We start from the raw sequence: 144,179 nt of genomic DNA, 5'->3' as shown, positions 1-144,179 counted from the left end.
ATTGTAGTATTAAAACTGTTTACAGATGGATATAGTTTTTCAGAAATCATTAGTGAGGTGAATAGGAATAAATATATTTGGAGAAGATATATTTAAGTTTATTTTATGGGTTTAATCCATAAAACGATAAACATAGCTTTCTTTATAATAAATATGGATTAAATAGTTATGAATTACAATACTTTAAACCTAATCAAAATGCAATCGAAAATTTAATTAAACCAAACAGATCTATTGAGTTTAGAATAGATGTTGGGGTTGGGTTTGTTCATCCTTATTATGCTGATATTTATGTAACTTTTGAAATTAGAGGTAGAGATGCTAATGGCGAATATAATACTGGTCAAAATATTGGACTTAGTAATAGCTTCTTCCCACATCTGTTTTCTCAAATACAAGTGAGTAAACATGGACAGATATTGGATATTATAGATTATCCTGGTTTAACTTCGAAAGCTGTAAACACATGTATAATTTCAAAACCAGAAGCAATGGCGAAGAAAAAGATGAAGAATTAGTATTTTTAGTAAGACTTTTACCAGGATTTGGTTCTGATTATAAAGATAGTACGTGGAAAGAAGGATTGAAATATACATTTAAAAGAACTGTTTCTGATCATAATGCACTTGCTATTTGGAAAACTAAAAAGCAGGATGGAACGTATAAGAATGATCAACCACATGCAGGTAAAGTTAAGATTACAAATATGGAGTTGAGAATGCATATTGTTAATTATGAATTTAACTATACTGCCCTGCTAAGAACAAACATGTTAAAATAGATTCGTATTTCCTTTAAAACATTCCAATGTTTATAGAAATCAGTTACAGGCAAATATTTAGAATTTGATCTAACCACACAATTTAACTCAACTCAATTTGATATGCCTAATTTTGTGATTGCATTTTTCCAAACTGATCGGAATGATAATCAAGAGAGAGATTCAAGCTATTTTGATCATTGTAAAGTAAAGAATATCCATCTTCGTAATTCTAGAAATGAGTCTTTTCCTTTAGAATCTTTGAACTTAGATTTTGAAAATCATAAATATCTCAAAGCTTACGAAATGTATATGATATATAAGTCGGTAATTGGGAATACTGAGATGTTCTATTATCCCAAAGAGTTTGTTAAAAAAAAGTCCAATGTTTGTAATTAATACAAGCAAGTATAAGTCGTAATTGTAAATGATAGAACTAATTAGTGTATCGAAAAGTAGTTAGCAACATTGGGCGTGTCTGTGTGCATTTGCGAGGCTGCATAGACAGCAAACCTAGAAGCACCCGGTCAGTTGAAATCTTGTAAACGTATAGCTGCGTGCTTGTTGCTGTGTTCCGAGTTGAATGGGAAATGTCGCGTGTGAAACTGGAAGTGAAGTGGGAACTCCTGCACGATTGGTGCACCGTCAAAAACATAACATACAATCAGATAGGAAAAAAGTGTGGGGTTCATCATACAGGTGTGAAATCGGTCATTGAGAAATTCGGTGAACATTACAGCTTTGAAGATATGCCGAGATCCTGGCGAAAAAAGGGTCCCAGAAACCCTGGAATCGACCGTGAAGTTGTGTGGTTGATACACCAAAATCCATCAATGTCTGTGCGGGATTTGACTACCAAAGCGAGAACGTCCATAGGAATGATTCAGCGTATCAAGGCCAGACATAATTTGAAGACCTATAAGAAGCAAAAACGTGCGAAACAAATACCAAAGGAGAGACAAACGGCACAAACAAGAGCCCGCAAGCTGTATGACAACATCGTAAAGTCACCAGAGCGTTGTGTTTTGATGGACGATGAAACGTACGTAAAAGAGAACTGAAAGACACTTCCTGGACCCCAATATTATACTGCACGCAATGCTGGGGATGTATGTGCTGCATAGAGGTACGTTGACGTGGAAAAATTTGCGAAAAAAGTACTAGTATGACAGGCAACCTGCTCCTGTGGTTTGCGCTCCGGTATTTTTATGCAGAATCCACCAAAAACGCAGAAGTGTACCGAAAGGAATGTCAACAAAAAAGACTGCTGCCATTGTATAAAAGGTATGCAATTCCCCCTTGTTTTGGCCAGACTTAGCAACAGCACACTATGCTAAGACGACAGTACGGTGGCTCAATGCACAGAACATCGAGTTTGTAGGGAACACATGAATCCACCAAACAGCCCACAACTCCGTCCAATCGAAAGATATTGGGCAATTGTCAAACGCAACTTCCGAAAGAATGATAAACCAGTGTGCAACATGGCGGACTTCAAGAGAAGCTGGCTGCAACATCGAGGAAATGCACCGTCGAGACTGTGCAACGTTTAATGGCTGGAATTAAACAAAAACTACGTTCATATGTACGACGGGACATGTACGTTGTATTTTCTTTGTCATGTAGGTACATAGAGGTTCTCTATTAATAAAAATGTGGATTTGTTTCACTTTTTATCTTTTCTTCTGACTTCCTGACATATGCAATGTTGCTAACTACTTTTCGATACGCTCCTTAATTTGAAATTAACTGTTAATTTTGAAAGCGATATACCAGATAAAAAGATTTGTTATGTTGTATTGATTGGTAAGAAAAACTTTGAATATGACGTGGGAACAGAAAAATGGTTGTGAAGATATAAATGAATTATATGCTTATTTGATTTGTTTAGTATGTAAGTGTTTTTATGGTAATATCATAAAATCTTATTTAATAAAAATGAATACTCCAGATAACATTCCACGAGATAATCTAATTGTGTTAATTGAGGGTACTATAATAACACTTCAAAACTTACTAGCGAAAAATAAGGGGAAATTTAAGAGATTAAAATGTGTTTATGTTACTCTTATTGCATTCTCGATGCTACTTTCTGCTTCAACCATAACCAACTTTCTGCTATAACCATAATCCTGCTTCAACAGGATTTTTAAATATATTAATTCCCGTTACAGTCTATTCAATTATTACAACAGCATTTGCATCCACTTCTGCTTTATCACTTGCTTATCTACACGATTTAATATAGCTTCAAAGAAAGAGTATTATAAAAATATGGTTACTCTAATTGCTTTGTTTAATGATCAGCTTAATGGTATTAAAGTAATGAATGTAGAATTAACAGACGAACATATAAAAGACATTGCTGATAGAAATATATATAACGAGATAAGGTCATTGCAAAAATGAACAAGTTTTTAAAGTTTTTAAACAATAAATAGGAAATTGCATCACAATTAAACAAGAAAAACAATATTACTATTTAAAACTTGTTAAATTGCAAGATCTGAAGATAGGAAAATCATACGAAATAACCTTATGGAAACTGATACTAAAAATACACTGGTGAATTAGTATTAGCACATTTAAATGAAATATAAAAAAACTATTACCTCAAAGATATAATGAGGATACTGATCAAATTTTAAAAGAGATGGAAATTAGGAAACTGTTTGTGAGGTATGATGGAATGAAAGATCTTTCTAATGGTTATAAAATGCACTAGCCGTTCTTTAAAAATGAATCTAAAAAATAACAAAAATGATTAAAAACATTTTTAAAGTAATAAATTGAGTAGTTAGCATGGACTCTCAAAATAAATTCGTTCTTACTAATAATTTGCATGTAATTGTAAAAATGTGCAAAACGACACGCAAATAGTTTTCGAAATCAATGGCTGTTTATTCAGCTTGAACTATGACCAATGAACTGAGTTTAAGAAATCATTGTTTTTTATTGACGAAATTAGCAAAACATTAAATTACAAGTATCCAAACTTGTAAATTTAAGTATGTTTTAAATGTTTTGATGATTATAAACTCATAAAATCGGATATTTACACATTCACTACGCATAAGAAAAAGCAGTACTTTTGAATGCCATTTGAATTTTAAAGATCCATATATAAATAAGAGAGATATTTGAGTTTTTTGTAAAATATCCTTAGAGTTATGAAGCCTGCAAGATCTTCAGGATATAGAAAATTTATTTCTCTATTGATCATCGTTTTGATTTTCAAAATCAAAGAATATTTGGCGAAGTTACAACAAATTCAAAATGTCGGGAATTTTTTACAGGTTTATTTTTGAGTTTTCAGGAAAATGTTATTTTTTTAAAAAAGTCTTAAAATTTTATGTAGATTATGCTAATATTTTTTGTTTCTCCAATATCTCAATTTTGTAACTTTGCAGTGTTGCAAACATAGGATGAAATTTGTTACTAGCCTAGTGATTTTTTAAACTTTATGGATAGGCAACAATTATGGGTCAGCCAAAAACTGCCAAATATGAAACATCAGCCCTCTATCTCTTATAGGAGCAAAGATATGCACAATTTTCATATCTTTTGTTCTGAATTTGCCGGCTAGGTAAACATATTCAAGCAGTTATTTATTTACTCAATAAATGGCGTTACATATGATTTAGTTTATCACTTTGCTAATAGATGTCTCTTGCTCTTACCAAGTTTTTCTAATAGTTATATGCTTATTTAAAAGGTGGCTCTGCCTTCAAGCAAGAGTTTTGATGGCGTTGCATATCATTTAGTTTATCACTTTGCTAATGGATGATTTTTTGCTGTTACCAAACTCTTCAAATTTTTGTACGCTTATCTAACAGATGGCTCTCTCTTTATGCATCAGTTTCTTCCTGTGTGAATAAAAGAGTGAATTTTCTCTCCATTATACAGCGTTAGCCAGTAGCTCAATTGGTTAGCGCGGGGTTCCATAAAGCGTGTGGTTTGTAACTGACAAAGTAGGTTCAAATTCTTGCCGAGCACTTTCAAATTTATATCTCATCCGGGGTATAAATTTGTATTTCCCAAGGAACTGTAAAGTGAATTGAGCTAAAGGTTGTCTTCCAACTCAGATGGCTACAGTGTCCTCACCTCTGACTTATGTGTGGGATGTGGCTGGGTGTCTCTGATGCTTGGAACCAACATATTAAAAGGAGAGGGAAAGGGAAAGCCTGGCGCCAAGGGATAGCTAGAAGCAATAGGACTGTCAGCTGTGTGTGTGAATGTTGTGGTTCGTATTCGGATAGAGACAACCGAGGCTGAATGGAAAGCCACAAGTGCACATACAGACCTCAAAGGAAGGCATATAGAAATTGAAAAAAAAATCCTAGGATCCATCTGTTTGGAAAACAACAGCAACAAACATCAGCGCTGACCACTCAGATGGATAATGGATTTCTGCGATGGCAGTTTTGCTCAAACTCCGATTTTTTAAACATATTTATTAAACTTGTTTGGAATGATCTCGTGTTAGAGCGTTTTAGCGCTGGTACTGGAATCGTTCAAATGAATCAGTAACAGATCACTTATTCTAGTAAAGTCTATATTTGTTATACATTCATTGTAATTAAATTTTAAAGAAACTTTTAAAACCGATTTTAATTATTCAAGTGTCAAATGAAAGCTTATTAACTGGAGATTAAAATGCAGTATATATATATGTCATAGCATTCCATTGCAGGTAATTAGAGATAGTTTTTATGATTTTAAATGTCATAAATGCCTATGCCCAAAGCGCCCTGCCCAATCTCACTTTAGAATTGTATTTGCCCTAACCTTCTGAGTTGAATAATATTTGCCAAAAGTACTGGGAGGATGGAAAAGTGCCGTAGAAGTTTAGTTTGTATACTACTATTCTTCTTATCATTTTTTCCCTTTACCACTCAGAACAATTTTTGACCTCTAAATTGAGAAAAGAAAATAGACGGATCTAATTGATTATAATACAGGAATAGTTTTTTTCGGTTATGCCGATATCCCTTTGAAATAGTTCTAACTATAATAAGCACATAAAAGGAGCAATGAACGGAGTAACGAAAATACGTAGTTTATCCGCATCTTCCAACAAAATATAAATTATTACATGAATTTATCAGATAAATTGTACTATTCCAATACCCGAGTGATTTGATAGAGAGGACTGATTATTTGAACCGATGGACATTTTTCCTCTAAAGTTTACCTAGATTTACTTATTTACGTTAATGCTTTCATTAATGTCTTGTTAAACGATGATATCTGACAAACCTAACTGGAGTTTTTCTTCTATACCATTCGTAGACTTTAGTGTTTGAGTTTTAATTATTTTATATGCGTTATCATATAAAATATCGAAAGCGTCGCTTATGTTTCTAACAATTCTTAAGTCACTGCAGCTGTAATTCTTTCATTTTCTACAGATATCATAGAAATGATCATACTCTTACTAGCAAAATTACTAATTATGTTGTTTTTGAACAGAAATACAGCTTCATTTGTAATACAGGACATGTTAACTAATACAATTCTCTTCTTATCAGGCATTGGACTCATATGTAATTCATTATGCACCATCAAGATCTTTATTCTTCTTGTAACTGATAAGGAAATTTGTATTTTTTTGTAGTTGTAATGAAAAAAAACAAGCCAGAGAACACGTTTCGTGTAATTATGAGAGAATACAACAATTATATCCTGATTGTGAACGTAATCTATCAGGAACACTAGGATATTAAGTAACCAAAATTCATAATATCTTATTAATCGTTTATTAGAAGGGAAAATATTTTTGTTGTTATTTTCATTTTATTGTTTCTGTATGTTTTACAACAGTACATTTTCTAAACATTATAGTCTTTGCAGATAACTGGGTGTAAAATCAGAAAGTGATTATAAAGTCTCGCAGGAACACAGTTTATGAATGTGTAAGTAAGGATGATCATTCTCTTCACAACTGATCCCTTCTACAAATAATCATTTTCCGTGACCTTGATTCTCATATTACTTGTACTAGTATAAGCTATCTAATAGAGATGCTGGTTCCGTTGCTGAAAATAGATAAAAATATAATTAACATATTTTACATTGAACGCAATATTGCACCATATGTCTAAAAGCATATTGTAATTTAAATTGACATACAAAAATGTATCTTCAAGTTTTGAATAAAACATTCAGCATTACTCATTCCACGTCAAATAATTTCAAAATATTACATGGTAAAAATTGACTCATAGTACTTTTTCATACATAGTTTTTATTGTGGCTTATGTTTGTTTTGTTTGAAATAGAATATTTTGAAAAAATACGTTATATTTTTCACTCATTATTCTCTAACATTTCCTGAATTTGCACCACTAATATGGTTTATTTCATATTAATGAAAGAAACAACATAAATAGGCAATTTCTATTAACTACAGAATTGCACCGAAAAACATTAATGGGTGTCGGAAACCAAAAATGATTTATTACGAGTAGAATTTCAAGCAACTTGACTATATTCAAATGATATACTAAACACACATTAAACATTCGGCTAACGTTCCCTCATGATCACATATAGAAAAAAATCCTTTAACCTAGTTAAATCAATTATTGCAAGAGGAGTGACTTATTAAGTGTATTAACACCCTTAACTAACATACAGTTAAAAATATAAAAAAATGTTTTAATATGTTATAGAATCAAACCTTCGGCATGGATTTCGAATTTAGAAAGAAAGGAAAGTCCATCTTTCAAAACCAATGGTCTCTACTATGGAAGTGTTCGCAGATCTGATTAAAAAATGAAAGAATGCTGAGTATTTTTAAATAGATGTACACTGAAATGAAAAGAATCTTTATGTCGTATTGCAAAATGGAAAATGATCGGATTCTCTAATTATTCTTGTGTGTTCATAACTCGTTTTACATTTCGAATCTATATGCGTATTGTTATATTGCCGTTTTCATAAGGAAAAATGTGTGATTTAAACACTGAAGAATAACTTCCTAACATCATGCGTTATTATGTTTAGTTCTATATATGCAGTTGCTATTGATATCTTCTGTCTTTCCTCAATTATCAGGAAGTAATATCCTTTTTTCGGTTTCTAATTTATGGGATGTATTATAATAAAGAATGATTCTAGTATCACATGTTATGTTTCAACAATAGGACAACTATAAACATTTCTTGAATGTGTCCTTCTGACAGGTTTGAGTCTACACGTATCTTAAAGTAACACTGAATGAGCACTTTTCTTTTATCAGTCTCAAGATACGGCCACGGAGGCTATGATTATGAATCTTCATTTTGAAAACCTATCTTTATTGACAAGTTATATAAGGAGCCTTTACTCACTCAAAAGTCTGAAACCAGTTCTCTCCCAATAGATTAACTTTTTAAGTGTATCTCTTAACTTTCTCACTTGTGGATCAGTAAGAGTGAAATACATACTAACATTTTGTTTAAAAAAAAGCTTGATTCAAAATTTCACTCCAGACGCTCTTTCACCCAATGCTGGATCATTTCGCAGAGAAGTTGCCACATCATAAAGTTCCACGTGTCTTGAGGATGAATAGGGGTTGGAATGGTTACAGCTTTACACGTTCACCCTCAATTAAGGAAACAATTATTTCCCAGAAAAAAGTCTGTTGTGAAATTGAAATTCATTTGAAGGCAGTATACCTTTGATACACAGAGAGCGCCTCTTCATGTAATATTGGATTTATCTGCGTTAATAAATCTTTCTGGTGTATTCCGCTAAACTTTTCCGCGTTAACTTTACGATGAGCCTTTGCCGAAATCTATAAATCAAAATAGATATACGACTAGTGTTTTTGTAGACATATGTCAAGGTTCATAACATACATTCGTCTGCGGTATTACTCGATAACTTCATCTTTCGCTGGTCGGACGACAGGCGTTCCATGTAAGTGAAAACAATACTTAGAATTATGCTTCAAGGAAGTATCTTGTTGACCTTCACTTGAGTATGTTTCATAATTGTCTCCCATTCCTTGACACAGTCATACTTTTAGATCGCCTTCTACCAGACATTTTACGTTAAGGCAGTACTTTTCTGTCTGAGAGTTTGAATATGATTTGAGTTCTTAATAAACAGTGACGATCTTAATTGTATAGTTGTCCTTTGTAAGTACAGTAGTCTATTTATTCCAAAATAGTATTACAATTTTCCTTGTATATTCATCTTCTTCTTCACATCTACTTAAACTAATTGACACTGTTTATGGTCTTGCTATTCAGCTAGCTAGTGACTTCTTCTCTATGAGTCTTGTTATTAGGCATTATGCTGAAATAATTAGGCTATAATTACCCCAGATGCATCTAGAAGTTCATACACATTTTAAATCGAGAAAGAATATCTTTCCGACCTGCCTGGCCGTTTGCCGAGAGCCATGTCTAGATTTGTCATATATGCAACGCATTCAACTCGATACAAACAGAACAGGGATTATTTGGTGTTAAGGAGTTTGCTAGCTACTATTGTGAATAAAAAACTCGTAATTTGCTACACGTTTTTATTTTTTTTATCATAGCTACTCAATTCACTTACTTCGGAACTTAAGGACCTTCCCTACAAACGAACTCAGTAATAACCAGACATTCCATGAAATTCTAGAGTTATTAGAGCAGTACCAAGATTTATTAGCATTATACACGAAAGTTTCAAAATGTGACTTTTTTTTACCAGTGGCTTATCTCAGAAGAAAATGATTTATAATTTAGTTTGCTTTGTTTAGATATATTCATTGTAAAACTAAGATATTAATTTCTAGTTATCACACGCCTCAACTTACTCTCTGACTTTTGCTTATCCGGTCTTATTCATAAAGTGTTATTACAATGATTCAATAGGTTTTTTTAGGAAAAAACTTGAGATCAGGACAGTCTGTAAAAATACCAACAACTTAACACTAGAAGGACCAAGCCGTCATTTTGACGGCATCACGTAAAACAATTTTCTATATCTCATATATTTCTTTGACTGACGCAATCATACTTTAGGACTTTTATTATTTTAAAGAGAGGTTTGATATAGCATATAAACATTGTGTGTCTGTTTTAAATAAATACATATTTTTGTTGTATACCCCTAGAAGGACCAGACTGTCAATTTGACTGCCTCATTTAAAAATTTATATTTTGCTGTTGATGTGGGCTGTTTTATAGGTTGTACGCTATGTGGTAGTATCTCTGTTGGAAATAATAAATTTTGAAATATTTTACATTGTTTTTTCCAACGAGTTTGCTATTTGAAACGTTTTATTTTTGCTTTCCATTGCTGTAAGGAAAACGATATATGCCTCTTCTTTGAATATATTTTTTTCTTCAATTATATTCGTATCTCGTTGGTAACATTGTTCACTGTAGAAATAAATGTTTTCTTGAAGGTACATATGAATAATTACAAAAGCACAAAAGCAACATGAGACCTGATAAAATGTTACGTACTTTCTAAGATTTTAGTGAAAATCAATTTCACTTGGAAAAACAGGGAGACTGCTTCGATGAAGACAGCAGTAGTGGCGAGAATGCAGTATCTGAAGCTACTTCTTCGGATAAGAGAAAGGAAACAGATACCGAAGTTTCCAGAAGTAATCGATCAAATATTTTTATAGCAGCTCACGGGACAGGTTGGAGTAAAGTGGGCAAAGAGAGTAATGCGAGGCATACTGCCTCACACAACATCCTTCACGAGAAACCTGTTTGCTATATTATGCGTTACATCATATTGAATATGGTGATTTTGGTAATGCTTTCCGCTTGTTCATAGACGAAACAATGTTGAGAAACATTCTGAAATGCACCGTTGTTGAAGCTCAGAGAGCGTTAAGATTCTCTTTGGCTACAGTCAATTACAGAACCCGTTTCATTTCTTGCAATATTGATATTTCGTGTATCTTCTGATATACCCATAAACGAATTGTAGAACGTAAGCTATGGACCAGTGTTTTACAGAAATATTATGGAATGAAAGGTATTTCTTCAAATAATGAAGTATCTTCGATTTGCTGAAAAATGTCCTAGCTCTTCAAGGCTAAAAACAAACAAGTTTGCTTTGGCATCATTTGTGTAGAACTGATTCATTGAGAATTGTATCAGGCACTATAAAACCCATGACAATGTTTGTGTTGATGAACAGTTATTCTCTACTAAGATGAGATGAAATTTCATGTAATGTATGCCTAACAAGCCTGAAAAATTTGGATTCAAATTTGGTTGCTTGCTGTTGCAAAGTCACGGTATGAACTAAAAGTCTTTCCATACCTGGGAAACTACTAAGAACGACGTCGGGACTTAGAGTTAGGCGAGTATATTTTTCTGGAAACGATGGATCCTTTTCTCAACAGAGAACTTGCGATAACTTTTCTTACAGGTTAAAAATGAGTCGAATCTTTGAAAAAGAAACAGATGACCTTGATTAGTAGTCTGCGTCCAAACAGGAGAACTTCCCAAAATGTGCTTGAATCAGGAAGAAAAGGAGATGTTCACTACAAACGTATATGAAGATTAATCAGGAAATCTACTCACTGTACACAAGTGTAAGTGCAAGAAAAGTGTTGCTGTCTTGAGTTCAGTGCATACAAGTTGAAATAAAAATGTATTGAAAGTGTAAATTCACTTCCATGTAACAAAAAGTTCGATATAAAACTAATTATTTTGGTGCATTATACACAGAATCTGTGCTAAAGAAAAGTAGCCCAGCCAATGTCTACAGGGCAGGTAGATTGATCACGTGACTAGTATAAAAAGGATTTCATACGTAGGAATGTAAGTATTATTCCTTTATTTTAATTTTTCATGTCACTGTCCTGTGGGTGAATTTCCGATATTTATATTATATTTAATATATTGACGGGGTTTAGTGGATCACCCTGTATTATGTCACAAGAAAAACTTACATAAACATAAGCTAGTCGATTAAACATATTAAATTAAAGCTAAAATAAGAGAAATATAAAGAAAAATGATATACATCTCTTGGAATTAAATAGCCGTCAAAATGACGGCTCGGTACTTCTAGGGAGGTAAAAGTTTTGGTCCTTCTAGTGTTAACTAATACAAGTTTAATTATGTTGTATATTTGTGCTGTGTACCGGGGTATATAAGCATTTAAGGAAACAAACTTAAAAAGTCATGCAATCTCGTGTCCTCGCATCTGCTTCATTTATCCGATGCAGTCTTGCTGCGAAGTGAATTGGAAACCCGCGAATAATGTAAGTTCCAATATACGAAGTCTGTTTTGTTCTTCTGGCAGACATCACTGCGTAATAGTAATTAAAATATGGTGAGAAGACAAAACTCTTTATCTGACACTCCTATTTAACATAATCCTATCTCATGCAAGGTACTAAGTGTGTATATTGGAAAAATAAATCATCCGCCTAAAATTCATCACATAATGCTGTTATATCTTGCCTATTCACGGGAAAAACATTACCTATTACTGCGGAAGAAATACAAACATTTTCTCCGCAATATTGTCTAATGTGAACTTACTATCACAACTTGTAAGAATGGAGTAGATAACTGTACTGATATGCTTCATATTCGTTTTGCTTTCATATTATTGTTCCCATTTTTCGAGTATAATTCTAGTTATACGTATATTTTCGTATGCTACTATTTATTGCTGTAGTATTTTCATGACCCCCAAATTCACTTTCTTACTTAAAATGATTGATGTATGAATGTTTTGGTATTTACATCAGTAATATACACTTAGAGATATTTCACTTCGAGTTTTTTTTATTCAGTATGTGTCAGTCATTAGTTTTTTATTGGGGAACCAATGTCCTCACTCTTGAGTTACGCATTACCACATAAGGATTAATAAGTCTATATGAAACAATCAATTGATATTTTATTTTTGTATATTTATAGTTATAAGTAAATCTAATAATCATTAATATACAAAAAATACAAATAGAATCATAAAATAAAATAAAAATTAGAATTAGAAATAGAATCATGAATAAAATATTAGTTACAATAGATTTTAAGTCATTTCTATTAAATTATGCATTTAATAAATATACTTACCTGGAGCAGGAGGTGCAGTAATTGGCGGAGGTGGTTGTGTCATAAGTGCAAAACTTAGATATTCACTGCACTTATATAGGCTAAAGAAGTATACGCATGGTAGATTTGGGAAAGTTTGACAGTAATAACGATTGCACATTACTCCTGCAATGCATAAAGTAAAACAAAATTAGTAAATCAAGCTTCATATGTTAATGCCTAACAATAATACGGGTATATCTTTTGCAATCGGAGTAGGCCAAAGTATATTTATATTGTTTGTTCCCAATATCAATAAACTTTCAAAATATTTAATCCGTTCCAGAAGATTTACAATCAATATGAAACCCAATTACTTTCAGTAGATTACGTGTATAAAACCGCATGTGTGGTGTTTTTCTAAGTTTTTAATACTACTTGCAAATTTTTATTCCAGGATTTTATTAATTATTCTAATCATTTTTCCCTTTACCACTTAGAACAATTGTTGGCCTCTAAATTCAGAAAATAAAATAGATGGATGTAAGTACTTTTAATACATGAAATTTTTTTTTCTTTATAACGATATTCCTTTGAAATACTTGTAACTATAATAGGCACTTAAAAGAGCAATGAAGGGAGAAACGAAAATACGTAGTTTATCCGCATCATCCAACACAATATAAATTATTACGTGAATTGCTCATCAGATAAGTTGTACTATTCCAATACCTGAGTGATTTGATAGAGAGGAACTATTACTTAGACCGAAGGAGATTTTCTCCGCTAACGTTTATTTATATATAAGTATTTATGTCAACGCTTTCATTAATGTCTTGTTAACGTATGATATCTGACATCGTTATGAGATTCTTACCTGAATTATCAGAAATTATATATATATATATATATATATATATATATATAAGAAAAATAATTTAATACTAGTGTATAATAAATAAAATCCGATTCTTCTTTCACAATGTCCTCAATACTGCGATCTTTCAAGGAATCTCATCTTTCATACATGACATCCTAACACAGATAGAATGCCGAGAATGCAGAAACATAATCCCTAATTCTAATAATAATAAAAATGAAAGAATGTTTGTTCTAATATAACGAACGTAGGAAGACAGTATGACATCTTTTATAGATTTTGCTATATATATATATATATATATATATATATATATATATATATATATATATATATATATATATATATATATATTTATATATATATATATATATACATATATATATATATCATATATATTAGGATGGTCCATAAATATCACTTTTCAAATCGTGCTCGTCTCACCCCCTAAAATGGTTCCATATGGGACTAAATTAAGCCAAAAGAAAAATTAGATTCATTGAATAATATTAAATGGTGCCCAAAGTGACCTAAAATTTTGAATCCAATTACAGTACATAATATATGGAAATATCTGCAAAAAACTCATGTAATTTAGAAACGGCTAAAGGTAATGCAAAGATACCCTGTATAATAGAAATAGAGGAAGAAACATATCTAATTTTGTATAGTACTGCATTTGCGCCCATCTTGAAATCCGCCATATTGAATTCAGGTCAAAATTTTTAAATAGAAAGAGTGTCATGTGACATCTTTTTGAGGTATCGTTTTACCAGAAGCACAAGTCTGGCACTATTTTAAAGATAGCTTTAGTCATGTAAGAAATATTACCTGTGAAATGATTTCTCCTTTTGAGATTAATAATTCTTACAAGACTAAAAGTAAAGATATGAGTTTGGCGTGAAAAGAATGAAAGGGATATGCATGGCTTCAAACGAAAGATGAACGCGAGAGAAAATGCACTTCTGAAAATGATTTGTTAGAACTTTATACGCCAAAAGACATGGAGCAGTTCAAGTAATGAAGAGGAAAACCCAGTTGAGAATGTTAGAGAAAATGTAAATACGAATGTGTGTGCCCAGACTATCCAAGAGATGTAAAAGGGGGAAAAACTAATTTTATTACTCAAAGACTGGTGTTGCTCTTAATCGATAAAACATCACTCATAGAGCAGCAATATATATTCTAACAGCAACGGCATAGGCATTAGGCCAAAATGTAGAGGAACTAGCAACAAATGGGTCTTCCATTCACCGATGCTGAAAGAAAACCTGTAGCAAAGTTACACAGAATTACAAGAAACAATTTCAGAGTGCATCAAGTGCGTTAGTCGTGGAAACGGTAAACTACTGCTGAAATTGACTGACAGAGAGACTGCCGTCAGGTTATCAATAATTTTTACAGGAGATGGTCATGAGAGGCTAATTTGTGTTCTCATTTTGTCGTCATCAAGAGAAGAACATATTGACTCTATTATTGTACATTCGCTTGAAGAATGGAACTTGGTAAAGTTCGTGCAGGCAGTTTATTGTGACACTACTCCTTGTAATATGGATCTTATCAACGGTGCTTGCATTCTGCTAGTGCAATAGCCCCAAAATAACCTTCTATACCTTCCTTGAATTTTGCTATCAAACTTGTAGAAGCAGGATAAGGCAGAGAAGATTACAGGGAATTTTTAGAACTGACCATCATATTTTTGGGTGGCATATCTCCTTGATTAGTTTTCTTTCGTTTGCCTGGTGAAATTCACCATGTAAAATGGATGGGAAAAGCAAGCTATTATTTAAAATATTTATCTTTCGCCAACAACTTCTTTTAAGGAAGCAAATAGAAAATAGTAATATGCAGTTTCTGATCCGACTATATGTTCAGAGTTGGCTTAAATGTGATCAAACATCCCATTCACCATTACAGGATCTAACATTTTTGAAATATTTGTACAGTTAAAGACAAATAGATGCTGAATTATCTGAAGTGGCTCTTTCTAAATTTTCACGTCGACTCTGGTACTTCACGGAGGAACACGTAGCATTGGGGTTTCTTGATGATGGAGTTACCATAATGGAAAAGCAAGAAATGGTTGAAAGAATTACTACTGTAAGGGAAAACCGTGAAGCAGCAAAGAGGCTTGACGCATGAGATGATACCATAAAAATTCTTGTGAAAAGAGAAATCATTGATTTTGTTACAACAAACAAATTTTCCTCGAGTGATTTAAAATACCCAAAGGGTTTCTTGAGTGTGATCCGACTCCATGGCCAAATAACAATATCTTCAAGGAGAGACAATAGTTTAATTCATCCACTTAACAAACGATGTGCATAAAGCGGAGTGTAACTAATAGAAGATTACAGCTATGTTCTTACAGCTCCGACTGCATGGCCAAATAACAATATTTTCAAGGAAAGACAATAGTTTAATTCATCCACGTAACAAACGATGTGCAGAAAGCGGAGTGTAACTAATAGAAGATTACAGCAACGTTCTTACGAAAAATGAGGAGCACAAACAGCTTCTTTTGCAGTTAATAGAGGCCCACAGGCAATCTTTTCCTATATGCGACAAAGTGAACTATGTAGCAGATAAGATTCATAACTTACCAAAAAGATAGTGCATAGATAAGGGATATTTCAATTTCTTCCAAGTTATAATCTTTCTTTCTCCTCATAATTGTCTATGAATCGTCTTGATGAAAAAAAAACTTATTTGTAGTTCAAAGCAAAACAAGCAGTTTGCTACAGTTTATATTAAACACATCAGTGTTCCATAACTGCAATAAAATAACATTACATGAAGCACTTTGTTTCTCACACGTAATAATAAGTTTTACATAAATATAGGTAACTTGAAAATAATACCACATTTGTGCATCTGGTGAACGCCACCTGAAAAAGATATGTCACATGACCCACTTCCTGTTTAAAAATTTTGACCTGAATTCAAGATGGCTTACTTCAAGACAGCCGCCATGATAACGTATACAAGATTAGGGTGGTCTCTTCCTCTTTCCATTATCCAAGATATCTTTTCATTCCCTTTAGCCGTTTCTAAATTACTTTATTCCAGCTTTTCCTCATATATTATGTATTGTAAAGGCATTCAAAATTTTAGGTCGTTTGGGGAACATTTTAAACTATTCAATGGATCTAATTTTTCTCCTCGCTTAATTTGGTTCGTTATGGAGCCATTTTAGAAGGTGAGTTCAAAGAAATTCCTAAATTTATTTTTCCCCATATAAATTTGGACCACCCGAATATATATATATATATATATATATATATATATATATATATATATATATATATATATATATATATATATATATATATATAAAGAGAAATTGAAGTTCTAGTGGATTTGTATTGTAGTACTACCGTTTTAGTAGAAACTTAAGAGTACAAATCAAATACATCTTTGGGACATTTAGTCGGCTGCAGGAAGCCACTTTCCTCTATTAAGAGAAATGAACTGACTGGATTTGAGCTCAGTTTAGATTATTGACTTTGTGTAAATAATCGGATGACGCCCAGTGCATAATGTTAACCAATAAATAGTACAGAGAAGATTAAAGAGGATCTTGTGTTATCTGTAATCAGTTGCAATCGTTAAATGGATAAATAATTTTTACATATAAAAGCTGATATTCATTTTTCTCAGAAAATCTCTCTCGATCATTGTTTTACTTTTCAGGCAATCAGCCAGTTCAATTCTATGTGACGTTTCGAGAACTAAGAACGTGACCAAAAACAGCAGTTTTCATTACATATATGCTAGCAGAAAGGGGGCAGAATTTGATTTCCAGTGGTAATCTCCAATTAGCGTTGGTCTGAGTCATCATTTTTGGAGAGTGGTCTTCCTCTTGCTACTTCTTTTTTTCCTGGATTGGCTGTGGCGTTTTAGACTCCTTCATATGCCCGTATTTTTGTAGCCGTTTTATTGAAAAATGGTCTTCATGTGCTTGGCATCTGCCTGTATGCTTTCTTCATTTCAGATTTCAAAGCCCGTGTCCAGAAAATTGCCCATTACTACTATGCATTGAGACTTTTGGCGGATGCAATTTCTGTTAATTTAGAGGTCCGTACAGTCTGGTTTACTGTGTAGGTTATGTCCAAGGCTGTCATCCCGTCTTCATCTATGAAGGATGTTGAAAACTGTTTCCGTCGTTTTCTATTTCCATAATAAAATTGATGTTAGAGTAAGCGCTTATCAAGTCAAGAAACATTTGTAGAGAATCTTGTCTGTGGGGTTAAACCGTGAAATTTTTCGTTCATTTATCTATAGAAATATGTTTAGTCCTTTGACGTTGTCTGTAGAATTTTGTATTCAAACTCCTCCAGAAGCAGTCTTGCCAGTAATGAGAAATTTGAGATTAGTTTTAAGATATATTAAAAGTAAGAGTTGTAACAACATCCGGCAGAATATTTAAAATACTTAAATTTATTTTTGTCTTTCCAAGTTGCATTACTTGATAGGAACCACGGTTGAACCTTATAACATTTCAATATATTGAAGTGAAAGTTATAACGTGGAATATGCAATATATCTTATTTTCCTGTGGAGGCTTATACTGTGGGCGGTTAGTTTTCTTGAAAAAATCTATACTAGTTTAATTACTTTTTCGATATAAAGACTTCTAAATAAATGCTAATTTTTCATTTCGATGCAACTTTTCTCTACGTTCATTCAAAATATGTGATATCATTATTCTAACATTACACACTAGAACACTTTCAATGTGCGTTGGTATAATTCATATAGAAGAGACGAAAAGTTGGAAGCTGGTTATACATAAGCGTACGTATCCTGCAACACTGATTATCAAATGTGATGGTAAATTGTTTCGTGTGACGTGTAGTTTTGTAATCTGTAATAATGTGATATTGTGCCTTTAGGGAAATAGAGTTTTATGTTAACACTGTAACCGTAATATAACACCTGAAACGAAAACTGTAATACACGGTCTGTGAGAAAGATACATTGATTTTTATTTATGAACCATATAGTTTTATAATTTAAGCTACAAAAAGCATATATCTTTACGTTATTTTTTCTACAGTTATACAAAATGTTTAAACTTATTTTGTGAATGAACTTCTTCAGTATATATCGTTTTTTTAACTAGCAAGTATGCGTGAAGTATTATAACTCGCAAGTAATTGACGAAAGGATACACAAATGCAACAAAAAGAAGTAAGTATATGCTTTAAGAATTTTTGTTAATTATAAAACCATTACGAAAAGGTACAAATGCACCAAAGTATAGTGGACCATTCTCATCCTTTCTCAATCGATCAAACATACTAAGAAATGTTACTATTATCAATAAGTAGTCCAGTCTTCTCCGGTATCTCAGATTAAATTTCATCATCTTTCTCATTTTCATCTACACAATCACACACGTAACTTGAGTTTTTCAGTGTTTCTTCTTCTGAAAGAACATAATCCGGATCAGGTCAGAGTCATCCATAAGATCACTTATTTCATTTCCATTGCCACTAGGTTCTCTGTCATATAACATCAACCTGATACGATATATAGGCACAAATCTGTTCTCTCTAACTGAAACCATTTTACTTGTACTTGGTTGTTCCAAATATCTCCAGAAAAACATATGTAACTAAAATAATAATAAACTTACATTACTATAATAAAATTAGTCAAAATAGCGTATATGGTGTACAACGTAATATGCGGTATGAAAGACCGCTTTGAAAGTGACGTATACTGTAATATACGGCTTCTGAGACCAGAAATGTGTCGAAAATCAAACTGTCAAAATTGAATCGCCCGCTCAAACTGCGAAATAACAAGATTAATGTTTAGAGAATTGCAGGGGGGAGCTACTGAGATTCAGAAGAACCTATATGAATATGGGTTATCGCACGAAAAAAAAATATTTTAAGGTCTCACAGACCGGTATTACGGTTTAGGTGTTAAGTTGGTAACACTGTTATGTTTGCGATATCGCAGACTATGTCGAACAATATACCTTGGAGATGTTTGGAGGACAAAACTTCAATTTTTTCCCTATTAATTTAAAAGCCACTACATCACATCAAGATAAATGGTGCACTGTCTAGTAATATATTAATAAAACTGTCTACTAATATATTAATAATAGAAAGTACTTAAGGAAATATGGATAAAATTAAGTCGTGTCACTAAAATGAGCTAACCAAATTAACTTAAAATAGAAACATGTCAACTAAGAAATGTTTATGAATCCGTGTATAATAGAGAAGTATTAATAATGAAATATTGACAAAATAAAAACCACAATATAATTCAGTAAGACTGACATATTATTTTAACGTAGCTCTCGTATATAAATATATCATACTATTTTTAATCAATATTATAATTTGCAATTTATCTCAATTAGTTATAATTAAATATTGATGTATTGTTAGCAAATATAGTGCACTTATATATTACACTTACCCTCAGAGAGGTCGAGTGAGTTGAGAACCAAGAGAACGGAAAGCATCACAAGTGATTTTCCCATCTTCGATAATTAAACCTGACATGTGCATAATTGTTATTTTTATTATTTTGTTGATAAAGAATACCATCAATTATAGTTTACGTTTTTAAGTCTAACATTAAGGTAATATCAAATGCTGCTCTTTTTAAAGAAGAATTGTAAAATTAGGAATACACCAATACCCACAACAATACATTAAGAACTCTTGTTAACAAGTAGCTAAATAAATTTATACTTATTGTTTGAAGGGGTTGATGGATCTTGATCGTTGGTTATTTCGGAAGTTAACGACTAAGTGAATGATATATTTTAAAGCTATAGGCAAGATTTAATAAATAAATAAAATAATAGAACAATAAGTAAATCATGGAGTAGTTAGATGATTCAAAGGAACAAAGATACACTTGAGCATTTGGGACAGCTGATATAATTAGGTGTGATGACGTTGAAGAATTGATTGAGATTGTCCATAACTGTTTTCTAGAAATAATTAATAACGTTGGTAGATAGATTTTACATATTCACCCTTAAAGACGTTAATTACGTACAAGGAACAGAATATGTTCATAATATTTTCGTATAGAATATGTTGAAGCATGCCATGTATACTTACATAGTTTGGACTTATTATTTTTGAAACTAATCTACTCACCATTAAACAATTATTTTTTAATGTTTTCCTGTTATATATTTTTATGTATTTAGTTTTAATAGCTCGTTTGTCCAAGTTTCATGAATTAGATTAACCAGAATGCTGCCGTGCCTCAGTGCTAAAATTTAATTTCTGACTGATAGCCCGTCGAATTTGAGTTCAAAATAAATATAATTTTCAGTTTTCTCATCAGTCTAATTAGACGGACGAAAAGCAGTGTATTCTAAATGTAAGAAATGAGGACTTATTCTAAATTCCGTTTCGCGCATTTTCCTGAAACACATTTTTATTAAAATGAACTCTAAGGTACGCTTTATTTTTAAGAAAGATGGTACTGTCTAACATTCTTCATATTTATATAGAGAGCATGCTTTCAAATATGGTTCCATACGCTAAATGTGGTGAATGACATATTTCTACGATACACATTGTGGTTTCCTGGCTTTTCAACCATTGCTTATTGTATTAAAGGTCAGCCATATTTCGAGATGCTTCTTTCAGACTAAGTTTTTTTTTTACAGAGAAATGTTTTCAGAACTATGTTCGTGAGGAAGTTTCTAAAATTTAAGTACGTAATGTGCTTCTGCTGATAACAAACATAACGTTTAAACTTAAAATGGTTCAACGAAACTTTTTTACTGAATATTTAAGAAAATAAAAGGTAAAAGGGAAAATAATATTGGAGAATACGAAAAGACGGGGTAACTTTGCACATCAGGGGTTATTTTCAACAAAATATGAAAAGAGATGTACAGTCCTCTGCGGGTAAAGCTATGAACTCCAAAGACAAAGTTTCAACTGCCACCATATGATTGGCGCTTAACTTCAGGTCTAAATACCGGAAGGGTTTGTTGCTTAAAGGTACGGATAGGAGTCACGGTAAGAGGCGGCAAAATTTAAAAGATATCACCTACAAGAATTTCCGTCATAGTAAAGTTTGTTTCGTAGAATACTACTATGTATAATGAAACTTTGAAGGAGTACTTGAAATTGAATTGTGAAATGAAGGCATAAGAAGGTTAAAACTGGGAGAAAGCTTTTTCAGCACCTAATTAAGGTTATTTGTTCAGCACCCATTTGACATGATGAGGTACGGACATTGCGTTGTTTTCAATGTATTCAAATGGGTTCTCAGGATGAAATGTGACCTTGACCTGACCGTGATCTCTGATCTTTACCCTTGATTGACGCATATTTGATCGCCTTGCGACATAGAATCATACTATACAGCTTTTTCTTTGTTATCACTTCGATTTCCGTTTTTTCAGGTTCTTTCAGAAATTACCATTGCAATCCCATAATGAAAAATCGAAATTTGACCTTTGACCCTATATCTCTTTAATCTTTAGAATAAGTGACATGCTTCTATGGCAAAACAAAACTTATGAAGGTTTACAAGATAAGTATCCTATAAATTTAATTTCAATCTATTCGTACTGCATATATACTTGATACGTATCCAAAATGTCATAAAGAAGAAAGTAGTTGTCATTAAAAGTAGTTGAACTGAAATTTCATGGCCGCCATGTTTCTCCGCCATTTTGAGAGAAGGGACGCGTCAGACAGTAGGGAACTTTTGATATGACAAAGTACATTAAGAAAGGAAATTACTAAAAAAAAAATTCATCTTCATGGAATTCTTTCCAACTTTAAGGTATTTTCGGCACAAAATGCCTGAACTAATATATATATATATATATATATATATATATATATATATATATATATATATATATATATATATATATAGGTCTATATATGTATATATATATATATATATATATATATATATGTGTGTGTGTGTGTGTGTGTGTGTGAGAGAGAGAGAGAGAGAGAGAGTTTGTGTGTGCGTATCGTGTCGCTCTTGTTCAATTGTCATCTCGTAGATTTAGCATTAGCTATGTCATCTCTTCGAAACACTTACGTATATCTTATGCAATATATATCCATATATTTTTTAGTCAATTACTGAAAACTTGTGATAATTTTCTAGTGGTGTTCTTTCTATGATTAACAGAAGTTGCTATTGCATTTGAATGTTTGGTAGCACAACGGTTTTAACCAACCTGCACTGTTTTTAATTTTTTCAGTTAGTAGTAACATGATCGCTACTAGGAACGGAGATCAAATCTTCCTTTATTTCCGCCACTGTAGGTTTTAACTGTTCTCTTGGTGGAATCTAATTTTTGGCAGAGAGATGGCAAAAGTGCGGCTGCAACCCCAGACTAGTTTGAGTAAGTAAGGTTTTGTTTCCTATCCTTTGAAAGTGAAGTAAGTCACACAGATATTTAAATTCCAACAATTCAATGCTTTCAAGAAGCAGTATTTAATTTCGCTTACTTTGCATTTCAGGTTGTAGTCGATTTTTCCAGTACGTTTCGACAATGTATCCTTGAAGGGACCATTTTATTTTCGGAAGAAAAGTAACATATTTTACGTCTTCTTACCTTCGAACATTCTGTATCGCTCATATTGCGAAATATGAGTTAGTATTTAAGTAAACAATATGCAAAAATTTGATGCCACATAGTTGCTTTCTTTCCTCCCGAATCCGGAGAATGATAAAAACAACACTGTTGTAACACAACTCTTCCGGGTACCATAGAAACAACCAACAGAATTGATTAGAATAATAAATAACTATAAAAAGAAAAAAACTCAAGTCAAGAGTATGAGTCAATCTTCGGTGGATTGAGAACAGCACAGAATGCAACAGAATGTCTCCTAAACGAATTGCTAGTATTTATTACTCATGCCTCCACATAACACACAGTAAATAAATACAAAACCATATTCAATTCTGATCTTTTATAACAGAAAGACATATCTTGTCGGTTGTTTTAGCCGCCGCATTTCTGTAGGCAATGCCTATTGCTATAGCCAGCGTTGGTAAATTCTACCACATAAAACATGGAACAAAAATGTTAAGTAGTATATAAATATACGAGTAGTTTTACACGTTTCTTGAGTTACAATGAACGTGACAAAATAAAGAAGAAAAATTTGTTCGCTAGGGCTAGCAGCGAAAAGTATCATTGAATGATTGCCAAATTTCATCGACCAAAATCAACTGCAATAGGAAAAGGGACATCTACAAAGTGACCAGTAAGTTTCTTGGCATTATCCATTGAAATACTTATCGAAAATTACATTTTACGTACAATAATTCCTGAAATAATCATGGGCAAATTTTGCATGGTTTTATATAGGAAGGAACTCAGCGCGCTCCAAGAATTAGAGACCGCCTTAGTAAGAAACAACAATAAAAAACTCATTAATTCCAAGACTTGCGAAATGCTTAATAATAATAATAATAACAATAATAATAATATGAAAAAAGAATAAAACAGGCCACCTATAAAGTTTTGTACTAACTCATCCTTAAGAGTAAATGTTGTCTTCATTGGAGTAAGCCGAATAGAAAGAAAAGCTTTAGTTCTATTATTAACAGAAAGTAATTGACAAAAAGCAATTCTTGAAAAGTCTTTTATTATTAGATTCAACACGTTTTTTTTTTAGAAGAAAATGTATGTTTCAGCCACTTGGAATTAATACGAACATTCCCTTACCATGATTAGCAAAATAGTAATCAGTATATGTTATATTTAATAAAAAGTAGAAATATTTAAAAATAGGTGATCGGTACAGTTTACGCGGTACAGTATTATAAGCATATACATTATTTGAGGCATTATTCACATCACAGTTTCCATTTAAGAATATTCGTATATATACGGTAAATAAAAACAATAAATTTAGATAATATGACGCATTATTTATAACAAAGCATGATAAATTATCAGTAAACGTATTAAACATATTTCCTTAACGTTTTAAAATATATAAGAAAATATAAATGATTAAAACATGTATAAAATTATATTAAAATAATAATACGTTCAGCTTTAAAGCAAGGTATTTATAAAACAAACATAATTTGAATATGTACACTTTAAACAAGCGTGTTATAGTTTGTTCAATATCAAGGTGAAATATTTGTTTATAACTAATAGGGTGCTCCTTAAAACAAATTTCAAAATTTACTGGGGGAACCCACTTATTTTGATATACTTTTTAGATAAAGGCTTCCATAAAACCTTCAGTGTTTTAGGGGTCGCAGCCATGTTTTGAAATTTCACCATAAAGGAGTTTTTCTACATGGAATTTCTATTAAAATTAATTACACTGGTAAACATAACATTACCTTGATTATCAATGAAATTATTAAAACAGGACAATATTTTACCCTATACATTCATCTCAACCAATCAGCAGTCACACGTGTTGCGCACATGTTGCAAGGCTGCAGTGGTGGTTTGCAAAGGAATAGCGTAAACATCAAAACAGAATCTATTAACGAATATGGTGTTATTTAAATAAATCCGCGGCGCAAAAATTTAAGTAAAATGGGTGGAAAATACATGTGGGTTCGTTGAGTTCTTTAATGCATTACAGTTTGCAAAAATTCAAATAGCATTAAATTCTGTGTTTTAGTATACTTTTGCTCTGTAAGTTTGCGTAAATGAAAGCCATATAAGAATACTGAGTTAGTCAGGCATAGACCAATGGAAATGTATACGCAGCAGTATGCTCCTTGTGACAGAAGAAAAATTTTCCTTTAAAAGTTGAATGTTGGCATTCCGGCTTTAAACAATGGAAAATTTTCAATATTGTTAACAGAGGTTAATGACAATAAACACACCGCCCTACAACCCTGTGATTATTAATGTTGGCAATTATTGGATAGTTACCACGGCGTTCATGTTGAAACAGAAGTGTTGCATGTCCAAACTTGCTCCGCTTCGCAGTGCTACAGGACCGACTTCAGTGCTCAGTTCCCTATTAGCTACTCTACTTTTAAGGATGTTTGTGCAGTTTTGTGCGTGCGTCTTTTAAGTAAAAATGTTACTCCTACAGACAATATATTAAATTGTTTGCAAAAACATATTCTTCCGGTTTACAGTATCTTGTTAAAGTTTGCTTTATATCGTTACTTTAACCTAGATATTTGCACTAAAGTTTATCACAAGGTAAGGTATCAGCCCAAGAGAATTGTATGCTATGGGATAAGAGTGCATTGACTGTTTTGTTAAGTAAGCGAGTTTCGAATTATTTGATTCTGTTCGGTGTTTGGATTTTGAGATATTTAAGAACGGCAAGCAGCAGTAAGAACGAGAATATCTAAAAATATTTTTCTTGGTCAAATCTCCACGTCACTGAAAGATAGAAAGTTCGATTCAGATTTGAGAAGAAGATAATCCTTCTACGAACTTTAAAAAAACAACATGTGGTTCACAAAATTTAAAGTTCTTTCAACGAGTGGAAAAATGTTAAAAAGAACAATGAAAACAATGCCATGGGCTCTGAACGTTTGAAGAAGAAAGGTGATTGGAAGATGGCTCTACAAGATTTTCTTGACATTGCCCAAGCTAATTCTCTCAATATGATGAAAATAGAAGTTAAATATTTTCTGATCGCTCATAGAAAAAAAGGATGACCCAGTAAAAGGTGAAATCTTGATATGGAATTTTTAATGAACGAGACAAATTCAAGAGAGAGAAAAGCATGTTACGAAAATGATACAGCGTAAAGAAAAAAATAAAAGATTACTTTTGAAACGAACATCAATTCTTCCAGATACATGTGAACAAAACAGTTCAACTGAAAGTGAAAGTAGTTCGATAAATGAATAAGTTGTTTAATCTTTTAACCTATCTCCAAAGAAAAGAGGTAGAAAGAATATTGTGGGCAGTAATGTAGCTGCAAGTCTTGATGCAGCAAAGCTAAGTGACACGAATGCAGCTGCTGTTTTTACTAGTACATTAAAAAGTGCGGGATGCGACATTTCTGGTGTAATGTGAACAAATCTTCTATTTGACGTCTTAGAATCTAAAGCAGAAAAAGAGAGCCCAAGACTTAAAGAGTGACTATTCAGGTAGTTGATGACTTTCTGTTCATTAGGACGGAAAAATTTTAGAAGATATTTCATTTAATGAAATGGTTGATAGATTAGCAATTATTGTTTCAGGAGACGCATTGAGCAGTATTAGCTGTTCCGAACTTCAATCGAGAAGAGGGAAAGGGATAACTTGTACTGTTAACCAAAAATTGGAATCCTGGAAGTTTAGAAACCAAGTGAAATGTATGCGCTTCGGAACATCAGCAAGTACTTAGTTAAGTATTGGAGCACACTGCACCAAGACCGATGGGTGGCGGAGAGAATTTACTCGCAGAAGATATATTTATTTAGATATCAGTTCAAAGTTTCAATAGAAGACGAAATAGGAATTTCGTAACTGATGATTATATATTGAGAAACTTTACGTTAGAAGCTGGTTTCAATAACTATCTTGTTATACTGCTCCCAGATGTGACATGCAACTTTTAAGGAATTTAAAGAAATATGAAGGTGTCAATGAGGAACTTTCAAATCGTGTAATGAAAAAGTTTCTCCCGAAATTTGGTACTTATCAGAACACCTATTTCCGCTTTTTTTTATTACAATGTTCGGCAGAAAACAAAAAGGAAAATGTTGAATGCTTTTAAAAATGAAGACAATGACGAGCTAATGAAACATGTCCAAATTGAATCTGATGTCATTGTTACAAATGACTTGCAAGATTTTGTATTCAGTAACACCATGAGGTTTTTCAAAACTCTGGATCTACCATCAGAATTTTTGCAAACAGATAATAGCCTGGAAAGAATGAATCGTACAAGAAAAGCAAGGAAATCATTTAAAATTCTCAATGACGTAGCTTAAAAGAAGGCTGCGCTGATCGGAGCATATTGCAAACTTCATACTAAAGATGAAGGGAAAAAGCAGTATTTTCTCTGTTTAGTTAAGCAAGTATTAGAACTCAAACAGAATACACTTTGATGTTTTAAGTAGAAGTAAAAACTGGCGGTGTATTTTCTTAAACATTTTTCTTTCTTATTATATAGAAGCAATATATTTCCATGTTTATTAAATATAACTTCTCTTCAATTAACTTTTATTATTAATCTATTCCTAGTTTTGTATTGAAAATTTTACAACCGGGTAGCGACTCCAAAAAAAAGATTAAAAATAAGGAAAAAGGCAGGGTGGCTAAAAGAATATTTGAAATCATGTCTGTAGTTATTTAAGGACCAACTCACTAACTAATAAGTACGCCTCTACTTATTGCGTACCTGAGTTGTGTCAGAGGTATCAGTTTTCCGAAACTTTCCTGCTTCTACTCTTTAAATTTTCTCATCATTATCGTCTTCTTTATTACATTGGGCATAAACGTATAGTGTAGATGAGAACAATTCACTTTTGTACCTTAATTGTCAATGAAAGATATCTAAGTGATGTTATAATCTAATATTTCTCAGGATGCATTCTAGCTTTTGCTTGCCTCGCCTGATACTGTTTCAAAGCAAACTTTGAAACTGTGAAGAAAGTATAAATTTTAAGAGACTAATCTAAATGTAAAATTTAGTTAAATATTTAAAAAGTGGTTATTCTTTGTGCAGTATTATTTTATGTGACTTGCATAAATTTTAAAAATTATTTCCTGCAACGTCGTAATATTATACTCTATGATTATTAATATTTAACAACAGCGATTACCTGAATTGTAAAAAATTGCAATTATAGTATAAACCTTAATTAATAAAATTTAGTACAGTATATAACCTAATATGGTTGTTACGTATAAACTTATTTTTGCATTCACTTTCACAAATGTAATGAAATGAAATTATCCAAGTTAACAAATGTCTAACATACACCCCGAAAAAGAACGTGCATAAAACCACTCGTAAACAATTAAGGGTGAGATGAGATTGACAATGGCAGTTCCGCGTTAGAAACAAACAGTTGACGTCAGCGCTACTAGTCGTTAGCCTATGCTCAGTTGAGAAATCAAGGTTAGCGAAACGGAGCGTTAATGTTTCGAAAATATCCTCGTTAGCTACCTGTACACCTCGAGAACAACCGTTTTCCGATCACTGATATAATATGGTGTAGTTTACCACCCTATGCTTCTATTAGATAATACTGAAATTAATTGCCATGTTTCTCAATTATTTTTGACCATTTCAATTTTCTTTGATTTGCTTTACAGAAATTAGTGGATTAAACATCTTATTTAAAGCAAAATACGGAAAATCAAAATTAAATTTTCAAAGAGATACTGTGAATGTGTACAAATGGATGTAAATAGAAATTCACACATTACACTTTACAACTGCTGTTTGCCACTGTATATATTTAACGCTTATTGCGCATGTTTTAACATATGTTGATTATGTTGTATGTTAACTTTGACATATGTTGAATCTATAACTTGTGTTGTACGTTAACGTTAAACAATCGGACCTACATCACTTACAAAATTTAGTCTATCAGATTCACCCGAAATGAATGTGAGTTAAAGCAAGTTTTATCTGTCCAGCTATATGCATTGAATAATTAGAAAACAAATGTGCATGTCATCTTTAATAATGTATACGTTGAAGTAGGACTAATCTCTTCAGTGTTAATAACAAGTACAATCTTATGATTTCTATCAATTACATATATATATTTCCTAATAATGAAATACCAAATATATATCTATTTTTTAAAAGGGATATATATATATATATATATATATATATATATATATATATATATGAGAGAGAGAGGGCGAGAGAGAAATATATAGAAAGCAAGAAACTATACGCTGATAATAAGAATTGTGATATTGACTTCAATTTGGTAATACAGTTTTATGCTGTCGCTTAGAGCTTATGTTCTTTAAGTTCAGGAATATGTATACAAAAATATATTTTCGATAATGGATGAGTAGATCGGGAAGAGGAAATTTGAAGTTCTCCAGATAATTCTATAAAGACTTCGTTCTTGATCGCATTGAGCAAACAATCGTTTATTTGAAGTTACAAGTAAATAACTCATATTTAAAGAGCAATGAATTCTCTAGTACGTAGTTGTTATTAATGTCGAATATAATGCTTAGAGTACCCTATGAATTTGTAATAATTGTTCGGAATATTCTTAGTCTGTATTGGAATTAATATTTGAAAAACAAATATTTGAAAAACCTAATAAAGAGTTGGATTGTGAGAATAATTAACTGAACAAATAGAATCTATTAAAAGAACACAGTGGCAGATTGGAGGAACGTATAAGATAAATCATTGTAGACTCTTTGTGTATTGACTAAAACAGATTTCTGCAAAAGGGAACAATATAAATAGACCGTTAGAAAAATGTTATACCTTACTCAATTCAAAAACAAATACATAGCATTAACTTGATTTTATAACACCTAGAATGGTTATAATGTGATTTATGTTACACGTTTTATTTGTATATTTAAAGGACAACGTTCGATTCCTAGTAAAAAAAGTTAATCACTGTTTAAGAGAATTTGGTGTCATATATTGCTTCCCTTTGTGTCCGGGCAAACGTTAAACTGTAATGTTGACAAATATAACCAATATAATTAGGAACATACATACATTTTACCATATCGCTTGAATTAAGATATTTACATGTAGTTGTCGATTAAAGCACAGCTAAAGTAGTTTATAACAACCTAAATTAAATGTTATAAATGTAATCTTAAATATTATGTTTTAAATAACAAATAAACCTACCCATCTTTAAACTTTAAGTTATAGGTGATAAAATCGAAAGATATGATGTCCAGCACAAAAAATAAGATATTCTGTGTACGGGTATGGAATGTTTATTAGAAACGAATTAGGAACACAAGAAATGCAAATGTAATATTGCAATTAACGGACATCATATTATGCATCTAATATTCAAACGCTATAAAATACCAAAACTAAATTCTAAATAGCGAATAATTTAACATTAAAGTGATTGAGTTAAAATTTCCTAATACTATTAAAACACACCTGAATCAATATACTATTCTGCTACTGATTTTAATCAGGTAAGAGAAACTTAGGAATTGAGGTTTACATATTTCGAACTATAACTTATTTAATTCGCAATAATTAAAACCTCAGAAAACATTTATGAAGAGCACCCATAATATTTCATTATGTTAGACAAAATTTACCATTTTGAAATCTAATTGATAATTTCGATTTTATATATGTGTAAAATATAAAAATTACATTACCAGCTGAGAAAGATAACTGCAATTTTACCCAATTGATGGCTTGAGTCAATGTTAGAATTACTCAATTCACAACTTTTTAAAATTCAAACTTTAATAAGCGTATAAAGACCATGCTTGAACATGATTAAGCATTTGTGAATTTGTTTTATGTATTTTCGTAGTGTGCAATGCGTGTCCATTTATTCAATAAATTATCTCAGTCACATTTAACATGAAAAGAATAGGATAGAATTCAAAAATGATGTCTCAAATTTTAAACGCTGACTTACAATAATTTTTAGACATGTTAAAATCAGAAATTATACAGTAAAATAATATATATATCGTAAGATAACCTATTATCATATTCTATTTTTGGTTAAACAATATGCGTTTCTAATGTTTAATAAAAATCAATATGTTTATGTGGTGCATTGGTTATATGAAATATTATTTAAGAAAAAGCACAAGCTAACATAGGCATGTTTTATCATCATTAATTATAACAAATCAAAATTAATTAGCATTAACGTTGATCAAGAATATAGATATCTCTCAATGTCGGTTATATATTATTCAACATCTTGAAAACGCATTCTATTCTTTAATATATATGCTTACTTTAATAAAATGTTCATTATTAAAATTTATAGAATATTTTAACAATATGCAAAGGAATATAAATTCGTTCCGCTTTGAAGCATTGTATTTATAAAACAAATGGTAATGAGTCTGTGTAATTCGAAAATAATAACTTCAAACCATTTGCGATTTTTAGGTATCGTAAACATCAAGATGAAATATTTATATATTATTAATCTCCATTTGTCGTTTATGTGTTTTTTTGTCAAGAACGACACGTTTCCGTTCCTTTCCTCATCATAAAAATTCAATTTATTATCATCATCACCATCGTGCATGGAATGAACGCAGAATGTTTGTCTGAACAATTGAGTTACTAATTCTTATTATAAAGACAAGATATCTTACTAGGGAAGGTCCCGACGTCTTACTCTGAATTCATATCGATAGTGCGCTCACCTTTACATATCAAACTCGTCTTTATATATGAAACAATTAAACAAACGGATATATCTTTGATCGCAAGAATGCTTGCAGACAGTTTGAAGAAATTATTTCTTTTTTTAGATTCAGACTTCATTTTCGGTATCTGGGGTTTTTTGGGTGCCCAGCTCAGTGATCGGTCAACATTGAAGAAATTTTCCGATCTAAGAGTACTTATTATGGAGCAATTGAAGGGTAATGTATTTTAACAGTATCTTACAACTGGCAAATTGCCTTCTGTTTGGTACACAGGTGGATAATCTGATAAAATGTATTTGCCACTCTTGTTCAACTGTATTGTAATAAAAAGGTCATATTCCTGTGAAGCCACCTTAGGTTGTGCAATGACATTTATACCCAAGCGTTTGGGCACTGAACTAACGTGAACGACGCTAGAAACCGAGTCAGCCTCAGATTATGCATTTTTCATTCAATATCCCATCGTTAGACTTTACAAAAACTTATTTTAAAGGCGATTATCGGAAAATAGTGAACAAACTTCAGGGAATATTTTACTTTATTCAGGTATAAATTTGGCAAAATATAAATAATTTGCTAGCAATGATGTTTGCAAACCACAGTGTTCACAGCGTTTACCGCACATTCCGTCTAATCTTTTGTATTACTATTTTTTGCTTACCTAGTCGCTGAATAACTTCAAATATTCTCTGGGTTTGAACAGTATTTTCCCCATAAGCAGCATCCCAATTCGCGGGATGTTAAAGAAAATAGAAAGAAAACCATTGCAATTGATGATGTTTTGGAACACTTCCTTCCGCAATGAGTAAGCATTGGTACTCAGGATTGACGAGACAATTTCACGCTATTGACTACAAATGACATGCCGGTGGTGTAAACTGGTTTTCGAATTCACTGTCAGTGCCAGTCTGTGGAGGGTAATATATTTCCTGTAACTTCAATTTAACAATAGACTAATTTTTGCTTCCCCCATATAATACTATGTTGTAATGAGCAAATTACAAAATGTTTGCTGCACTGATGATCTTGACAAAAAGCACATTGCTGGCAGATCCTTTTGAGAAAATATGGTTCGCACTCCTACTTACGGAAAGCAAGGACATCACAATATATGTCCTGATATATATTATATATTATCACATGATTAATTGTGAATAACGCTTCGCTCTTCATTGAGTTTTGACGCTTGGCAAAATGTTTCACAAACAAATGCCATTGTTCAATGTGAACGTGACCACACAGGAAATCTACACAATACATTCGAAAAGGGATATCAAATACATTTCATAAGCTTGTCGATTAAAGACAATAGTTAAAGTAATAATTCGAAAGATAAGAATTTCCTCAAGCTGAACTGCTCCCTTCAGTGTTAATTTATAACGAAGAACCCTCTGCTATCTATTCAAATGTATTTAACATATATTAAAAATTTACAAACTTTAAAATCTATGAAGCATTTATTGGAATGCCACATACCAATTTACATTTTGGTAATAAAGTTTGTTGTTGCCGATTGTGGTTTACCCAAAAATGAAATAATTTGGAGAATGCCTTAATGCTTATTGGGTAAACAGCAAGCTCTCCTCCTTCTAGCGAACTGCCTTATCTATTTTTATACGTTTGTTATTTTGATTGCTGTATATTTAATATAAAGCATGTTATTTTCAATGTATTTACAATGTTTTACTAATACATATCTGTGTTACTAATGTTTGAACCTAGCTACGTAACTTTCATTTTGTATTTCGTGTGAGAATTGAATTTTCCTTAAAGTTCGCAAGAAATACAATTATTGGTGTTGCTAGTCATCACTGAATTACTTATTTATATCGAAATACTAAAATTGAACTTCTTCCTCGGCAGTCTTATGATAAGAGAACCTATCTTAGTGATGAACAGAAGCACTTAATTAGTAAAAAGTATCCAAACAACATCTGGAAACGACAATATTTGTCACTATTGAATAATGTTCCTATTCAAATTGCCCCGAAGTCCCGTTACCCAATAGGGTTAATGGCTGGTTTAGCATTGTGATATAGCCAATTATTTCAATATGTATAATACCAAATCGTTATCAAAATAATATAACGTAAGTGTGTAATGCATTATGTAGGTCACATTTTCAAAAATAGTAATCTGAGTACTTAAGATATGAATGACCAATGCTAAAATGTAATTCTTATGTGGATAAATTAAATATTTCTCTAAGTGTAAACTATTTCAGAAATAGTAATTATAAAATTGTGCTCCCAAATGTAATCAGGAAACTCAACGACCATCCTGGTGCCAGGATTGTGCAAATTATGAATAATAGACAGATAATTAGCTCGATAATAAAATTTTCTCTCCACCTCTTTATGTATTTCATTGTTATTCTAGCTTTATATTATGGCAACTCTTAGTTATTGAATACTGAGGTATAGGTCATTCGAAACACAAAGAAGTGAAACACAACAATCATAGATGTGGCGAGAGGATGTAAAATGCGTAAGGTACGCTTAAGTACGTGGAAACATTAACACTCCTTCTTTATTTAAAAGAACAGCAATTGATAGTGGAAGTATGAGTAAAATTACCTAAAGTTTATTTGAATTCCTTGAGCACTGTACATGAGGGCGGGGCAGAAAATTCAACAGATACAAATTTTAATGAAGAACACTGCTCTTGTATATGCTTAGCACAGTTTCTGCAAAATTTCTAAGAAAATTGAAATTTTACTGGTCGCAACTCGTAATTGATGCAGTGATTTTAAAAATTTGTGACAGATTTCTCACTATATGGCAGCAAAAAAGTCAATGTAGTTTGATAAAGAAAGATGTGTTTAGCTATGGAATTTACTTGCGGCATATTTTAACTATAATTCCTGCAAATTTTATTTGTCTTTTGGTATGCATAAAATGTAATTTCTGTTGGATGCAGTCCTAACGGTTTTATCCCTATATTCGCAAACATTTGGACCAAATCTTGTTTTATCATTTATAATATTCTTATAACAAACATAATTTAGCTGTTTTCCAGCTTTCTCATTGGACGGAAATATCGTATTAATATTTCTAAAGTACCAACGAAAAATGTTGAAGCCAATCTAAAAAGTATAGAAAACCAAATCCAATTCTCTTCGGAACTTGGTGCACGCATAGCAATAATAACACGTTTATTATCCTTTCTATGTAAATCCGTATAAAGCGAACGTTGCCGCTCTATAAATTAAAGAACATGTGTAATTCTTTTAAAACTACGTAAATACAAACGTTTCAACGGTAAAATAAGATAATAAAAATACATTTTATGGGACAAAAACATTTATGAGTAGGAAATTCCTTCGGGATGTATTTCAAATCTTGACCGAAAAACTGCAAGAGACACATCTAGTTCACTTAGCACTTTGCATGCACATAGTAAAGAGAATATACGAATATAATTTCTGTTTGCAAAAACTCGTGAAAACGACAATAACTTCTCCTTAAACATCTTGCAGCTAATTCCATAAACGACACCGTTAAAATCATAATTTAATTTTATGTAACTAAAAGTAATAAAGAGGTAAAACTTAGTTTGAGATATTTTGCAAACATTGCTAAATATGTCGTTCAATATATCATATTAAATTGGAATAACATATATACTATATACTGTTAATGAAACAGCTGATCTAGGGTGAGTAAAGGGGCTAGTCGGGGAATATATTCCACTTATTCTGAATATTCTCTGAAGGATCATACAACACATGTATACTATGTAGATTTTTTGTTTTACATATTACACACCAATTGAGAAAGAATGATGATATTTTAAGAGTCCAGGCAAAAGGAAGATATGTCCACTTTCGGCAAAATTTAGAATTTCATCCCATTTGCAGAGCACGCTGAGTAGTTTCTTTCAATATATCAAACAGGGGAAAAGGCTTGCGTTTAGCCTGCTATATTCTTTTAAAAATCCTTGCAACATACTAGAAGTGGATACCTCCAGTGGTATACCTCCAGTTGTAGAAGGGGCATTCATTTTACGTTTATTTCCCTGCTTCTTTTGTCGAGAATATTTAAATGTGTTTATGTTCTAGTGTTAATTGTGTTTATGTTCTAGTGTTAATTGTGTTTATGTTCTAATGTTCTAGTCTGCAGCTAAATATGGTTTCAACAATCTATTTGTTTTAAAAAGTAGAGAAAAGAATATATCCAACATCCATCATCTTGAACTGTCCTATAACTCATGCAGTGCTTAAAATAAGAATTGAACTTTACTCAGATGCCTTGATTACATTGCACATGAAAGGCAGAGGTTCACTTCCATTCAAATATCATTCTTGGTTCCTCGTCATTCCTACCTTCAACGCAATAAGAACATGTGGCAAGTAAACACAAAAGCAAGAACTGAAATACCAGAGGATTGGGATAATGTGATTAAAGGCAGCAGATTCGAGGTTTAATATCATTCGTACTTCCACTGCACTTGAGAAAATGCAAATTTCACTCATGCAGTTTCGAATAGAGAAAAGTCGCTCATGATTTGTGATGCATGGGGACGCTTAAAATTGACTTTATTTTCTTCTGTTTCTCGCCCTCCATTAAAAAATAGTCTGCCAAATCCACATGTATTGGACGGAGAATTCTTACATCCAGAAAGAGCATATGAAGGTAATTCATTAATCTTTGGAAACACCTAAGAATACTCATATTTTCAAAATTTCAATTTTAGGTCGCACTTGGTTTTCGATGGAGCGTCAAGATTTGTCTTTCTCTGCAAATAAAATATATTTTCTTGTAGTTATATTTCCAAGTAAGAATATATATATAATATTATTAATTTTGAAATCAAAAACTTTTAAATTCCATACTAACTCAGGAAAGTTAAACAATCAACTCGATAGAAAATGATTAACGTTTATTTTCCGTATGTCCTGAAATTGTATCCAAAGTTTCATTTACAAACTATTATTTAGTATGAAATTTCTAATTGTATTATCCCTCGAGCAATTCCTCAGAATAGTGGTGTTGTAACTATAATAGTATATTAAAGGAATGACTGTGTACTTAATAATTTTCTGTGGGGGTTGTTTTTTTAAGTTCCCTCGTTAGGCTGGAAATAAGGAAACTAATATAACACTTTCGTTAGAAATTGTGTTTTAATAAATTTCGAAAAATTATGGTATTGTATACTTCTCATTTAATACTATAACTCCTAGAACATGTGTTCCAATTATCGAAAAGATAACAGTTACGGCACCTCTCAAGATAAAATTTTTAGGGGTGGCTATTTTTTGAAAAATTACACCTAGAGCTCAAACTAAGAGTTACCTGTCGTCACCATACAATTTTATCTGCAGAAATGAATATTTAAATATTATTGTTCAAAATCCAAAAAGAGTACACAACCTTTTTCAGTTGCTCCCAATCTTTTATTAATAAACTAAAAAAATAAGTGGCATTTTGAATCATAATAGAAATATTTACGTTCTACGTCTATTGTTATTAATCTGAATTCCTACTTTTTGATGGTAATTGAAAATTCGAGTATTATATTTTTAAATCTCATTTAATGTTAGGTAATGAACACTGTATTTTATACTATATTGCCCAATGTCTATATATAATGCATCAGCAGACAAACACGATGTCTAAAAAGAATTGTTATTGCTTTCTGTTTCAAGTAAATATCGGAAGCTCAAAGTTCAGGTTCGAAAAATGAAATGCATGCTTCTAATAATAAATGTGATGTGAATGTATCTACTTGTAAATAGATTACTAGAGGAATCATGAAGAACAACTAGTTATGGGGAACAGTGTATTATAGATCAAGCTCTACCAATATGAAATATCTATTGGAAGTTGTTCAATTTACCAGGTGAAGTAGTGATAATCATGTTGCTTCTGACGTAAATTAGGCTCATGTAATGAACAGACAATAATTGGGCAAACAAATATTACTATATTAAGATCATAGTGATGCGAATAGGACAACTTAAGATTCGGTAAAATATAATTCTAGTAGCATGTAATATAGCAGAATGAACCGGACCACGTTGGAAAGCTGGATACTTATATTGTAAATTGTATTAACGTTGTAATTTAAGACAAAAACACTTCGCAATAGTGCGCATACACTCGCATATAGATTGTAATTAAATATTGTGAAATAAGACAAATTGATTGAGAAGAGGGCACTACTGTAAAAATCATATTATGGATCCGTCATATTGTTCTGTCATGGACATGCGTGGAATACAGTTATATTTAATGAATTAATATAATTTCAATAAATTAGAAATATATCACTTTTGCCCAAGAGCCTGATTTTTCACAAACTGTATCTTGTGATAAGCGATGTCAGAAAGTCGTTTATACGACGTTGACTATCAGCCCAACAAGGTCAACGAACCTTTTTACCCCACTAGTTCTTCTTGCCCCGCACTCGTATACATGGTATTGATTCGAGGATAAAAGAAGTTTTCCAAACGTTTCGTTGTACATTTTCAAACATACTAAGTTAAATTCGTTGAGAATAGTTTAAATAGGATGCTATGATCAACACAATAATTATTTGTGTGATTATCATATCCTCTTTTTGATAGGGACGTTTCCTATCTCGGAAGAAAAATAACAGGATCTGAAACGTTGAAGGTCTTATGCAGGCCAGATGCTAAAACGTTCTACATGGAACTTCCAAAGAAGTAAGTAGAGGAGCAAAAGAGAATGGAAACGACATAGGAAAAATAATCTATTTTAATAATATAGTTTATAGCTTGAAAAACAATCTCATCTGTTTGTCGTTTGTTTTGCCTCCAATAGACCCCTTTTTTCCCAGTAAAAGCCGACCTCATGGCAGTTTCTTTGTATTCCTTTACCTACAATAATATACGTTGAACATAAGGTATTACAAGCTAGTTTTCAATATAATTAGGAACATGTAATCAAAATTTAATGCATTTTCCATGATTAGTTAACGAAATTAAATATTTTAAACTTTACAAATCTTATCTGATAAATTAGTTAAAGTGGAACCTTTTCCCCTGGACTAATCTTTTCGGAATACTTTACTTACCATATGGCACATTCTTAATAGACAGGTAACCAACTTGTAGCTACTCTTACTTTAGGATATCTCTAAGATTTTAGTACATATAAATTAGTTTTAGAGAAACCAAGTACAACATTTAGACCCCTTAATATAAAAGATCCCGTATATCCGAGCTTTAAATTCTTAAGAGAAAATAAAATATGGTGTATATGGGCTTTAAAATCGTTGAACTCTACCTAGCTTAGAAGCTTGAAGATCATCCTTTGCCCATGTTTCTGACGAGCATACTCGACGTTTTATTAAAAGAAGATTTTAGGGCTAGAAAAATTGCTATTGTGTTCATTAAAAATAATTCAATTTTCTGTCATGTGGTTTCTCTCTTAGTGACTGAGAGAATGTAGCAACGGAAAAGTAGATGAAAATGGAACACATTTTCTGAAATGAACGGTATCTTAGGGAGTAAATCTCGAAGCATGTTAAGTCCTTAGAGCTCTTTGAAATTGCATTCTTGTCCGGGATTAGTGACCATGTTGAAACGCTGCCACAATGTTTTAGGATAGTTTCGGTTGAGTTTATATTGTACTTAGAAAAATTCCAGTTCGTGATTAAGACATGTTTATTTTGTGCAAAACTGCATATTAATACATGAATTAAATTAACAAATGTGCTTGACGATTGCATTTTAAGCCAACGTGTCCCCAGATAAAAGTTTTATAACTGTATTTGGTGGTATTCTTCAACTATGTGCCTACTGATACAAAGATTGTTTCGCTTTTGTTTAACCCTGTAACAAACAAAAAAGAAGAATATAGAGAAACGTATTTAGCCTAAATGTGATTCTTTTACAATGTAACCTCCACTGAATACAGTCAGTGGTGTAAAACAATTAAGAATTTTAAACATAATTAAATTACTTTATCATTTATTGAAGCTTCTTGGAAGTTTATATAAGATAAATGTAATCATTAATCCATAAGCTTCAAAATATTTATATTACGTTCTTTCAGTACTGCACCCATTCTAAGAGTTGGAATAATATGGAAAACATATTTGGATGTATTTCTTTAAGAAAACTTTATTGTAAATATTACTTCACAACTGACAGAATTTTAATTTTGGAACAGATGAAAAACATTCTTAATACATAACGCTGTTCCGTAGTGGGGATCGTGTGTCTTTATAGTTACCAAAAAGTAGTGATGCAATAACTGGTTATGAACTTTGAGACAGTATTGTTAGAGTTTAATGGGTTCTTGCTTATAAAATTGTGGTATAAATCGTGTTTCTCTGTTATATATTACTATATCTCAATACCCACTTTCTAAACAAATATTAATTTTTACTTCACATCGTAGTTTCGCAAATCAACAGACAATATTGCATACACTGTTTTCATGGATGTGGAATAAAACAACAAGGTCAGTAACCAGTGTATTATAAATTCATGTTATATAGTTAAGTTTAAAAACACAGAATTTCAACATACAATATTTTATGTGAATTGTTTTCACTTTAAATGGAGTATTCACCAAAAATAGGCGGTAATATATTTTATTTCCTACGTGATATTTAGTTGATATTACTTTTACATTATTTATATTAATTTTGTTATCGGACATCATCAGAAATATATTTCTAACTTTTACTGGAAGTAATTCCTGTTTTGTTAAGAAAACTCTTTGTTTCTTACATAAATGGAATGCAATTCTACAATGTACTTACCAATATTTATTAGAGTTAAAACAAATATTCTGTAGCTAACGATCAGACCTTATCACTTGGTACATACCGAGTTGCGCGTTCACAAAAAATAATTACTGCATAGCATTACTACTGAGATGAAAAAAGTTACGAAAATTTCAATGCATGGCTAGAGTACACTTGATACTAAAACTATTTCGTAAGGATATGAAGTGCATTTGGATCCTTTTAAAGTATAACGTAAGGGGTAATAACTTTTTGAAACCACTAGTACCTTATCTTGTATTTGTATTTAATAAATACGTTTAAATTGTGTACAAATACATCATGAAATGCAATGTAGTCTTTAAGTTTCACGTCCCACGCTTACGAAGGTTAGATTAAAGAACACGGTGATGATAAGTAATGAATGAAATGGTGAAATGAGGGAAATGGGAAGAAACGGCAGAACCCTGAGGAAACCCACGAGCATGGTGTTTGTCCAACACAAAGTCCACACGGCGCGAGGTGGGATCGAACCAGGGATCGCAATCACCAGAAGTGAACGCTCTACCACTAAGCCACCGCGCCCCCAAATAAATCATGGTAATGCAAAAATAACATTACTTGAAAAATATGAATTATGAATGCTTATTCATTATTGTATTGCGCATATGCAAATCAATGCTATTATTAATAACTATGATCCCATATAGTCCAGCAAAATACAAATTGTCTTGTTTTAGTTTTACACCGATTGTCAGCAGGAATCCTGTATGAGGTTGGAGCTAAAGATTAAAAGTAAGTTAAGGGAGGATCGAATGATGGAAAAGAATGGGGAATTATCATCAAAGAAAGCGCGTGTAATAGCCACTTTTAGATAAAGAAAAGCGCATAGTAGTTATAACTGTCGCTGATTGAAGACAACTATCAAGATATGAAAGTGTATTGATGTTATACTACAAATTAGGGAGTTTGAAAATAAGATTAATGGGGGTGAAGACATTTGAGGAGATTTTCTTCTGGGTTCTTCTACAATATTATAGGCAATGATTCAATCCAATTTAAAATTTTATGCTGAACATTGAGCCTCAGATTTCAAAATTAAATCTAAAATAGGTAATTAAATGATTTAATGTAACTGAGATTTCTGTGACATAACAGTAATACAATACTTTATCAGAGAGATATTTTCAGATTCCTGCATGTATTTCTAGAACTAATATTTATTACGTCTTTTCTCCTTCAATGTTGTAATATTTATCCCTCATTTATTAATGTGATGTCTTATTCTTGCGAAATGTCGATTCTTCAGACTTAAAATTTTTTAATATTGGCGCGAAACCGGCGTACATATTTTTTGTTGCGTTAGAGAAATAAATGCGTCTCTGGGACCCAGATTAAGCTATTTATATTTAACATAATACATATATATTCGAAAATCATTATAACACTTGTGACTTTCTTCTGACGCACATGTGACTTTCTTGAAAATTTTGACACTCTTGTATTCTGGGTTTTTAATGAAATACAAAATTTACATACAAATATTTTTAACCTACTTATTAGTACCCGTAGGGATACATAATAAGATTAAGTGTGATTAAATGTATTTTACTTTAGGGTTTATGAAATTATTACAGTATTATTTTGAACTCGACAGTCCATTATCTCAACTTACAGCAATAGTTTAATTAAATTCTTAATAAGTTAAAAACTCAAAGTGTTCTAAAACCAAATTAAAATGTTGCATTTGTAAGGAAGGTGACAAATATATTTTGATATTTTCAATGCTTTTCCTACTTGGTTAGGTAAATGGCATTGCATTATATTTTGTTGTGGTATTCTACTACGGATTGAAATAATATTTGTTCAATTGTATCGATTCGTTCCGTTAAAAATATGTGAGTCAGTAACAATTTGGCGTCACTTTATTCTGCACTTCTTTTAGACGTAGCTTCATGTTCACTCCACTCAAACTCACTTAATAACTAATGCTTTCATCGTCACTTGACACTTCCGGAAGTACGCGTTCTACTTCCTCGTCTAAATTAATCTTAGCAGAAGCCATTCTTGTGAACTTCTGAAGAACTTCTAAAAATGTTACATAAGATAACATATGGATCCCCAGGACGTGAACAAAGATAGTTCACAGAAACCGTAGACGCAAAAGGCACCTACATTTTACTGTCTGAACCAGAACTGCGAAGTACACAAGTACTGCGATAATCATTGCTGCGATGCCAGTTCAAGCAGAAAGAGAGGCAATATAAAATGTGCTTGGGTCCCCAAGACGCATATATTAGGGCTACGAAATAAATATAACTTTTCTTTAAAAAAAGATTTCAACAAAATACATTACAAAACTTTTAATTACTGCATCTTCCTTTAATTGTATGTAAATACTGATACTTCTTTTCAAGGTGACTTGCAAATTTGGAAATGTAACATATTACTATGCTCCCTCAAGCCGGCGATATAAATAAGTCTGAAAATTAACTCCAGAATAATGCGTAAATTGATGATGTATCATCATGTTTATAACCTTTTGCCTGTAATATAGCAAACTATTTGTTGCACATTTCTAATTCAAAATATATATTCAGGTTTCTTACATCTCTTTTGAAATACATTTATTTTATTATACAAGAAAAATATTACAAACCTGAACGCAACAATTGACTTAGCATAGATATACCTCAAACACCCTTTCTCAGATACTAGCGATTAATTCTGGTTTATTCGTAATCAACTCTCTCATTTTCACTCATTCGCGTCATCCTAAAAATGACATTCTCTCGCACTCGCTCTCTTCTGCTAAGTCGATCTCAACTCACTCAACCGTGAATAGATGTAAACTGTCCCTAGCTGGGTCCCTGGAGGTAGAACAATAATATTTATAATTCCTTTAGTATTCATAGTCTTAGCTTGGCTCAAATCGGCTTGTGTGTGTTATTTACATCTCAGTATCTCGTGGGCGGATCTGCACAAAATTCAGTAGTGAAATAGTCCATTGCCTATGGGATAAAGAGCGGTATATTTGGTTGCCGAGCTTGATCATGAAAGGCTCTGTTCTAATTTGTTTATATCGACGTGGACGCAATATTTTGTTTCTTGGTAACCACTTTGCATATCTTACCAACATTTACTGGAGGAGTAGCCAAATGCCAAAGAAATAGTGTTCACTACATTTGTTGGATAGATTACCTCGTCCTGTTTGAAACTCAATTTTTTTTCCGGTAAGTAACTCAAGGTACAATAATTACTTGGTGAAAAAGTAGAGAGTTTCCCAGAAATTAAAGGTCAGTAGATTAAAGAACTTGTCTATCTGTTACTATATTCAGGATATATACCAGCAACTACATTAAAGCATTATAAAAATTCAGCACTGTGTATAAACAAATATGTGAGAAGTTCTTCTGCACCAATAATTCTTCTGGATTTTAGTTGATTTATTGATTGAAAATTACAGTTTCTTTAGAGATATGATTTACTCCTAAGCTGCAGCATACATCTGATGATTAATTTTCCTTCAAAGTATATGTAGATGTTCCAGTATCATAAACATTGTGAAAACCTTGACATGCACATTTGCAATTTCTAAAATTGAAATTAGTAAGTCGTTCATATCTTGCATTACAGAAAAGTTTAAATTATATTTTTCCTTTAATATTCAATAAATTCAAATTATTTTAAATTCATGCTGATTATTTCTTCAAGAGATTAACTTAGTCATTATAAGGATTTTGAATCATTCTCTTCGAATATCTTTGAAATTCATTAAATGATATGTTATGATAATTAGAAGTTTTTCGGTGTTTCTTATAAACCGTGTTTGCTTTTAGAACTTGAGTTATTTCATCATCAAGCCAGTGTGGAACTTTTCTTTTATCCTATTCGTAATCTTTAGTAATTGATTTTAAATAATCTTATGTGCGTTATCATACAAAATATCGAAAGCGTCATTCACTTTTCTAACATTTCTTAACTCATTCTATGTTTAATTCTTTAAGTCTCTACACAAACCACAGATACCAGTCTTTCTGTAATTATAATAAGTTAAAACATCATATCTCTTTCGGCTATCATTATAATCACATGGAATATTAAAAAGTAAAGGTGGGTGATGTACTTGAACAGATATCAGGTTGAAGTGCAAAACTCAATTTGAATTAAAAATTCAAGGCTTCAAAACCTAAACCTGAAATATTGTGTAATATTATGAAAATCGGCAGTGTAGCTTTCAACGAAAGTCGATATCACCACAGTTTAAGGAGAAATGACTTATGTTATATGTTCAGCATATTAATGAAGTAATTATAAGTGGAATATGAGCATTACCCAATTTATATTTTTAAGCTAATAGGCCTAGGAGATCTCATAGCGCAAAAAAGCCACAACTGATTTCTTTCTGAACGAGAAGTGTGTTATACCACAAAATAAGGTTGCTAATGAATTATTTATGGGCCAAAGATAAATAACATATTTTAAATTTTTTAAACATTTTTTATCTTATTAATTAAAGCTTGTATTTGTAACTATTATTTTTGCGATTACGATCGAAACCCAAACTGTATAATCTTATAAACACTAAATTTTAGAACTTAGTGTGAATGAAACTATGAAATTACATTTTTAGTTGAAAGCCCTGATATTATACATTATAATATTATGGAAATTTATAATTAAGGAAATTCAAAAATAACAACTCTTACTGTGTAACCTTTTCCGGGAATCGAAACTCAGAGTAATTGCACATACGATGCACTCTCGATAAACTGAACCAGCAAAGTGAGGTTGCTGTACGATTTGAACATTTTTTCTAGGCGTGTGTAATATATTGAAACAAAGGGACTGATTTACATAGAGAAATTTGTAATGTTAACCAGCAAGTAAATCAGTGAACATTTAGAAAAATATTTCTGACGACAACTTAGCATACTTGTTGCCTTGTATTATTCCTCGAAAGTAAAAGATAAAGAAGATGAAGGAGAAAGTGAATTTGAGGTTATGTCTACGCCAAAGTAATGATGACCGCCTCATTGAACTTAGAAACGTTCGGAAGAACATTCGTATTTTACGGTCACAAATCGCAATGTAGCACCCGTTGGCAATTTTTTACGACAGAGGTACTCTTACTAACAAACATTATAGCTTCATATCCACTAGAGGACATATTAACTAATACAATTCTTTTCTCATCAGGCATTGGATACATATGTTGTTCATTATGTGCACCATCAAACTATTTATTCTTTTCGTAACTGCTAAGGTATTTTATATTTTTTGTAGTTATAATGATAAAACAAGCCAGAGAACACATTTCAGGTAATTATGAGAGAATACAACAAATTTATCCTGATTTTGAATCTCATATTACTTGTACTAGTATAAATTATACAATAAAAATCGCGGTTGAGGTTCTGAATATATATATATATATATATATATATATATATATATATATATATAAAACATGTTTTACATCGAACTCAATATTAAACCAAATTTTCTAAAAATTATATTGTAATTTAGATATTATACAAATCTTTCTTTAATTTTGTAATAAAACATTCAAAATTACTCATTCTACGTAAAATAATTTCAGAATATTACAAAATATTACATTGTAATTAAAATATTCAGAATATTACATTGTAAAAATTGACTCACATAGTGCTCTTTCATACATTTATTTTACTGTTGCTTACGTTTTTTTTTATTTCCAGTAAAATATTTCCTAGAAATATCCTATATTTTTCACTCATTCGCTAACATTTCCCGAATTTGCATACGTAATATGGTTTGTTTCATATTATTGAACGGAACAACATAAATAAGCATTTTCTATTAAACACAATTTCCCCTGAAACATTGATGGAGGTACTAAACCAAAAATAGTTGATTTCAAGTAGAATTTCAAACATGCTGATGGTACTCAGATGATATATCAAACACACATTAAACATTCAGTTAACGTTCCCTCATGATCACATGTAAAAAAATATATATTTATCATAGTTCATATTGAAAATGTAGATAATTTTTTCCGGTATTTAACGTGCTTCCTAAAGTGTTTTATTGTTTAGTTATTTCAATTATTGTAAGAATAGTGATTTAGTAAGTGTATAAAGATTCTTAACTCACATACAGCTAAAAATGAAAATAGGTTTTAATATGTTAGAGAATCAAACATTCAGCATGGATTACAAGTTAAGTAAGAAAGGAAAGCTCACCGTTCAAAATCAATGGTCTCTACTATGAAACTTTGTCTCGATGTGATTACAAAATGCAAAAATACTCAGTATTTTTAAATAGACTTACTCTGAAATGAAAAGAATCTTCATATCTTATTGCAAACTGAAATTGATTTGTTTTTCTAATTATTCTTGTGTGTTGATAATTTGTTTTACATTTCGAATCTATGTATCCATAGTTAGATTGCCCTTATCAGAAGGAAAATTGCATGATTTAAAACACTGAAGAATAATTTGCTAACACCATGCGTTATTATATTTAGTTTTCCATATGTAGTTTCTATTGGTAACTTCTGTCTTTCCTCAATTATCACGAAGTAATATCTTTTTCCTCATTAAAAAATATATTTTAATAAAGAATGATTCTAGTCTCACATGCGATCCTTCAACACTAAAAAAATTAAAATATCTTGAATATATCTGTTTGACAGGCTTGACATCACACGTACCTTAAAGTAACACTGAATGAGAAAGTTTATTTTATCAGTTAAATCATACGGCCACAGAGGTATGATTATGAATCTTCATTTTAAAAATGAATCCTTATTGACAAGTTATATAAGGAGCCTTTACTCATTTTTTTATCTGTAAAACTTAAGTTTGTAATAGTGGATCAATAAAAAATGCATACTAATATTTTGCCAAAAAAAGCTTGATTCAAAATTTCAATCGAGACTCGCTTTTACAATATGCTGGAGCATTTTGCAGAGAAGTGGCCACATCTTTAAGCTCCACGTGTGTGACTGTATTGAGGCCACAGTAGAAGATGGAATGGTTACGGGCTTACAGATTCAAACTCAATTAAGGAAACGTTTATTTTCCAGAAAAAAGCCATTTGTGAAATTTAAATTCATTTATGAACCTTTCATACACAGACTGCGCCTCTTCGTGTAATATTGCATTTATCTGCCTTAAAAAAGCTGTCTGCTGTATTCCGCTAAACTTTTCCACGTTACCTTTAGGATGAGCCTTTGCCGTAATCCATTAATGAAAATAGCCATACGACTAGGGTCTTTGTAGCCATGTGTCAAGGTTCATAAAATACATTCATCTGCGGTCTTACTCTATAGTTTCATCTTTTGCTGGTCGGACGACAAGATTTCTATGTCTCTCAAAACAATACCGAGAATTATGCTTCAAATGAAGTTTCTTGTTGACCAGCACTTGTGTATGTTTGATATTTGTCTCACATTCCTTGACACGGTCCTATTTTTAGATTGGCTTCTACCAAAGATTTTATGTTAAGGCAATAGTTTTCCATATGTAAGTTTGAATATGTTTTGTGTTCTTCACAAACAGTGGCTATTCTAATTATATAGTTTTCCTTAGTAGTCTATTTAGACTAAAATAGTATTACAATTTTCCTTGCATATTCATCTTCTTCTTCACCTCTACTTAAACTATTTGAAACTGTTAACGATATTGTTAGTCAGCTAGTTACAGACTTCTTCTCTATGAGTCTTGTTATTAGCCTATTTCCAGAAAAAATAGGCTATAATTAACCTTGATGCATCTAGTAGTCCATACATGTTTAAATCGAGAAAGAATATCTTTCCGAACTCCCTGGCCGTTTGCCGTTTCCAGATTCATGACCTATATGCACTGCATTCTTGATATAATCAAACAGGTATTATTTGCTGTTAAGGATCTTACTAGCTACTATTGTGAATCGAAACTCCTTATTTGCTACACATCTTCCTCTTTTTTATCATAGCTACTCAATTAACCTACTTGCCATCTTAAGGAGTTTTCCCACAAAAGTACAAAGTAAAAACCAGACATTCCATTAAATTCCGGCGTTATTAGAGCAGTATCAAGCTTCACTAGCATTATACATAAAAAACGTCAAAGGGTGACTTTCTTGTTAGTGGTTTATCTTAGAAGAAAATGTTTTGTAAGTTACTTTGTTTTGTTTAGATATATTCATTATAAAACTTAGATATTAAATGATGTATATCACACTTCCCAACTCACTCTCTGACTTGTGCGAATCTGGTCTTATTCATAAAGTGTTATTACAATGATTCAATAGGTTTTTAGAAAACACATTTGATATCAGGACATTCTGAAAAAATACCAACAACTAAACTAAAAACAACTTATTTATGTTGTTTATTTCTGCTATGTGCCGGGACAGTTATGCATTTAAGGAAACATACTTGAAGAACCAGACAATCTCGTGTCCTCCCATCTGCCTAATATGTCCGATGAAGTCTAGTGCAAAGTAAATTGGAAACCCATCGAATCATGTAAGTTGCAATCTACGAAATCTGTTTTTCTCAACTGGCAGATATCACTTCGTAATAGTCATTAAATTACGGCGAGAAGAAACAATTCTTTATCTGACACTTTTATCTAACATACTCCTATCTAGTGCGAGGTACTAAGTGTATATATTGGAAAAATGTAAATCATCCGCCTAAAAATCATCACATAATGGTGTTATATCCTTACGATCACAACTCCCAAGAATGGAGTAGGTAACAGTTCTGATATGCTTCATATTAATTTTGGATTTATATTACTGTTCCCATTTTTCAAGTATAATACTATTTAAACGTATATTTTTGTATTTTACTATTTATTGCTCTAGTCTTTTCATGATCCCCGATTTCACTCTTTTACTTAAAATGATTGATGTATGAATGTCTTAGTTTTTAAATATGAGATAGACACTTATAGATGTTTCACTTTGGGGCTTTTTATTCTGCATTTTCCAATCATTAGGTTAAGCTTTTTGATTAGGTTAAGCAATGTCCTCATTTTTGACTTAGCCATTACCACATAACTATTAATAACTCTATTTGTAACAATCAATTGCATGATTTTAATTTTTGTATATTCATGATTACAAGTAAATCTAATAATCATGAATAATCATGAATTAGAATAAAATTAGAATTAGAAATACAATCATGAACAAAATATTAATTACAGTAGATTTTGAGTCACTTTTATTAAATTATGCATGAAATGAAAATACTTATCTGAAACAGGAGGTCCTTGTGTGAGAGTTGCAAAATTTAGATATTCACTGCACTTATATAGGCTAAGGAAATATACGCATGATTCATTTTTGACCTCTAAATTCAGAAAACAATAGATGGATCTTTACAGTATATACATATTTTTTGGTAATGCCGAAACCGCTGTGAAATAGTTGTAACTATAAGAGGCACTTAAATGGGGCGATGAAGGGAGAAACGAAAATATGTATTTTATCCGTATCTTCCAAAAAAATATAAATTATTAAATGAATTGTTCATCAGATAAATTGTACTATCCCAATACGCTAGAGATTTGATAAAAGGGCTGATTATTAAGGCCGAAGGAGATTTTCTCCGCTAAAGTTTACCTAGAAATATTTATTTATGTTAATGCGTTCATTAATATCTTGTTAAAGGATTATATTTGAAAAACCTAACTGGAGATTTCCTTCTATTCCATTCGTAGACTTTAGTATTTGAGTTTAAATAATCTTATGTGCGTTATCATAAAAAATGTCGAAAGCGTCATTTACGTTTCTAACATTTCTTATGTAATTCTAGGTTAAATGCTTTAGCTCTCTACAGATATCACAAAATCAGTCTTTCCATAATTATATTATGTTGAAAGATCATATCTCTTTCGGCTACCAATATAATCACATGGAATATCAAATAGTAAAGGTGGGTGATATACTTCAACTGATATCAGTGCTGAAGTACATAAATCAATTTGAATAACACATTCACGGCTTCAAAAATCTGTACTTGAAATGTTGTGTAATATTATAAGAATCGACAATGTAGTTTTCAACGAAAGTCGATATCACTACAGTTTAAGGTGAAATGAGTTATGTTACTTTTTTAGCATATTAATGAAGTAATTATAAGTGGAATATGAGCATTGCTCACTCTCTCTTTTTAAGGTAACAGGCCTAAGATACCTCATTGCAAAAATAAGCTACATCTCATTTCTTTTAAAACGAGAAGTGACTTATACCACAAAATAAGATTGCTAACAAAATATTAATGTGCGGAAGGTAAATAATATTTTTTAAGCGTTTTATACATTTTCTATCTTATTAACTTAAGCCTCTATTTGTAACTATTATTCTTGAGATTACGAACGAAACCCAAACTGGATAATCTTATAAACACTAAATTTTAGAACTTAGTGTGGATGAAACTATGAAATTACATTTTTAGTTGAAAGCCCTGATATTATACAATGGAAATTTATAATTAAGAAAATTAAAGAAAATAACAAATCATATTATTTAACCTTTTACGGGCATCGAAACCCGGAGTAATTTCACGTAAAATGCACGCTCGAGAAATTGATCTAGCAGAGTGAGGTTGCAGTACGATTTGAATAATATTTTCTAGGTGTGTGTTTAATAGTGAAAAAGATGACAGATATACAAAGAGAAATATGCAGTGTGAATATATCAAGTAAATCAGTGAACATTTAGAATTAATTTTTCACGACAATTGCGCACACATTGTTCCCCCCTACTATTCCTCAAAAGTAAAAGATAAAGAGAATGGATGAAAATAACATTCGTAAATTCTATTTGGTCTAGGAATTAATTCGTGCGGGTGGACAAGAGATGGCGCAACGAACGGAGCGTCCCACAGTTCCGTGTATCCACACATGTGTTGCAAACCCCTGTCATCGCGTATCGTTCGTAGTATAGGGCAGTGGATTAAAGCGTCAACAACACCAGTTTGTAGTTAAGTGAACATGGCGCAATTTGTGCCTGATAAAGTGTTTTTGCGGGGTGTCCTGCTGCATTACTTTAACATGCAGAAAAGTGCGACTGAAAGTCATCGTATTTTGGTGGAAGTGTATGGTGACCATGCTCTAGCTGAGCGAACGTGTCAGAAGTGGTTTGCACAGTTTAGAAGTGGTGATTTCGGCTTGGCAGACCAAGAGCGAGCTGGACAGCCAAAAAAATTTCAAGACGAAGAATTGACAGCATTGCTCGAGCAGGATTCGTGTCAAACGCAGGAACAACTTGCACCAGCATTAGGCGTTGATCAAACAACAGTCTCCAAACGCTTGAAAGCCATGGGAATGATTCAAAAGATGTCACATTGGGTTCCACATGAATTGAAAGACAGAGACGTTGAAAGACGAAAAACCATTTGCGAATTGCTGCTTCAACGACAGAGCAGAAAGGGGTTTCTGCATCGAATTATTACGGGTGATGAGAAGTGGATCCATTACGAGAACCCTAAACGAAAAAAGGCCTGGGTGAAACCAGGTGAACCAGGTCCATCACAACCAAAACGAGATATTCACTGTGCAAAGGTTATGCTGTGCATATGGTGGGATATGAAAGGTGTGGTGTACTATGAGCTGCTGCAACCGGGTGAAATTATGAATAGAGAACGTTTATTATTTCGACGACAATTAATGCGTTTGAAGCAAGCTCTGGCCAGAACACGACCAGAATGGGAGAACAGACATGATAAACTTATTGTTCAACATGATAACGCTCGCCCACATGTCGCAAAACCGGTCAAAACCTATTTAGAAAATGTCGGATGGGAAGTTTTACCCCACCCGCCGTATTCACCAGACGTTGCTCCTTCGGACTACTACTTGTTCGATTGCATGAACAACGATTTGATTGGACAGCGGTTTACTTCTTCAGAAGATATCGAAACATGGGTCTCTGACTGGATCGCTTCCAAGGATGAGGACTTCTTTCGCCACGGAATCCGTACATTGCCTGACAGATGGGCGAAAGTGGTGGCTAGCGATGGACAATATTTTTCTTAAGGTGTTTATGTATTTTGTGTTTGTACTACAGCTTCAATGTGTGCGTGCCAACCGCACGAATTAATTCCTAGACCAAATAATTGAACTTACTTCTACGCCAAAATAATGATGACCACCTCAATAAGCCTAGAAACGTTCGGAAGAACATTCTGATTTTACGGTCACAGATCGCAATGTAGCAGTCCTTGGGACTCTTTTATGACAGAGGGACACTTACTAACAAACAAATTGATTATGTGGTTTTGAATCAGAAGTATAGCTTCATATCTACTGCAGAACATTTTAATTATTAAAATTCTGTTCGTACCAGACATTGAGCACATATGTTGTTCATTATATGTATCATCAAGCTAATTATTCTTCACGTATCTGATAAGAAAATTTATATTTTTTTGGTAGTTGTAATGACAAAACAAGTCAGAGAAAACATTGCATGTAATGATGAGGGAATACAACAATTTTATCATGATTGTGAACGTAATCTACAGGGGACATTGGGGTGTTAAGTAACCAAATTCATAACATCCGACATTAATCGTTTTGTAAGAAGCGAAAAATATTTTTGTTGTTATTTGCATTTTATTGTCTCTGTATGTTTTACAACAGTACATTTGCTAAACAATATAGGTTTTGAAGATAACTGGACGTAAAATCAGAAAGTAATTATAAAGTCTCCCTGGAACACAGTTTATGAATGCGTGAGTAAAGATAATTATTCTGTTCACCACTGATTCCTCCTATAAATAATCCTTTTCCTTGTTCTTGATTTTCATATTACTTGTACTAGTAGAAATTATACATTTGATATCCTGGTTCAGATCCTGAAAATAGATAAAAATGTAAATAACATGTTTGACATTGAACACAATATTACCCACATATCTAAAAAATTGTATTTTAAATTAGATTTACATACAAAAATCTATCTTTAAGGATTGAATAAAACATTCAAAATTACTCATTCCACGTAAAATAATTAGAAAATATTACATAGAAAAAGGTGACTCACATAGTACTCTTTCATACATAATTTCTACAATGGCATCTTTTTTCTTTTGTTTCAAAGAAAACATTTCCAAGAAATACGCTATATTTTTCACTCATTATTATCTAACATTTCCTAGAATTTGCATAAGTAATATGGTTTATTTCATATTATTGAAAGGAACAACATAAATAAGCATTTTCTACTAACTACACAATTGCATCTGGAAACATTGACGGGGGTCTGGAACCAAAGATAGTTTATTCCAAGTAAATTTCAAACATGTTGATGGTTTTCAGATCATACATTAAACACGCATTAAACACTCGGTTAACGTTCCCTGATGATCACATATAGAAAAAATCATTTAACATAGTTCAATATTGAAAGTGTAGAAAAATTTTTCCGGTATTTAACATGCTTCCTAAAATGTGTCATTGTTTAGTGATTTCAATTATTGTAAGAATAGTGATTTAGGAACTGTATTAAAATCCTCAACTAACATACATTAAAAATAAAATGAAGTTTTAATATATTGTAGAATCAAACCTTCAGCATGGGTTACGAATTAAGTAGGAAAGGAACGCTCACCTTTCAAAATGAATGGTCTCTACTATGAAACTTTGACCCGATCTGATTAGAGTTTGCGAAAATTCTCACAAGGAAGGGTCACGCACTGGCTCCGGTGAGATCTGAACGAGACAAGTGTGTTTGCATTTGATATTTCATAACTAGATGAATCCCAATGTTATACGTGCTACCGGGCGAATGTCCTGAGTTACAACATATTTTGTAATATAAAAGATACAAAGCTAACAGAATAGTTTGAACCAAGTCATTTCTTCGGAAATGGTTGGGTAAATGGAAAACTCGGACAGTACGTATCCAATAATTTTCAAGGACACAATTTTTCGCATAGATAAGTTTACCCAAGGGTTCTCGCAGGGTCCCAGGCGGGGTCCAACTCAAAATTTTAAAACAGCAAGAGGGGTTAAATAGCACAACGTTTGAAAGCTATTGTAAAATGAAAGAAAATACAGCAAGTCGCGACTCTCTACTACAATTCTCTGCAAAATGGTGGAGGATCGAAATATAAACAAAAACTTAATTGAAAAGTCCATAGTCACCCCTGTAAATCAGAAACGGTGAGATAAATGTGAAAATAGGAAAGGGAGTGTGGCATTATTTTCAAAGTACAACAATTTAAGTTAAAACGTATTGTCCCAGGGTCCCAGGTAGGGTTCAGCTAAAAGGTTTCAAATGGCAAGAGGGATTAAGTAAGTCATCGTTTGCAAGATCTTGTTAAATGAAAGTAGGTGGAGCAAGTCTCGACTTTCTACGACAACCCTGTCCAAAATTTCGGCGGGTCAAAATGTAAACAAAACCTTAATTGAAAAACTATGGCCACCTTGAATCCAAGATGGCCGCTTAAAACCTATGTCATTCATAACAGTACAAATTTAAATCTCTATTTTTCTCTACTATGTATTTAGAAACTATAGGAAGAATAAAGAACAATAGAATTTCGATTCACTTCAACTATTATTTCATTCGGTAACAACACATATATGTTTTGTTTTTAATGCATGTTCGTAACGGTTCTCGCATCATTTACTTGAATGTAAACAATATGCGATGAACACACAACTCTGACTTCCTGCTCATACTGCTAAAGAAAAGTTGAATACCTTAGAATATTTTCCTAATTTTGTCATACGTAGTTCGTGTATAAAGGACTTGCTGCACCAGTTGGTTGGGGGCTCTATTGTAACGTATTCGTGATGGTTACTTTTGCATGTCATTCGTTGGTTTGATCGCAATATTTCAACCAATATCAAATATAACAACAAAAAAAAATATTTGCAAGATTGGTGAGTATTATCAAACCATGTGTAAGTCATTTCAGTATATCGAGCTGCGTAAAATTTTGTTGGTTTGGTCACAAAATAACATTTATATACAAACTCATTTTTCACGCTGGCGGCCCTTTTGGATTGCAGATCATACTCTTTGATATTTTGTAGATATGTACTATTAACCATAAACGTAAATACTACATTTCGCTTCTCCAACAACAGTGGTGTGAGCTGGGCATGCGTTCGATACATAGTGCGGCATTTTAAACTCAAGATGTCGCGCTTTTGAACATTTCGTATATTTTCGTCACCTACTAATCAACATTCATGGCAAATTTGGTTTTCCTAGCTTTAGCAGTTTGATATGCTTATCCTTTCGATATAGGTTTTAAGAGACCTTCTTATAATCAAGGTGGCCACATATTTTCAATTAAGCTTCTGTTTACATTTTGCCCCGGCGCAATTTTGGACAGGGTTTTCGTAGAAAGTCGAGACAAACGATGTGCTACCTCTCTTGCCATTTGAAACTTTTTAGTTGGACCCCATCTGGGACCATGTGGGGACACTGGGAAAAGACGTTTTCACATAAATCGTTGTATTTGAAAATAATGCCACACTTTCTTTCCTGTTTTCATATTTGTCTTACCGTTTCCGATTTATAGGGGTGACCATGGAATTCTTAATTAAGTTTTTGTGAACACTTTGACCCATCGCCGTTTTGCACAGTGCTGTCGTAGAGATTCTAGACTTGATGCATTTTCTTTCATTTTACAACAGCTTTCAAATTATGTGCCACTTAACTTCTCTTGCTATTTGAAAATTTTGAGTTGGATCCCGTGCGGGACCCTGCTGGGTCCCGGGACAACGTTTTTTACCCCGAACATTTGTCGTTAGAAATGATTGGATACGTGTTGGCAGAGTTTTCCACTTACCCAACCGTTTCCGAACAAATGACTGAGTTCAAACTATTCTGTTAGGTAATTTTTTGTAGTTCTTACATTACAAACTATGTGGTAACTTATGATATGCCACCCGGTGCCACGTATAACTTTGGGATTAATCTAGTTATAGCCTATCAAATGCAAACTCAGTTGTCTCGTTCGGATCTCAGCGGAGCCACTGCGTGGACCTTCCTTGTCAGTATTTTTTAAATAGATTTACACTGAAATAAAAGGAATCTTCATATCTTATTGTGAAATGAAAAAAAAAATCGGTTTCGCTAATTATTCTTGTGTGCTCATAACTTTTTTTAAATTTCGAATCTTATATGCCCATATCGCCTTTATCAGAAGGAAAAGTGTGTGATTCAAAACATTGTAGAATAATTTCTAACATCATACGTTACTATCTTTAGTTGTGTATATGTAGTTCCTCTAGATATACTCTGTATTTCCTCAATTACCGCGAAGTAATATCCTTTTTCTGTTTCTCTTTTATGGGATGTATTTTAACAAGGAATGATTGTAGTCTCACAAGGGATCCTTCAACACTAGGACAACTATAAACATGTCCACCCGTATCTTAAAGTAACACTGAATGAGAAAGTTTCTTCTATCAGTTTAACCATACGTCCACGGAGGCTATAATTTTGAATCATTATTTTGAACATGAATCTTTATTGACAAGTTAAATCAGGAGCCTCTACTCACTAAAAAGTCTGAAACCAGCTGTGTCCAATATAATAACTTTATTGCCCTTAACGTTTTCAGTAGTGGATCAGTAAAAGTGAAATCATAATAATATTTTGTCAAAAAAGTATGATATATTCAAAATTACACTCCAGGCGTTTTTCCGCAACATGCTGGAGCATTTTGCAGAGACGTTGAAACACCATAAAGTTCCACGCGTCCTACTAATTCGATGAGAGAGTAGGGGTTTGAATGGTTACGGCTTTACAGGTATAAACGCAAATAAGGAAAAAATTATATCCCAGAAAACCTGAATTGAAACTCATTTATGAAGGCAGTGCGACCTTTCATACACAGGATAAGCCTCTTCATGTAATATTGCATTTATGTGCCTTAACAAAGCTGTTTGCTGTATTCCGCTAAACTTTTCCACGTTCCCTTTATGGTAAGCCTTCGCCGTGATCCATTAATGAAAATAGCTGCACGACTAGGGACTTTGTAGCCATTTGTCAAGGTTCATAAGATACATTCATCTTAGGTATTACTATATACCTTCATCTTCTGTTGGTCGGACGACAGGCTTTCTATGTCACTCAAAATATTACTTCAAATGAAGTGTCTTGTAGACCTGCACTTGTGTATGTTTGATATTCATCTCACATTCCTTGACACAGTCCTATTTTTAGAATGCCTTCTACCGGACACTTTACGTTAAGGCAATACTTTTCTATCTGTGAATTTAAATATGCTTTGTGTTCTTCACAAACAGCGGGGATTCTAATTATATAGTTTTCCTTTGAAGTCTATTTAGGCTAAAATAGTATTACAATTTTCCTTGCATATTCATCTTTGTCTTCACCTCTACTTAAACTATTTGAAACTGTTTATGATATTGTTATTCAGCTAGTTACTGACTTAATCTCTATGAGTATTGTTATTAGCCTATATCCAGAAACAATTAGGCTATAATTAACCTTGCTGCATCTAATAGTCCATACATATTTTAAACAGAGAAGGGATATCTTTCCGAACTGAGTGGCCGCTTACTCAGAGCCGAGTTGTTATTCATGGCCTATATGCACCGCATTCTCGATAGAAACAAAGATGTATTATTTGCTGTTAAGGATCTTACTAGCTACTATTGTGAATCGAAAACTCCTTATTTGCTACACGTCTTTCTCTCTTTTATCATAGCTACTCAATTAGCTTATTTCCGATCTTAAGGAGTTTCCCCACAAAAGTACAAAGTAATAACCAGACATTACATGAAATTCTAGCGTTATTAGAATTGTACCAAGATTCATTAGCATTATACGCGAAAACTTCAAAAGATGACTTTTTTATTAGTGGTTTGTTTTAGAAGAAAATGTTTTATAAGTTACTTCGTTTTGTTTAGATATATTCATTGTAAAAATTAGATGTTAATTGCTGTCTATCACACTTCTCAACTTACTCTCTGACTTGTGCGTATATGGTCTTATTCATAAAGTGTTATTACAATTATTCAATATGTTTTTAGAAAACACTTAAGATCAGGCATTCTGAAAAAATACCAACCAGTGAAATAATACCAATATAATTATGTTTTTTATCTCTGCTATGTGCCGGGATAAACCAGCACTTAAGGAAACTAACATGAACAAGCAGGCAAACTCGTGTCCTCGCATCAGCCTCATTTATACGATGCAGTCTGATTGCGAAGTGAATTGGAAAACTTGCAATCCACGGAGTCTGTTTTGTTCAGCTTGCAGACATCACTGCGTTATAGTCATTATTATACGGGGAGAAGACGCAACTCTTTATCTGACAATCATATATAACATACTCCTTTCTAGTGCAAGGTACTAAGCGTATATATTGGAAAAATATAAATAATCCGTCTAAAAATCAGCACATAAATGCGTTATATCCTGATTATTCACGGTACAAACATTACTGATTACTGCCGAAGAAATAGAAATATTTTATCCGCAGTAGAGTCTAATGTGAACTTCCTATCATAACTCGCAAGAATGGAGTAGTTAACTGTTATGATATGCTCCATATTCTTTCTGGGCTTATATTATTGTTCAATTTTTCGGGGATAATTCTAGTTATACGTATATTTTCGTAAGCTACTATTTATTGCTGTAGTCTTTTCAGGACCACCGATTTCACTAAGTTACTTAAAATGATTGATGTATGAATGTTTTAGTATTTATATCTGAGATAGACACTTAGAGATATTTTACTTTGAGTCTTTTTTTTCAGCATGTGTCAATCATTAGTTTTTCATTAGAGGAATCAATGTCCTCACCCTTGACTTACCCGTTACCGCATAATTATTAATAAGCCTATGTGTAACAATCAATTGGGATTTTATTTTTTGTATATTCATGATTATAAGTAAATCTAATAATCCTTTATATACAAAAATACAAATAGAATCATCAAATAGAGTAAAAATTAGAATTAGAAATTGAATCATGAATAAAATAGTAGTTACAATAGATTTTGAGTCATTTCTATTATATTATGCATGAAATAAATATACTTACCTGGAGTAGGAGGATCTAGTGTGAGAGGTGCAAAAGTTAGATATTCACTGCACTTATATAGGGTAAAGAAGTATACGCATGATCGATTTGGGAACTTTTGACAGTAATAACGATTGCACAGTACTCCTGCAATGGATAAAGTAATACAAAATTAGTAAATTGAGCTTCATATATTAATGCCGAATAATAAGAGTTGTATATCTTTTGGAATCGGAGTAGACAAGGGATAGACCAAAGTATATTTATATTGGTTGTTCCCAATATCAATAAGGATTCAAAAATATTTCATCAGTTCCAGAAGATTTACAATCAATACGAAACCCGATTGCTTTCAGTAGACTACGTGGATAAACACGCAGGTGTGATCTTTTTTAAGTCTTCAATACTACATCCAAATTTTTATTCCACGATTTTATCAATTATTCTTCTCATTTTTCTCTTTACCACTGAGTACAATTGTTGATCTCTAAATTCAGAAAAGAAAATAGACGGATCAAATTCCTTATAATATAAGAAGAGTTTTTTTTCGGTAATGCTGAAATCCCTTTGAAATAGTTGTAACTATAATTGGCACTTAAATGGAGCAATGAAGTAAGAATCCTAAATATGTAGTTTATCCGCATCTTCAAACAGAATACAAATTATTACATGAATTGATTACTAAATAAATTGTACTATTCCAATACCCGAGAGATTTGATAAAGACAACCAATTATTTGGACTGGAGGAGATTTTGTCCGCCAAAGTTCAACTATATATACTTATTTATGTAATGCTTTCATTAATGTCTTCTTAAAGGATGATATCTGAGAAACCTAACTGACACCCTAAAGGTTATAGTTATATCTGTGCCAATGTGTTTGCTGCCCTTCGGTTTCTATTTTATATTATAGGATAACTTTCGTCATGAGGTTCTTACGTGAATTATCTGAAATTCTATGCATATAAAACAAACTTTAAAAATAAATAAATACCAGTGCATAATTGTGAAGATATGTGTTTTTGGACACATGGCAAAGTATCTCATTTTGAACAATGGGAAATTTTATTTTAAAAGAACATTACAGTGAAAAGAGTAACTATTCATTTTAAGTTAAATCACCTTTCGACTTTTTTATAAGTTCATTTGCCTTTGCTGTCTGTCATTTACTTCTTACGTTTGTAATTTTTCATTTAATAAAACAAGATTGCTTCCCCGTCCGCATTCCTATCATCACCTTACCTTGGTTAATCTACGAGCATGCACTTTTTTCATCGAGACGCAAATCAGAGTGAATAACCCAGGACATGAACCCGGAAGGAACGCCATACAAAATCGATTGAGAGACTACTGGAACGGACAGTCGACATGAAGCGAGAGACGAGTTAGAATGTAGGCCGCGAGCTTCATTTTGGAATTTTCGCTTGACATAGCCTTGCTCTGTTCTATAGAGCACATTTGTTTCGGCTAACGCCAGATAGCCGTTAACGATGGTGTATTGTTTTCTTGAGAAGAAGTTTCGACTCTAACTAAAATTGCGGTCTTCGTAAAGTTGGTTTCTCAGCCCGGGTTTCACCGACTCTTAACCTTGGTTACCTGAACGACCAGCCAGCCAAACTTACTGATGGACGAACGTCGGCCCGTTGGAGGAATCGTCGAGATGACAACGCACTCAGTAAGTGCGAGTAGATTAACCTATCCTGAAAGTTACTCCCTTCTTACCCCTTTTCACCCCCTTTAGCATCACAGTCTGTTTCTTTTGTATCTTGGATTTTATTTAAATGGAACCCAGGTTAGATCCCGTACCTCATATTTTGTTAAATTCAACGTATACGAAATCCTGGGCGCAACTTGTCGGTTCTGACATCCCCAATCACGGTAATTATGAATGCAATATCTGAGCTTTCAGACCGACAAGGGGCGACTGCACATAATAAATAAAGTACAATTCTTTCTCCACAATGTCTTCAATACTGCGATCTTTCATACCTGACGTTCTAACGCAGCCAGAATGAGGCGAACGCAGAAACATAATCCCTAATTCTATGTTATTAATAACAAAAATGTTTGTTCTGATTGAATGAACATCGGAAGACAATATATATAAACTGAAATTTAAGTTATATGCGTGTGAGCTCAGTTTAAATTACTGAGATTGAGTAAATAATCGGAGGCCGTCCAGTGCATAATTTTCCCCTACAAATAGTACAGAGAGGAGTAAATACGATATTTTTATGTAATCAGACGCGTTCCTTACATTACAATATTTTTTATACATAAAAGCAGTTCTGGTTGCAGATCTGATATTCATGTGTATCAGAAAATCTCCTTTGATTATTGCTTTTCTTTTTAGGTAATCAGCCAGTTCACTGCTATGTGAACGTTTTGAGAACTAACAATGTTGTTTTTTCTTTAGTGTGAACTAAGAGAGACCAGAAACTGAGATTTTCATTATATATGTGCTACCACAAAGAGGCAGAGTTTGATTTCCAGTGGTAATGTCCAAATCGCGTTAGTCTGAGTCCTCATTTTGGAGGGCGGTCTTCTTCTTCGATCTTCCTTTTTTTGGATTGGGTGTGGCTTTTTAGACGCCTTCATATGCCCGTATTGTTGTAGCCGTTTTATTAAAAAATTGTCTTCGTATGCTTGGCATCAGCCTGAATGCTTTCTTCATTTCAGATTTGGAAGCCCGTGTTCAAAATTGCCCATTACTTCTATATATTGAGACTTGTGGCGGATGCAATTTCTGTTAACATACAGGTGAGAATGATTTGGTTTGCTATGTAGGCTATATCCAAGGATGTCATCCCTTCTTCATTTATCAACAGTGTTCAAGACTGGTAAGCTTCCGTCGTTTTCTTTTTCCATGATAAAATTGATGCTAGAGTAATGGCGTTTATCACGTGAAGAAACATTTGTAGAGAATCGTGTTAAACCATGAAATTTGTGGTTCATTTATCTATAGAAATAGATTTACTCCTTTGACATTGCCTGTTGAACCTTGTATACAAACTCCTCCAGAAGTAGACTAGTTTCCACCGAGTAATTGGGGAACCGGTCAAAACCTCCACAGCCAAAACCCCCACACTTAAGAAATGTCAAAACGCCCACACGATCGGTCATAATCCCCACAGAAATGGACAAATCTCCAAATACGCGAACGGTCATAACCCCCACAGCCAAAACCCCCACACTAGTAATCGGTCATAACCTCCACCGGTCATAACTCCCACACAAATGGACAAAACAGCCACCGTTTTGACATTTTTTGAGTGTGGGGGTTTTTGCTGTGGGGGTTTTGACCTAGACCCAGTAATTGGAGATTACTTTTAACATAATTAAAATTAAGAATTTTAACAAAATCCACCAGAACATTTAAAGTACTAAAATTTCGTTTTCTCTTTCCAGGCAGTATTACTTGCATAGGAACCATGGTTGAACCTTATAACATTTGAACATATTGTGGTCAATGTTATGACGTTTGAGTATGGAATATCTTTTATTTTCCTGTGGAGGATTATACCGTGGGCGGTTAGTTTTCTTGAAGAAGAATATACTAGTTTAATTACTTTTTCGATATAAAGACTTCTAAATGAATGTTAATTTATATTTCGTTGCATTTTTCTACATTCCCTCAAAATGCATTACATCATTATCCTAATATTAACCACTAGAATACTTTCAATGTGCGTTGGTCAATGTGTATACTTAAACGCACTTGTCCTGCATCACTGATTATCAAAAGGTGGTGGTAAATTGTTTCGTTTGACGTGTAGTTTTGTAATATGTAATAACGTAACATTGTGCTTTTAAAGAAATACAGTTTTTTGTTAAGTTGGTAACACTGTTATGTTTGGGATATCAGAGACTATGTCCAATAATATACCTTGCAGATGTGTGGACGAGAAAAACTTCAATTTTTTACCTATTAGTTTAAACGTTACTACATCATATTAAGATTTATGATGCATACTGTCTACTAATATATTAATAAAGAAAGCGTTTAAGGAAACATAAATAAGATTTAGTAGTATCATTAAAATGAGTTAACCCAAAATAAATTTTAAATAGAAACCTTTCAACCAAGAAGTGTTTATTAATCAACGTATAATATAGGAGTATTAAAAATGAAATATTGACAAAATAAAAACCACAATATAATTCACTTGGAATGACATTACTTAAAGATTGCTTGTGTATATAAATACATCAAACTACTTTTAGTGAGTATTATAATTCATAATTTATTTCAATTTGTTGTAATTAAATATTGATGTATTGTTAGCAATTCTAGTGTACTTATTTATTACACTTACCCACAGAGAAGTCCAGTGAGGTGAGAAACAAAAGAACGCAAAACATTACAAGTGATTTTCCCATCTTCGATAGTGAAACCTGTCATGTGAATAATATCTATTTGTATTATTTTGTTGATAAAGAATAGCATCAATGATAGTTTAAGTTTTAAGTTTAAGGTAATATCAAATGTTGCTCTTTTAAAGGAAGCATTATAAAATTACGAATACTCTAATATCCACAGAAAGACATTCCGAACTCTTGGTAACAAAAAATTAAAGAAATATAGGATATTTATTGTTTGAAGGGGTTGATGGATCTTGAACGTTCGTTGTTTCGGTAGTTAACGATTAAGTTAATGATATAGTTTAAAGCTATAGGCAAAACTTCATAAAGTAAATAAAATAATGGAAGAGATATAAATCCTGGAGTAGTTAGATGATTCAAAGGAACAAGGGTACACTTGAGCATTTGGAACAGTTGATATACTTTGTGTGATAACGTCGAAGAGTTGAATGATATTGTCCATAACTTTTTTCTACAAGTAACGTTGGTAGTTAGATTTCACATATGCAACCTTAAAGAAAATATTCAACGTGAATTAACGTCGTTCGCACGAAATATGAGAACTCTACAATAAATATTTACTTAGTTTTAATCTAGTTTGAACTACTTACCATTAAACACTTATCTTTATATGTTTGCCTGTTGATGTAAATATGTTTATGTATTCATATTGTTTTAATAGTTCGTATATCCAAGTTTCATGAAATAGATAAAACAGAGTGATGCAGTGCCACAGTGCTAAAATTTAATTTGTGATCGATGGTTCGTTGAACTTCAGTTCAAAATAAATATTATTTTAAGTTGGTCACATTAACCTAATTAGATGGACGAAGTAGTAAGGGGCTGACTACACCTAAATTTTACGCACCCTGGAGCGTGGCGCCCGCAGCTGCCGCCAAAAGTTTGCACTCACCACGGGATTACATGGTATGACGTCAAAGGGTCACTTGATGTTAGGAAAAGCCTCTTTGAGTCACTAATGTTAGGCCCCGCCTTTTTGGGTTACGTGGTATTAGGCCACGCCTCTGTTCTCTAGTTTTACCGGGGAAGGTTGATTTTGTTTCCTTTTACAGCATAAAAGTTTGGAGATTGTTACCTTTTGATGGAATACTGGTGTATGTATAGTTTACCTTGCGTTTTTGGGTTTTAACTTTTGCTTTTTGCGACGCCCCTAGGCCACGCCCCGTCCGCCTTTATCGCTAGTACCCAACGAAGGGGTTTATTTGTTCCATTTTACGGCATAAAATAAGGAGATTGTCATTTCTTTTCTTACCTTATAGGGTGTATGTATAGCCTATTTTGTGTTACCTGGTTTTATGTTTGCGCCCTTGGAGTGTGGCGCTTGCCGAAATTTTAAGCCGCCGGTCCTTCCAGTTTACATACTTTTACACTTTGCCATTATGCAGTAGCTCCACCTATGTGTAATTTTCTAGCTTTTATTGTTAAAAATTTGAAGAATGTTATTCCATTTCTTACCTTATAGGTTTTATATATATATATATATATATATATATATATATATATATATATATATATATATATATATATATATATAGCATCCCTTATTTTTGTTCCCTTTTATACGCCAGTGCCCCCACCTTATCATTCCCTTTGGGATCACGGCATGGGGTTATGGTATGTTAGGCCATGCCTTTTGTGTTTATGTGCTCCGCCTTCATGGTGTAGTCCCACGGAGGGGATTATTTCGTTTCCTTTCATAGGTATAACATTTTGGTGATTGTTATCTTTATTTCTTACATTATTGGGTGTATGAATAGTCCATGATATTTTTTTTCGTTTCCTTTGATGAGCATCGGCGATTGATTTTGAGGCATTATTGCGTTATATGATTATATGGAGGTGTACTTAAGATTATTCCTTAAATTTGACATGTGCTTCGTGATTCATTTGTTCCTTAAAATAAACCTCAGGGATGAACATGGATACTTTACATATGTTGATTACTATGTTATAAACACTGCAATCGTCCGAGTTCGATTCTTGGTGCTAGTTTCAGGAAATGTTCAGATGAATGTCCCTTCGAGGCTACGGGAGACGACAATGATAATGTAATGAGAAAACACCATAAACTTAGATGCTTGGGAATTGAAGCAGGGACTTCACACATCAGAGACACGCGCCGAGCCACCATGCCCTATTCGGTGTGAGCAATTTCACGACTAAAAAGAACATGGACATGTTATGTTACATTACACATTAATGCTCGTTGTTACACATACGAGTTTGTTGCGAAATTTTCAGAATATACTTTTACTAAGAGTATAATGTCAGGTCTTTTATTAAATATCTCTAAGATGTGTAAGAGAAGGTCGATTCCCGATTTGGTTAACAATATTAATTTTTAGCGTTTTTATTCGCAGATTAAATAAATATGTTGCAAAGTTTAAAAAAAAAGCTTCTTCGTGTATTGGCTTATAATCATATGTTTAAAAGCTAACCTCATCTATATTCTGGTACATTTGGTTACGCATTCGTTGTCAGTAGCATTGCCATTCTTTTGACATTGCATATTGAACATATACAGTATTTAATTGTCAAATAGTGAATAATGGTTTACTTTGAAACAATATATTTATTCTTTGAGAAGGATAAATGCGATGGGATGATGTGATTTTGGACCTAGTTAGTACCTCTCTTTTCCGTTCGTGGATTAAATAAAAAGATAACGCTTTGCTTAAATCTGATTACTTCGTTATTCGAGCAATATTTTAAACGCTCAACATTTGTTGTTCAGTAAGCGCTTCATTGATGCCAACAACGTTGCCAAATTTTTAACATCTAAACTGCTCCAATTCTTTCTGGAAACGGTTCCGCTGAGAGAAAGAATTTTGAAAAACTAATTTTTTTTAAAAACTAAAAACTTGGAAACCAGAAACTTTTCGAATGAAATTTTCAAAAAGTTTATAACTATACGAAATTTTCAGAGAATAAAAAATAAAAAGAATATCAGGTCGTATTAACTTTAGATTTTCCTAACTGTCCTTAACCTATAAAATCTATCATACATTTATATTTATCAGAAATGAAATTATTATTTACTAAAGGTAATCTAACCTAAAGAAAGTTATAATAGAATATTCGATTCGTATGCACAACGGAAGATATCAAAAGACTTCAAGTTCTTGTTTCAGCAGCAAACCAAAAGTGAAAAAAACTACACTACATAAGTATATTTAGAGCTGTATGGACTTAAATCTATAAGCAATCATTCGAAATTATAAAGCCGGATTACTGTAACTATTTATACTTGTCAATCATTAAATAATTACACTGTCAGAAATATTAACAAAAAAAGTAAGTTGGTATTCCGAATATTTGCCTACGTCGCAGTATTTCAAGTATATATTTTATATGACTATGCTCTTAAATTAGTATAGCACAAGCGTATTGTCTGGTTTCTCAAATTTTCAGCACTCTTTATTAATACACGTTACATCATGATAAATCAAAAGAAGAAGAAAGAAGAAAAATACAGAAATATTAGTGATCCATCCTCTCTACTTATTCACAAAAGTATTATTATATGGACGTTCGTTCGGTTTAACCGATAACTACTCCTGTCATTCATATTTCGAATATAACAACAGACATAAGCCCGAACACTACTATTTTATTTTCATCTCAATTTGAATGTGAGTAAGTAGCAAGTAGCATATACTAATCTATTTTGGCTTATGCGTCAGTTAAACAACAAATTTACTATTACAAGCACTACTATTAATGGAGCGAAAAATGAAATATTTACAAATGATCAATGAAAAAAATTCTACATCTATATGACAGGGTCTACATATCGTCGATGATACCAGAACGTGTAACCATTTTCCCTCTCCATCCCCACAACCCACCTAAGACAAAATTGAATAAATCCAAACATGTATTGGAAAGCAGGCTGTAAGGCCAGAGTGACAAAACAGCCACACATCTGGATGAGTAAATTAACTTCCCGAGAATCTAATTTGGTTTCTGGCCAAAATACATATATGAATTCTATATACTATCGAGGTTATACTGCTGGTTTTTAGAAATATAAAAGTCAAAAAAATAACAATTGTATTTTTTAATAATCAAAAATATTCAACAAGAAACTAAACGCAATTTAGTTCAACACTTGTCTACTTCAAGTTGTGTATGTAATTTTTTTGTTTGTTCAAAATTAACTTGACCACGAGGAGACAATAGTCCTTTTTCTTTTTGTTACAAAAATGGCGTCAGCCACAAAAAATAACAAATAATTATAATTATTATGTATGAGAATGTATGAACTAATACACGTATGATTCACATAAATATATATATAGGTATATATAAACTTATCTGCAATACGTATATTAGTGGCAGGACTCAATTATATTGTCCCAAATCTATAGAAAATTGATAAGCCAAAAAAATGAAGTTAAACTCACCAGGCAATTACATCAACTGAAGCATCTGAGAATTTTTACATGGCGAGCCAGCAAACTCCCAGTATGCTCCAGTTGATAACAAATGAAAAACGAAATTCGTAAAACAAAACTACAATGCCGTAAAGTAAAAATAATAACCAAAAACAAGAGAACAATAACATAATAATAATAATAATAATAATAATAATAATAATAATAATAATAATAATAATAATAATTTATAAATGACTAGATTCTGAATACATTACAAACGTCATTATCAAAACTGCTAAAATTTCAGATTCACAATTCATTATCAAAAGGTGATGGATTCACTTAACACATAACAATCTATCTAGTTTACAGTAGTTGAAAAGTGGCAAGTTGAGTGACATTAGATTAGCCTATATTCACCTACAACAAGGCAAATATGCGTTAATACAATCGAAACAAAATTTCACGACGAATCAATTTAACCCACGAAATACGCGAGTAACCGAAGAATTAAAATTAATACCGCATATGAGTTCGTTCGCCTCTATTTAAAACATATTTCGCAATACACAAGAAGATTTTATACCGAACTTATCATATTCATGGTCACGGTCAATGCAAAACTAGAGCAAACAAAATATGCTCAGGGATATGGCGAAAATAAAATTATACCCTAAACCATACTGAGATAAACATATTCATCGGCACGGCCAAAGTACAATTCTACCAAGTCAGCCTAATCTATGACATAATAGAAACAAAATTTTTTCAAGATACATATGTATATGTTTATCAAATTGACGTATTAAAAGTAGTGCGTTTAGTAATTCGATCACGTTTCGATTTTTATTCAATATATTTATGAGCGGACAAAATGTGGTAAGCTACGAAGACGCGTGACGCACCCTTACTTATTCGCACATGTTGGTTGCAAAGATTTTCATTCCATAAGTTACCATACTGTCTAGAATGAGAAAGAAAATTTTGATATTACCAATTCTCCAACACTTTTCGCTAGAAGTTTATACAAACTGGCTCCCTCAATCTTGAATTATACAGGAGATGCTATGATACATCCAACCTGCAAGTTGAAACATCGAATTCCCTTTCTTCAGGTCACCAGATCGTAGTTTAATGATTTATAGAAAATAGCTCTCGTAGTCCAAAGCAACGGATTTCGACAATTATTCCCCCTGCCCCATTACTTTATAATTAGAGTAATGACGGGGGTGATATTCGGTGGCCTTCTGCCGAAAGAAGGTTATATAGAAAGTTTAAGTCAGGCTCCTCTCATCTTGCCAAAACAATGAACTACGTTAAGTCTAAACAATAATTTCACCACTCTTATAATCCCGAATAAACGTTTTGTCGCGATATTTCTAAAAGTTTTGGAGCACTGACCCGTCCACCGTCTAATCACACTGGTACGTAAGAATTAACTGCGCTTTCCCTCTCTCGGAACCAGGCCTCGATAAACGCGTTTTCCATATCACATACTCGACTATAACTAAAACAATTTTTATAGCAATTATATCGCAGTACCGGCACCTAGCCGCCTAAACAGTAATTATATGTGTTAAATTTAATTTTCTAATTACTGAAAAATACCGTATAACATAAAATTTAGAACTCACTCCTTTCTCCTTGTCAATATTGACTGCTTGCCAGAGCAACAAGAAATTCCATCAACTTCTTGACCGCCATTTTGCAAAATCAGCATTACGTATGCACCAAATAGCGATTCAAACGCCCTCTTGCTGTAATAGCAAGAACTACCCCTCTACTATTAACAAAAGAATGGCACATACTACCACGAAGCAGAAGTTTTCACAACAGCGGAAGTTGTCTTTCATTTTCATCGATTCCGAATTAAGTTAATAAACATTTTAAATGATTAGGTTTAATTAGATATTAAACTCGTTTTGACAGTATCATATATGATGGGAATAAAAACTCTTACGCATCATGACGTAACTCGAACTAACTCTATAATAACCGACTTTAGAGAAGTACTCACTAAAGTTACCCAGACCCCCGGCCATGCCTTTGCCATGAGGTGTCATGTTCTAGAAAACTATTCCTTCAGGGATTCACTTCCCTTTACAGCAGACACCTGTTACCAACGCATATTTCAATTCAACCGGTATTATTCCTTCCATGTAACTTTGAAAACAAACAAACAATTTATTAGAAAGAACTCTGTTACTACTGCTACTCTGGCAATCATGTACATGGCTTATTATGTACACGTTGAGCACATCTATACATGTTAGAGACAATAACAGAATTTATTTTCTGAAACAGAAACAGCGGACACTGTCTTCCATAGCCTACATATTAAACCTTGTATCTTGCGAAAACACTCACTGTTTACAAATGTGATTTTTTCAGCCTTTTAAATATTTATTCGTAGCATTTTTAAATATTATGTTTTGCAGTTTAATTTAGTACAATTTATTATAATAGTGTCGTTGCAGTTAATTGTACATATTACCTGCAGGAAAAGAAATTCATATCTTTGATATAAGGGTGGGAAAATATTTCAGGCTTCCTGCACATTTATTCTTGTATTTACAATGAAGACTACAATTTACTAGATAATTTACAAATATGAATATTGTTGGAGATTGTTTACTTTCTTAAATAGCATTTGAGTGAACAATACCTTTGTACTATAATGCAGTACAGTGGATTATAATGGAAACCTTGGGCAAAGCTTTACATATTACCTCAGCAAGACTTCATGAAAAGTTTCATATATACTGCACAAATTCTTGCAGTCTCCCTGTATATTTATTCTTGTATTTTCAATGAATACTACAATTTGTAGGTGATTTACAAATATGAATAGTGTTGGAGGCTTTTTAAACATTTGTTGGTAACATTTGAGAGAACACTACTTTTGCACTGTAATATAGAAGAGACCCTTATAATGGAATCCTTCGGCATAGTAGTACATATTACTTCCAGCAAGACTTTTTGAAATATTTCATATTTACTGGTCAATTTCTTGCAGTCTACCTGTATCTCTCGTCTTGTATTTTTAATGAAGACTAAATTTGTTGGTAATTTACAAATATGAATTTTGTTAAGGCTTTTTAAACATTAGTTCATAACATTTGCTTGAACACCAGTTTTTGCACAGTAACGTAGTATACCGTATTATAATGATGTCCTTTGGTACAAAAGTAATTATTGGGCAGCAAGACTTGTTGAAATGTTTATTTATAGTGGACAATTACATACAGTCTTCCTGTATCTTTACTCTTATATTTTCAATGAAGACAAATATTTACTAGGTACTTTAGAACATAGATATTATTGGAGGCTTTTAAAAAATGTTAATAGCATGTTAAACAACACCACTCTCTGCATTGTAGTAGAACAGTATATTAGAATCGTGTCTTCCTCATTTCATATTACAATCAAATAACAAGACATCATTTCCTTAATCATCCTAAAAACGCATATATAACACGATTATTATTCCGATTTTAGAGGTGTAACTCGCTAAAGCTCGCTGGGGGCTCCGCCCCCAGGCCCCCGGTCAAGTCTTTGCCATGAGGTGTCATGTTCTAGAAAACTATTCCTTCAGGAATTCACTTCCCTTTACAGCAGACACCTGTTACCAACACATACTTCAATTCAACCGGTATTATTCCTTCCATGTAACTTTGAAAAGCAAACACAATTTATTAGAAAGAACTCTATTAATACTTCTACTCTGGCAATCATGTGCATGGCTTATTATGTACACTTTGCGCACACCTATACATGTTAGAGACAATAACAGAATTTATTTTCTGAAACATATACAGCGGACACTGTCTTCCAATAGCCTACCTATTAAACCTTGCATTTTGCGAAAACACTCACTGTTTACAAATGTGATTTTTGCAACCTATCAAATATTTATTCGTAGCATTTTTTAATATTATGTTATGCAGTGTAATTTAGTACAATGTAATATAATAGTGTCCTTGTAGTTAATTGTACATATTACCAGCAGGAAAAGTAATTCATATCTGTGATATAAGGGTGGGAAAATATTTCAGTCTTCCTGCACATTTATTCTTGTATTTACAATGAAGACTACAGTTTACTAGATAATTTACAAATATGAATATTGTTGGAGATTGTTTAAATTATTTCATAGCATTTGAGTGAACACTACTTTTGTACTATAATGTAGTACAGTGGATTATAATGGAAACCTTGGGCATAGTTGTACATATTACCTCAGCAAGATTTCTTGAAAAGTTTCATATATACTGCACAAATTCTTGCAGTCTCCCTGTATATTTATTCATGTATTTTCAATGAAGACTACAATTTGTAGGTGATTTACAAATATGATTATTGTTGGAGGCTTTTTAAACATTTGTTGGTATCATTTGAGAAAACACTATTTTGCACTGCAATATAGAAAAGTCCCTTATAAAAGAACCGTTCGGCATAGTAGTACATATTACCTGCAGCAAGACTTTTTGAAATATTTCATATTTACTGGACAATTTCTTGCAGTCTACCTGTATCTCTCGTCTTGCATTTTTATGAAGACAAAATTTGTTCGTAATTTACAATTTTAAGTTTTTTGTTAAGGCTTTTTAAACATTAGTTCATAACATTTGATTGAACACCAGTTTTTGCACAGTAACGTAGTACACTGTATTACAATGCTGTCCTTTGGAAAAAGTAATTATTGGGCAGCAGGACTTGTTGAAATGATTATTTATACTGGACAATTACATACAGTCTTCCTGTATCTTTACTCTTATATTTTCAATGAAGACGTTTATTTACTAGGTAATTTAAAATATGAATATTATTGGAGGGTTTAAAAAAATTGTTTATAGTAACTAAAACAACACCACTTTCTACACTGTAGTAAAACATTGTACTAGAATCGTGTCTTTCAAATTTCTTATTACAATCAAATAACAAGAGATGATTTCCTTAATCATCGTAAAAAAAACACATATATAACACGATAACTATTCCGATTTTAGAGGTGTAATTCCACGGACGCGGGCTAGCTACGTACCAGTACTATGTGAGCAGTAAGTAGAAAACCCAAAAGCTAACGAATTGAGTAGTGTAGGGGAACGACGTAAGCCTACTGTGCAAAAGACCTGGGTTCGGTTCCCAACAAGTTTTTCTCTCACTTTTTCTTTCTTTGAAAGTTTATTTTTATAGCATAGGTGATTGAAAATAAGCTTGACTCTATCATATACAGCATTTCATTCCAACCGGACCCGCAACTAAAACTATTAAATCGAAAGGGGCACTTTCCCACGTATCTTATATATTATAAATATGTACGCTGCCGACGAGACAATTTTCAAGAGGGGCCCATTTGTGTGTGTGTATGAGCGTGTGTGTGCAGTGGCGTACACAGGAATTTATTTCGGGAGGGGTCCAAACTCAATATCTGTGTATTTTATATTGAAATTTCCTAAACTTGTCCCAAAAATTAGGCTACATTTACACAAAAGTTGGAATTTCGGGGGTGGTCCGGACCCCCAGGAACCACCCCCTGCGTACGTCCCTGTATGTGTGTGTATTTCCTTAAAATTAATATTTTATACTTTCAATTTGTGGTATTCACTCCAAATTTGGTATACGCAGGTATCTTAACGAGGGACATAAAAGGGGAGAGAGATACTTTGCAATCGTTTCCGGTTTGAAGTAGACACTGTTGTCGCGAGACAAAATGTATTGTTGTCTTGTATGGACACTATATCGTGAAAAAGATGCCCATTGTTTCTTTCAGACTCTTTTTGGGGAACACCGCCTCCTCAGAGCGCCCCTAGCGAGATCAAAATAATACGTATATAATACAATAACAAATAGAATGTTATCAGCAGTGCCCCCGGGGTAATACTCCCCCCCCGAACATTGCTTCCGATAGAGACACTGGTGATGCTCCATTTCCAATGCTACATATGTTTAATTTTAAATACTTCAGTATCGTCTCGAAACTTTACACGAACATTCTGCCTGGTTTCGAGACCATCTCAACAGTTAGCGTATAAATATATCCTTTCCGTCTATGTCTGTAATAACGAAAATATTTTGTTCACGCAATGCCAACAGAAATTATTTTGATAAAGCAACGTGATAAGAAAAAAAACGCAAGATAAAACAAGGTCGGCGGGGATTCGAACCCAGACCTGCTACTCAGAAACCAGACACTTTAACGCGGAGCTAACTTACTACATTGAATTCTGCTTGTTCTATTCTCCTCAATATACCACATAAGAGGCCAAATGAAGGCAATTCAAAAATATGGCAATTTTGAATTCAAGATGGCGACTTCTCCAATGATTTGTTTCTTCACTTAAACTGAACTACGTCCTTAATAACATAGCGAAACCTGGCTTACCTACCAAGAGCACAACTTACAATTTTCATGGTTACAAATTTTTGAACCGCCATTTTGAATCGAAGATGACGACTTTTCCAACATGTCAGAATTTTCCCCTCACATGCGCTGTACTCTACACACTTGAACGCAATTTCGTGATTCCACCATATCTACAAATTGTGTAGAATTAGACGCCCCCTTATAATATTCCTAGCACTTTCTTACACCGAACATGACTATTTTTTTCAAGTTTAAGGGCGGATTCGCAAACTACGCATCAGAATAAAAATTAAATCGCAATTTCTACCTCCTAGATACAGCCATTACAAATTTCACATTTTTTCGATTTGCGCCTCGAAACGAAAACGAATTTTAATGCTCTTTTTTCTATCATAAACTATGTTCCTAGCTTCACTGCCTGACAAAATATGACGTTTCTATGGTGTGCGGAACTACTCTAAAAACCAGCATTTCAAACCGACGAAAAATTTCGACACTTCATTTACATGGAAAATGTCGCCTTTTTCGTGATATCGGAATTTTCCCATTACTCACATCCCATGACAAACAAGTATGCAAAATTTGGTGTTTGTATGTTTTGTGGAAGTACGCAAACAATTAAGTGTGTTTCCGATTATAGAGGTATATAATTCCACGGACGCGGGCCAGCTACGTACCAGTACTATGTGAGCAGTAAGTAGAAAACCCAAAAGCTAACGAATTGAGTAGTGTAGGGGAACGACGTAAGCCTACTGTGCAAAAGACCTGGGTTCGGTTCCCAACAAGTTTTTCTCTCACTTTTTCTTTCTTTGAAAGTTTATTTTTATAGCATAGGTGATTGAAAATAAGCTTGACTCTATCATATACGGCATTTCATTCCAACCGGACCCGCAACTAAAACTATTAAATCGAAAGGGGCACTTTCCCACGTATCTTATATATTATAAATATGTACGCTGCCGACGAGACAATTTTCAAGAGGGGCCCATTTGTGTGTGTGTATGAGCGTGTGTGTGCAGTGGCGTACACAGGAATTTATTTCGGGAGGGGTCCAAACTCAATATCTGTGTATTTTATATTGAAATTTCCTAAACTTGTCCCAAAAATTAGGCTACATTTACACAAAAGTTGGAATTTCGGGGGTGGTCCGGACCCCCAGGAACCACCCCCTGCGTACGTCCCTGTATGTGTGTGTATTTCCTTAAAATTAATATTTTATACTTTCAATTTGTGGTATTCACTCCAAATTTAGTATACGCAGGTATCTTAACGAGGGACATAAAAGGGGAGAGAGATACTTTGCAATCGTTTCCGGTTTGAAGTAGACACTGTTGTCGCGAGACAAAATGTATTGTTGTCTTGTATGGACACTATATCGTGAAAAAGATGCCCATTGTTTCTTTCAGACTCTTTTTGGGGAACACCGCCACCTCAGAGCGCCCCTAGCGAGATCAAAATAATACGTATATAATACAATAACAAATAGAATGTTATCAGCAGTGCCCCCGGGGTAATACTCCCCCCCCCCCGAACATTGCTTCCGATAGAGACACTGGTGATGCTCCATTTCCAATGCTACATATGTTTAATTTTAAATACTTCAGTATCGTCTCGAAACTTTACACGAACATTCTGCCTGGTTTCGAGACCATCTCAACAGTTAGCGTATAAATATATCCTTTCCGTCTATGTCTGTAATAACGAAAATATTTTGTTCACGCAATGCCAACAGAAATTATTTTGATAAAGCAACGTGATAAGAAAAAAAAACGCAAGATAAAACAAGGTCGGCGGGGATTCGAACCCAGACCTGCTACTCAGAAACCAGACACTTTAACGCGGAGCTAACTTACTACATTGAATTCTGCTTGTTCTATTCTCCTCAATATACCATATAAGAGGCCAAATGAAGGCAATTCAAAAATATGGCAATTTTGAATTCAAGATGGCGACTTCTCCAATGATTTGTTTCTTCACTTAAACTGAACTACGTCCTTAATAACATAGCGAAACCTGGCTTACCTACCAAGAGCACAACTTACAATTTTCATGGTTACAAATTTTTGAACCGCCATTTTGAATCGAAGATGACGACTTTTCCAACATGTCAGAATTTTCCCCTCACATGCGCTGTACTCTACACACTTGAACGCAATTTCGTGATTCCACCATATCTACAAATTGTGTAGAATTAGACGCCCCCTTATAATATTCCTAGCACTTTCTTACACCGAACATGACTATTTTTTTCAAGTTTAAGGGCGGATTCGCAAACTACGCATCAGAATAAAAATTAAATCGCAATTTCTACCTCCTAGATACAGCCATTACAAATTTCACATTTTTTCGATTTGCGCCTCGAAACGAAAACGAATTTTAATGCTCCTTTTTCTATCATAAACTATGTTCCTAGCTTCACTGCCTGACAAAATATGACGTTTCTATGGTGTGCGGAACTACTCTAAAAACCAGCATTTCAAACCGACGAAAAATTTCGACACTTCATTTACATGGAAAATGTCGCCTTTTTCGTGATATCGGAATTTTCCCATTACTCACATCCCATGACAAACAAGTATGCAAAATTTGGTGTTTGTATGTTTTGTGGAAGTACGCAAATAATTAAGTGTGTTTCCGATTATAGAGGTATATAATAAATTCCACGGACGCGGGCCAGCTACGTACCAGTACTATGTGAGCAGTGAGTAGAAAATCCAAAAGCTAACGAATTGAGTAGTGTAGGGGAACGACGTAAGCCTACTGTGCAAAAGACCTGGGTTCGGTTCCCAACAAGTTTTTCTCTCACTTTTTCTTTCTTTGAAAGTTTATTTTTATAGCATAGGTGATTGAAAATAAGCTTGACTCTATCATATACGGCATTTCATTCCAACCGGACCCGCAACTAAAACTATTAAATCGAAAGGGGCACTTTCCCACGTATCTTATATATTATAAATATGTACGCTGCCGACGAGACAATTTTCAAGAGGGGCCCATTTGTGTGTGTGTATGAGCGTGTGTGTGCAGTGGCGTACACAGGAATTTATTTCGGGAGGGGTCCAAACTCAATATCTGTGTATTTTATATTGAAATTTCCTAAACTTGTCCCAAAAATTAGGCTACATTTACACAAAAGTTGGAATTTCGGGGGTGGTCCGGACCCCCAGGAACCACCCCCTGCGTACGTCCCTGTATGTGTGTGTATTTCCTTAAAATTAATATTTTATACTTTCAATTTGTGGTATTCACTCCAAATTTGGTATACGCAGGTATCTTAACGAGGGACATAAAAGGGGAGAGAGATACTTTGCAATCGTTTCCGGTTTGAAGTAGACACTGTTGTCGCGAGACAAAATGTATTGTTGTCTTGTATGGACACTATATCGTGAAAAAGATGCCCATTGTTTCTTTCAGACTCTTTTTGGGGAACACCGCCTCCTCAGAGCGCCCCTAGCGAGATCAAAATAATACGTATATAATACAATAACAAATAGAATGTTATCAGCAGTGCCCCCGGGGTAATACTCCCCCCCCGAACATTGCTTCCGATAGAGACACTGGTGATGCTCCATTTCCAATGCTACATATGTTTAATTTTAAATACTTCAGTATCGTCTCGAAACTTTACACGAACATTCTGCCTGGTTTCGAGACCATCTCAACAGTTAGCGTATGAATATATCCTTTCCGTCTATGTCTGTAATAACGAAAATATTTTGTTCACGCAATGCCAACAGAAATTATTTTGATAAAGCAACGTGATAAGAAAAAAAAACGCAAGATAAAACAAGGTCGGCGGGGATTCGAACCCAGACCTGCTACTCAGAAACCAGACACTTTACCGCGGAGCTAACTTACTACGTTGAATTCTGCTTGTTCTATTCTCCTCAATATACCACATAAGAGGCCAAATGAAGGCAATTCAAAAATATGGCAATTTTGAATTCAAGATGGCGACTTCTCCAATGATTTGTTTCTTCACTTAAACTGAACTACGTCCTTAATAACATAGCGAAACCTGGCTTACCTACCAAGAGCACAACTTACAATTTTCATGGTTACAAATTTTTGAACCGCCATTTTGAATCGAAGATGACGACTTTTCCAACATGTCAGAATTTTCCCCTCACATGCGCTGTACTCTACACACTTGAACGCAATTTCGTGATTCCACCATATCTACAAATTGTGTAGAATTAGACGCCCCCTTATAATATTCCTAGCACTTTCTTACACCGAACATGACTATTTTTTTCAAGTTTAAGGGCGGATTCGCAAACTACGCATCAGAATAAAAATTAAATCGCAATTTCTACCTCCTAGATACAGCCATTACAAATTTCACATTTTTTCGATTTGCGCCTCGAAACGAAAACGAATTTTAATGCTCTTTTTTCTATCATAAACTATGTTCCTAGCTTCACTGCCTGACAAAATATGACGTTTCTATGGTGTGCGGAACTACTCTAAAAACCAGCATTTCAAACCGACGAAAAATTTCGACACTTCATTTACATGGAAAATGTCGCCTTTTTCGTGATATCGGAATTTTCCCATTACTCACATCCCATGACAAACAAGTATGCAAAATTTGGTGTTTGTATGTTTTGTGGAAGTACGCAAACAATTAAGTGTGTTTCCGATTATAGAGGTATATAATTCCACGGACGCGGGCCAGCTACGTACCAGTACTATGTGAGCAGTAAGTAGAAAACCCAAAAGCTAACGAATTGAGTAGTGTAGGGGAACGACGTAAGCCTACTGTGCAAAAGACCTGGGTTCGGTTCCCAACAAGTTTTTCTCTCACTTTTTCTTTCTTTGAAAGTTTATTTTTATAGCATAGGTGATTGAAAATAAGCTTGACTCTATCATATACGGCATTTCATTCCAACCGGACCCGCAACTAAAACTATTAAATCGAAAGGGGCACTTTCCCACGTATCTTATATATTATAAATATGTACGCTGCCGACGAGACAATTTTCAAGAGGGGCCCATTTGTGTGTGTGTATGAGCGTGTGTGTGCAGTGGCGTACACAGGAATTTATTTCGGGAGGGGTCCAAACTCAATATCTGTGTATTTTATATTGAAATTTCCTAAACTTGTCCCAAAAATTAGGCTACATTTACACAAAAGTTGGAATTTCGGGGGTGGTCCGGACCCCCAGGAACCACCCCCTGCGTACGTCCCTGTATGTGTGTTTATTTCCTTAAAATTAATATTTTATACTTTCAATTTGTGGTATTCACTCCAAATTTGGTATACGCAGGTATCTTAACGAGGGACATAAAAGGGGAGAGAGATACTTTGCAATCGTTTCCGGTTTGAAGTAGACACTGTTGTCGCGAGACAAAATGTATTGTTGTCTTGTATGGACACTATATCGTGAAAAAGATGCCCATTGTTTCTTTCAGACTCTTTTTGGGGAACACCGCCTCCTCAGAGCGCCCCTAGCGAGATCAAAATAATACGTATATAATACAATAACAAATAGAATGTTATCAGCAGTGCCCCCGGGGTAATACTCCCCCCCCGAACATTGCTTCCGATAGAGACACTGGTGATGCTCCATTTCCAATGCTACATATGTTTAATTTTAAATACTTCAGTATCGTCTCGAAACTTTACACGAACATTCTGCCTGGTTTCGAGACCATCTCAACAGTTAGCGTATGAATATATCCTTTCCGTCTATGTCTGTAATAACGAAAATATTTTGTTCACGCAATGCCAACAGAAATTATTTTGATAAAGCAACGTGATAAGAAAAAAAACGCAAGATAAAACAAGGTCGGCGGGGATTCGAACCCAGACCTGCTACTCAGAAACCAGACACTTTACCGCGGAGCTAACTTACTACGTTGAATTCTGCTTGTTCTATTCTCCTCAATATACCACATAAGAGGCCAAATGAAGGCAATTCAAAAATATGGCAATTTTGAATTCAAGATGGCGACTTCTCCAATGATTTGTTTCTTCACTTAAACTGAACTACGTCCTTAATAACATAGCGAAACCTGGCTTACCTACCAAGAGCACAACTTACAATTTTCATGGTTACAAATTTTTGAACCGCCATTTTGAATCGAAGATGACGACTTTTCCAACATGTCAGAATTTTCCCCTCACATGCGCTGTACTCTACACACTTGAACGCAATTTCGTGATTCCACCATATCTACAAATTGTGTAGAATTAGACGCCCCCTTATAATATTCCTAGCACTTTCTTACACCGAACATGACTATTTTTTCAAGTTTAAGGGCGGATTCGCAAACTACGCATCAGAATAAAAATTAAATCGCAATTTCTACCTCCTAGATACAGCCATTACAAATTTCACATTTTTTCGATTTGCGCCTCGAAACGAAAACGAATTTTAATGCTCTTTTTTCTATCATAAACTATGTTCCTAGCTTCACTGCCTGACAAAATATGACGTTTCTATGGTGTGCGGAACTACTCTAAAAACCAGCATTTCAAACCGACGAAAAATTTCGACACTTCATTTACATGGAAAATGTCGCCTTTTTCGTGATATCGGAATTTTCCCATTACTCACATCCCATGACAAACAAGTATGCAAAATTTGGTGTTTGTATGTTTTGTGGAAGTACGCAAACAATTAAGTGTGTTTCCGATTATAGAGGTATATAATAATTCCACGGACGCGGGCCAGCTACGTACCAGTACTATGTGAGCAGTGAGTAGAAAATCCAAAAGCTAACGAATTGAGTAGTGTAGGGGAACGACGTAAGCCTACTGTGCAAAAGACCTGGGTTCGGTTCCCAACAAGTTTTTCTCTCACTTTTTCTTTCTTTGAAAGTTTATTTTTATAGCATAGGTGATTGAAAATAAGCTTGACTCTATCATATACGGCATTTCATTCCAACCGGACCCGCAACTAAAACTATTAAATCGAAAGGGGCACTTTCCCACGTATCTTATATATTATAAATATGTACGCTGCCGACGAGACAATTTTCAAGAGGGGCCCATTTGTGTGTGTGTATGAGCGTGTGTGTGCAGTGGCGTACACAGGAATTTATTTCGGGAGGGGTCCAAACTCAATATCTGTGTATTTTATATTGAAATTTCCTAAACTTGTCCCAAAAATTAGGCTACATTTACACAAAAGTTGGAATTTCGGGGGTGGTCCGGACCCCCAGGAACCACCCCCTGCGTACGTCCCTGTATGTGTGTGTATTTCCTTAAAATTAATATTTTATACTTTCAATTTGTGGTATTCACTCCAAATTTGGTATACGCAGGTATCTTAACGAGGGACATAAAAGGGGAGAGAGATACTTTGCAATCGTTTCCGGTTTGAAGTAGACACTGTTGTCGCGAGACAAAATGTATTGTTGTCTTGTATGGACACTATATCGTGAAAAAGATGCCCATTGTTTCTTTCAGACTCTTTTTGGGGAACACCGCCTCCTCAGAGCGCCCCTAGCGAGATCAAAATAATACGTATATAATACAATAACAAATAGAATGTTATCAGCAGTGCCCCCGGGGTAATACTCCCCCCCCCGAACATTGCTTCCGATAGAGACACTGGTGATGCTCCATTTCCAATGCTACATATGTTTAATTTTAAATACTTCAGTATCGTCTCGAAACTTTACACGAACATTCTGCCTGGTTTCGAGACCATCTCAACAGTTAGCGTATAAATATATCCTTTCCGTCTATGTCTGTAATAACGAAAATATTTTGTTCACGCAATGCCAACAGAAATTATTTTGATAAAGCAACGTGATAAGAAAAAAAAACGCAAGATAAAACAAGGTCGGCGGGGATTCGAACCCAGACCTGCTACTCAGAAACCAGACACTTTAACGCGCAGCTAACTTACTACATTGAATTCTGCTTGTTCTATTCTCCTCAATATACCATATAAGAGGCCAAATGAAGGCAATTCAAAAATATGGCAATTTTGAATTCAAGATGGCGACTTCTCCAATGATTTGTTTCTTCACTTAAACTGAACTACGTCCTTAATAACATAGCGAAACCTGGCTTACCTACCAAGAGCACAACTTACAATTTTCATGGTTACAAATTTTTGAACCGCCATTTTGAATCGAAGATGACGACTTTTCCAACATGTCAGAATTTTCCCCTCACATGCGCTGTACTCTACACACTTGAACGCAATTTCGTGATTCCACCATATCTACAAATTGTGTAGAATTAGACGCCCCCTTATAATATTCCTAGCACTTTCTTACACCGAACATGACTATTTTTTTCAAGTTTAAGGGCGGATTCGCAAACTACGCATCAGAATAAAAATTAAATCGCAATTTCTACCTCCTAGATACAGCCATTACAAATTTCACATTTTTTCGATTTGCGCCTCGAAACGAAAACGAATTTTAATGCTCCTTTTTCTATCATAAACTATGTTCCTAGCTTCACTGCCTGACAAAATATGACGTTTCTATGGTGTGCGGAACTACTCTAAAAACCAGCATTTCAAACCGACGAAAAATTTCGACACTTCATTTACATGGAAAATGTCGCCTTTTTCGTGATATCGGAATTTTCCCATTACTCACATCCCATGACAAACAAGTATGCAAAATTTGGTGTTTGTATGTTTTGTGGAAGTACGCAAATAATTAAGTGTGTTTCCGATTATAGAGGTATATAATAAATTCCACGGACGCGGGCCAGCTACGTACCAGTACTATGTGAGCAGTGAGTAGAAAATCCAAAAGCTAACGAATTGAGTAGTGTAGGGGAACGACGTAAGCCTACTGTGCAAAAGACCTGGGTTCGGTTCCCAACAAGTTTTTCTCTCACTTTTTCTTTCTTTGAAAGTTTATTTTTATAGCATAGGTGATTGAAAATAAGCTTGACTCTATCATATACGGCATTTCATTCCAACCGGACCCGCAACTAAAACTATTAAATCGAAAGGGGCACTTTCCCACGTATCTTATATATTATAAATATGTACGCTGCCGACGAGACAATTTTCAAGAGGGGCCCATTTGTGTGTGTGTATGAGCGTGTGTGTGCAGTGGCGTACACAGGAATTTATTTCGGGAGGGGTCCAAACTCAATATCTGTGTATTTTATATTGAAATTTCCTAAACTTGTCCCAAAAATTAGGCTACATTTACACAAAAGTTGGAATTTCGGGGGTGGTCCGGACCCCCAGGAACCACCCCCTGCGTACGTCCCTGTATGTGTGTGTATTTCCTTAAAATTAATATTTTATACTTTCAATTTGTGGTATTCACTCCAAATTTGGTATACGCAGGTATCTTAACGAGGGACATAAAAGGGGAGAGAGATACTTTGCAATCGTTTCCGGTTTGAAGTAGACACTGTTGTCGCGAGACAAAATGTATTGTTGTCTTGTATGGACACTATATCGTGAAAAAGATGCCCATTGTTTCTTTCAGACTCTTTTTGGGGAACACCGCCTCCTCAGAGCGCCCCTAGCGAGATCAAAATAATACGTATATAATACAATAACAAATAGAATGTTATCAGCAGTGCCCCCGGGGTAATACTCCCCCCCGAACATTGCTTCCGATAGAGACACTGGTGATGCTCCATTTCCAATGCTACATATGTTTAATTTTAAATACTTCAGTATCGTCTCGAAACTTTACACGAACATTCTGCCTGGTTTCGAGACCATCTCAACAGTTAGCGTATGAATATATCCTTTCCGTCTATGTCTGTAATAACGAAAATATTTTGTTCACGCAATGCCAACAGAAATTATTTTGATAAAGCAACGTGATAAGAAAAAAAACGCAAGATAAAACAAGGTCGGCGGGGATTCGAACCCAGACCTGCTACTCAGAAACCAGACACTTTACCGCGGAGCTAACTTACTACGTTGAATTCTGCTTGTTCTATTCTCCTCAATATACCACATAAGAGGCCAAATGAAGGCAATTCAAAAATATGGCAATTTTGAATTCAAGATGGCGACTTCTCCAATGATTTGTTTCTTCACTTAAACTGAACTACGTCCTTAATAACATAGCGAAACCTGGCTTACCTACCAAGAGCACAACTTACAATTTTCATGGTTACAAATTTTTGAACCGCCATTTTGAATCGAAGATGACGACTTTTCCAACATGTCAGAATTTTCCCCTCACATGCGCTGTACTCTACACACTTGAACGCAATTTCGTGATTCCACCATATCTACAAATTGTGTAGAATTAGACGCCCCCTTATAATATTCCTAGCACTTTCTTACACCGAACATGACTATTTTTTTCAAGTTTAAGGGCGGATTCGCAAACTACGCATCAGAATAAAAATTAAATCGCAATTTCTACCTCCTAGATACAGCCATTACAAATTTCACATTTTTTCGATTTGCGCCTCGAAACGAAAACGAATTTTAATGCTCTTTTTTCTATCATAAACTATGTTCCTAGCTTCACTGCCTGACAAAATATGACGTTTCTATGGTGTGCGGAACTACTCTAAAAACCAGCATTTCAAACCGACGAAAAATTTCGACACTTCATTTACATGGAAAATGTCGCCTTTTTCGTGATATCGGAATTTTCCCATTACTCACATCCCATGACAAACAAGTATGCAAAATTTGGTGTTTGTATGTTTTGTGGAAGTACGCAAACAATTAAGTGTGTTTCCGATTATAGAGGTATATAATTCCACGGACGCGGGCCAGCTACGTACCAGTACTATGTGAGCAGTGAGTAGAAAACCCAAAAGCTAACGAATTGAGTAGTGTAGGGGAACGACGTAAGCCTACTGTGCAAAAGACCTGGGTTCGGTTCCCAACAAGTTTTTCTCTCACTTTTTCTTTCTTTGAAAGTTTATTTTTATAGCATAGGTGATTGAAAATAAGCTTGACTCTATCATATACGGCATTTCATTCCAACCGGACCCGCAACTAAAACTATTAAATCGAAAGGGGCACTTTCCCACGTATCTTATATATTATAAATATGTACGCTGCCGACGAGACAATTTTCAAGAGGGGCCCATTTGTGTGTGTGTATGAGCGTGTGTGTGCAGTGGCGTACACAGGAATTTATTTCGGGAGGGGTCCAAACTCAATATCTGTGTATTTTATATTGAAATTTCCTAAACTTGTCCCAAAAATTAGGCTACATTTACACAAAAGTTGGAATTTCGGGGGTGGTCCGGACCCCCAGGAACCACCCCCTGCGTACGTCCCTGTATGTGTGTGTATTTCCTTAAAATTAATATTTTATACTTTCAATTTGTGGTATTCACTCCAAATTTGGTATACGCAGGTATCTTAACGAGGGACATAAAAGGGGAGAGAGATACTTTGCAATCGTTTCCGGTTTGAAGTAGACACTGTTGTCGCGAGACAAAATGTATTGTTGTCTTGTATGGACACTATATCGTGAAAAAGATGCCCATTGTTTCTTTCAGACTCTTTTTGGGGAACACCGCCTCCTCAGAGCGCCCCTAGCGAGATCAAAATAATACGTATATAATACAATAACAAATAGAATGTTATCAGCAGTGCCCCCGGGGTAATACTCCCCCCCCGAACATTGCTTCCGATAGAGACACTGGTGATGCTCCATTTCCAATGCTACATATGTTTAATTTTAAATACTTCAGTATCGTCTCGAAACTTTACACGAACATTCTGCCTGGTTTCGAGACCATCTCAACAGTTAGCGTATGAATATATCCTTTCCGTCTATGTCTGTAATAACGAAAATATTTTGTTCACGCAATGCCAACAGAAATTATTTTGATAAAGCAACGTGATAAGAAAAAAAACGCAAGATAAAACAAGGTCGGCGGGGATTCGAACCCAGACCTGCTACTCAGAAACCAGACACTTTACCGCGGAGCTAACTTACTACGTTGAATTCTGCTTGTTCTATTCTCCTCAATATACCACATAAGAGGCCAAATGAAGGCAATTCAAAAATATGGCAATTTTGAATTCAAGATGGCGACTTCTCCAATGATTTGTTTCTTCACTTAAACTGAACTACGTCCTTAATAACATAGCGAAACCTGGCTTACCTACCAAGAGCACAACTTACAATTTTCATGGTTACAAATTTTTGAACCGCCATTTTGAATCGAAGATGACGACTTTTCCAACATGTCAGAATTTTCCCCTCACATGCGCTGTACTCTACACACTTGAACGCAATTTCGTGATTCCACCATATCTACAAATTGTGTAGAATTAGACGCCCCCTTATAATATTCCTAGCACTTTCTTACACCGAACATGACTATTTTTTTCAAGTTTAAGGGCGGATTCGCAAACTACGCATCAGAATAAAAATTAAATCGCAATTTCTACCTCCTAGATACAGCCATTACAAATTTCACATTTTTTCGATTTGCGCCTCGAAACGAAAACGAATTTTAATGCTCTTTTTTCTATCATAAACTATGTTCCTAGCTTCACTGCCTGACAAAATATGACGTTTCTATGGTGTGCGGAACTACTCTAAAAACCAGCATTTCAAACCGACGAAAAATTTCGACACTTCATTTACATGGAAAATGTCGCCTTTTTCGTGATATCGGAATTTTCCCATTACTCACATCCCATGACAAACAAGTATGCAAAATTTGGTGTTTGTATGTTTTGTGGAAGTACGCAAACAATTAAGTGTGTTTCCGATTATAGAGGTATATAATAATTCCACGGACGCGGGCCAGCTACGTACCAGTACTATGTGAGCAGTGAGTAGAAAATCCAAAAGCTAACGAATTGAGTAGTGTAGGGGAACGACGTAAGCCTACTGTGCAAAAGACCTGGGTTCGGTTCCCAACAAGTTTTTCTCTCACTTTTTCTTTCTTTGAAAGTTTATTTTTATAGCATAGGTGATTGAAAATAAGCTTGACTCTATCATATACAGCATTTCATTCCAACCGGACCCGCAACTAAAACTATTAAATCGAAAGGGGCACTTTCCCACGTATCTTATATATTATAAATATGTACGCTGCCGACGAGACAATTTTCAAGAGGGGCCCATTTGTGTGTGTGTATGAGCGTGTGTGTGCAGTGGCGTACACAGGAATTTATTTCGGGAGGGGTCCAAACTCAATATCTGTGTATTTTATATTGAAATTTCCTAAACTTGTCCCAAAAATTAGGCTACATTTACACAAAAGTTGGAATTTCGGGGGTGGTCCGGACCCCCAGGAACCACCCCCTGCGTACGTCCCTGTATGTGTGTGTATTTCCTTAAAATTAATATTTTATACTTTCAATTTGTGGTATTCACTCCAAATTTGGTATACGCAGGTATCTTAACGAGGGACATAAAAGGGGAGAGAGATACTTTGCAATCGTTTCCGGTTTGAAGTAGACACTGTTGTCGCGAGACAAAATGTATTGTTGTCTTGTATGGACACTATATCGTGAAAAAGATGCCCATTGTTTCTTTCAGACTCTTTTTGGGGAACACCGCCTCCTCAGAGCGCCCCTAGCGAGATCAAAATAATACGTATATAATACAATAACAAATAGAATGTTATCAGCAGTGCCCCCGGGGTAATACTCCCCCCCCCCGAACATTGCTTCCGATAGAGACACTGGTGATGCTCCATTTCCAATGCTACATATGTTTAATTTTAAATACTTCAGTATCGTCTCGAAACTTTACACGAACATTCTGCCTGGTTTCGAGACCATCTCAACAGTTAGCGTATAAATATATCCTTTCCGTCTATGTCTGTAATAACGAAAATATTTTGTTCACGCAATGCCAACAGAAATTATTTTGATAAAGCAACGTGATAAGAAAAAAAAACGCAAGATAAAACAAGGTCGGCGGGGATTCGAACCCAGACCTGCTACTCAGAAACCAGACACTTTAACGTGGAGCTAACTTACTACATTGAATTCTGCTTGTTCTATTCTCCTCAATATACCATATAAGAGGCCAAATGAAGGCAATTCAAAAATATGGCAATTTTGAATTCAAGATGGCGACTTCTCCAATGATTTGTTTCTTCACTTAAACTGAACTACGTCCTTAATAACATAGTGAAACCTGGCTTACCTACCAAGAGCACAACTTACAATTTTCATGGTTACAAATTTTTGAACCGCCATTTTGAATCGAAGATGACGACTTTTCCAACATGTCAGAATTTTCCCCTCACATGCGCTGTACTCTACACACTTGAACGCAATTTCGTGATTCCACCATATCTACAAATTGTGTAGAATTAGACGCCCCCTTATAATATTCCTAGCACTTTCTTACACCGAACATGACTATTTTTTTCAAGTTTAAGGGCGGATTCGCAAACTACGCATCAGAATAAAAATTAAATCGCAATTTCTACCTCCTAGATACAGCCATTACAAATTTCACATTTTTTCGATTTGCGCCTCGAAACGAAAACGAATTTTAATGCTCTTTTTTCTATCATAAACTATGTTCCTAGCTTCACTGCCTGACAAAATATGACGTTTCTATGGTGTGCGGAACTACTCTAAAAACCAGCATTTCAAACCGACGAAAAATTTCGACACTTCATTTACATGGAAAATGTCGCCTTTTTCGTGATATCGGAATTTTCCCATTACTCACATCCCATGACAAACAAGTATGCAAAATTTGGTGTTTGTATGTTTTGTGGAAGTACGCAAACAATTAAGTGTGTTTCCGATTATAGAGGTATATAATAATTCCACGGACGCGGGCCAGCTACGTACCAGTACTATGTGAGCAGTGAGTAGAAAATCCAAAAGCTAACGAATTGAGTAGTGTAGGGGAACGACGTAAGCCTACTGTGCAAAAGACCTGGGTTCGGTTCCCAACAAGTTTTTCTCTCACTTTTTCTTTCTTTGAAAGTTTATTTTTATAGCATAGGTGATTGAAAATAAGCTTGACTCTATCATATACGGCATTTCATTCCAACCGGACCCGCAACTAAAACTATTAAATCGAAAGGGGCACTTTCCCACGTATCTTATATATTATAAATATGTACGCTGCCGACGAGACAATTTTCAAGAGGGGCCCATTTGTGTGTGTGTATGAGCGTGTGTGTGCAGTGGCGTACACAGGAATTTATTTCGGGAGGGGTCCAAACTCAATATCTGTGTATTTTATATTGAAATTTCCTAAACTTGTCCCAAAAATTAGGCTACATTTACACAAAAGTTGGAATTTCGGGGGTGGTCCGGACCCCCAGGAACCACCCCCTGCGTACGTCCCTGTATGTGTGTGTATTTCCTTAAAATTAATATTTTATACTTTCAATTTGTGGTATTCACTCCAAATTTGGTATACGCAGGTATCTTAACGAGGGACATAAAAGGGGAGAGAGATACTTTGCAATCGTTTCCGGTTTGAAGTAGACACTGTTGTCGCGAGACAAAATGTATTGTTGTCTTGTATGGACACTATATCGTGAAAAAGATGCCCATTGTTTCTTTCAGACTCTTTTTGGGGAACACCGCCTCCTCAGAGCGCCCCTAGCGAGATCAAAATAATACGTATATAATACAATAACAAATAGAATGTTATCAGCAGTGCCCCCGGGGTAATACTCCCCCCCCCCCGAACATTGCTTCCGATAGAGACACTGGTGATGCTCCATTTCCAATGCTACATATGTTTAATTTTAAATACTTCAGTATCGTCTCGAAACTTTACACGAACATTCTGCCTGGTTTCGAGACCATCTCAACAGTTAGCGTATAAATATATCCTTTCCGTCTATGTCTGTAATAACGAAAATATTTTGTTCACGCAATGCCAACAGAAATTATTTTGATAAAGCAACGTGATAAGAAAAAAAAACGCAAGATAAAACAAGGTCGGCGGGGATTCGAACCCAGACCTGCTACTCAGAAACCAGACACTTTAACGCGGAGCTAACTTACTACATTGAATTCTGCTTGTTCTATTCTCCTCAATATACCATATAAGAGGCCAAATGAAGGCAATTCAAAAATATGGCAATTTTGAATTCAAGATGGCGACTTCTCCAATGATTTGTTTCTTCACTTAAACTGAACTACGTCCTTAATAACATAGTGAAACCTGGCTTACCTACCAAGAGCACAACTTACAATTTTCATGGTTACAAATTTTTGAACCGCCATTTTGAATCGAAGATGACGACTTTTCCAACATGTCAGAATTTTCCCCTCACATGCGCTGTACTCTACACACTTGAACGCAATTTCGTGATTCCACCATATCTACAAATTGTGTAGAATTAGACGCCCCCTTATAATATTCCTAGCACTTTCTTACACCGAACATGACTATTTTTTTCAAGTTTAAGGGCGGATTCGCAAACTACGCATCAGAATAAAAATTAAATCGCAATTTCTACCTCCTAGATACAGCCATTACAAATTTCACATTTTTTCGATTTGCGCCTCGAAACGAAAACGAATTTTAATGCTCTTTTTTCTATCATAAACTATGTTCCTAGCTTCACTGCCTGACAAAATATGACGTTTCTATGGTGTGCGGAACTACTCTAAAAACCAGCATTTCAAACCGACGAAAAATTTCGACACTTCATTTACATGGAAAATGTCGCCTTTTTCGTGATATCGGAATTTTCCCATTACTCACATCCTATGACAAACAAGTATGCAAAATTTGGTGTTTGTATGTTTTGTGGAAGTACGCAAACAATTAAGTGTGTTTCCGATTATAGAGGTATATAATAATTCCACGGACGCGGGCCAGCTACGTACCAGTACTATGTGAGCAGTGAGTAGAAAATCCAAAAGCTAACGAATTGAGTAGTGTAGGGGAACGACGTAAGCCTACTGTGCAAAAGACCTGGGTTCGGTTCCCAACAAGTTTTTCTCTCACTTTTTCTTTCTTTGAAAGTTTATTTTTATAGCATAGGTGATTGAAAATAAGCTTGACTCTATCATATACGGCATTTCATTCCAACCGGACCCGCAACTAAAACTATTAAATCGAAAGGGGCACTTTCCCACGTATCTTATATATTATAAATATGTACGCTGCCGACGAGACAATTTTCAAGAGGGGCCCATTTGTGTGTGTGTATGAGCGTGTGTGTGCAGTGGCGTACACAGGAATTTATTTCGGGATGGGTCCAAACTCAATATCTGTGTATTTTATATTGAAATTTCCTAAACTTGTCCCAAAAATTAGGCTACATTTACACAAAAGTTGGAATTTCGGGGGTGGTCCGGACCCCCAGGAACCACCCCCTGCGTACGTCCCTGTATGTGTGTGTATTTCCTTAAAATTAATATTTTATACTTTCAATTTGTGGTATTCACTCCAAATTTGGTATACGCAGGTATCTTAACGAGGGACATAAAAGGGGAGAGAGATACTTTGCAATCGTTTCCGGTTTGAAGTAGACACTGTTGTCGCGAGACAAAATGTATTGTTGTCTTGTATGGACACTATATCGTGAAAAAGATGCCCATTGTTTCTTTCAGACTCTTTTTGGGGAACACCGCCTCCTCAGAGCGCCCCTAGCGAGATCAAAATAATACGTATATAATACAATAACAAATAGAATGTTATCAGCAGTGCCCCCGGGGTAATACTCCCCCCCCCCGAACATTGCTTCCGATAGAGACACTGGTGATGCTCCATTTCCAATGCTACATATGTTTAATTTTAAATACTTCAGTATCGTCTCGAAACTTTACACGAACATTCTGCCTGGTTTCGAGACCATCTCAACAGTTAGCGTATAAATATATCCTTTCCGTCTATGTCTGTAATAACGAAAATATTTTGTTCACGCAATGCCAACAGAAATTATTTTGATAAAGCAACGTGATAAGAAAAAAAAACGCAAGATAAAACAAGGTCGGCGGGGATTCGAACCCAGACCTGCTACTCAGAAACCAGACACTTTACCGCGGAGCTAACTTACTACGTTGAATTCTGCTTGTTCTATTCTGCTCAATATACCACATAAGAGGCCAAATGAAGGCAATTCAAAAATATGGCAATTTTGAATTCAAGATGGCGACTTCTCCAATGATTTGTTTCTTCACTTAAACTGAACTACGTCCTTAATAACATAGCGAAACCTGGCTTACCTACCAAGAGCACAACTTACAATTTTCATGGTTACAAATTTTTGAACCGCCATTTTGAATCGAAGATGACGACTTTTCCAACATGTCAGAATTTTCCCCTCACATGCGCTGTACTCTACACACTTGAACGCAATTTCGTGATTCCACCATATCTACAAATTGTGTAGAATTAGACGCCCCCTTATAATATTCCTAGCACTTTCTTACACCGAACATGACTATTTTTTTCAAGTTTAAGGGCGGATTCGCAAACTACGCATCAGAATAAAAATTAAATCGCAATTTCTACCTCCTAGATACAGCCATTACAAATTTCACATTTTTTCGATTTGCGCCTCGAAACGAAAACGAATTTTAATGCTCTTTTTTCTATCATAAACTATGTTCCTAGCTTCACTGCCTGACAAAATATGACGTTTCTATGGTGTGCGGAACTACTCTAAAAACCAGCATTTCAAACCGACGAAAAATTTCGACACTTCATTTACATGGAAAATGTCGCCTTTTTCGTGATATCGGAATTTTCCCATTACTCACATCCCATGACAAACAAGTATGCAAAATTTGGTGTTTGTATGTTTTGTGGAAGTACGCAAACAATTAAGTGTGTTTCCGATTATAGAGGTATATAATTCCACGGACGCGGGCCAGCTACGTACCAGTACTATGTGAGCAGTAAGTAGAAAACCCAAAAGCTAACGAATTGAGTAGTGTAGGGGAACGACGTAAGCCTACTGTGCAAAAGACCTGGGTTCGGTTCCCAACAAGTTTTTCTCTCACTTTTTCTTTCTTTGAAAGTTTATTTTTATAGCATAGGTGATTGAAAATAAGCTTGACTCTATCATATACGGCATTTCATTCCAACCGGACCCGCAACTAAAACTATTAAATCGAAAGGGGCACTTTCCCACGTATCTTATATATTATAAATATGTACGCTGCCGACGAGACAATTTTCAAGAGGGGCCCATTTGTGTGTGTGTATGAGCGTGTGTGTGCAGTGGCGTACACAGGAATTTATTTCGGGAGGGGTCCAAACTCAATATCTGTGTATTTTATATTGAAATTTCCTAAACTTGTCCCAAAAATTAGGCTACATTTACACAAAAGTTGGAATTTCGGGGGTGGTCCGGACCCCCAGGAACCACCCCCTGCGTACGTCCCTGTATGTGTGTGTATTTCCTTAAAATTAATATTTTATACTTTCAATTTGTGGTATTCACTCCAAATTTGGTATACGCAGGTATCTTAACGAGGGACATAAAAGGGGAGAGAGATACTTTGCAATCGTTTCCGGTTTGAAGTAGACACTGTTGTCGCGAGACAAAATGTATTGTTGTCTTGTATGGACACTATATCGTGAAAAAGATGCCCATTGTTTCTTTCAGACTCTTTTTGGGGAACACCGCCTCCTCAGAGCGCCCCTAGCGAGATCAAAATAATACGTATATAATACAATAACAAATAGAATGTTATCAGCAGTGCCCCCGGGGTAATACTCCCCCCCCCCGAACATTGCTTCCGATAGAGACACTGGTGATGCTCCATTTCCAATGCTACATATGTTTAATTTTAAATACTTCAGTATCGTCTCGAAACTTTACACGAACATTCTGCCTGGTTTCGAGACCATCTCAACAGTTAGCGTATAAATATATCCTTTCCGTCTATGTCTGTAATAACGAAAATATTTTGTTCACGCAATGCCAACAGAAATTATTTTGATAAAGCAACGTGATAAGAAAAAAAAACGCAAGATAAAACAAGGTCGGCGGGGATTCGAACCCAGACCTGCTACTCAGAAACCAGACACTTTAACGCGGAGCTAACTTACTACATTGAATTCTGCTTGTTCTATTCTCCTCAATATACCATATAAGAGGCCAAATGAAGGCAATTCAAAAATATGGCAATTTTGAATTCAAGATGGCGACTTCTCCAATGATTTGTTTCTTCACTTAAACTGAACTACGTCCTTAATAACATAGTGAAACCTGGCTTACCTACCAAGAGCACAACTTACAATTTTCATGGTTACAAATTTTTGAACCGCCATTTTGAATCGAAGATGACGACTTTTCCAACATGTCAGAATTTTCCCCTCACATGCGCTGTACTCTACACACTTGAACGCAATTTCGTGATTCCACCATATCTACAAATTGTGTAGAATTAGACGCCCCCTTATAATATTCCTAGCACTTTCTTACACCGAACATGACTATTTTTTTCAAGTTTAAGGGCGGATTCGCAAACTACGCATCAGAATAAAAATTAAATCGCAATTTCTACCTCCTAGATACAGCCATTACAAATTTCACATTTTTTCGATTTGCGCCTCGAAACGAAAACGAATTTTAATGCTCTTTTTTCTATCATAAACTATGTTCCTAGCTTCACTGCCTGACAAAATATGACGTTTCTATGGTGTGCGGAACTACTCTAAAAACCAGCATTTCAAACCGACGAAAAATTTCGACACTTCATTTACATGGAAAATGTCGCCTTTTTCGTGATATCGGAATTTTCCCATTACTCACATCCCATGACAAACAAGTATGCAAAATTTGGTGTTTGTATGTTTTGTGGAAGTACGCAAACAATTAAGTGTGTTTCCGATTATAGAGGTATATAATAATTCCACGGACGCGGGCCAGCTACGTACCAGTACTATGTGAGCAGTGAGTAGAAAATCCAAAAGCTAACGAATTGAGTAGTGTAGGGGAACGACGTAAGCCTACTGTGCAAAAGACCTGGGTTCGGTTCCCAACAAGTTTTTCTCTCACTTTTTCTTTCTTTGAAAGTTTATTTTTATAGCATAGGTGATTGAAAATAAGCTTGACTCTATCATATACGGCATTTCATTCCAACCGGACCCGCAACTAAAACTATTAAATCGAAAGGGGCACTTTCCCACGTATCTTATATATTATAAATATGTACGCTGCCGACGAGACAATTTTCAAGAGGGGCCCATTTGTGTGTGTGTATGAGCGTGTGTGTGCAGTGGCGTACACAGGAATTTATTTCGGGAGGGGTCCAAACTCAATATCTGTGTATTTTATATTGAAATTTCCTAAACTTGTCCCAAAAATTAGGCTACATTTACACAAAAGTTGGAATTTCGGGGGTGGTCCGGACCCCCAGGAACCACCCCCTGCGTACGTCCCTGTATGTGTGTGTATTTCCTTAAAATTAATATTTTATACTTTCAATTTGTGGTATTCACTCCAAATTTGGTATACGCAGGTATCTTAACGAGGGACATAAAAGGGGAGAGAGATACTTTGCAATCGTTTCCGGTTTGAAGTAGACACTGTTGTCGCGAGACAAAATGTATTGTTGTCTTGTATGGACACTATATCGTGAAAAAGATGCCCATTGTTTCTTTCAGACTCTTTTTGGGGAACACCGCCTCCTCAGAGCGCCCCTAGCGAGATCAAAATAATACGTATATAATACAATAACAAATAGAATGTTATCAGCAGTGCCCCCGGGGTAATACTCCCCCCCCCCGAACATTGCTTCCGATAGAGACACTGGTGATGCTCCATTTCCAATGCTACATATGTTTAATTTTAAATACTTCAGTATCGTCTCGAAACTTTACACGAACATTCTGCCTGGTTTCGAGACCATCTCAACAGTTAGCGTATAAATATATCCTTTCCGTCTATGTCTGTAATAACGAAAATATTTTGTTCACGCAATGCCAACAGAAATTATTTTGATAAAGCAACGTGATAAGAAAAAAAAACGCAAGATAAAACAAGGTCGGCGGGGATTCGAACCCAGACCTGCTACTCAGAAACCAGACACTTTAACGCGGAGCTAACTTACTACATTGAATTCTGCTTGTTCTATTCTCCTCAATATACCATATAAGAGGCCAAATGAAGGCAATTCAAAAATATGGCAATTTTGAATTCAAGATGGCGACTTCTCCAATGATTTGTTTCTTCACTTAAACTGAACTACGTCCTTAATAACATAGTGAAACCTGGCTTACCTACCAAGAGCACAACTTACAATTTTCATGGTTACAAATTTTTGAACCGCCATTTTGAATCGAAGATGACGACTTTTCCAACATGTCAGAATTTTCCCCTCACATGCGCTGTACTCTACACACTTGAACGCAATTTCGTGATTCCACCATATCTACAAATTGTGTAGAATTAGACGCCCCCTTATAATATTCCTAGCACTTTCTTACACCGAACATGACTATTTTTTTCAAGTTTAAGGGCGGATTCGCAAACTACGCATCTGAATAAAAATTAAATCGCAATTTCTACCTCCTAGATACAGCCATTACAAATTTCACATTTTTTCGATTTGCGCCTCGAAACGAAAACGAATTTTAATGCTCTTTTTTCTATCATAAACTATGTTCCTAGCTTCACTGCCTGACAAAATATGACGTTTCTATGGTGTGCGGAACTACTCTAAAAACCAGCATTTCAAACCGACGAAAAATTTCGACACTTCATTTACATGGAAAATGTCGCCTTTTTCGTGATATCGGAATTTTCCCATTACTCACATCCTATGACAAACAAGTATGCAAAATTTGGTGTTTGTATGTTTTGTGGAAGTACGCAAACAATTAAGTGTGTTTCCGATTATAGAGCTATATAATAATTCCACGGACGCGGGCCAGCTACGTACCAGTACTATGTGAGCAGTGAGTAGAAAATCCAAACCTAACGAATTGAGTAGTGTAGGGGAACGACGTAAGCCTACTGTGCAAAAGACCTGGGTTCGGTTCCCAACAAGTTTTTCTCTCACTTTTTCTTTCTTTGAAAGTTTATTTTTATAGCATAGGTGATTGAAAATAAGCTTGACTCTATCATATACGGCATTTCATTCCAACCGGACCCGCAACTAAAACTATTAAATCGAAAGGGGCACTTTCCCACGTATCTTATATATTATAAATATGTACGCTGCCGACGAGACAATTTTCAAGAGGGGCCCATTTGTGTGTGTGTATGAGCGTGTGTGTGCAGTGGCGTACACAGGAATTTATTTCGGGAGGGGTCCAAACTCAATATCTGTGTATTTTATATTGAAATTTCCTAAACTTGTCCCAAAAATTAGGCTACATTTACACAAAAGTTGGAATTTCGGGGGTGGTCCGGACCCCCAGGAACCACCCCCTGCGTACGTCCCTGTATGTGTGTGTATTTCCTTAAAATTAATATTTTATACTTTCAATTTGTGGTATTCACTCCAAATTTGGTATACGCAGGTATCTTAACGAGGGACATAAAAGGGGAGAGAGATACTTTGCAATCGTTTCCGGTTTGAAGTAGACACTGTTGTCGCGAGACAAAATGTATTGTTGTCTTGTATGGACACTATATCGTGAAAAAGATGCCCATTGTTTCTTTCAGACTCTTTTTGGGGAACACCGCCTCCTCAGAGCGCCCCTAGCGAGATCAAAATAATACGTATATAATACAATAACAAATAGAATGTTATCAGCAGTGCCCCCGGGGTAATACTCCCCCCCCCCCGAACATTGCTTCCGATAGAGACACTGGTGATGCTCCATTTCCAATGCTACATATGTTTAATTTTAAATACTTCAGTATCGTCTCGAAACTTTACACGAACATTCTGCCTGGTTTCGAGACCATCTCAACAGTTAGCGTATAAATATATCCTTTCCGTCTATGTCTGTAATAACGAAAATATTTTGTTCACGCAATGCCAACAGAAATTATTTTGACAAAGCAACGTGATAAGAAAAAAAACGCAAGATAAAACAAGGTCGGCGGGGATTCGAACCCAGACCTGCTACTCAGAAACCAGACACTTTACCGCGGAGCTAACTTACTACGTTGAATTCTGCTTGTTCTATTCTGCTCAATATACCACATAAGAGGCCAAATGAAGGCAATTCAAAAATATGGCAATTTTGAATTCAAGATGGCGACTTCTCCAATGATTTGTTTCTTCACTTAAACTGAACTACGTCCTTAATAACATAGCGAAACCTGGCTTACCTACCAAGAGCACAACTTACAATTTTCATGGTTACAAATTTTTGAACCGCCATTTTGAATCGAAGATGACGACTTTTCCAACATGTCAGAATTTTCCCCTCACATGCGCTGTACTCTACACACTTGAACGCAATTTCGTGATTCCACCATATCTACAAATTGTGTAGAATTAGACGCCCCCTTATAATATTCCTAGCACTTTCTTACACCGAACATGACTATTTTTTTCAAGTTTAAGGGCGGATTCGCAAACTACGCATCAGAATAAAAATTAAATCGCAATTTCTACCTCCTAGATACAGCCATTACAAATTTCACATTTTTTCGATTTGCGCCTCGAAACGAAAACGAATTTTAATGCTCTTTTTTCTATCATAAACTATGTTCCTAGCTTCACTGCCTGACAAAATATGACGTTTCTATGGTGTGCGGAACTACTCTAAAAACCAGCATTTCAAACCGACGAAAAATTTCGACACTTCATTTACATGGAAAATGTCGCCTTTTTCGTGATATCGGAATTTTCCCATTACTCACATCCCATGACAAACAAGTATGCAAAATTTGGTGTTTGTATGTTTTGTGGAAGTACGCAAACAATTAAGTGTGTTTCCGATTATAGAGGTATATAATTCCACGGACGCGGGCCAGCTACGTACCAGTACTATGTGAGCAGTAAGTAGAAAACCCAAAAGCTAACGAATTGAGTAGTGTAGGGGAACGACGTAAGCCTACTGTGCAAAAGACCTGGGTTCGGTTCCCAACAAGTTTTTCTCTCACTTTTTCTTTCTTTGAAAGTTTATTTTTATAGCATAGGTGATTGAAAATAAGCTTGACTCTATCATATACGGCATTTCATTCCAACCGGACCCGCAACTAAAACTATTAAATCGAAAGGGGCACTTTCCCACGTATCTTATATATTATAAATATGTACGCTGCCGACGAGACAATTTTCAAGAGGGGCCCATTTGTGTGTGTGTATGAGCGTGTGTGTGCAGTGGCGTACACAGGAATTTATTTCGGGAGGGGTCCAAACTCAATATCTGTGTATTTTATATTGAAATTTCCTAAACTTGTCCCAAAAATTAGGCTACATTTACACAAAAGTTGGAATTTCGGGGGTGGTCCGGACCCCCAGGAACCACCCCCTGCGTACGTCCCTGTATGTGTGTGTATTTCCTTAAAATTAATATTTTATACTTTCAATTTGTGGTATTCACTCCAAATTTGGTATAAGCAGGTATCTTAACGAGGGACATAAAAGGGGAGAGAGATACTTTGCAATCGTTTCCGGTTTGAAGTAGACACTGTTGTCGCGAGACAAAATGTATTGTTGTCTTGTATGGACACTATATCGTGAAAAAGATGCCCATTGTTTCTTTCAGACTCTTTTTGGGGAACACCGCCTCCTCAGAGCGCCCCTAGCGAGATCAAAATAATACGTATATAATACAATAACAAATAGAATGTTATCAGCAGTGCCCCCGGGGTAATACTCCCCCCCCCCCGAACATTGCTTCCGATAGAGACACTGGTGATGCTCCATTTCCAATGCTACATATGTTTAATTTTAAATACTTCAGTATCGTCTCGAAACTTTACACGAACATTCTGCCTGGTTTCGAGACCATCTCAACAGTTAGCGTATAAATATATCCTTTCCGTCTATGTCTGTAATAACGAAAATATTTTGTTCACGCAATGCCAACAGAAATTATTTTGATAAAGCAACGTGATAAGAAAAAAAAACGCAAGATAAAACAAGGTCGGCGGGGATTCGAACCCAGACCTGCTACTCAGAAACCAGACACTTTACCGCGGAGCTAACTTACAACGTTGAATTCTGCTTGTTCTATTCTCCTCAATATACCACATAAGAGGCCAAATGAAGGCAATTCAAAAATATGGCAATTTTGAATTCAAGATGGCGACTTCTCCAATGATTTGTTTCTTCACTTAAACTGAACTACGTCCTTAATAACATAGCGAAACCTGGCTTACCTACCAAGAGCACAACTTACAATTTTCATGGTTACAAATTTTTGAACCGCCATTTTGAATCGAAGATGACGACTTTTCCAACATGTCAGAATTTTCCCCTCACATGCGCTGTACTCTACACACTTGAACGCAATTTCGTGATTCCACCATATCTACAAATTGTGTAGAATTAGACGCCCCCTTATAATATTCCTAGCACTTTCTTACACCGAACATGACTATTTTTTTCAAGTTTAAGGGCGGATTCGCAAACTACGCATCAGAATAAAAACTAAATCGCAATTTCTACCTCCTAGATACAGCCATTACAAATTTCACATTTTTTCGATTTGCGCCTCGAAACGAAAACGAATTTTAATGCTCTTTTTTCTATCATAAACTATGTTCCTAGCTTCACTGCCTGACAAAATATGACGTTTCTATGGTGTGCGGAACTACTCTAAAAACCAGCATTTCAAACCGACGAAAAATTTCGACACTTCATTTACATGGAAAATGTCGCCTTTTTCGTGATATCGGAATTTTCCCATTACTCACATCCCATGACAAACAAGTATGCAAAATTTGGTGTTTGTATGTTTTGTGGAAGTACGCAAACAATTAAGTGTGTTTCCGATTATAGAGGTATATAATAATTCCACGGACGCGGGCCAGCTACGTACCAGTACTATGTGAGCAGTGAGTAGAAAATCCAAAAGCTAACGAATTGAGTAGTGTAGGGGAACGACGTAAGCCTACTGTGCAAAAGACCTGCGTTCGGTTCCCAACAAGTTTTTCTCTCACTTTTTCTTTCTTTGAAAGTTTATTTTTATAGCATAGGTGATTGAAAATAAGCTTGACTCTATCATATACGGCATTTCATTCCAACCGGACCCGCAACTAAAACTATTAAATCGAAAGGGGCACTTTCCCACGTATCTTATATATTATAAATATGTACGCTGCCGACGAGACAATTTTCAAGAGGGGCCCATTTGTGTGTGTGTATGAGCGTGTGTGTGCAGTGGCGTACACAGGAATTTATTTCGGGAGGGGTCCAAACTCAATATCTGTGTATTTTATATTGAAATTTCCTAAACTTGTCCCAAAAATTAGGCTACATTTACACAAAAGTTGGAATTTCGGGGGTGGTCCGGACCCCCAGGAACCACCCCCTGCGTACGTCCCTGTATGTGTGTGTATTTCCTTAAAATTAATATTTTATACTTTCAATTTGTGGTATTCACTCCAAATTTGGTATACGCAGGTATCTTAACGAGGGACATAAAAGGGGAGAGAGATACTTTGCAATCGTTTCCGGTTTGAAGTAGACACTGTTGTCGCGAGACAAAATGTATTGTTGTCTTGTATGGACACTATATCGTGAAAAAGATGCCCATTGTTTCTTTCAGACTCTTTTTGGGGAACACCGCCTCCTCAGAGCGCCCCTAGCGAGATCAAAATAATACGTATATAATACAATAACAAATAGAATGTTATCAGCAGTGCCCCCGGGGTAATACTCCCCCCCCCCGAACATTGCTTCCGATAGAGACACTGGTGATGCTCCATTTCCAATGCTACATATGTTTAATTTTAAATACTTCAGTATCGTCTCGAAACTTTACACGAACATTCTGCCTGGTTTCGAGACCATCTCAACAGTTAGCGTATAAATATATCCTTTCCGTCTATGTCTGTAATAACGAAAATATTTTGTTCACGCAATGCCAACAGAAATTATTTTGATAAAGCAACGTGATAAGAAAAAAAAACGCAAGATAAAACAAGGTCGGCGGGGATTCGAACCCAGACCTGCTACTCAGAAACCAGACACTTTAATGCGGAGCTAACTTACTACATTGAATTCTGCTTGTTCTATTCTCCTCAATATACCATATAAGAGGCCAAATGAAGGCAATTCAAAAATATGGCAATTTTGAATTCAAGATGGCGACTTCTCCAATGATTTGTTTCTTCACTTAAACTGAACTACGTCCTTAATAACATAGCGAAACCTGGCTTACCTACCAAGAGCACAACTTACAATTTTCATGGTTACAAATTTTTGAACCGCCATTTTGAATCGAAGATGACGACTTTTCCAACATGTCAGAATTTTCCCCTCACATGCGCTGTACTCTACACACTTGAACGCAATTTCGTGATTCCACCATATCTACAAATTGTGTAGAATTAGACGCCCCCTTATAATATTCCTAGCACTTTCTTACACCGAACATGACTATTTTTTTCAAGTTTAAGGGCGGATTCGCAAACTACGCATCAGAATAAAAATTAAATCGCAATTTCTACCTCCTAGATACAGCCATTACAAATTTCACATTTTTTCGATTTGCGCCTCGAAACGAAAACGAATTTTAATGCTCTTTTTTCTATCATAAACTATGTTCCTAGCTTCACTGCCTGACAAAATATGACGTTTCTATGGTGTGCGGAACTACTCTAAAAACCAGCATTTCAAACCGACGAAAAATTTCGACACTTCATTTACATGGAAAATGTCGCCTTTTTCGTGATATCGGAATTTTCCCATTACTCACATCCCATGACAAACAAGTATGCAAAATTTGGTGTTTGTATGTTTTGTGGAAGTACGCAAACAATTAAGTGTGTTTCCGATTATAGAGGTATATAATAATTCCACGGACGCGGGCCAGCTACGTACCAGTACTATGTGAGCAGTGAGTAGAAAATCCAATCCTAACGAATTGAGTAGTGTAGGGGAACGACGTAAGCCTACTGTGCAAAAGACCTGGGTTCGGTTCCCAACAAGTTTTTCTCTCACTTTTTCTTTCTTTGAAAGTTTATTTTTATAGCATAGGTGATTGAAAATAAGCTTGACTCTATCATATACGGCATTTCATTCCAACCGGACCCGCAACTAAAACTATTAAATCGAAAGGGGCACTTTCCCACGTATCTTATATATTATAAATATGTACGCTGCCGACGAGACAATTTTCAAGAGGGGCCCATTTGTGTGTGTGTATGAGCGTGTATGTGCAGTGGCGTACACAGGAATTTATTTCGGGAGGGGTCTAAACTCAATATCTGTGTATTTTATATTGAAATTTCCTAAACTTGTCCCAAAAATTAGGCTACATTTACACAAAAGTTGGAATTTCGGGGGTGGTCCGGACCCCCAGGAACCACCCCCTGCGTACGTCCCTGTATGTGTGTGTATTTCCTTAAAATTAATATTTTATACTTTCAATTTGTGGTATTCACTCCAAATTTGGTATACGCAGGTATCTTAACGAGGGACATAAAAGGGGAGAGAGATACTTTGCAATCGTTTCCGGTTTGAAGTAGACACTGTTGTCGCGAGACAAAATGTATTGTTGTCTTGTATGGACACTATATCGTGAAAAAGATGCCCATTGTTTCTTTCAGACTCTTTTTGGGGAACACCGCCTCCTCAGAGCGCCCCTAGCGAGATCAAAATAATACGTATATAATACAATAACAAATAGAATGTTATCAGCAGTGCCCCCGGGGTAATACTCCCCCCCCCCGAACATTGCTTCCGATAGAGACACTGGTGATGCTCCATTTCCAATGCTACATATGTTTAATTTTAAATACTTCAGTATCGTCTCGAAACTTTACACGAACATTCTGCCTGGTTTCGAGACCATCTCAACAGTTAGCGTATAAATATATCCTTTCCGTCTATGTCTGTAATAACGAAAATATTTTGTTCACGCAATGCCAACAGAAATTATTTTGATAAAGCAACGTGATAAGAAAAAAAACGCAAGATAAAACAAGGTCGGCGGGGATTCGAACCCAGACCTGCTACTCAGAAACCAGACACTTTACCGCGGAGCTAACTTACTACGTTGAATTCTGCTTGTTCTATTCTGCTCAATATACCACATAAGAGGCCAAATGAAGGCAATTCAAAAATATGGCAATTTTGAATTCAAGATGGCGACTTCTCCAATGATTTGTTTCTTCACTTAAACTGAACTACGTCCTTAATAACATAGCGAAACCTGGCTTACCTACCAAGAGCACAACTTACAATTTTCATGGTTACAAATTTTTGAACCGCCATTTTGAATCGAAGATGACGACTTTTCCAACATGTCAGAATTTTCCCCTCACATGCGCTGTACTCTACACACTTGAACGCAATTTCGTGATTCCACCATATCTACAAATTGTGTAGAATTAGACGCCCCCTTATAATATTCCTAGCACTTTCTTACACCGAACATGACTATTTTTTTCAAGTTTAAGGGCGGATTCGCAAACTACGCATCAGAATAAAAATTAAATCGCAATTTCTACCTCCTAGATACAGCCATTACAAATTTCACATTTTTTCGATTTGCGCCTCGAAACGAAAACGAATTTTAATGCTCTTTTTTCTATCATAAACTATGTTCCTAGCTTCACTGCCTGACAAAATATGACGTTTCTATGGTGTGCGGAACTACTCTAAAAACCAGCATTTCAAACCGACGAAAAATTTCGACACTTCATTTACATGGAAAATGTCGCCTTTTTCGTGATATCGGAATTTTCCCATTACTCACATCCCATGACAAACAAGTATGCAAAATTTGGTGTTTGTATGTTTTGTGGAAGTACGCAAACAATTAAGTGTGTTTCCGATTATAGAGGTATATAATTCCACGGACGCGGGCCAGCTACGTACCAGTACTATGTGAGCAGTAAGTAGAAAACCCAAAAGCTAACGAATTGAGTAGTGTAGGGGAACGACGTAAGCCTACTGTGCAAAAGACCTGGGTTCGGTTCCCAACAAGTTTTTCTCTCACTTTTTCTTTCTTTGAAAGTTTATTTTTATAGCATAGGTGATTGAAAATAAGCTTGACTCTATCATATACGGCATTTCATTCCAACCGGACCCGCAACTAAAACTATTAAATCGAAAGGGGCACTTTCCCACGTATCTTATATATTATAAATATGTACGCTGCCGACGAGACAATTTTCAAGAGGGGCCCATTTGTGTGTGTGTATGAGCGTGTGTGTGCAGTGGCGTACACAGGAATTTATTTCGGGAGGGGTCCAAACTCAATATCTGTGTATTTTATATTGAAATTTCCTAAACTTGTCCCAAAAATTAGGCTACATTTACACAAAAGTTGGAATTTCGGGGGTGGTCCGGACCCCCAGGAACCACCCCCTGCGTACGTCCCTGTATGTGTGTGTATTTCCTTAAAATTAATATTTTATACTTTCAATTTGTGGTATTCACTCCAAATTTGGTATACGCAGGTATCTTAACGAGGGACATAAAAGGGGAGAGAGATACTTTGCAATCGTTTCCGGTTTGAAGTAGACACTGTTGTCGCGAGACAAAATGTATTGTTGTCTTGTATGGACACTATATCGTGAAAAAGATGCCCATTGTTTCTTTCAGACTCTTTTTGGGGAACACCGCCTCCTCAGAGCGCCCCTAGCGAGATCAAAATAATACGTATATAATACAATAACAAATAGAATGTTATCAGCAGTGCCCCCGGGGTAATACTCCCCCCCCCCCGAACATTGCTTCCGATAGAGACACTGGTGATGCTCCATTTCCAATGCTACATATGTTTAATTTTAAATACTTCAGTATCGTCTCGAAACTTTACACGAACATTCTGCCTGGTTTCGAGACCATCTCAACAGTTAGCGTATAAATATATCCTTTCCGTCTATGTCTGTAATAACGAAAATATTTTGTTCACGCAATGCCAACAGAAATTATTTTGATAAAGCAACGTGATAAGAAAAAAAAACGCAAGATAAAACAAGGTCGGCGGGGATTCGAACCCAGACCTGCTACTCAGAAACCAGACACTTTACCGCGGAGCTAACTTACTACGTTGAATTCTGCTTGTTCTATTCTGCTCAATATACCACATAAGAGGCCAAATGAAGGCAATTCAAAAATATGGCAAATTTGAATTCAAGATGGCGACTTCTCCAATGATTTGTTTCTTCACTTAAACTGAACTACGTCCTTAATAACATAGCGAAACCTGGCTTACCTACCAAGAGCACAACTTACAATTTTCATGGTTACAAATTTTTGAACCGCCATTTTGAATCGAAGATGACGACTTTTCCAACATGTCAGAATTTTCCCCTCACATGCGCTGTACTCTACACACTTGAACGCAATTTCGTGATTCCACCATATCTACGAATTGTGTAGAATTAGACGCCCCCTTATAATATTCCTAGCACTTTCTTACACCGAACATGACTATTTTTTTCAAGTTTAAGGGCGGATTCGCAAACTACGCATCAGAATAAAAATTAAATCGCAATTTCTACCTCCTAGATACAGCCATTACAAATTTCACATTTTTTCGATTTGCGCCTCGAAACGAAAACGAATTTTAATGCTCTTTTTTCTATCATAAACTATGTTCCTAGCTTCACTGCCTGACAAAATATGACGTTTCTATGGTGTGCGGAACTACTCTAAAAACCAGCATTTCAAACCGACGAAAAATTTCGACACTTCATTTACATGGAAAATGTCGCCTTTTTCGTGATATCGGAATTTTCCCATTACTCACATCCCATGACAAACAAGTATGCAAAATTTGGTGTTTGTATGTTTTGTGGAAGTACGCAAACAATTAAGTGTGTTTCCGATTATAGAGGTATATAATAATTCCACGGACGCGGGCCAGCTACGTACCAGTACTATGTGAGCAGTGAGTAGAAAATCCAAAAGCTAACGAATTGAGTAGTGTAGGGGAACGACGTAAGCCTACTGTGCAAAAGACCTGGGTTCGGTTCCCAACAAGTTTTTCTCTCACTTTTTCTTTCTTTGAAAGTTTATTTTTATAGCATAGGTGATTGAAAATAAGCTTGACTCTATCATATACGGCATTTCATTCCAACCGGACCCGCAACTAAAACTATTAAATCGAAAGGGGCACTTTCCCACGTATCTTATATATTATAAATATGTACGCTGCCGACGAGACAATTTTCAAGAGGGGCCCATTTGTGTGTGTGTATGAGCGTGTGTGTGCAGTGGCGTACACAGGAATTTATTTCGGGAGGGGTCCAAACTCAATATCTGTGTATTTTATATTGAAATTTCCTAAACTTGTCCCAAAAATTAGGCTACATTTACACAAAAGTTGGAATTTCGGGGGTGGTCCGGACCCCCAGGAACCACCCCCTGCGTACGTCCCTGTATGTGTGTGTATTTCCTTAAAATTAATATTTTATACTTTCAATTTGTGGTATTCACTCCAAATTTGGTATACGCAGGTATCTTAACGAGGGACATAAAAGGGGAGAGAGATACTTTGCAATCGTTTCCGGTTTGAAGTAGACACTGTTGTCGCGAGACAAAATGTATTGTTGTCTTGTATGGACACTATATCGTGAAAAAGATGCTGGGGAACACCGCCTCCTCAGAGCGCCCCTAGCGAGATCAAAATAATACGTATATAATACAATAACAAATAGAATGTTATCAGCAGTTCCCCCGGGGTAATACTCCCCCCCCCGAACATTGCTTCCGATAGAGACACTGGTGATGCTCCATTTCCAATGCTACATATGTTTAATTTTAAATACTTCAGTATCGTCTCGAACTTTACACGAACATTCTGCCTGGTTTCGAGACCATCTCAACAGTTAGCGTATAAATATATATCCTTTCCGTCTATGTCTGTAATAACGAAAATATTTTGTTCACGCAATGCCAACAGAAATTATTTTGATAAAGCAACGTGATAAGAAAAAAACGCAAGTAAAACAAGGTCGGCGGGGATTCGAACCCAGACCTGCTACTCAGAAACCAGACACTTTAACGCGGAGCTAACTTACTACATTGAATTCTGCTTGTTCTATTCTCCTCAATATACCATATAAGAGGCCAAATGAAGGCAATTCAAAAATATGGCAATTTTGAATTCAAGATGGCGACTTCTCCAATGATTTGTTTCTTCACTTAAACTGAACTACGTCCTTAATAACATAGCGAAACCTGGCTTACCTACCAAGAGCACAACTTTACAATTTTCATGGTTTACAAATTTTTGAACCGCCATTTTGAATCGAAGATGACGACTTTTCCAACATGTCAGAATTTCCCCTCACATGCGCTGTACTCTACACACTTGAACGCAATTTCGTGATTCCACCATATCTACAAATTGTGTAGAATTAGACGCCCCCTTATAATATTCCTAGCACTTTCTTACACCGAACATGACTTTTTTTTCAAGTTTAAGGGCGGATTCGCAAACTACGCATCAGAATAAAAATTAAATCGCAATTTCTACCTCCTAGATACAGCCATTACAAATTTCACATTTTTTCGATTTGCGCCTCGAAACGAAACGAATTTTAATGCTCTTTTTTCTATCATAAACTATGTTCCTAGCTTCACTGCCTGACAAAATATGACGTTTCTATGGTGTGCGGAACTACTCTAAAAACCAGCATTTCAAACCGACGAAAAATTTCGACACTTCATTTACATGGAAAATGTCGCCTTTTTCGTGATATCGGAATTTTCCCATTACTCACATCCCATGACAAACAAGTATGCAAAATTTGGTGTTTGTATGTTTTGTGGAAGTACGCAAACAATTAAGTGTGTTTCCGATATAGAGGTATATAATAATTCCACGGACGCGGGCCAGCTACGTACCAGTACTATGTGAGCAGTAAGTAGAAAATCCAAAAGCTAACGAATTGAGTAGTGTAGGGGAACGACGTAAGCCTACTGTGCAAAAGACCTGGGTTCGGTTCCCAACAAGTTTTTCTCTCACTTTTTCTTTCTTTGAAAGTTTATTTTTATAGCATAGGTGATTGAAAATAAGCTTGACTCTATCATATACGGCATTTCATTCCAACCGGACCCGCAACTAAAACTATTAAATCGAAAGGGGCACTTTCCACGTATCTTATATATTATAAATAGTACGCTGCCGACGAGACAATTTTCAGAGGGGCCCATTTGTGTGTGTGTATGAGCGTGTGTGTGCAGTGGCGTACACAGGAATTTATTTCGGGAGGGGTCCAAACTCAATATCTGTGTATTTTATATTGAAATTTCCTAAACTTGTCCCAAAAATTAGGCTACATTTACACCAAAGTTGGAATTTCGGGGGTGGTCCGGACCCCCAGGAACCACCCCCTGCGTACGTCCCTGTATGTGTGTGTATTTCCTTAAAATTAATATTTTATACTTTCAATTTGTGGTATTCACTCCAAATTTGGTATACGCAGGTATCTTAACGAAGGACATAAAAGGGGAGAGAGATACTTTGCATCGTTTCCGGTTTGAAGTAGACACTGTTGTCGCGAGACAAAATGTATTGTTGTCTTGTATGGACACTATATCGTGAAAAAGATGCCCATTGTTTCTTTCAGACTCTTTTTGGGGAACACCGCCTCCTCAGAGCGCCCCTAGCGAGATCAAAATAATACGTATATAATACAATAACAAATAGAATGTTATCAGCAGTGCCCCGGGGTAATACTCCCCCCCCCCCCCGAACATTGCTTCCGATAGAGACACTGGTGATGCTCCATTTCCAATGCTACATATGTTTAATTTTAAATACTATCAGTATCGTCTCGAAACTTTAGACGAACATTCTGCCTGGTTTCGAGACCATCTCAACAGTTAGCGTATAAATATATCCTTTCCGTCTATGTCTGTATAACGGAAATATTTTGTTCACGCAATGCCAACAGAAATTATTTTGATAAAGCAACGTGATAAGAAAGAAAACGCAAGATAAAACAAGGTCGGCGGGGATTCGAACCCAGACCTGCTACTCAGAAACCAGACACTTTACCGCGGAGTAACTTACTACGTTGAATTCTGCTTGTTCTATTTCTGCTCAATATACCACATAAGAGGCCAAATGAAGGCAATTCAAAAATATGGCAATTTTGAATTCAAGATGGCGACTTCTCCAATGATTTGTTTCTTCACTTAAACTGAACTACGTCCTTAATAACATAGCGAAACCTGGCTTACCTACCAAGAGCACAACTTACAATTTTCATGGTTACAAATTTTTGAACCGCCATTTGAATCGAAGATGACGACTTTTCCAACATGTCAGAATTTTCCCCTCACATGCGCTGTACTCTACACACTTGAACGCAATTTCGTGATTCCACCATATCTACAAATTGTGTAGAATTAGACGCCCCCTTATAATATTCCTAGCACTTTCTTACACCGAACATGACTATTTTTTTCAAGTTTAAGGCGGATTCGCAAACTACGCATCAGAATAAAAATTAAATCGCAATTTCTACCTCCTAGATACAGCCATTACAAATTTCACATTTTTTCGATTTGCGCCTCGAAACGAAAACGAATTTTAATGCTCTTTTTTCTATCATAAACTATGTTCCTAGCTTCACTGCCTGACAAAATATGACGTTTCTATGGTGTGCGGAACTACTCTAAAAACCAGCATTTCAAACCGACGAAAAATTTCGACACTTCATTTACATGGAAAATGTCGCCTTTTCGTGATATCGGAATTTTCCCATTACTCACATCCCATGACAAACAAGTATGCAAAATTTGGTGTTTGTATGTTTTGTGGAAGTACGCAAACAATTAAGTGTTTCCGATTATAGAGGTATATAATTCCACGGACGCGGGCCAGCTACGTACCAGTACTATGTGAGCAGTAAGTAGAAAACCCAAAAGCTAACGAATTGAGTAGTGTAGGGGAACGACGTAAGCCTACTGTGCAAAAGACCTGGGTTCGGTTCCCAACAAGTTTTCTCTCACTTTTTCTTTCTTTGAAAGTTTATTTTTATAGCATAGGTGATTGAAAATAAGCTTGACTCTATCATATACGGCATTTCATTCCAACCGGACCCGCAACTAAAACTATTAAATCGAAAGGGGCACTTTCCCACGTATCTTATATATTATAAATATGTACGCTGCCGACGAGACAATTTTCAAGAGGGGCCCATTTGTGTGTGTGTATGAGCGTGTGTGTGCAGTGGCGTACACAGGAATTTATTTCGGGAGGGGTCTAAACTCAATATCTGTGTATTTTATATTGAAATTTCCTAAACTTGTCCCAAAAATTAGGCTACATTTACACAAAAGTTGGAATTTCGGGGGTGGTCCGGACCCCCAGGAACCACCCCCTGCGTACGTCCCTGTATGTGTGTGTATTTCCTTAAAATTAATATTTTATACTTTCAATTTGTGGTATTCACTCCAAATTTGGTATACGCAGGTATCTTAACGAGGGACATAAAAGGGGAGAGAGATACTTTGCAATCGTTTCCGGTTTGAAGTAGACACTGTTGTCGCGAGACAAAATGTATTGTTGTCTTGTATGGACACTATATCGTGAAAAAGATGCCCATTGTTTCTTTCAGACTCTTTTTGGGGAACACCGCCTCCTCAGAGCGCCCCTAGCGAGATCAAAATAATACGTATATAATACAATAACAAATAGAATGTTATCAGCAGTGCCCCCGGGGTAATACTCCCCCCCCCCGAACATTGCTTCCGATAGAGACACTGGTGATGCTCCATTTCCAATGCTACATATGTTTAATTTTAAATACTTCAGTATCGTCTCGAAACTTTACACGAACATTCTGCCTGGTTTCGAGACCATCTCAACAGTTAGCGTATAAATATATCCTTTCCGTCTATGTCTGTAATAACGAAAATATTTTGTTCACGCAATGCCAACAGAAATTATTTTGATAAAGCAACGTGATAAGAAAGAAAACGCAAGATAAAACAAGGTCGGCGGGGATTCGAACCCAGACCTGCTACTCAGAAACCAGACACTTTACCGCGGAGCTAACTTACTACGTTGAATTCTGCTTGTTCTATTCTGCTCAATATACCACATAAGAGGCCAAATGAAGGCAATTCAAAAATATGGCAATTTTGAATTCAAGATGGCGACTTCTCCAATGATTTGTTTCTTCACTTAAACTGAACTACGTCCTTAATAACATAGCGAAACCTGGCTTACCTACCAAGAGCACAACTTACAATTTTCATGGTTACAAATTTTTGAACCGCCATTTTGAATCGAAGATGACGACTTTTCCAACATGTCAGAATTTTCCCCTCACATGCGCTGTACTCTACACACTTGAACGCAATTTCGTGATTCCACCATATCTACAAATTGTGTAGAATTAGACGCCCCCTTATAATATTCCTAGCACTTTCTTACACCGAACATGACTATTTTTTTCAAGTTTAAGGGCGGATTCGCAAACTACGCATCAGAATAAAAATTAAATCGCAATTTCTACCTCCTAGATACAGCCATTACAAATTTCACATTTTTTCGATTTGCGCCTCGAAACGAAAACGAATTTTAATGCTCTTTTTTCTATCATAAACTATGTTCCTAGCTTCACTGCCTGACAAAATATGACGTTTCTATGGTGTGCGGAACTACTCTAAAAACCAGCATTTCAAACCGACGAAAAATTTCGACACTTCATTTACATGGAAAATGTCGCCTTTTTCGTGATATCGGAATTTTCCCATTACTCACATCCCATGACAAACAAGTATGCAAAATTTGGTGTTTGTATGTTTTGTGGAAGTACGCAAACAATTAAGTGTGTTTCCGATTATAGAGGTATATAATTCCACGGACGCGGGCCAGCTACGTACCAGTACTATGTGAGCAGTAAGTAGAAAACCCAAAAGCTAACGAATTGAGTAGTGTAGGGGAACGACGTAAGCCTACTGTGCAAAAGACCTGGGTTCGGTTCCCAACAAGTTTTTCTCTCACTTTTTCTTTCTTTGAAAGTTTATTTTTATAGCATAGGTGATTGAAAATAAGCTTGACTCTATCATATACGGCATTTCATTCCAACCGGACCCGCAACTAAAACTATTAAATCGAAAGGGGCACTTTCCCACGTATCTTATATATTATAAATATGTACGCTGCCGACGAGACAATTTTCAAGAGGGGCCCATTTGTGTGTGTGTATGAGCGTGTGTGTGCAGTGGCGTACACAGGAATTTATTTCGGGAGGGGTCCAAACTCAATATCTGTGTATTTTATATTGAAATTTCCTAAACTTGTCCCAAAAATTAGGCTACATTTACACAAAAGTTGGAATTTCGGGGGTGGTCCGGACCCCCAGGAACCACCCCCTGCGTACGTCCCTGTATGTGTGTGTATTTCCTTAAAATTAATATTTTATACTTTCAATTTGTGGTATTCACTCCAAATTTGGTATACGCAGGTATCTTAACGAGGGACATAAAAGGGGAGAGAGATACTTTGCAATCGTTTCCGGTTTGAAGTAGACACTGTTGTCGCGAGACAAAATGTATTGTTGTCTTGTATGGACACTATATCGTGAAAAAGATGCCCATTGTTTCTTTCAGACTCTTTTTGGGGAACACCGCCTCCTCAGAGCGCCCCTAGCGAGATCAAAATAATACGTATATAATACAATAACAAATAGAATGTTATCAGCAGTGCCCCCGGGGTAATACTCCCCCCCCCCCGAACATTGCTTCCGATAGAGACACTGGTGATGCTCCATTTCCAATGCTACATATGTTTAATTTTAAATACTTCAGTATCGTCTCGAAACTTTACACGAACATTCTGCCTGGTTTCGAGACCATCTCAACAGTTAGCGTATAGATATATCCTTTCCGTCTATGTCTGTAATAACGAAAATATTTTGTTCACGCAATGCCAACAGAAATTATTTTGATAAAGCAACGTGATAAGAAAAAAAAACGCAAGATAAAACAAGGTCGGCGGGGATTCGAACCCAGACCTGCTACTCAGAAACCAGACACTTTACCGCGGAGCTAACTTACTACGTTGAATTCTGCTTGTTCTATTCTGCTCAATATACCACATAAGAGGCCAAATGAAGGCAATTCAAAAATATGGCAATTTTGAATTCAAGATGGCGACTTCTCCAATGATTTGTTTCTTCACTTAAACTGAACTACGTCCTTAATAACATAGCGAAACCTGGCTTACCTACCAAGAGCACAACTTACAATTTTCATGGTTACAAATTTTTGAACCGCCATTTTGAATCGAAGATGACGACTTTTCCAACATGTCAGAATTTTCCCCTCACATGCGCTGTACTCTACACACTTGAACGCAATTTCGTGATTCCACCATATCTACGAATTGTGTAGAATTAGACGCCCCCTTATAATATTCCTAGCACTTTCTTACACCGAACATGACTATTTTTTTCAAGTTTAAGGGCGGATTCGCAAACTACGCATCAGAATAAAAATTAAATCGCAATTTCTACCTCCTAGATACAGCCATTACAAATTTCACATTTTTTCGATTTGCGCCTCGAAACGAAAACGAATTTTAATGCTCTTTTTTCTATCATAAACTATGTTCCTAGCTTCACTGCCTGACAAAATATGACGTTTCTATGGTGTGCGGAACTACTCTAAAAACCAGCATTTCAAACCGACGAAAAATTTCGACACTTCATTTACATGGAAAATGTCGCCTTTTTCGTGATATCGGAATTTTCCCATTACTCACATCCCATGACAAACAAGTATGCAAAATTTGGTGTTTGTATGTTTTGTGGAAGTACGCAAACAATTAAGTGTGTTTCCGATTATAGAGGTATATAATAATTCCACGGACGCGGGCCAGCTACGTACCAGTACTATGTGAGCAGTGAGTAGAAAATCCAAAAGCTAACGAATTGAGTAGTGTAGGGGAACGACGTAAGCCTACTGTGCAAAAGACCTGGGTTCGGTTCCCAACAAGTTTTTCTCTCACTTTTTCTTTCTTTGAAAGTTTATTTTTATAGCATAGGTGATTGAAAATAAGCTTGACTCTATCATATACGGCATTTCATTCCAACCGGACCCGCAACTAAAACTATTAAATCGAAAGGGGCACTTTCCCACGTATCTTATATATTATAAATATGTACGCTGCCGACGAGACAATTTTCAAGAGGGGCCCATTTGTGTGTGTGTATGAGCGTGTGTGTGCAGTGGCGTACACAGGAATTTATTTCGGGAGGGGTCCAAACTCAATATCTGTGTATTTTATATTGAAATTTCCTAAACTTGTCCCAAAAATTAGGCTACATTTACACAAAAGTTGGAATTTCGGGGGTGGTCCGGACCCCCAGGAACCACCCCCTGCGTACGTCCCTGTATGTGTGTGTATTTCCTTAAAATTAATATTTTATACTTTCAATTTGTGGTATTCACTCCAAATTTGGTATACGCAGGTATCTTAACGAGGGACATAAAAGGGGAGAGAGATACTTTGCAATCGTTTCCGGTTTGAAGTAGACACTGTTGTCGCGAGACAAAATGAATTGTTGTCTTGTATGGACACTATATCGTGAAAAAGATGCTGGGGAACACCGCCTCCTCAGAGCGCCCCTAGCGAGATCAAAATAATACGTATATAATACAATAACAAATAGAATGTTATCAGCAGTGCCCCGGGGTAATACTCCCCCCCCGAACATTGCTTCCGATGGAGACACTGGTGATGCTCCATTTCCAATGCTACATATGTTTAATTTTAAATACTTCAGTATCGTCTCGAAACTTTACACGAACATTCTGCCTGGTTTCGAGACCATCTCAACAGTTAGCGTATAAATATATCCTTTCCGTCTATGTCTGTAATAACGAAAATATTTTGTTCACGCAATGCCAACAGAAATTATTTTGATAAAGCAACGTGATAAGAAAAAAAACGCAAGATAAAACAAGGTCGGCGGGGATTCGAACCCAGACCTGCTACTCAGAAACCAGACACTTTAACGCGGAGCTAACTTACTACATTGAATTCTGCTTGTTCTATTCTCCTCAATATACCATATAAGAGGCCAAATGAAGGCAATTCAAAAATATGGCAATTTTGAATTCAAGATGGCGACTTCTCCAATGATTTGTTTCTTCACTTAAACTGAACTACGTCCTTAATAACATAGCGAAACCTGGCTTACCTACCAAGAGCACAACTTACAATTTTCATGGTTACAAATTTTTGAACCGCCATTTTGAATCGAAGATGACGACTTTTCCAACATGTCAGAATTTTCCCCTCACATGCGCTGTACTCTACACACTTGAACGCAATTTCGTGATTCCACCATATCTACAAATTGTGTAGAATTAGACGCCCCCTTATAATATTCCTAGCACTTTCTTACACCGAACATGACTATTTTTTTCAAGTTTAAGGGCGGATTCGCAAACTACGCATCAGAATAAAAATTAAATCGCAATTTCTACCTCCTAGATACAGCCATTACAAATTTCACATTTTTTCGATTTGCGCCTCGAAACGAAAACGAATTTTAATGCTCTTTTTTCTATCATAAACTATGTTCCTAGCTTCACTGCCTGACAAAATATGACGTTTCTATGGTGTGCGGAACTACTCTAAAAACCAGCATTTCAAACCGACGAAAAATTTCGACACTTCATTTACATGGAAAATGTCGCCTTTTTCGTGATATCGGAATTTTCCCATTACTCACATCCCATGACAAACAAGTATGCAAAATTTGGTGTTTGTATGTTTTGTGGAAGTACGCAAACAATTAAGTGTGTTTCCGATTATAGAGGTATATAATAATTCCACGGACGCGGGCCAGCTACGTACCAGTACTATGTGAGCAGTAAGTAGAAAATCCAAAAGCTAACGAATTGAGTAGTGTAGGGGAACGACGTAAGCCTACTGTGCAAAAGACCTGGGTTCGGTTCCCAACAAGTTTTTCTCTCACTTTTTCTTTCTTTGAAAGTTTATTTTTATAGCATAGGTGATTGAAAATAAGCTTGACTCTATCATATACGGCATTTCATTCCAACCGGACCCGCAACTAAAACTATTAAATCGAAAGGGGCACTTTCCCACGTATCTTATATATTATAAATATGTACGCTGCCGACGAGACAATTTTCAAGAGGGGCCCATTTGTGTGTGTGTATGAGCGTGTGTGTGCAGTGGCGTACACAGGAATTTATTTCGGGAGGGGTCCAAACTCAATATCTGTGTATTTTATATTGAAATTTCCTAAACTTGTCCCAAAAATTAGGCTACATTTACACAAAAGTTGGAATTTCGGGGGTGGTCCGGACCCCCAGGAACCACCCCCTGCGTACGTCCCTGTATGTGTGTGTATTTCCTTAAAATTAATATTTTATACTTTCAATTTGTGGAATTCACTCCAAATTTGGTATACGCAGGTATCTTAACGAGGGACATAAAAGGGGAGAGAGATACTTTGCAATCGTTTCCGGTTTGAAGTAGACACTGTTGTCGCGAGACAAAATGTATTGTTGTCTTGTATGGACACTATATCGTGAAAAAGATGCCCATTGTTTCTTTCAGACTCTTTTTGGGGAACACCGCCTCCTCAGAGCGCCCCTAGCGAGATCAAAATAATACGTATATAATACAATAACAAATAGAATGTTATCAGCAGTTCCCCCGGGGTAATACTCCCCCCCCGAACATTGCTTCCGATAGAGACACTGGTGATGCTCCATTTCCAATGCTACATATGTTTAATTTTAAATACTTCAGTATCGTCTCGAAACTTTACACGAACATTCTGCCTGGTTTCGAGACCATCTCAACAGTTAGCGTATAAATATATCCTTTCCGTCTATGTCTGTAATAACGAAAATATTTTGTTCACGCAATGCCAACAGAAATTATTTTGATAAAGCAACGTGATAAGAAAAAAAACGCAAGATAAAACAAGGTCGGCGGGGATTCGAACCCAGACCTGCTACTCAGAAACCAGACACTTTACCGCGGAGCTAACTTACTACGTTGAATTCTGCTTGTTCTATTCTCCTCAATATACCACATAAGAGGCCAAATGAAGGCAATTCAAAAATATGGCAAAGTTGAATTCAAGATGGCGACTTCTCTAATGATTTGTTTCTTCACTTAAACTGAACTACGTCCTTAATAACATAGCGAAACCTGGCTTACCTACCAAGAGCACAACTTATAATTTTCATGGTTACAAATTTTTGAGCCGCCATTTTGAATCGAAGATGACGACTTTTCCAACATGTCGGAATTTTCCCCTCACATGCGCTGTACTCTACACACTTGAACGCAATTTCGTGATTCCACCATATCTACAAATTGTGTAGAATTAGACGTCCCCTTATAATATTCCTAGCACTTTCTTACACCGAACATGACTATTTTTTTCAAGTTTAAGGGCGGATTCGCAAACTACGCATCAGAATAAAAATTAAATCGCAATTTCTACTTCCTAGATACAGCCATTACAAATTTCACATTTTTTCGATTTGCGCCTCGAAACGAAAACGAATTTTAATGCTCTTTTTTCTATCATAAACTATGTTCCTAGCTTCACTGCCTGACAAAATATGACGTTTCTATGGTGTGCGGAACTACTCTAAAAACCAGCATTTCAAACCGACGAAAAATTTCGACACTTCATTTACATGGAAAATGTCGCCTTTTTCGTGATATCGGAATTTTCCCATTACTCACATCCCATGACAAACAAGTATGCAAAATTTGGTGTTTGTATGTTTTGTGGAAGTACGCAAACAATTAAGTGTGTTTCCGATTATAGAGGTATATAATTCCACAGACGCGGGCCGGCCACGTACAAGTACTATGTGAGCAGTAAGTAGGAAGTCCAAACTCTAAGAAATTGAGTAGTGTAGGGGAACGACGTGAGCCTACTGGGCAGGATACCTGGGTTCGGTTCCCAACAAGTTTTTCTCTGACTTATCTTTCTTTGTAAGTTTATTTTTATAGCATAGATGATTGAAAATAAGCTTGACTCTATTATACACGGCATTTATTTCCAAGCGGACCCGCAACTAAAACTATTAAATCGAAAGTTACACTTTTCCACGTATCTTATATATTATTACTATGTACGCTGCCGACGAGACAATTTTCAAGAGGTGCTCATTTGTGTGTGTGTGTGTGTATGAGCGTGTGTCTGCAGTAGCGTACGCAGGAATTTATTTCGTGAAGGGTCCAAACTCGATATCAGGTTATTTTATATTTAAATTCCTAAACTTGTCCCTAAAATTAGGCTAAATTTACACAAAAGTTGGAATTTCGGGGGTGGTCCGGACCCCGAGGACCCACCCCTGCGTACGTCCCTGTGTGTGTGTGTATTTCCTTAAAATTAATATTTTATACTTTCCAAGTGTGGTATTCATTTCAAATTTGGTTTTCGCATGTATCTTAACGAAGGACGTAAAAGGGGAGAGATATTTTGCAATCTCCTCAGAGCGCCCCTGGCAAGATCAAAATAATACGTTTATAATACAATAACAAATAAAATGTTATCAGCAGTGTCCCCGGGGTAATAATTCCCCCTACCCCCAGGAACATTGCTTCCGAAAGACACACTGGTGGTGCTCCATTTGCAAAGCTACATATGTTTGATTTGAAATACTTCAGTATCGTCTCGAAACTATACACAAACATACTGCCTCGTTTCGGGACTATTTCAAAAGTTGCCGTATAAAAATATCTTTTCCCTCTACGTATGTAATAATGAAAATATTTCGTTCCCGCAATACAAACAGAAAGTACTTTGCTAATACGAAGAAATTAAGATAAGAAAAAATACAAAACCGTTTAGTCGGGAATAGAACCCAGACCTACTACTTCTTAAGCCCACATGTTACCTCTGAACTTTGCTCGTATGTTGATTCACCTTTGTTCTATTATGCTTAACATAGCTCATAACAATGCAGATCAAGCTAATTCAACAACATGGCATCTTTGCATTCAAGATGGCGACTTCTACAATGATTTTTATCTTCCCTGAAACTGCACTTCATCCTTAAGAGTATATAGAAACATGACTGTCCTACCGTGAGAACAACTTATTATTTTCACGGTTACAAGCCTTTGAATCGCCATCTTGAATCGCAGATAACGGCTTTTCCAACATGTCCGATTTTTCCCCTTACTTAGGCTGTAATCTACACACTTGAACGCAATTTCCTGATTCCACCATATCTACAAGTTGTCTTTAATTAGACGCCCCCTTATAACATTCCTAGCGCTTTCTTACACCGAAAATGACCATTTTTTTCAGGGATATGGGTGGATTCGCAAACTACACATCTGAATAAACATCAGCTCGAAATTTCAACGTCCTAGACACAGCCGTTACAAATTTCACGTTTTCTCGGTTTCTGCCTCCAATCGAAAACGAATTGTAATGCTCTTTTTATTAGCACAAACTATGTTCCTAGCTTTACTGCCTGACAAAATATGACGTTTCTATTATGTGTGCAACTACTATAAAACCCAGAATTTCGAAACGACGAAAAATTTCGACACTTCCTTCAGATGAAAGATGTCTCCTTTTTCATGATATCGGAATTTTCCCATTACTCACATCACATGACGAACATGTATGCAGAATTTGGTGTTTCTATCTTTTCTGGAAGTAGGCAAACAATTAAGTGTGTTTCCGACTTCAGAGGTATATAATTTGAGAGGCGCGGGCCCGCTACGTACCAGTACTATGTGTGCAGTAAGTAGGAAGTCGAAAACCTAAGGAAATTAGTAGTGCAGGGGAATGACGTGAGGCTACTGAGCAGGAGACCGGGTTTCGATTCCCAGCAATATTTTCTCACTTTTTCTTACTTTGAAAGTTTATTTTTAGAGCATAGGTGATTGCCAATAAGGTTGAATCTATTATACACGGCATTTCATTCCAACCGGTCCCGCCACTAAAACTATTAAATCGAAAGTTACACTTTTCCACGTATTTTATATATATTATAACTATGTACGATGCCGACGAGACAATTTTCAAGAGGTGCCCATTTCTGTGTGTGTGTGTGTGTTTATGAGCGTGTGTGTGCAATAAAATACGCAGGAATTTCGGGAGTGATCCGGACCCCCAGGCCCACCCCCTGCATAGTCCCTGTGTGTGTGTGTATTTCCTTAAATTTAATATTTTATACTTTCCACTTGTGGTCTTCACTTCAAATTCGGTATACGCAAGTTTCTTAACGAGGACATAAAAGGGCAGAGAGAGATTTTGCAATCATTTTCGGTTGGAAGCAGACACCGTTGTCGCAAGACAAAATGTATTGTTGTCTTGTATGGACACTATATCGTGAAAATGATGCACAATGTTTCTTTCAGACTCTTTTTGGGGACACGGCCTCCTTCGAGCGCCCCTGGAGAGGTCAAAATAATACGTTTATAATACAATAACAAATAGAATGTTATCAGCAGTGTTCCCGGGCTAATACTTCCCCCCGAACATTTCTTCCGAAACAGACACTGGTGATGCTCCATTTCCAAAGTTACATATTTTTGATTTTAAATACTTCAGTATCGTCTAGAAACTTTACACGAATATACTGCCTCGTTTCGGGCCCATCTCAAAAGTTCCCGTGTAAATATATTTTTTACTCTACGTATGTAATAATGAAAATATTTAGTTCCCGCAATATGAACAGAAATATACATTGCTAATACGAAGAAATGGAGATAAGAGAAAATACAAAACCGTTTAGTCGGAAATAGAACCCAGACCTTCTAATTAGAAAGCTCAGACGTTACCTTTTCTTATTTGCAATTTGCAGAAGAGTTACATGAAGCAAAAACAGCTAAGGACAGATATTCATTACATAGTATACGTAAATAATTTGAAAAATATTTCTGAGCTACATTCACAGAAAATTGTTTACAAGCAGTTTTACGAAACATCACATATGCATATTCATTTCCATACGGATATGGGTCCATAAGACAAAAAATCGTTTGACCAATTAACCATGTGACGCTATTGTTTTTCGTGATTGGAAAAAACTTATAGTCTGGGAACAAAGCATAATTATGATCAAACTTATGTGCATGTTCTCGGCAAATCACACTTAACAGGCGTTGTAATTTAGCGCAGATAGAAGAAGAGTGAAGACACAACGTCAATCTGTGTTCTAGCGTGTCTTCCTGATTACAGTGTTGACACATATCCTTAGGGAGTACACTAATACGATTTAACTTAACATGAGTAGGTACGAGCTCATTTACTATCGTATACCAGACATTCACGACCGCTGATGTCAACGTGGTGTTATGAATATTACAGCCATTACAAATTTTATATTTTTTCGATTTGTGCCTCCAATCGAAAACGAATTGTAATGCTCTTTTTCCTAGCACAAACTATGTTTTTAGATTTACTGCCTGACAAAATATGACGTTTCTATTATGTGTGCAACTACTATAAAAACCAGAATTTCGAAACGACGAAAAATTTCGACACTTCATTCAGAAGGAAAATGTTGCCTTTTTCAAGATATCGGAATTTTCCCATTACTCACATCACGTGATGAACATGAATGCGAAATTTGGTGTTTCTATGTTTTCTGAAAGTAGGAAAACAAATAACTGTGTTTCCGACTTTATAGGTATATAATTCGTTTTCGGATAAAATTTTGGTGTTTCATATCAAATTAGGCTGAATAGATATATCGCATCTGAACCAATATTATGGATATAGCAACAACGAGAATGAGTTATAATTTCAAAAAAATATGACAAACATAAAACAAGAATAATAGAACAACATGACTGGTACTGTAGCACTATATTGGGACCAACATTTTCATCAACAGTGCTGATGTAAACAAAAGGTAAAACGGTTTGTTACAATATTTTTCAAACTTAGAAAGTTTCAAACTTAAAACTTGCATATCAAAATTTCAAACTTAAAGTTTGCGAAATAAAATCTTGAACTAAAAAATTTGAACTCAGAAATTTCAAACTAAATATTTTCGAACTCAGAAAGTATTAAAATCAAAATTTGAAACTCAAGTTTCGAATTAAAATATTTTCAAACTACAATTATCAAACTCAATCTTCTCAAAAATGTTAACAGAAATTCAAAGTGATGACCTAAACAGATTACACCGTAGATTGTGGATTGTTGCTAAAGTTGAAAGTGCAGTCAGTTTAACGATTTTCAGTTTACTGATTTTAATTTTAATTATCTTGGAGAAGTATTCAGAATTAAATTTGATTTATGATGAGGAACCGTTTGGCTAGTCATTGCTAGTCATTTATTTCGTAACGCAACATTGAAATGAAGTCTCAAGCTCATCTCAGATAAAACAGGTTATCTAGTCAGCCCTAACTCACAAATCGTTTCAATGCCAAAGTTCATAGGTCAGCCGTAACTTTTATTAATGTAACATAGTTTTCGGTTTAAGATTTATATTGTCTTGAGAACAATTAAGGTCGTTTATGTAATGAACCCCTTGGCTAGCAATAGCTTGATTTCACATTGCAGCTCATGAAAGCAATCTTGTTGTAGTTGTTTATCCATGACCATTTTTCTGGAGATAGACTGTACGATCACCAGGAATGAAATACTACTTAGTTTAGAGACCATTAAGACGTGAGTTAATAAATATTAGCCACTATAACACTTGAATTTGTATAAAACGGATAACAGCTTACTGATCAAAGCACAGAACGAACAATATGCTACGATGGACAGAATCTCATTCTTGTGACGTCAAGCACGGAAGTATTGCCTTGCCTCTCCCTCTTTTTACTTGAAGTTCAAAGTGCTAATCAGCACTTTCCAAGTTATATGCATTACGGTAAGGAAAAACGTTCCTTAAGCCCATTTGAGATTTCAGTGGCTAAGTCCAAGTTCGATTTTCGGCGTTATTATTACTGATTTAAGTACACTACCTCATAGAAGTACTTTCAAGTCTTATATAGCCTAAGGTCATAAACATTTTCAATCTTATACGTAAAATAGAAACAAAATATTTGGTGTATATAGGTATATTTATGATGATTCGAATATCACTTTGAACTGTAGATTCAAGTGTTATACAGCCTCGGTATTGTTAAGACAACATAAAACACTTATGGTGGTTCAGATTTTATCGTTCACGTCTTATGCTGTCTAGGAACACAATATTTACGTAATCGTAATGTTTAGAGAACAGAAAACACTCGTGGTGGTTCAGATTCTGTCGTTCAAGTCTTACACAGCCTAGTAACAGAACACTTTAATTAATCAATTTTACACGTAAAAGAGAAATGCAATTAAATCTTTGAGTTTTATGTCTCGCGGTTATGCCAACTAGGCTAAAGGAGACAATGATGACGGGAAATATATGCAATTATGGAATAAATATAGTGGAGAGAACCCTGATAAAAACCCACGCACACGTTGTTTGTCCACCACAAAGCAACTTGGCATTGCTAAGAACGAACCAGGGACCTCACACACCTCTATCATTGATTTATCACGACGTAAAACGGAAGCAAAATATTTGATTGAGATAATGATATACTTAACATGAAACAAGCAAGGTCACTGAGTCGAGAAATATCATTTTGCAGGTCTCAGCTTTTCTCGAAGAGCAGATACTACAACGATAATTTTAAAAAGCCATTCATGAAAAAGACTGTTGCTTATACTAACATCACACACACACACACACACACACACACACACACACACACACACGCACACACACACACACAAACACACAATGTTGTTTATTACACTACATACTGATTACATTTTTTGACTACAAATGTATTACTTGTATTGGTTTCAATGAAATTGTAATGAAGTTTCAGCAGTAGGCACACACTGTCCGTGGAGTACTTTTATCGTATAAAACTTCGCTTAAAATAGCGAGCGTCAGCAGGATCAAACTAGAATCCTTTTCGCATTTGACGCACTTGTTCACTTTTATGAAATTGGTTTCCAGCCGGAATCTGTCTTCTTATGAATGTTATTTAATACAAATCACTCGTATTACAGCACCACGGTACAAATAATATCACATCAAAACAATAAATCGTTTATTTCCTTTACACAAGGAAATCCGAACCATGGTATTATAGCAATTTTTCTTCACTTACAATCTTATGAGTAAATCTCTTCCAACATAGTAAATTGAGTTCAATGTAGCATCATTCACTACTGGCAAAATCTCTCATGCAATAAGTAACACAATTTCACTGATAATCCAATGTGAACGAAGGGAAGCCCTCAAAAGAAATCGAACTGAAAACCTCTTGCACCAGAGAAAATTGGATGCAATGCATCATTATAACATCTCTAAGTAACACGGTTCCGTAGGAAATCACTATTGCAGTAAATGACAAGTTCAATGTTACAAGCACGAGACTGACATCTTAGTAACTAAACACCGGTAACACAATTTAAAGAGAATGCAGTATGACAGAACTGAATGAAGTCATAAAGAACATTATCAGATAACGTGTCTGATGAAGGGGTAATTTGACGAAACTGTAAAGCTATTATTTACTAGTTAATAAGTGCTTTGGTCAGGATTTGTCTTTTAATTTATACAAGATGTCCCAAAGTTAAAATTGTTCAATGAAACTTATTTACTACACCATTAAACAAATTAAAAGGTAAAAGAGGAAATAAAATTGGAGAATACCATAAGACAGGGTTACTTTGCACTTCAGTGGTTACTTTCCACAAAATATGAAAAGAGTTGTACAATCCTCTGTCGGTAAAGCTAGGAAATCTAAAGACAAAGTTTCAACTGCCACCATATAATTGGCGGTTACTTCAGTTCTAATTTCCGGGATGGTTTGTTGTTTAAAGGTGTGGATGGCAGTCAGATAAAAGGCGACAAAATTTGAAAGATAATATCTACAAGAATTTTCGCCATAGTTAAGTTAGTTTCGTAGAATATTGCTATGTGTAATGAGACTTTGAAACAATACTTGAAATTGAATTGTGAAAGATGTTAAAGTCATAAGAAAAACAAAACTGGAGAAAGCGGTTTCAGCATTTAATCAAGGCTACTTTGCACCTGTCCAAAGAAAACCCTAGATAGGAAATTACTACTGCTGGTAGCTCCTGTCTTCTAATTTTAGAAACATTCCCTATTTAGGTAGGTGCCAGAATGAATTTTTTGTTAGAAAATACATTACGGACTACGGGGGATCCAGTTAATTAGTTTCAGAGAATCTTCAATCAAAGAAGCTTAGTTTGTTTGTTTGCTTTCTGGGAATCACTAGACGTTTCTGGGGTCTTGAGGCTTATACGCTTATTAATGACTAACATTAGATTATTTTTTTAAGAAATTATGCAATTTGAATGACCTTTAGCCAAAGCCTTTCCGGTACCTGGGTGTTTGGTTTATATTTTAGAGTTTCAGTCCAGCAGCTACTGCATCGTCACTATTTACCCCAGGATCATGGTTTATACCCCATTCTCTTCAGAATTGACCTAGCTTTCAAATGGTACCACTCATACCAAATGCACTCTCATACCATATACCAGTAGGGTAATGTTTGGCCCATCATGCTCTTCAGAATAGAACTGCCTTCCAGACGGTATGACTCTCGTGTCTCTATCATGTATGTAAGGCAGGAAAATAACGAAAAAAGGGATTTGTTTGGTCTAAGTATCCCTTTTTCCAAATTTAGCCCCTCTGGACCCCCTGTTTTAACGCAGAGATCTAAAAAAAAATCTGATAAATACTACAAGGTTGGCTGAATGCGTATGCACAATTCCAATCTTCTAGGTGCAAAATCCGGCCCCAAAATATATACCGACAATGTACCATATTCCCGTATACAGAAGGATATTTTGTAAAAATTCCCTGAGACGTCCCTAATTACCCTATTATCATGGTTTGCACATCATTTTCTTCAGAATAGAACTTCCTTTTAGGCGGTACCATTCAAATATCTCCATCATGTATCTAAGGTTTAAAATCCCGAATAAAGCGATTTTTTGGTAAAGATATTCCCTTTTTCAAAATTTTGCCCCTCTGGATCCCCCTGTTTTAACGCAGAAATCTGAAAGAATCTGGTAAATACTACTCGGTGGGCTGAATGTTTGTGCAAAATTTCAATCTTCTACGTGCAAAAATAAGCCCGCCAAAAATAATGAACACAGGCTTGATAAAAGAAAATATATATTTTAGAATTAATACATCATCACCTTCTATGTCTCGACGCAGGAAGGTGTGAAACCATATGTAAGGTCTTCTACAATGCCTCTAGACTTGAAAAACAAAACAAAAAAAAAACGGACGAAAAAGCTCAAATAGGAGAGTCATAATGTAATGTACCATGAGACACTCGTATGGTACAAACTGTACCATGAGTACCCCAAAGGGCTAAACGTTCCAAACCCCTTAAATATTATACTGATTACGTTTGGAATGATACTCTCGGACATAAAGAGTAACCAAGGCAAATAAGTTCACGGTGATTTTTTTCTGTTCCTCAGTTGGCATTTTTATGGGGCATATGCTAGACTATCAGAATGTGATCTCTGTGCCAGAACCAAAAATACATAATTTTCCTTTCTTATGCCGATAACTCATATGAAGTACTAGTACCAGTACCATCATTCTAATATCAATATTTGTAGACACCATGCAGTTTTGTGTACGAAGTGAAATGTATAAATACTTAAGGGAAAACATTGCATAGAAACATTATGGTCGAATGTTGAACATGTTTCTTTTGTATTTTGCGCAAAGTATCCCCACCTATGCACCGAAGTTTATATTTCAATAACTATGGCAATACTAAATGTTTAGTAATGAACTTGATCAAATGTTTCCCTTATATATAGAGAGAGAGCTGTTTTGTTTAAAATGCAGCGCTCTAAATCGTTACGTATGTAAGTTACGTGCAATTTCTTTAAAATTCGTTAATTCTAGTGCAAAGTAAGCACATCTTATGGTACCTTCCTGAATGCACTTTAAACTCGTTAAATTTAATGGAGTCTTAAAACTTATTGTATTCAACACAATGCAGCCTCCCCATGCCGTAGGCGTTGTACGTCCATCGACGGGCAATTAGAGGTATTTCGCTAAAAATTGGCGGCCCGCAGTGACGATACGCAATGGGCCTACTTCCGTTTTCAAAGTTATAGCACTAGCGGCCCAATAGGCAGAGAGGGGACAAAACGGCAATAAACAAGAAAATTACTCCCTTTAAATATGTTAAATCGCTTTTATGTGTAATTTGTTACATTAAAGAGAGTCTAAAAACACTTTTTAAAAAGTGAAAAAAAATACGTTCCCCAGTGAGGACGCCAAAATCCGACCTTTGGATTACAGGCGCTTGCTCTTCCGACTTTGCCACGGAGGCAATAGAGAATTGTCCCTCGTAGAGCCATAAATCGTTGAAATGTTTCTAGTTTAACTAATGAGAGTGCTCCTATAACCTGCTCCTGTAACCATGTATATTCAACGATAACCGTTTGCCATTATATAAAATCCGTTCGCCATATTATTTTATAAGAAAATGACGTGCATCTATTTTCTTTATTTGATGTTTTTTCCATATTCAGTTTCAAATGATCGGCTACAGTTGTCATCTAAATTCATACAATTACCAGCACTGTTTTCAAGACTTTTCACTTCATGATGTAGAGGCAGGGGTATTCTTGACTTCCATAGCTCACTTTAGAAACAATTCGTCAGGAAAAAATAATATATAACAATTAACGCATGCACACGACTGGCAGCAGTTCGTGTTGGTCCCTTCGCGATTCTCCGCGACAAATCGAAGAAGTGCGGACCAAAATGAAGTCCTCGCTGCTACGCGGTGGTAACTTCAATACTCCGACTCTAGATATCTCTTTAGACTCGACGAAACCCTGCCGCCAGTGGCCTACTAGCTGCAGTCCATCGAAGCATCGCTATAGCGACGAACGACATGTATCGGTAAGTGGGCCACTAGGTGTTGGCGACGATTATGGCATGGGGATATAAGATCCGTAGGATAATAAAGTAGGATTGAAAACAGTTATAGCAAATCTATCCACATGATGGTATTCTAAAAGTATGATTTTGTTCGTAAACACGCTTTGATTTTCTTCCTCTCCTTTATAAATATACCAAAACGATTTAACGAATCTTCAAATATCTACCGAGAATCGCTAATTTCTACTGTCTTTTACACCTTAATCAAACAGGTAAGATACTAGTAATTTTAAAAAATACAGCCATCATAGCACATCCGAAACCTGAACTTTATATATGCCTGTCAATTTATATACAGCTCGATGTAATATGATAGCGGTCAAAAGCGGTGTATTAGAGTCTTGGATGCAAAACAGCAGGATATATCACACGGAGGTTCGAGGCTTTAGTCGTTACAATGAAAAAATGTGTTGTTTGAAGACCAATTCAATCACGTTACTTACAGGTATGAGTCTGTGAGTATTAGTTAAAATCATATTTTGGTACAACATCGCAGAATTTAAGAGTCACTGCGATACGAAATTTAGTATATAAATTATTTATGGATTATTTAACTTACTTTATGAATGTTATTCGAAATATGCCGTTTACAATGTTGATAATGATTTGTCGGTAAAACACAAGTGAAAAATATTATTGTGTACAGATATTTAATAGATATATGATACTATTATTTATTATATATATATATGATAATGAAAATTGAAATTAATGAGAATATCCAGCGAAAATGTTCCCTTAGGGCTCAAAGTAGAACAAAGAGTACTTGAAAAGTTCAATCATTTCAAATATCTGGTAAATATTTTGACGAAAGTCGCATATTGCACCAAGGAGATCAAGTCGAAAATTGCAATAGCCAAGGAAGCAATCAACAAGAAAATGTCGCTCTTAACTAGCAGCCTGAATATTGGACTAAGGAAAAAATTGATTAATGCTTAAATATGGAGTATTGGAATTCGATGGTTGAGAGATTTGGACATTCCAGAAGATAGACGAGAAATATTTAGAGAGTTCCTAAATGTGGTGTTGGAGGAAGATGGAAAAGATAAATGGACAGAAAGGGTAACAAATGAAGATGTTTCTAAACGGATAGGAAAATAGAGGACGCTTCTAGTAATGATTCTTCTTAGAAAGAGCAATTGCGAAGTAATTGTCTTCTTGATACCGCCATAGAAGGAAAGGTGAAAGGAAAGCGAGAAATATTCACAAGAAGAACACAAGAGATCGATATATTGAAAAGTAGAAAACATCGGGAGTTACAATAGGAAGTAGAAAATCAGGAAAAACCGTAGAAGAAACATTTCCAAGCCCAAAGTGAAAACTGAAAATTAAGGCGATTTCTAACTTTTGAATGGTGCTGATTTTCTTTGCATCTAAAAGGATGTAGAATTCGTCATGATTATTTCAAGAAATACTGTACCTAGGATATTGTATTTTTTATAAATGTTTCGATGGCAAATCTCGAATACATAACAGTAGCTTTATAGATATGGCGTTTTAATTTGCAGCGGACTTTGATCATTTAAATTTGAGAACACCTCAATATCACTGGCTGCTACTCGCACGGAAAACGACAACCAAATTACTTTCCTGTTTCCCCTTCCTCGCGTTGTTCTTTCTTCCTACATGAAATGCTTATCATAACTTTGCTCTTTACAGGAAATTGAAGTAGTATAATATTCAGTCAGTTTCTATCTCGAATCTGAAAACAGTTTGAGGCATATATATGTAACGTTTTTGGAGCAACAGTCAAGCGATTGGAATTTTATACTTGCGTAAAAGAAAAAAAATATTACAACTTTCACAACATTTCTTTTTTTAAATACAAAAATGTTTTTAATATTCAGGATTACACTAAAATAAGAAAGTACTGAACAAACTGCTTTCTGAAAATAGGAAGAAAATCAAATTTCATTCTAAGTCCGTTCAAGATATATGCAAGTAAAGGGTATTTTCAATCTAAGCACAGTAGGATACAATATTATTGAGTCTGAATTCATTTCTTTAATCATTAATTTCGTCCTGTATAGTCTGGTTCAAAAACGCTTACTTACTCTCCCAACTCTTTGGAACACTTATAGAAAAAGTATTATAAAATATACGTTTTAAGATACATATTTGCTTCAGTATGCTATATAATTTAGTCTTACGTTAAGCCTAATACTACAGGATATACTCATTCAACTTACGTTTTTACGTACTGAACATATCTTTTATCTGTGTGTATTTGTTAAGAATGTTTTGATGGTGGCATACTGTGAGTTCGAAATTTCAACGTATTTCTACGTTCCACGCCCTTGCGTAACGAAAACGTGGTTTTTGAATTCCACCCATCAGCTTACCCAAATTAAAAAGGCTATACCGTTGGGTGTACCAAATCTCGATTTTAAACTTTATGTTTTTTCTACGAGATTCACTACAATATATATACTGGTAGTTTATTGAGGGAAGAGAATCGAAGACAGCGATTTTCTCAGGAAGGGAGCCACATGTGTGTCTTCCGTAATGACTATTATCACACAAGTGGGTATTATAATTTTGTAATATTGAAATGTCAGAAGATGCATCTGCTTCTCCACAAGATAACTGTTGAACGATGACGAATGTTTGAAGTTGACAGCTAGAGCCATTATCTCGGTCAAACTCGTCAATGATGGTCATACACCAACTATAATTGGGAAATGAACCATTAATAATTTTAATGTTGATCACTATAGAGCATAGACTGAAATAGATACTTAGAAGTCGTTTCGTGGAATTGAGCGTCACAAGAATACATTTACGTAAATCCCGAACATTACTAAATCCGGATGTAATCCAATAAAATATCTTGCTTCAGTATTGATCTACATAACCCGAAACGATACGAAGAAGCGGGAAGCGATTTTGTTATAATGTATTTATCGTTTTAGGAATAGGTACCATCTCTCTGAATTTTGTATTCAAACAGAAACTGACAGAAATCAGCCGCTTCCTGTTTTAACGTTGATCTCTACATATTAGAAACGGTCACGGATAGAAAGAAATGGTTTCCTGCAGTCAATTATCCCTCCCAAGAATATATTATCCACTCGTATCTCTCTACTATAACAGGAAGTATGGAAATCTAATAGCACTTCTTGTTTTAATAGTAATTGATAAAATAACGCGTGATACTTTTTACTACCATTTCAGAGTTTATTTCTTCAATATAGCATAATTTATTTCCATTAAAAATCAATAAATTGAATTTCTTATGGAAGTAAATCATGCTATATTGTGAATGTATTACAATATCCCAATTTTATGACTGTATTACAAAATAAATTTCGTTTTTAGAATAAGTATAGTATTTCATAATTGTTCTCAAATGTGTAAAAATTGTCTTGGGATTGACTGTGAAAATACAAAAATTGTTTAGAATCTGTAAAAGCAAAATTGAAGATATAGAAAACTTTTTCGTTTCATAGTAATGTATAAGTAAGGTAAGGTACATAATAAGGTATATAATAAATAATACACAGAACATAGATCAAGTTACGTAAAGACAAAGTAATATATCTCGTTTTAAAGTTCATAAAATTATTTCAACTTCTATTCGATTTTTTTTCTCACTTGTTATTTATATTGTAATATAATTGCTTGAAAACAGTGATATATGGTTTTACTTATATATATATAACAATTTTAAATTTATCAAAATTGAAGTTTTACAAGATAAGTATCAGAAAAAAATTAATTTCAGTCTATTTGATATACTTGATATATACTTGATACGTATCCAAAATGTAATAAGAAAGAAAGCTATTATCATTAAAAGTCGTAGAACGGAAATTTCATGGCCGGTATGGTTGTCCGCCATTTTGCGAAAGCACGCGTCGGAGAGTGAGCGACTTCTGATATATCAAAGTACATTAACAAACGAACTTATTCAGGAAAATGCAGCTTCATGGGATTTTTTCTAACTTTAATGTATTTTTGGTACAAAATGCCTGGACTAATATACATAAACACACACACACACACACACATATATATATATATATATATATATATATATATATATATATATATATGTGTGTGTGTGTGTGTGTGTGTGTGTGTGTGTTTGTGTAGGTATCATGCCACTCTAGTTCAATTGTCATCTCGTTGATTTACCATTAGCTATGTCATGTGTTCGAAACAGTTATGTATGGCTTACAAAACATATATGTATAAAATTTTTAGTCGACAACTAAAAAAATTATGTTTTTCTAGTGGTGTTCTTAGCTTATCTCCCTTTATTTCCGCCGCTGTAGGTTTTAACTGGACCTTCTGTAATCTAATATTATTGACAGAGAGATGGCAAAAGTGTGGCTGACACCCCAGACTAGTTTGAGTAATTAAGTTTTTGTTTTCTATCCTTTGAAAGTGACGTATGTCACACAGACATTTCAATTCCTACAATCCAATACTTTCAAGAAAGAGTATTTCTTTTTGCTTAGTTTGCATTTCAGGTTCTACTCGATTTTTCCAGTACGTTTCGAGAATGTACCTTTGACGGGACCGTTTTATTTTCGGAAGAAAAGACTAACATATTCTACGTCTTCTTACCTTCGAACATTCTGTATCGCTCATATTGCCAAATATGAGTTAGTATTTAAGTAAACGTATGCACAAAACTTAATGCCACATAGTTGTTTTCTTTTCTTACAAATTCGGGGACTCATAAAAACTATACTGTTGTAACATAACTCTTCCGCCTACCATAGAAACAACCAGCACAATTGATTAGAATAATAAATAACTATAAAAAGAGTAAAAACGATCTCAAATCAACAGTATGAGTCATTCTTCGATGGATTGAGAATAGTACAGAAAGCAACCAAATGTCTCCTAAATGAATTGTTAGTATTTCAAACTCATGCCTCCGCATAACACACAGTAAAAAAAGACAAAACAATAGTCAATTCGGATCTTTTATGAAAGAAAGACATATCTTGTCGATTGTTTTACCTGCCGCTTTTCTGGAAGCAAACCCTACCGCTATAGCTGGCGTTGGTAAATTCTACCGCATAAAACATGGAACAAAAATGTTGAGAATTATAAAACTATGCGAATAGTTTTACACGTTTCTTGAGTCACATGAACATGACAAAACATAGGAGAAAAATTCGTTCGCTCGGCGAAGAGTGTCACTGCATGATTGTCAAATTCAATTTATCAAAATCAACTGCAATACCAAATGGGATATCTACAAAACTGACAACTCAATTTCCTGCAATTGTCCATTGAAATATGTATTTAAAAAAACAATGTTCTACGTACAATATTACCCGAAATATCCATGGACAAATTTTGCATGATTTTAGATAGGGAGGAACTCAGTGCGCTCCATGGGTTAGAGTTCGCCTTAATAAGAAAAATAATTTTAAAAGAACTCATTAATTTCAAGACATGCAAAATGCAGAATAATAATAATAATAATAATAATAATATGAAAAAGGAATAAAACTGGCTACATGAAATGTTTTATACTAACTAATCCTTAATAGTGAATGTTGTCTTCATTGGAGTAAACAGAATAGAAATAAAAATTTTAGATCTATTATTAACAGAAAGTAATTGACAAATAGCAATTCTTGAAATTTTTTTTCATTATTACATTCAACACGTCTTTAAAGAAAATGTACGTTTCAGCAACTAGGAATTGATAGAGAAATTCCATTACCATGATTAGCATGATATAATAATCAGTATATGTTATATTTATTAAAAAGTAGAAATATTTAAAAATATGTGATAAAATCTCTCCATGGAAGAAGACATTCTCAGACGCAATAGTAATTGACTGAGGTTTATAACCAAGTAGATTACACAAGGAAAATTATTTGTAGAAGAGGAAGGGGGTTTATTAAAAGTAGCCTCAGAAAATTTTGAAAAATTTCTTGTTCTTTGTATATTAAGTGATCTGACATGAGATCGCTGGGAATCAATGGGTTAATAAACGGAATTTACGCAGCACCATATTATAAGCAGATACGTTATTTGAGACATTATTCATATCACAGTTTTCATTTAACAATATTCGTATGTATACAGTAAATAAAAACAATACATTTAGATAATATGACACATTATTTATAACAAAGCATGATAAATTATGAATAAACGTATTAAGCATATTTCCTTAACGTTTAAAATAGATAAGAAAATATAAACGAATTAAACATGTATAAAATTGTATTAAAATAATAATGCGTTCAGCTTTAAAGCACCGTATTCATAAGGCAAACGTACTTGATTCTGTTTAATTAAATTTACACTTTAAACACACTTTGTACACTTTACACACTTTGTACACTTTAAACATGTGTGTTATAGTTTGTTCAATATCAAGGTGAAGTATTTGTTTATAACTAGTAGGGTGCTCCTTACAAACAAACTTTCAGAATTTACTTGGGGAACCCACTTATTTTGATAACCTTTTTAGATAAAGGCTTCCATAAAATTTTCATATTTTAAAAAATGTTTTAGGGATCGCAGGCATGTTTTGAAATTTCAACATAAAGGAGTTTTTCTAAATGAAATTGCTATTAAAATTTATTACACAGGTAAACACAAAGTAACCTTGATTATCAATGAAATTATTAAAATAGAACAGTACTTTACCCTCTACATTCATGTTAACCAATCAGCAGTAACCTGTGTTGCGCACAGGTTGCATGCCTATAGAGCTGGATTGCAAAAGATTGGCGTAAACATCAAAACAGAACATATTAACGAATATGTTCTGTTTTGATGTTTACGCCATATTAACGAATATGTGGTTATTTAAATAAATCCACGGGGCAAAAACGTAAGTAAAATGGGTTCACTTCTCTAATGCATTACAGTGTGCAAAAATTCGAATTGCATTAAATTCTGTGTTTCAGTATACCTTTACTCTGTAATTTTGATTAAATTAAAACCATACAAAAACACTGAGGTAGCCAGGCATAGACCAATAAAGATGTGTACGCAGTAGTATACTCCTTGTGACAGAAGAAAATTTTTTTTTAAGAGTTGAACGTTGGCATTCCTGCTTTAAACAATGCCAAATTTTCAATATTGTTAGCAAAGGTTAGTAACAATAAACACACCGCCAAACAACGTTGTAATTATTAACGTCGTGAATTATTGGATAGTCACTACGGCGTTCATGTTGAAACAGAAGTGTTTCATGTCCAAACTTGCTTCGCAGTGGTACAAGAGTTGCTTCAGGAGTAGTGACGGAGTAGATTCGCGTTAGTAGCTGGTTTCAATTAACATCTCTTTGTACTGGCCCCAAATATGAGATGCAACGTTTAAGAAATTTAAAGAAATATGAAGGTGTCAATGAGAAAATTACAAAGTGTATAATGAAAAAAGTTTCTCCGACAATTTGCTACTTATCAGAAGAGCTATTTCAATTTCGTTTTTCTGATGACAACGTTCGTCAGAAAACTGAAACGTAAATGTTGAATGCTTTTAAAAATGAAGACAATGACGGACTAATGAAATGTTCCCAAATTGATTCTGATGTCATTCTTACAAATGAAGTGCAATATTTCGTATTCAGTAACACCATGAGGTTTTTCAAAACCTTGGATCTACCATCAGAATCTTTACAAACAAATGTAACTCCCTGGAAAGAACAAATCGTACAAGAAAAGCAAGGCAATAACTAGTTCATTTAAAATTCTTAATGACGTAGCTTAAAAGAAGGTTGCGCTGATCGGAGAATATTGCAAACTTCGTACAAAAGATGACTGGCAAAATCAGTTTTTACTCTGTTTAGTTAAGCAAGTATTAGAACTCAAAGAAATATACTTTGATGTCTTAAGTTGAAGTAAAAACTGGCGGTGTGTTTTGTAAACATTTTTCTTTCTTATTATATAGTAGTAGGAAATTAAAAAAAATAAATGTGCAAAAAATATAAATTGAAGTGCAAATGAGAGAAATAAAAATATAATAGCTATATAGTTACTAGTGTTATGTGAACTTACTAACCACATTAGTAGTAAGAACCGGACATCAAGAAATTTTAGTTAAAAGAATGAATCTAGTGATGTATACGTATTATGATGAACAAGATAATGTAAAATAGTTTCGAACTAGTTTGTTGAAAACTACAATCTTGTACTACGTAGTAATTGAGTACATAATATTATGATGATTCTACTAACTCCTATTAAATAAACGTTATTCTTCAAATGATGAAGGAAGATGAATGTCAAAGAAAAGAAAAGCCTATTGAGAAGAAAGAATTATTTCAAGCACAAAGATCGCAGTGAGCGAAACATGTTTATTGGAAGTTACAAGTTAATAATTCGTATTTTAAAAAGCAATGAATTATCTAGTACGTAGTTGTTATTAATGTCGAATTTGACGCTTACAGAGTAAACTATGAATTTGTAATAATTGTTTGGAATATCCTTAGTCTGTAATGGAACAAATCATAGTACAAATATTTGAAAAACCTAATAAAGAATTGGATTGTGAGAAGAATTAACTGAAAGATAAAATCTATTAGAAATACACAGTGGCAGATTGGAGGAACGTATAAGATAAATCATTGTAGACTCTTTGTGTATTGACTAAAACAGTTTTCTGCAAAAGGGAAGAATATAAATAGAACGTTACAAAAATGTTATATCTTATTCAATTCAATTCAAAAATACATAGCATTAACTTGACTTTAAAACACCTAGAATGGTTATAATGTGGATAGTGATTTATGTTACACGTTTTATGTGTATATTTAAGGAACAAAGTTCGATTTCTGGTAAAGAAAGTTAATCACTATTTAATACAATTTGGTGTCATATATTGCTTCCGTTTGTCTACGTGCAAACGGTAAACTGTAATGCTAACAAATATAACCAATATGATTAGGAACATACATACCTTTTACTATATCGCTTTAATTAAGATATTTACATGTTGTTTTCTATTAAACCGCAGCTAAAGTAATTTATGACAATCTAAATTAAATGTTGTAATTGTAATCTTAAATATTATGTTCTAAATAACAACAAAATCTACCCATCTTCAAACTTTAAGTTATAGGTGATATCGAAAGACATTATGCCAAGCACAAAAATAAGATATTTTGTGTACGGGTATGGAATGTTAGAAACGAATTACGAATAAAAACAATTAAAATATAATATTGCAATTAATGGCTATTAGAATATGCATCTAATATTCAAAAGTTAGATTATCGCAAAATGAAAAATGTTAATAGCGAAAAATTTAACTTTAAAGTGATTCAATTAAAATTTCCTAATATTATTAAAACACGCATGAGGCAATATACTATAATGCTATTGATTTTAATCAGTTAAGAGAACTCAAGATTTCAGCTGTACATATTTCCAACTATAACTTATTATGTTCACAGTAATTAAAAACTCAGAAAACATTTATGAAGAGTGCTCGCAATATTTCAGTATACTAGAGAAATTTAACATTTCGAAATCCAACTGATAATTTCGATTTTATATATATGAAAAATATGTAAATTACATTACCAGCTGAGTAAGATAGCAATTTTACCAAATTGATGGCTTGAGTCAATGTTAGAATTACTTAATTCACAACTTTCTTAAACTCAAACTTTAATAAGCGTACGAAACCATGCTTTAACATGATTAAGCATTTGTGAATTAATTTTATGTATTCTCGTAGTGTGCAAATGCGTGTCCATTTATTCAATAAATATTCTCTGTCACATTTAACACGAAAAGAATAGGAATAGTATTCACAAATAATGTCTCTAATTTTAAATGCTGACTTATAATAATTTCTAGACATCTTAACAAGCACAAAGTATACAGTAAAATAATATATATATATATATATATATATATATATATATATATATATATATATATATATATATATATATATATATATATATATATATATATAGATATATATATATATCGTAAGATAACCTATTATCATATTCTATTTTTGGTTAAACAATATGCGTTTCTAATGTTTAATAAAAATCAGTACGTTTGTGTGGTGCATTACTTGTATGAAATATTATTTAAGAGAAAGCACAGTGATCCAAGCAAACACAAGCATGTTTTGGGTTAATTAATTATAGCAAATAATAATTAAGTAGCAATAAACGTTGATCAAGAATTTATATATCTCTCAATGTCGGTAATACATAATTCACCATCTTGACAACGCATTGTTATCTTTAATATATATGCTTACTATAATAAAATATTCATTATTAAAATTTATAGAATATTTGAAACAATATGCAAAAGAATATAAATTCGTTCCTCTTTAAAGCATGGCATTTATAAAACAAATGGTAACGAGTCTGTGTAATTCGAAAATAATAATTTCACACCATTTGTGATTTTTAGGTTTCGTAAACATCAAGATGAAGTATTTACATATTATTAATCTCAGCTTGTCGTGTGCGTGTTTTTTTGTCAAGGATGACAAGTTTTTCTTGCTTTCCTGATCATAAAAATTCAATTTATTATCATCATGACCGTCGCATTATTGTCTATGGAATAAACGCGGAATGTACGTCTAAACAATTGAGTTACTAATTCTTATTATACGGACAATATATTTTACTAGAGAAGGTAGCGAGGTGGTACTCTGACTTCATATCGATACTGCGCTGAGCTTTACAGATGAAACTCTTCTTTACATCCGAAAAAATACACAAACGGAGATATCCTTGATCGCAAGAATGCTTGCAGACAGTTTGAAGAAATTATATATATATATATATATATATATATATATATATATATATATATATATATATATATATATATATATATATATATATATATATATATATATATATATATAAATTCAGGCTTCGTTTTCGGTATCTGGGGTTTTCTCGGGTACCCAGCACAGTGATGAATAAACATTGAAGAAATTTTGCAACCTAACAGTACTTATTATGGAGCAATTGAAGGGTAATGCATTTTAACAGTGTCTTACAAGTGTTAAATAGACTTCTGTTTGGTACACAGGTGGATAACCTGATAAAATGTATTTACCACTCCTGTTCAACTTTATTGTAATGCAAATGTCATATTCCTTTGTAGTCACCTTAGGTTGAGCAATGGCATTTGTCCTCAAGCGTTTGGGCACTGAACAAACCTCAACGAAGCTACGAACCAAGCTGCCCTCGGCTTATGCACTTTGCATTCAGTATCTCATCGGTATTCCTTTTTTAAAACAAACAATTTATTTTAAAGGCGATTGTCGAAAAATAGTTACCATACTCCAGGGAATATTTTACGTTATTTGGATATAAATGTGGCGGAATATAAAGAATCTGCTAGCGACGATGTTTGCAAACCACATTGTTCACAGCTTTTTGCGCACATTCCGTCAAATCTTTTGTATTACTATTTTCGGCTTATCTAGTCGCTGAATACCTTCAAATATTCTCTGGAGTTTGAACACTATTTTTCCCCATAAGCATCATCCCAATTCGCTGGAAGTTAAAAAATAAAGAAAAAAAAACATTGCAAGTGATGATGTTTTGGAACACTCCCTTTCGCAATGCATAAACATTAGTACTCAGGATTGACGAGCCAATTTCGCGCGATTGACTACAAATGACATGCCGATGGTGTAAACTGATTTTCGAATTCACTGTCAGTGCCAGTCTGTGGTGGGTAATATATTTCCTTTAACTTCAATTTAACAATATACTAATTTTTGCTTCCCCCACATGAAATAATATGTTGCAATGAGCAAAATGTTTGCTGGACAGCTGATCTTCACAAGAAGCACATTGCTAGCAATGCGTTCAGCAAATATTGTTCTCACTCCTACTTACATAAAGCATGGACATCACAATATAGATTTTCACATGATTAATTGTGAAAAACGCGTCGTTCTTCATTGGATTATGTAGGCTTGGCAAAACGTTTCAAGAACAAATGCCATTGTTCAATGTAAACTTGACCACACAGGAAATGTACACGATACATTCGAATAAGGATAACAAAAACATTCCATAAGATTATGAACTCGATGTACCAAACAAGAGGTAACTAGCAAGTTGAAAGAAGCCATTACCCTTCATCCCGTCTGAAATTAGATCCTTTATCTCTCAAACTGCATACTTTCTTTTGCCTCTGCCCAAGAAACCCCCGCAAATCAAATATGAAATATATATATATAGAAATGGCAACTTTAAATTTTCTGCAAAACCTGATCAATTTTGAACTTTTAACGTACGTAAATCAAGCACGATTGTGTTCGAGTATGTCTCCGTTTGCGTAATTGTATCATATGTAAAGAACTACTCGCTACCTTCTATAGTTAGTAATGTTAATTTGTAATAGTTCAAACTGTCTAAACGTTCTTGCACGCTGTTATTCCTACAGTCTGACGAAAATTGATGTTGTAAGGCAGGCAATTTATAGACAAGCGGAAGGCTTGATGGGAAAATTTGTAAAAGTATAAAGAAACGTACTTCATTTAAATCATTAATTGTATTTAACTATTTGTATAAGAGCTTTTTCTCTAATTGCATCCTACTTAAAATATTATTTCTCCTATCATAATATTACATTAATAATATTTTACTCCAGTGATTACATGTCTTGTTGGAAGTTTAATCCTCGGGGAATATAACATTAACCCTTATCCGGGCAACCGGGGCCTCCCAGGCCCAGTAGCTTCATTTTTCTAAACTTTCTCAATAACCATACATATTTCGAAGACATAAAATACTGAATTCTTCTATCTTTCCTCGAAGTTAAAATCTTGAACATATCGAGTTGGTAAAGCTTTTTTTTTTTTAAATTTGAAAATCTTTTCCTGACGTAACCGGGCAACCGAGGCCTAGGAGGCCCAGTATAACTTTAGTGAAATTCCTGTCAAATATTAGATCAAATTGTCACATAATTATATATTGAACACGTGACTATTGTAACCTTTAGTCGGAACAGTATGCGCCAACAGACATTGAATTTTGAGTGTTCTGCACTTAAAATATATACTGGGCCTGACAGGCCCCGGTTGCCCGTTTACGTTACAAAAATGTCTGGACCGGATTTGCTATTCTGCTTGGTCAGCTTACAAAGGCGTGACACGAAGCTTCGCTACTTGACAAAAATATATACCGGTACATTCTAGACTAGTCTGAACAGTAAGTGACAACAGACATTGAACTTTGAGTGTTCTGTACTTAAAATATATACTGAGCCTCACAGGCCCCGGTTGCCCGTTTACGTTACAAAAATGTCTTGCCCGGATAAGGGTTAAATTTTAACATTCTACGTTACATTAATATTTCAAAATTGATTATTATGTTTGTTGATGATACTAGTAATTTTCAAAGTTCCTTGAATTGTAGTACAAATATGTGTCGATTAAATATAATAGTTAAAGCAATAATTCAAAGATAAGAATTTACTGAAGCTGAACTACTACTTTCAGTGTTAATTTATAACGAAGCTCCCTCTGCTATCTTTTCAAATACATTCAAAATATATTCAAAATTTACAAACTTTAAAATATATGAAGCGTTTATTGGAATCATAATCATTAGAAAATTAGACAGCTTTAATTTTTTACACAGCAAGATTCAAATTTACATTTTGGTAATAAAGTTTTATGTTGTTGATTCTGGTTTACCCAAAAATGAAATAATTTAGAGAATGTCTAAATGTTCATTGCCTAAAACACCATGAGGTTTGATAAGGTTACGTTTTAATCTAATCTTAAATGACTCTTTAACTTAAAATGCTGGCATCCTTTTAGTGAACTAGCTTATCTCTTTTGCTACGTTTATTCTCTTGACTGGTGTATATTTAATATAAAGAATTATATTTTTACTGTTTTCCCAATGTTTTATTTATTCATATCAATGTTAGTAATGTTTGAACCTAGTTAACTAACTTTTATCTTGCATTCCTTGTGAAAATTGTATTTTCCTTAAGGTTTGCAAGAAATACACATATTGCTGTTGCTAGTCAACATAGAATTATTAATTTATATCGAAATTCTAAAATTGAACTTCTTCCCCGGCAGCCTTATGATAAGAGAACCCATCTTAATGATGAACAAAAGTCAGTTAATTAGTAGAAAGTCTCCAAACAAAATCTGGAAACTAATATATTTGTCACTGTTGAGTAATGTTCGTATTCAAAACACCTCGAAATCCCGTTACCCAATAGGGTAAGTGGCTGGGTTTTCATTGATATAGCCAATTATTTCAATATGGACAATACCGAACCAATATCAAATTAATATAACGTAAGTGTGTAACGTATTAAGTAGGTCATATTTTAAAAAAATAATAATCTGAGTACTTAAGATATGACCAATGACCAATGCTACAATGTAATCATTATGTGGATAAATTAAATATTTCTCCAAGTGTAAACTATTTTATAAATAGTAATTATAAACTTGTGCTCCCAAATGAAATCAGGAAATTCAACGACCATCCTGGTTTCAGGATTGTGCAAATTATGAATAATAGACAGAGAATTAGTTCGATAATAACATTTTCTCTCTACCCTCTTTATGTATGTATTTCATTGTTATTCTAGCATTATATTATGGCAACTCTTAGTTTCTGAA

General features: G+C 34.7%; 2 long non-coding RNA genes across 2 annotated transcripts; both read right to left on the bottom strand.

The window, feature by feature from the left end:
- Positions 1–6,530: 6,530 nt before the first annotated feature.
- Positions 6,531–31,026, bottom strand: LOC145693994 (uncharacterized). Its single transcript, XR_014132881.1, has 4 exons — positions 30,906–31,026; positions 20,084–20,162; positions 12,802–12,945; positions 6,531–6,798 (listed from the first exon to the last, which is right to left on the bottom strand). It is a non-coding gene; the product is annotated as an uncharacterized LOC145693994 (long non-coding RNA).
- A 22,197-nt stretch (positions 31,027–53,223) lies between these two features.
- On the bottom strand, positions 53,224–139,188 carry LOC145693993 (uncharacterized). Its single transcript, XR_014132880.1, has 4 exons — positions 139,112–139,188; positions 63,954–64,032; positions 59,658–59,783; positions 53,224–53,472 (listed from the first exon to the last, which is right to left on the bottom strand). It is a non-coding gene; the product is annotated as an uncharacterized LOC145693993 (long non-coding RNA).
- Positions 139,189–144,179: the final 4,991 nt, after the last annotated feature.

The sequence above is a fragment of the Thermobia domestica genome, chromosome 9, assembly GCF_964235325.1.
Source record: "Thermobia domestica chromosome 9, izTheDome1.hap1.1, whole genome shotgun sequence".
Taxonomy (NCBI): domain Eukaryota; kingdom Metazoa; phylum Arthropoda; class Insecta; order Zygentoma; family Lepismatidae; genus Thermobia; species Thermobia domestica.
Note: the sequence above shows the minus strand (reverse complement) of the source record. Positions and strands in the feature narration are given on the sequence as shown.